Raw genomic sequence first — 144179 nt, forward strand, 5'->3', positions numbered from 1 at the left:
TCGATAGTGGTCCAATTTGGACCCGTGGAAAGAAACGGCACTGCCGGTAGATAGATACCAAGTACTGCAACGAAATGGCCAGCCACTTGTCGGCAAGTTTCGCGCCTCTCGTTTCGTTGCTGCCAGTCACCTGCTGCCGGCTTGCCAGGTTTGGCACGACTTTTCCCTCTTCGCCTAAATTGCCCGGCGACCGTTTCGTTTCAAACGCTGTTGTTATTAAAGTTATTGATTTTTATGACTTAACTATATGGTACTGCTCAGGTACAACTAGGCGCAGCTCGATCAGGCTATGGCGTATGTGTAGCATAAGAGCTGTTACCTTAGAGCTTGAGATAGTTATATTATTAATAAACTGCCCCCCGCGAACCACAGCAAGCCACGATTGTCACGATTCAGTGGCGGTGCGTTGCCAGGTTGTCAGGTTGCCGGACCAGGGCTCTGCGATCACGATGCAATTTTGCTAACAACATCAGATGTCTACGGTTGCCTGGATTTAATCGGTTTCCGGAATGTTCGACGATCTATCACCGGGTCCGTGGTTCTTAGATTGACGTGGCGTTTTCTGTCACGAGCGTTAATGGCACAATCTACAGGCATAAACATTACTATGGCACTTTTTTTTTTTTTTCAAATAACTATTTATTGGAATATGAGTTAAAATTAAATTATTAAGATTTAAATTGGGTGTTCAGCCACAAGTGGTGACTTTTCAGCCCTATTATATACATGATTTGGTTATTACCATGAAGACATTATTTGCTTCCGCAATTCTGAGATTTTTGTGTAGGGAAAATTCTAAACCTACTTGTATTGTGTAATGGGGAAAAGGAACTTATATACTAACTTACTAACTAATACAGAGAGCGAATCGATTCAATTGAAGATTGCATCGATTTTTGTCGGAATTTGCTTATAATATTATGTGACATTACATCTAATGGTTCTATATTTGTGAGTCTGTGTAACTCATTTGTGCTAAACCAGGGAGGACGCTTCAAAACCATTTTCAGAATTTTATTCTGAATCCTTTGAAGCGTTTTCTTCCTGGTGGAACAACAGCTTGACCAAATTGGTACCGCATAAAGCATGGCTGGTCTGAAAATTTGTTTATAAATTAACAATTTGTTTTTTAGACAGAGCTTAGAATTTCTGTTTATAAGAGGATATAAACATTTAATATATTTATTACACTCTTCCAGGATTCCTTCAATGTGATCCTTGAAAGTGAGTTTTTTGTCATACATTAAACCTAAGTATTTAGCTTGATCAGACCATGTCAATTCCAAGCCATTAAATTTGAGAATGTGATTATTGTTTCGTTTAAGAAAAGAAGCTCTTGGCTTGCGAGGAAAGATAATTAATTGCGTTTTTGCTAAATTTGGTTTAATTTTCCATTTTGACCGATAATCACTGAAAATATTTAAACTTCTTTGTAGACGACTGCAGATCACTCTTAGATTTCTACCTGCGGCTAACAGACTTGTGTCGTCACAGAATAGCGATTTCTGACAACCAACGGGTAGATTTGGAAGATCAGAAGTGAAAATATTATACAAGATTGGAGCTACACTCGAACCCTGCGGAACACCGGCTCGTACGGGTAGGAATTCAGATTTACAATTCTGATAGCTAACCTGAAGAGTACGATCAGTTAAATAATTTTGAATCATTTTGATCAAATAAATAGGAAACTGGAAATCAGACATTTTTGCTATTAAACCTTTGTGCCAAACACTGTCGAATGCTTTTTCTATGTCTAGAAGAGCAACTCCAGTGGATAACCCAGAAGATTTATTTGATTTTATCATGTTCGTTACTCTGACAAGTTGATGAGTAGTTGAATGTTCATGACGAAATCCAAACTGCTCTGGTAAAAAAATTGAATTCTCATTTATATGAGTCATCATTCTCAACAAGATAATTTTTTCAAAAAGTTTACTGATAGAAGAAAGTAAGCTAATTGGTCGATAACTTGATGTTTCTGCTGGGTTTTTATCAGGTTTCAGGATAGGAATTACTTTAGCGTTTTTCCATCTTTTTGGGAAGTAAGCTAATGAAAAACACTTGTTGAAAATTTTAACCAGGAGTCTCAAGGCAACACCGGGAAGATTTTTAATAAGAATATTAAAAATTCCATCATTACCAGGAGGCTTCATGTTTTTAAGTTTTCTAATAATTGATTTAATTTCATCAAAATTCGTCTCAATAATGTCATCGTGTGATAACACTTGGGTTGAAATATGATCATATTTCAGTGAGACTTCATTTTCAATAGGACTCACAACGTTCAAATTAAAATTGTGGACACTCTCGAACTGCTGAGCAAGTTTTTGAGCTTTTTCACCATTTGTAAGAAGTATTTGATTTCCTTCCTTGAGAGCAGGAATTGGTTTCTGAGGTTTCTTAAGAACCTTAGAAAGTTTCCAGAAAGGTTTAGAATATGGTTTAATTTGTTCAACTTCTTTAGCGAAATTTTCATTTCGCAAAAGAGTAAATCTATGTTTAATTTCTTTTTGTAAATCCTTAACTATGTTTTTCATAGCAGGATCACGAGAACGTTGATATTGTCGTCGACGAACATTCTTCAACCGAATGAGCAGTTGAAGATTGTCATCGATGATAGGAGAATTAATTTTAGTTTGAGCTTTGGGAACTGAAAGATTTCTAGCTTCGATAATATAATGATTCAAATTATCAATTGCTGTGTCGATGTCCGCAGAATTTTCTAAAATAGTTTCATGATCCACATGATTTTCAATGTGAGATCTGTAATCCAACAAATTAGCTCTATGATAGTTGAAAATAGAACTAATTGGATTAATTATAGCTTCGTTGGAAAGTCTGAATGTTACAGGAAGATGATCTGAGTCAAAGTCAGCATGTGTAATCGGTTCACTACAAATGTGACTTTGATCTGTTAGAACCAGATCAATTGTAGACGGGTTTTTCACGGAAGAGAAACAAGTCAGATTACTGGGATGAAGAACTGTAAAGTAACCAGCTGAGAGTTGATTATGAAGTATTTTACCATTACTGTTATTTTGCCTACAATTCCACTGGACATGCTTAGCATTTAAGTCCCCTATTACGAAAAATTTCGATCGATATCTTGTAAGTTTTTGCAAATCGCCTTTAAAGAAATTTAATTGTTCGCCGGTGCATTGGAATGGCAAATATGCTCCAGCGATGAAATAAATTCCATGAATGGTTTCAACTTCGATTCCCAAGCTTTCAATAACTTTAGTATTGAAAGAAGGTAAAATTCGATGTTTAATTTACCGTTGGACAAAAATGGCAACTCCACCACCCATTCCAGTAAACCTGTCAAATCGATGAACCACATACTGTGGATTACTTTTCAATTTGACATTTGGTTTAAGAAAAGTTTCTGTCACAATGGCAATATGGATTTTGTGAACTTCGAGAAAATTATAAAATTCATCTTCACTCGATTTCAAAGATCGAGCATTCCAATTTAAAATATTCAAATATTTATTTAACATCACTGTTAAATTTTAAATTCATTATAATATTATTTGCAAATTTCCATCCGATTTGAAATGCTTCAAAAAGAGATGAAGTCGAATTCATTTGGATGATCATTTGAAAAAGTTGATCTTGTAGGTAGATCATTTTATTTTCAGTTATATCGCCTAAATCGACTTCATTTAAAGAAGCGAATCGACTTCATTTAAAGAAGCGAAGGAATATTTGTAGGTAGACTGCCATTAGAAGAAGATGATTTGGCCGGTCTACCTATTAATAAATTGTTTTCGTTAGAAGATGAACTGCGAGGCGGTCCTGTGTTTTGATTATTTACATTAGAAGAAATAGGTGGTAGATTTCTACCTGATATACTAGCATAACTGACATTAGAAGAAGATGATGACGAGGTCGAACTACCTGTGAATAAATTGTTTTCGTTAGAAGACGAATTGGAAGGCGTACCTGTTTTTTGTTTTAAATTCGAAGAAATAAGTGCCTTAAAAGAATTAGGCGTGGCATTTGTAACGGTTTTTTGATTTTCAGGTATGTTCTGTAAATTTAGGGTCGTTGATTTGGCTTGTTGTCTAAGCGAACGAGCGTTTAAAATTTTTTCCCTGACAGGACATTTCAAATAATTGGATTTATGATTTCCATTGCAATTTGAACATGAAAATTTATCAGTGGTTTCATTCATTGGACAAACGTCTTTCGAATGTGATTTACCACAATTCAAACACCGTATATCCATATGACAATTTTTGGTTCCATGACCGAAGCCTTGGCAACGACGACATTGCGTTAAGTTTGCAATACGATTATGCCGTTTATAATGTTCCCAATGAATTTTAATGTGGGAAATGAAACGTACTTTTTCTAAAGTTTTCAAATTGTTTACATCACTTCGATTAAAGTGTATTAGGTAAAGTTCATGGGAAATTCCAGAGCGTGGTTTAGAAGTACCGTTCGCTTTTTTTTTATAAGTATTACATGGGAAGGGGCAAAACCAAGCAATTCTTTTAGTTCATTTTTAATTTCATCAATACTTTGATCATTTGATAATCCTTTCAAGACAGCCTTGAAGGGTCTGTCTGATTTTATATCATATGAATAAAATTTATGAAGTTTCTCGGACAAATATCGAATAAGACGTTCGTAATCTTCCAATCCATCAACCAAGATTCGACATTCTCCTCTTCGTCCGATTTGAAATGAGACTTTTACTTCCGGGAGAAAAGTAGAAAGCTCAGTACGGAATGCTTTGAAGTCGGAAATCATCACCGTCACTGGTGGCATAGATTGATGATTCTTCCCAGAACGACAAGCGTCCATTTTGGGAATTTTTGAAGAATTTTCTTCTATGTCGCTACAATCGGATTCAGGAAGAATCTCGTAAATATTGTTAGACGGCATAGGATCAGCGGAAGGGAAATCCGTCCGTTGTCTTTTATTTTTACATTCAGATTCTATAAGATCGTGAATGTTATTAGAAAAATGTTGAAAAACGGATTGTGATTTATTCCGTATTGAATTATTTTTAGCCTTAGGCAACAAGCCTTTCCGGTTGGACGCAGGCATTTTTGAAATAAATGAAATTTTAAATTAAATTAACTAGGCTAAATTAGTCTTCGATTAGACTCCTAGCTAGCCTTAAAAAAGGCTGATTAATTTCTTAGTCACTCTAATATCACTCTTTGTATCACTTAGTCACTTAGTTAGTGATTCAGGTAGTCTTGAAAAAGACTGAAGCCTTGAATCAATGAAACTCTAGGTAACCAGAAAAAAAATTCCAGGAGCCAAGAGCTATACGCGTGCGGTGCGAACGACTGTTCAACACCGACTGATTACTATGGCACTTCATTTCTTAATCTCCTAGGATTCACTGTGCGGAAAAATCATATGAATTTGTCATTATGCCAGGTAATGTTTATTCATACTTTAATTGATTAGACATAAAATTCGACAAAAAAATTTATTTTACTTCCTTCTCCGATTTTTGAAAAATTGTGAAATTGAATTTCTTCACTACACCCTCATTGAACATAACTCAAAATTGAGTACCAAAGCGCTCAAATTCATAAAAGGGGTACATACTCTTACACTTATCTACTCATTTTTGAGCTACGAGACGAAGCTGTTAACATTACTTCATTTTTACTCAAAATAAGATAAAAATTTAAATATAATTTAATTTAAATTTAAATTTACCTAAAAATTTAAGTTTTTAGCACTCAAAATAAAGTAGTTCTTCTTCGTTAATTATTATATACATGGATTTTTAGTTAAAGTATTTCTTCTTTCTTTTAGACGGGAAGCGCAAAAAATGATTCAAAACCATTTCCTTTTGACCGGTTTAGAGTTTAAAATGATTTTGATATATTGTTATGTTAGACATCTCACTTAGCATAATTGAATCCACAAAATTTATACTGAAAACAACTATTGATGATTGATGATTCTGGGTTTCAAAAACCGGATCTAGAAAGGGCAATGTATTGTTGCATTCCTAAATTCGATTAAAATATTCCGATAATAAAAACACACTGAACTGCAAGAAGTTTTTTTTTCACTCAAACGTTTGAAAACTTAACGCTTACTCTAATGCAGGGGTTCCCAAACTATTTTGAGTCATGGATCCCTTTACTAAAATTAACTTAGGCCTCAGACCCCCATCAACAAATTCCTTTGAAATTTCTTGCTTTTTTAATTTTGATGAACTTACTTCGGGAGTACCGGGGTAAAATGTACAAAATGAACTGAAAACGTTCCATAGATTTTTTCAGAGACCGCTCATAAAATTTTCACAAGCGTAGGTTCAAATTTTATCCTGATACGACTTCCGGTTCCGGAATTACAAACTGATAGGTATGAAAATTTCATTTTCAGACGCGTATGTTTATACATGACACAGAAAAATTCCATTAAATACATTCAAATAGCCGTATAGCTCATTAATTGGACAGATTTGGTTTGTTGATTATTAAACACATTGATTTTGAGTATACCAGATTTTCGTTTTAGATTCCGGAAGTATCGAAAAAAAGTGATCGTGTACTCCAAACCGGAACTCACTCCAATTTCTTAGAAGCGGATAAACCGATTTTCACACACTCAGATTCAAATGAAAGGTTTTTTAGTTTCATACCAAATTCCCGAATATTATTTGGATTCGACATTCGATTCCGTAAATATGGGGTAAAATTTGCAAAAAATTGTTAAAATAAGTGCACAAACTTTCCTCAGAGATCTGATTTTCACAAGCTCAGATTTAAATGAAAGACCTTGAAATCCCATACAAAATTCCTGAATTTTGTTTGGAAAATTTCGGAGTTAGGGGGTGTTCAAAAAATTGAAAAAAAGCGTACTAAGTTTTCCGACCGATTTTTACAAACTAAAATCATTCATTTGAATTTTAGTTTTTTTTTTTGTCTTCTGAATTTCATCTGGATCCGGCTTTCGGTGTCGGAATTATAGGGTAAAGTGTGTTAAAAATTTTATACCGTCACTTAAAGAGGCGAAAATAAATTTAAAAAAAGTCTAATTTGAAATCAAAACTGTTCCAATCGGTAGTCATTATCAGTAGACGGTCGCGGTTATTCGTTCAAGAACCGAAGAAAATTATTTTGACGAATGCCACAGTATCATATATACTCCACTAGGTGGATTGAAACAGGTTATTACTTTTTGTCATCGATTCATCAGTGCTTTAGCAATTTTATGTTGAAGGATTTGTGGTCTCCTACAATATTCCTAAATTTTACCCAGATTCATCATCCGGCTCTGAAGTCACAGGATGAATTGAGTTTATCGGAAAACGCGTTGAAAAACTTTCAACTGAAAAAGGATTTAGTTCGATAATTTGAAGTTTGTTCGTTTATCGCGTCAATTTTTAATTTCAAATGACAAGTTTTTTCGTCCATTTAAAGATTATCTAGTCGTACATCAGAAAATGGTTAATAGTAAAAATTTTCAGATAACACTTCCAACATTTTGGAATAGTTTTGAAACAAACTTCGAACACATAAACGCAAACTAGTGGAAACCGAAATCACATGATTTTCTAATAAATGTTACCTAAATACTAAAATATTCAATCAGATAACATTATCAGGTTTGTTTCCAGTAAATTTTCTAGGTAAAGGGTGACTTTTTTTGCTGGTATCTTTATGGCAACACTGTTTCCGACAGATCACGCGTGAATCATTGTCAAACTTGTTCAGTTTGGTCTATACTTAATTTATTTATGTATGGGTGCTGGCAAAGTTTGAGGAAGATCCACTTCTTTATTGAAAAATTGTGTTCAGCGACGAAAATTATTTCTAGTAGAATGGATGGATACGTCAACAAGTAAAATTGTCGCATACGGAGTGAAGACCAGCCAGAAGCATTGCAAAAGCTACCAATGTGCTCCAAAAAAGTCACTGTTTGGTGTGGATTATGGTCCGGTGGCATTATCAAGCCGTACTTCTTCAAAGGCGACGATGGGCCGAACGTTACTGTGAATGACGAGCGCTACCGTGTGATGATTGAGGATTTTTGTTGCCCAAAACGGAAGAATTGGATATTCCTGACATGTGGTTTCAACAAGACGGTGCCACATCCCACACGGCACGCAAAACAATGACCAATGGCCTTCGGCGAACAGTTTATCTCACGGTTTGGGCCGGTCAATTGGCCGCCTAGATCGTGTGATTTAACGCCTTTTGACTCGTTCTTGTGGAGCCATGTCAAGGCTCCTGTCTACAAGGATAAACCAGCAACTATTGATGCACTGGAAACTAATATTGAAACATTTATTCGTGAAATACCGGTCGATATATTCGAGAAAATGTGCCACAGTTGGACCTTGAGCATGGGCTATCTAAAGCGGAGCCGCGGCCACCATTTGCATGAAATCATCTTTCAATAAAGATTTCATCAATTCATTCAAATTTTTGTTTGTTTTTTTGTTTGGTGAAAATCAAATCCTTTACCTATAAAAAAATTACCTTATTAGTATAACATTAAAATATACAAATTGCATTTTTCAGTCTACCAACTGCATTCACCTCAATCGACAACGAAGATTGTGTCCCAGTTGCTGTTAATTTTTTGTGTGATTTATTTCATTGATTTTCTAACCATTGCACACCAAATTAGTTTTACGGATGTCGAAACCACAGAACTAATTACCGAACACCACAAGAAAAATTAGGTGTGTGCACTTGACGAATTGAACGAAAACTGATTCAATGGCTTTTTCACAAGTTTCTTTTAAATTTTAACTGTGCACAACTTTCAGTTAGCAAATAATATAACAGAGCTTGAAAAAACCTGGTGATTTTACAGCGTCGGAGCTCACGCAAATTTACGTGCAAGAAGGAATAATTTTGTGTGGTTTGAAGATTCCATGACACGGAACTCAATACACCGAAATCTCCATTTACATAACCTCCATCCATAACGTCCCAACCATATGGATATTTTCAAAACGAATTTGAAGAGTAGGTACACAAAATTCGTTTTTTCGGAACGGATTTGATGAATTGGTACAGGAAAACAATGGTCCGAAACGGGAAATCAGCGGGACAAAAATATTTTCACTGTTAAATAACAGTTTATTGTAGTTTGTGTCTTCACATTAGGGTAGTCGAAATTCGAATTGCAAGCTGGAATCTAATTTTTTTCAATTGAATTTAAAAATTATTATACCTCACAGCAAGGTTGTACGGAATTTAAGTTTGAGTCACTTTACTGAAGAAGCCACTTTCTTAGTTTTCAATTTGATCGAGTTATATCAAGTTTTCTGAGTAAAAGTAGGGTGACCCTTAAAACATTAGTTTTTTCTAACTTTTTTCACTTTTTTCAAAGTTGGCTGAACCGATTTTCATAAACTAAGTTTCAAATGAAAGGTCTTGTAGTTTCCCAAAAGTTTCTGAAACATTTTATCTGGATCCGACTTCCGGTTCCTGAACTTAAGTGTGATAAGTGGAAAATTATCGATTATTTTTTCACAAACGATGGTCAAAAACAGGTACAAATCCCATAAAACTAACAAACACAAACTGATAAATTCTTTTAGTTTGCAGAACTTGTTAGTTTGTGGAAACATAAACTTAATTCGGTACTACTGGTCCCCCCGTTTCCTGTTCCGAAAGCTCTGAAAGTAGTAAAGAAAAACTGTGAAGTGAACACGTTGTATTAAAAGATACTGTGGAATTTCATCCGGATCTAACTTCCGGTTCCTCAGTTACAGGGCGATGAGTATCAAAGCTTTCAAACTGGCATATATAATGACTATACAACGCCGGTACGTGCGATGAGGAAGAAGAAAACACAACACGAACGATGCGTGCTTCGTACTATTTCATACACGTTATAAAGAAAACGAAACAGGAACGAATGTCTGCTACTCGTGTTTGATTTTGGTTAAAAACGGTGCTACGGTTGATGAAAATCTTAGCTATTTTATGATGAGTGCGACCGTAAGAATAAAAGAATGTCAATAAATTGAAAATTATTCCAAAAAATAAACATAACAGATCGGCTGAAAAGTTCGTATCGTTTCTATGAGAGGGCGCCACTAGAATTAAATCCATACCATTTTCAGTTAGTACCAACCTTCAAAAGATACGTGTATAAATTTGACAGCTGTCTGATTATTAGTTTGTGAGATATTGCATTTTGAGTGAAGCTACTTTTGTTATTGTGAAAAAATGGAAAAAAAGGAATTTCGTGTGTTGATGAAACACTACTTTTTGATGAAAAAAGTGCCGCAGATACCAAAAAATGGCTTGATGAGTGTTATCTAGACTCTGCCCCGGGCGAAGCAACAATTCGTAAGTGGTTTGCAAAATTTCGTACTGGTCATATGAGCACCGAAGACGATGAACGCAGTGGACATCCAAAAGAGGCTGTTACCGATGAAAACGTGAAAAAAATCCACAAAATGATTTTCAATGACCGTAAAGTGAAGTTGATCGAGATAGCTGATACCCTAAAGATATCAAAGGAACGTGTTGGACATATTATTCACGAATATTTGGATATGAGAAAGCTTTGTGCAAAATGGGTGCCGCGTGAGCTCACAATCGATCAAAAACAACAACGAATTGATGATTCTGAGCAGTGTTTGGAGCTGTTATATCGAAATAAAACCGATTTTTTTCGTCGATATATAACAATGGACGAAACATGGCTCCATCACTTCACTCCGGAGTCCAATCGACAGTCAGCTGAGTGGACTGCACGCGATGAATCGGAAACCCAAAGCGTGGAAAGACTCAACAATCGGCCGGTAAGGTTATGGCGTCTGTATTTTGGGATTCGCATGGTATAATTTTCATCGACTACCTTGAAAAGGGAAAACCATCAACAGTGACTATTATATAGCGTTATTAGAGCGTTTGAAGGGCGAAATTTAAAAAAAAACGGCCTCATTTGAAGAAGAAAAAAGTTTTGTTTCATCAAGACAATGCACCGTGTCACAAGTCGATGAAAACCATGCTGAAATTGAACGAATTGGGCTTCGAATTGCTTCCTCATCCACCGTGTTCTCCAGATTTGGCCCCCAGTGACTTTTTCCTGTTCTCAGACCTCAAGAGAATGCTCGCTGGTAAAAAATTTAGAAGCAATGAAGAGGTAATCGCTGAAACTGAGGCCTATTTTGATGCAAAGGACAAATCGTACTACAAAAATGGTATCGAAAAGTTGGAAGATCGCTATAATCGCTGTATCGCCTCTGATGGCAATTATGTTGAATAATAATAACGAATTTTGGCAAAAAAAATGTGTGTTTCTATTAAACGATACGAACTTTTCAGCCGAACTGTTATATCTGAATTCCAAGCTTTGCTATGAAAATGCATTTTCACAGCCAGTAGTGCAGTTATGCCGTGCCGGTGGTGTAGTGATGTCAATAATAATAATAATAATAATAATCCTACTACATATTTTATACTGCTGATTCATGCTGTTTAGCTTGACTTACACAAGCCGAAGCAACAGAAACGCAGATTCGATTTCGTTTAATTGGTTCAATAGAAATAGAGCATGAGATAGTAAGTCAAGGTTTAGCTAAGTTAAAAACTGTTCCAATTGGCAGCTGGCAAGCGAACCAACTTCGGCTATTCCGGTCAGCTGTATCCGATTTCGAAAGTATTGGATAAAATGATCATAAACTGCGAAAAAAGGATCTCACTTACTTTTCTTAAAGATGGCCAAATCGATTTTCATAAACTTATAGGTTCAAAAGAAAAGTCTTACAGTTTTATACGGAATTCCTAAATTTGTTGTGAATAACTACTTCCGGTTCCAGAACAACAGGGTAAACAAAATTTGTAGATTTTATTAGGTCCAAACAAACTTTACTATTTCTATTCAATGAACAGTTGTTTTTGCGAATTCCACAGTTATATTTATGAGTAATATGTGAAAGGCATCATTACACCAGTAGGTGGATAAAAACAGTTTTTTTTTGAAAATCACAAAAAAACAGTGTTCGTAAACCTAGTTATGGTTCAATTTTTACACACTTAGAAAAAGAAAGTCGTTTAAATTTACATCAATGGGGACCAACATTTTCGAGCATCAAAACTAACACAATTTTACAGTTGATTTAATACAATATTCATGCATTATGACTCCCTTTTACGTGTTGAAGCAAGTAGTTTTACGTTTCTGTGTGAAAGGCACAGTCATTCTTGTAAACTTCAGGAATTTACGTTCCTTGCGAATATCATCGCATCTTTTCAACATTTTTCATAAAACCTGTTGCCGCAATTTTGTTTTTGGAATAAATTGTCAATTTTAGTTTTTAGATTGTCTTTCGTCTTTTTAAACAAGCTGCTTCAAGAAGGATAAAGACAATATGAGAAATTGATTCAATTTATATTATAGAAAAATAATCCACTACTTTCGGTATATCCAAATCTAGGTTCCGTAACGGGTAAAGTCGAATATAGATTCTATGGACCAGAGATGACAGGTAAAAATTTGAAATATCTTCAGACAGGGTTGAAGAAATCTGTTTATTCCAATTCTTGCTTTATGATGGTTTATGTTTACGTCTTCCTTTTTGACAAAACACTCTTAAAATTAAATTCTACTTTTATTTTTATTTATTGGAACCGAAACGAGATTCTATTCTGTTTCATGTAACAAAATCAGGCCTTTTTGGCACCCGGTTTCTTGCTCTATCGTGCTCGAGAAGTAAATACACTAAAGCCTTCATTTAGGCTAAATAAATTGACATTACTTTTTTTACGCGTTTTATTTGAAATGGAAAATTAAAACGGAAAAATTTCTGGTAAAAATGAAATCAGTATATAAACGACTTTTGCACGACTTTTGAGTGCGATGAGCCCTTGGAACATAGACCTGAAGGTCAACAGACATAACCGATAACATTAACGAGTTTCTTGTTTGTGGGCCATGCCGATGGTGTCACATACAATTGAGCATTATGAAAAATTATGGCGAAGAGCTGATTTATCCACAAACTACATGGAGTACAGGCTTTAAGATCTTGCAGTAGAACAAAGAGCATTAACGAACTGTCCTCCGCAGTTTTCTCAAAGAAACGCTGAACACCATCTATACTCATACCGAACTCTCAAGTCATGTTCAAGCCTGAAAAAATGTATATTTGTACACGAACGCGTACGTACATCGTGTACGGACTCAATGTTCATTCACCTTACCGCTGAACAGTGATTGCAGATTATCACATTGCCATTCTGGAAATTATCGACATCGACAAAAATGAGGGTTCAAGTGAAAACATGAAAAATGTCATTTCAGTTTCAACATTTGCTTCACTTGTAATCATTTGAATGTATTTTGCAAAAAGAGTAAAACCTTTCGGCTGCTTCTAAATTGTTCAATATTAATTCTCTGCCGGCTTCATGATGAACGATTTGTTGGATGTTAAGCTCTTGTTGTCCCATATAAAAATTCTGAATTTTGTTTGAATCTGACTTCCTGTTCCGGAGCCATCTCTGAGAAAATTGAGTGCATCTATTTTAAACTTTTTGACCACTATTTTCGGTACTTTTAGAACCGGGAACTTGGAACAAGTATAGCCGAAATCGATTCGTTTAGTAAGTAACTAATATAGCCTACAAATTGAATCAGTTTTAAGCCAAATTTAGATGAATTTTACCCTTTTTTGTATCGTCGCTCCAAATGGCGACACATAGTGACATTATTTGACATATACGCACACACATACACGCACAGACACATACATTGCTCAGCTTGAAGAACTGTGTTGAATCATATAGAACGCTTAGCCATCTGGGCCAATTTTCACTTGTCAATTTTTCAAGAGATTGCATAAACTTTCTAAATGAGAAAGCCAATAAGTGTACTTTTAGAGAAAAGCATCGTTACCAAGATCTTGTAAAATCACTAACAAGTAGGTACAAATTGGACAAAAGAAATAAAAATTTACATTTTTTTTCACCTTAAATATGAAAATTTTAATGTGGCAACCCTGCACGCTATACGAAATTGAACCAAGCACGCTGCGAACGGAACAAAGCCGCACTAACCGACGCGTACTAGTTTTGCATCGTCATTTTGAATGACGATTGGAATGTTTTGATACTCATCGCCCTATAATTTCAGAACCGGAAGTCGGATCAGGATGAAATTGCACAGTATGTTTAAAGACAATAAGAGCTTTGATTTGAATCATGATTCGTGAAAATCGGTTTAACCGTTACTGAGAAATCGGAGTGAGTTCCGTTTTTTAAAGCTTTTCTTCACTTTTATCGGTGTTTTCGGAAGCGGAAACTGGGGACTAGTAGTCTCAAAGTAGTGTTATATATTCACTAACTAATAATAAAATAAATAGATCAATTTAGCAGAAAGTTTTATAAAAATGCGCATCTCGTTTCGCCATCTTTTGTGACAAATACTCATGAAATTGAAAATTTTCGCTAATCGCGCTATAATACAGGAACCGAAAGTCGGATCTGGATCAACTTTTTGAAGATTTTTCAAAGAATTTTAAAACCTTTTATTTGCTTCTTAGTTTGTGAAAATCAGTTAAGAAATTTCCGAGAAAATCGAGTGTGCATTTTTTAATAAGTTTGCAACATATTTCCTTATAATTCCGGATCCAAATGAAACTCAGGAACTATGTAAGACCTTCATTTGAATCTAAGCTTGTGAAAATCGGCGAACTGAGTCGAATGGTATATGACTGTCCTCCGGGCCTCGGTTGTAAAGTCGGTTTTCACAGCGCTTGCATAGCCTTTCTATATGAGAAAGGCAAAACGTAAAAATATTTCTAAACCGGTCTCAAACCTACTGCAATCGGTAGTCATTATCCGTAGACGACTGAACAAACAGATTTCGGTTATTCGTTCAAGAATCTGTGCGAGGTTGAAAATCGAACCCAGGTGGGCTGCGTGAAAGGCATCGACTTACCCATTACGCTATACCCGTCCCCGAATGACAGTCCATTCTTTTGTTCATTTGGTGAATTGTCTTCAAACAGGGCTTTTCTCTTTCCTGAAAGCTGTGATAAATGCGTGAGTTCAAAACTAACTTAATTGCTACTTTTCATTTCTTAAAAATATGGGGATAATTGGATAATCAAATTGTTTAACAGTTTCAGGAGTTATTCATCGAAACGCAATTTGTTGTTTTGCTAACACTTAAATTGTTGGAAGCCAAGCAGAAGTTTGGAAAAGAACTGACGAAACGCATAGCAGGAATGATTTTCCGCGAAAAAAATACCACGTGAACAGGAATCGAACCCGTAACTAACAGTAGTTTTTTCGTGGAAATTGTTTACTAAATTAAATTCTATATGAGAAAGCTAAAGAAACACAATAACATTTCAACAGTGCTAACTTAGTTTTACATAGTCCTTGAGTTATTCCTTTAATTATTGAAAATTTTCAAGGGATTTTTGCTTAGTCCCTACTCAAAAGTAAGGCTAGAGATAAAATGGTAAACTTATGATGCAAATTGTCTCGTTTGATCAGGAAGAATGCATTTGCAAAATACGAACCAACCAATATAAGAATAAATCGCCCTCCGATTTAAAATTATTTATGATACATTCGTGAAATGTATTTGTAAGCACTTGTAAGAGTTATATTTAATGGTATTTTAATGCCCAGGCACGTTTTGTCGTGAATACGACTTACTTTACTATGGGGTGCCTTTTCAAAATTTACCTTCTGAGAGAGTGATAAGTTTTTGATCGTGAATGTCTCTTGTTGTATCTAACGAATCAACATAATTTTTACTACATGCCATCGGAAATATGATCACAATTTTATGATAAAATTTTCAGTTGTGTGACATAATCGCAAATAGTTCAAAATTAAACTTTTCTGAAATGTTTGGTATAAACGAGTATCAAAGAGGATAATGCATATGGCGCGTTTGCCTTTCTCGTATTTTGAAAGCTCATAGCTCAGTGATCTGTGGAAGGATTTATATAATCTAACTAATAAGAGAATCGAAATTTTTCAAATTAAGCGTGTATAGAAAAGGCATTGAAGTATTTCAATAGTACAGTATTGAAAAACCTGTCTCATTTGACCCATGTCAACACCAGCCAATCAGAACGCGTTCTGAGGAAGAGAAGAAAATAGCTGCTGCTGTACAACAAATCGTCCGGGAAAAATGTTCCGAAAAGTGATGAATATCGCAGTGGGTTCCTCAATTTGGTCCTTCTGAATGCAAGAAACGAATCCCTACAGCATATTGATAGTTTCTTTCAATAAATTATGCAAATCCGAAATGAAATAATCGACAATAAAATTCTGTATGCGGCTATTTTTATAGCCGTTAGGACCGCCCATTAGTGAAAAAGCTACAAACGAAATCACATAAAAGGAAATCTCTTAACAAAAATTGAATCAGTTTGGATTCTATCGCCACTGCGAGCAGATGTGTTTTGTGTCGTCTGCACAGCTAGTTTCGCTTTCGACAAGAGCGATTACGTCACAGCTGCCAGTCATTTCGATGGATGAAAAAGCAACGTTGGAAAGCATTATAAAAAATCAGCCGTTCTAATGGCTCTAAAAGTTTTCTGAAGAACTATTAGGATGTGTTGTTCGCAAATCGAAAGAAAATATCCTCAGTTTAGTGCAAATGTAGAACAGTTTGGTTAGATTTTTGCACTTTTCGCTGTGTGAAATTCACGGTAATCGAGATCAAGTGAAGCCTTCTTTGTTTTTGCGAAAAATGTGGAAAAGGGGAATGCTTGCATAATTCATACAATTGATCAACTAATTGATATTCGGAAGTGTTATGGAACATGTCATTTGTTTTCGTATTCACGACATCCAGTTATGTCTGACATTACCCACCCGCCTTTTTTTATGGTCGCACGTGAAACCATAAATTTGACCTCTCATTTGAATCGCAGCGGTTAATTTGACTGAAAAATATGGAGACGAAATGCAGCCAACCAGGTTACCAAGTTAGTTGAAGAAATTGTTAAGACATATCATGCATTTTAAATACTAAGTGTCTTTGGAAATGATATCCAATTTGCCATTTTGGTTATGTATTGCATCCATCTATATGTTTTAAAAAGGTTTATTCACTAAACAATTGAAGTGTACGACGATTAATCGCCGCTAATCGATGAAATCGAACTAAACACTTTGCTGTCTGCTGAATTAATCGATTCACCTCAAAACTCCGACATCGCCTAATTAGGAACGTACCTTTTTTAAACACTGGCGGCCACTAAGAACACGAAGCAACAGCAAAAATCTGTAGACATGAAAATTGTAAGAGCAGAGACGATGAACACACCAAGCGGCCAATAATCGCCATCAATTTATCAAAACGTCGCAAACGAAAATGAAAATCACGCGTCCAAACGATCTTGCCGTGGCAGTTTGCTTGGACCGAATCGATTGCTCGGGGAAGGGGAGGGGGGGCGGGTCTGACGAGGGGCACGGGTCCCCCACAAGAGATAAAACAGAGCACAACTAAACGAAGAAAAAAAAATACGAACAAAATAGCCATTTGTCGTGTCTCTTCCTTGGGTCTAAGATTTGCACTTTTCTGCGGAACGACGACGGCTCACGGGCAAAATTTCGGGCGGGAACTTGTCAAGATTTGAAATTCTCGAGCCAGTCTGGAGCAGCGCATGTTTTTTGTGTTCTCTGTTTCAGGTTTCTGGCAGTGCGATTTGTGTCTCCTTTTTGCGTTGTTGTTGTTGTTGTTGTGTGTCCATATTGTGCTCGCGGGGCCATTACCGACTGGTTGCGGACTGCGCATAGAAAGGACCCGTGCGCTTTCGGATGCTGCGAATGTGTCTCCGCTGGCACCGATGGCGTGCCTTTTTTCCAAACCTCCGACAGTTGATGAGCCGGGCAGCAGCAGCACCATGATCATTGTGTGATCGTCGAGCATCGGCCCCGCGGGGACGGACCAAAAGGAGTGGAATTTTAATTAAAATTCTAAGAGACACCCGAAAGTGCTTCGTGGAAACCCAGGGTCCCGAGTCCTGTCGATGAGCTTGCGCGCCGGTATCGGCCCCCATTCCGTCAGGTGATTTGCTGTCCCATTCGACGACTGACTGGGGAATTGGTGGTTTAATGATTCGATTTCGTTTGGCTCCGTTCGAGGAGGAAAATTCACATCATTTTCTAATGGTGATACGAACATTTCCTAGACTGTCCTTCCAGACGGTCCAATTTCACGGAATGACTCTCCGTTCTAAGTTCTAATTCAGCCGACAACTTGGTCCTCGAAAATCATTACCGAAGCACAGCGTTTTGCGGCGGCTTTAAAATTAATGACAATTCCTATTTGTCTTCCTGAATTCTGTAAAAAGGGAGAAAAAAGAACAGCGCAACAAATTAGAAGAGAGGCGTTTGACTGTTTTTCCAGGAACCATAACGAAAATTTGTTCGATTTCCCTCTAAATTTCGCAAGATCATCATCGTTCTGTTTAGATTAGGTGTTTGGGTATGTACCTATGTGTGATTCGTAGCATAGCAACGATTGGCTAACGAATGCAACGCAGCAACCCGGTCGAAGGTAGAAAATAAATTTTCGGGGAAAAAAGAGGCAACTTGCTTGGCGTTACAATTTATGTCCGGGTTGTGCACGAAACAAATTAACGCCGCCATAAACGTAAATTTTTAATAAAATTTTATTAGATTACATCTCATTTGTCTCGCATCTGCCTTTGGACCGCTCTCGACAACTCGACGGATGAGTGTTTTGCCGTTTTAGGTTTTTTTTTCTCTTCCATCTCATTTCGCTACATGCGAAGACCCGGCCCCGGTGATGCCGTCGTTTATTTTGTTTAGACCGATGATTTTTTCTCAGTCCATCAAAGCCATCAAACTAGAGCCGGGAAACCGAGATCTGGAAACGGCTTTGATCTCTCGATGGTGGATGCTGGCTCGGTGGGGATGGCGATTGGTTTATCACCATTTGGGTAAACACAGTGATTAGTTTCACACCCTTCGCAGTGCCGAACGAGGACACCAATGGAAAAAGGTGGGTCACGAGGGAAGGAAACCCGTAGAAGTTTATTTGGATTAGTCTATTGGTTATTTGATGTGCAGTTGGTATAGTAAAGTGGTCTTTAACAGTATATTTATCGTAACTATTGCTCAAAGTAAATTCGTTAAGTTCCAAAATATTACTGATATATTTCAATTAGTAACTCCTGTAATAGTCTAGCAAAAGTGTGTTAGTTAAATTCTAAGTAGGCGACGCCATTCGAACAGAAAACTCTGGTATTTTATCCGACAACGTTTTACACATGACATAACCTCACAAAAATATGCCAGTGGTTTGTTTCCATGTCCATTTCAACTTAAATACGTGCAATTGCAGTTCAACATGTTTTTTTGACGTAGGACTACATCTATCCTTATTATGCGAAATTACTCCAGGATTTGATTTCTCAATTCTTCTTTTCATGTTTGAGTAATTCTTTTACGAAACGAATGGAAGGCATAAGATTGTTGTTTTCCAATCAAACAAAAAAAAAAAGAAGAATACCCTGATCGTTATACATTCAGTTTTAACTTTTAATATAAATGGTTTTTCCAAAGATCGTTCCGTCGAAGGCTCTTCCGCCGATTTCGTGCCATCGAAAAATCAACATAAAACACTTTCGCCGAAAACCGTTCTGATTCAGCTGCTTGGATAATCAAGTCGAGTACAAAACGGCATCCGGTGGAACAGTATTCATCCAAACAGCGATGCGATTCTCGATGAAATTCTGATATTTAGATTGAACATAAATTGTAAGCATAAACTTTCCCACAAGGAATTATTCTTTTGAATATTTAGAATTGAGAAAGTTTCACAATTATGCCAAGAATCGTTCCGTCGAAAACTCTTCTTCCAAAAGGACAAAAATAACTCGTCATTCCGTCGAAAGCGGCTCTCATTAAAGATGTTTAGAACTACCTAGTGGTGTAGTGACGTCTTTTTAACTACTGGTAATATAAGCAATTTATGTAAGTTTGGTTTCAGAAATTTTATTACTATTACCGATATCGGAAAAGCACAGTAAATGGTTAAGGCTTTAAACTAACAAGACCTATGGTTTGGAACAGTCTTTGGCGCACCATGAAGTAGTGGTTTCGATTCAGCAGATGAAAAACAATCCTGCAGCTGAGTGCTGCACATGCATACTCAGGACTAAAAGGAGGAACGCGAGCACACTTCGGAAGCATTTTCGGTTATAATGATTAGATTCGGTTGGACTTTTGGTTTCGGTAGGAAACTGTTGACGAAATCTGTATCCATTATTATACACTAGAGACCAGAAAGAAGACAATGGACTGCCGTCGGTATGAGTGCTCCGAAGCGGTCCAGGAAGACTAGATGGGGCAGAAAGGTCATGAAGTCGGTTGTTTGGGAATGTCATGATATTTTTTTCGTGAACTACCTCGAAAAAGGAAAACCACCGCCTACAACAAGTACTAGTGTGGAGCGATTGAAAAACGTACAAAATCGTGTTTTCGAGGTAATGCGCCGATACATTAGAAGATCGTGCGAGTTTCATTTTGGAGTTCTGACCGCTACTTCCGGAACCGGAAACCGTTAACCACCAAAGTATGAATGTATGGCCATCAACTAATATGACCTACAAATAGGAATAGTTTTTATGCGATCAAAACCACTGCTTCTCATGCTATTCGTTAATGATCTATGCAGTGAATTGTCGTCATTTGAAGTAGTGTATGCAAAGGATCTCCAAAAATGTCGCATCATCGCAAGCCTTGTGGGTGGTGGTGTACTGCAAATGGAAATTGAGAGGGTGTTAGATTTATGTGATAAGAACGGTATCCACTTTGTTTTTGTCACTGCAAAAGTCTATGTGGTTTTTGGACTCATCAATCGAAGCACTCAAAACTTTTACGACTTGTAACTTCTCTAGGATGTTCACATCGTGTTTGTACTCAGTATGCAGGTGTTCTTGAATATGGAGTTACACTTGCTCTCATCAACCAATACTATTCGTAAAGTAAATGACTATTTCTTTAGTGGCTCTTTGTTCGCGATTTACTGACTGATTACATCGATTGACCTATGCTTTTGGAAAAAAAATTAACGTTCTGGGTAGATCATTGTGTAGAACAGACTTCAGTTCATCGCATACAATGCAGCCATATCCTTTCCATGGATATTCTTCATCTCCGTTCCAATAGTGAACATCTTCGTTTGAATTGAAAACATTGTTCAGCGAAATATGTAGTAACATAGACAATTTCTACGCGATAGGCTAACTCTAATAAAGGATAATAAGGGTACATATCAGTTCGCATTCACATCTCATCCAAGTCAGCCGATTAAACAAAACCGCTCACGTTCGGGACGGAAGAAACCAAGTACAATATTGTGTAGTGAACAGCAGAACGACCTCAAAATGAGTGAACCATACGAACAAAAGCTACCGCCGACACAAAAGAATACAATTGTTGTTGACTTCAGGCAGTGCAAAATTCGACCTTCGATACGAGAACTTGAAGGTATGCTTAAAGAGCAAATGCATCTTGACATTAAACGTGTGCATTTACTTTAACGCAGTAAGACAAATAATGTTGTTTACATCCAGTTTTATAAAGAATAGAATGCTATAGAAGTGCGTGTGCATGATCTTCCGTCAAGCGTCACCGATTCTTATATTCGCAAAACTATGTCCCAATACGGAGAGATTCTCTCTATCGAAAAAGAAAAGTGGAAGAACTTTTTCCCCGGTATTCTAAATGGCGTATGTTTGTTACACATGCGCTTGAAGAGGCCTATACCTTCTTATGTAACTTTCGGTCAGAATACAAGAATTCCGTGCAAATCACTTGTTACCTATGACAATCAGATGGCCACATGTCAATGATGAGCAATTCTAGAAATGCTTTGCAGATCATCAGACTCGACCTCCTCCGTTTTGGATGAAACTTTGCACATGGCTTCAGTACGGCAAACCATATGTTTTGAATCGAACCGTTTATTGTACAAAAATGGCGTTCAGGAAGCAGTTTTAGGGAATCGATTGGGCACTCTAAAAAATATACACGGAAAAAATTTTTGATTTTTGTTCCAATAATTACAAAATAATCCGAAAAAGTTAAATAAAATAATCGGGGTTTTAATTTTTTTTGATAATTTTTATTTTGAAGCTCTGATTAAAACCTACAGATTGATGGCTATCCCATCCGTGCCTTTTAAAAAATGAAGAAGTTACAGCTTAAACAGATGTATTCGAAATTTCAAGTTTTCGTTGAAAGATAATCATTCACACAGTAGAATATTATTCTACAGGTTAAAGGCAATAAATTTGTTCATGATATCCTTTCTTCTAAAAGTAACTGTTCTTGAGATACTTGGATATTTAATTATAACACCATGTTTCATATTTCCATGAATTGTTTATTTGTCTGCTATAACAGTTCGGCTGAAAAGTTCGTATCGTTTCATATAAACACACATTTTTTTGTCAAAATTCGTTTTTATTATTCAACATAATTGCCATCAGAGGCGATACAGCGATTATAGCGATCTTCCAACTTTTCGATACCATTTTTGTAGTACGATTTGTCCTTTGCCTCAAAATAGGCCTCAGTTTCAGCGATTACCTCTTCATTGCTTCTAAATTTTTTACCAGCGAGCATTCTCTTGAGGTCTGAGAACAGGAAAAAGTCACTGGGGGCCAAATCTGGAGAATACGGTGGATGAGGGAGCAATTCGAAGCCCAATTCGTTCAATTTCAGCATGGTTTTCATCGACTTGTGACACGGTGCATTGTCTTGATGAAACAAAACTTTTTTCTTCTTCAAATGAGGCCGTTTTTTTGAAATTTCGTCCTTCAAACGCTCTAATAACGCTCTATAATAGTCACTGCTGATGGTTTTTCCCTTTTCAAGGTAGTCGATGAAAATTATACCATGCGAATCCCAAAATACAGACGCCATAACCTTACCGGCCGATTGTTGAGTCTTTCCACGCTTTGGGTTTCCGATTCATCGCGTGCAGTCCACTCAGCTGACTGTCGATTGGACTCCGGAGTGAAGTGATGGAGCCATGTTTCGTCCATTGTTATATATCGACGGAAAAAATCGGTTTTATTTCGATATAACAGCTCCAAACACTGCTCAGAATCATCAATTCGTTGTTGTTTTTGATCGATTGTGAGCTCACGCGGCACAAAGCTTTCTCATATCTAAATATTCGTGAATAATATGTCCAACACGTTCCTTTGATATCTTTAGGGTGTCAGCTATCTCGATCAACTTCACTTTACGATCATTGAAAATCATTTTGTGGATTTTTTTCACGTTTTCATCGGTAACAGCCTCTTTTGGACGTCCACTGCGTTCGTCGTCTTCGGTGCTCATATGACCAGTACGAAATTTTGCAAACCACTTACGAATTGTTGCTTCGCCCGGGGCAGAGTCTAGATAACACTCATCAAGCCATTTTTTGGTATCGGCGGCACTTTTTTTCATCAAAAAGTAGTATTTCATTAACACACGGAATTCCTTTTTTTCCATTTTTTTTCACAATAACAAAAGTAGCTTCACTCAAAATGCAATATCTCACAAACTAATAATCAGACAGCTGTCAAATTTATACACGTATCTTTTGAAGGTTGGTACTAACTGAAAATGGTATGGATTTAATTCTAGTGGCGCCCTCTCATAGAAACGATACGAACTTTTCAGCCGATCTGTTATCTACAATTATTACATGTACATGAATAATACTTAATTATATTTAAGGTTTTACGTGCATCGTCGATCGAATACAGTCTTGTGACGATTGTGGTTTCTAAAGTCGAAAAAATGGTATTTCTGTGTGTCTGGAGTCATTTTGGAATTCTTATAAACACTACTCCACTCGGTCACACCCCGTTCATATTCTTTTTGTGACCCGTAACAAAAAGACATGGTCGTGAATGTATCTCGACCTCTCTGCTCTACCCTTTTCATAGAATTGTTTTGCAGTTGTGATTGGGTGTTCATGTAGTTTAGCCAAGCTTTCACGTCGTGCCATTCGTTTTAAATTATCCCCGAGTGCATCACATGGTCCTTGGTATCGTGTTTAAGCAATTCTGAAATCACAATGAAACTTAAATGTTTAAGCTCTTCTGATTCTCTATAATAAATTGAATGGTTGTTTGATCATTGCTCCAATAGTGGCTTTGAACAGCATCCTGAAGCACAAATGAAAAAATTTCGGAAAAATTTAAAAAAAAACTATAATTTTTCCTGTCTTTAAATTAGATTTTGCCTTTTTGAGAAATTCAGATTGCTGATTTTTAATAAAATCATTAGTCACAAGTTTTTCTAATTTTTTGCAAAAATATGCTGCAAATTCTTTTACTGGTTTGACAAATTTCTCTAGATCGCATCTGTCAGTAGAAACCCATGGTTCAAATCTAATCTCAGTCAAATCACGTTCCTCGAAATTGTCTAAAACGCTTCTCTCCAGATCTTGTGTCGCTGGACAACTTTTGCATTCACGGAGGTCGCAGGATCATTTTGATGAGTCACATAATAGCTTTTTTAAATAATAATTCTTATCATCATACTTGAAATATTTTTCAACAGCATGAATCATTAATGAAACATTCTCATGGATTGTGCAAACACATATGTTATGTGAACCAGAACTTCCAAGCAACTTGCAGTGTTTTGGTCTTAATGCTGCAAATGTACTAAATCCAATATTTCGATCTGGAAATGCCTCCTTATAACCCAAATAAATTTCTTTCAATGATGAATAAAGCACTCGTTTTTGTTTGCGTTCACACTTGCCATTCATTTTGACTGTGGTGCAATCTCTTGTTCCCGGCATTACTCTGCTGGCGTCATCGCTGTTGAAATATTGAAGCACCTCGTTTTCTATCGTTTCGTTCCTGCTGCGTCCCGTTTGTTTCTTGGCTTTTTTTCGTCCGTTGATTCTCTTGCCTCCGACACAATGTATTTGTTCGCCTTGAATTGGGTGGCTATTTCCTCCTTTGGCCACGAGTTTGGCAAGACTGACAACAAACGCGCTTTTTCATTCCTAGTGCAATCAGGCTTAGCAATCTTCATCCGCCGGAAACCGCCGAATATTTGCTTTTTTATACATCTTGAAATATCCAAATATTTTTCTCGAGGATAATTAACATTCCGGGTTTTCTTAGTTGATATCGGAGACACGTTGATTCCTGCGATGCCCTTGTTGAAGAGTTCAATGTTGTGTGCTCTTGAATACTCCGCCGCGACTGATGCTTCAGAAGATGCTGAGTTGATTGAAGCTGCTGAAGGTACTTCCTCTAAATCGTATTGCGATGTGGATGGTTGTGGTTCCGTTGTTGACTGCCCTTCTGTTTCCGACGTATGACTCTCCTTATAAGCCCGCCTACGACCTTTTTTTACCTTCTAATTTGTCAATTATGGTTTCTGTTAATTGGAAAAATTTTCCGGAACACACAAAACCAAGAAAAGGTTTACAACACCAAATATGGGAAAACCATATTGTAGTATTGTAACTGTTTCGAAAGAGATTTATTGTAAACTGATATCTGTTTTACGATGCATAGCTATTTATATGTGAAACAGATAGAATTTAGGTAAGCAATTCGTAGGTACGTACGTTGGTTGTAAACAGTACCCGAGCAGAGTGTGAGATCAAATTGAAAACTCATTTTGATGTTGTGATGTTCGCATTTATCGATTACTCAATTTGCTGCTGTTTTGGTCGTTTTAAGTGGCAAAACATCAAAATCGAAAGCAAAAAGATATCCCGATGATAGCAAAAAGAAAACTATTTTTGCTAACAGCGAAAGCAAACTGAAATCTAAATAAGATATAGATTTTTTCTTGTTGATAGCAAAACTAGTTTTCAATTTGAAGTTATTATCAAACAACGAAAACAAACCTGAAATGCATAATCAGTTATTGATTTGCTTTAAAAAGACATTACGGAAAACAAACAAGTCGCGAGCATAAGCTAAAAATAGATCGAGCAAAAGACCCGGGATAGTATACCTTTAGGCAATATTTCTTGCAACAATAAAAAAAGCGTCAAAAACACCAAACACCTCCTCAGAGAGAGACTTGACTTGGGTTTCGAACCTAGGTGATTTGGATTCCGAACTCTCTGCGAATGCTATGGACTGTGACGTTAAGCTGTGAGTAGATGGAGAATTTTCGATCATATGACAAGCAGTGTTGATTCACAAAGCTGTATACAGGTAGTTTTAGCCGACGCACACTCGTTTCGTCGCATCCGTCCCGCAACCATCGTGAATGGAAGTGCGGCTATTTGATAGGTATGAAAATGTGCTCTTTGTCTTTCTCGTATCCAGAAACTGTAGCATATGAACATCAAAACATCAAATTGAGTTATTTATTTGATCTCACTCTACTCGAGTATGTAATCACTTTGAAATACGAATTTCTAGGCTCAGAAGAGCGAGCGCTTTAGAGTGAAGTCTTTTACAGCAAAGGCTTACTGGAAACGTGAATTAGGAATCTGACAATAAGCAATCTCAGATCATATGTTATCTCGATTCCAAAAAAATATCTTACTCATTTCGACTAATTGGGACAATTAACGAGTATCTCACTTCTGCTCACAGACAGCATCACACTGATTTAGCAAATTTTTAATTTTTGTGTAGATTTAAATTCGGGATCATTCGATGAAGATTAATTTCGGAGCGAACATTAAGCAATTTATTTGCTTGCTTCAGATAAAATGGGTTAAACATAGATAATTCATGGAAATCTGATTATTTGTAGAATAGGGTTTTCTAAGTTTTTCAAATATTAAAGCAAAATCGCTGTACTATATGGAGCTGGTGTGCTAAAATATGATCTAGCTCAGAACCTAAAATCTTCAAAGCTGAGGAAAGTTGTTCGGGATGTCAAAGTCTACATTATGAAGAAAACGTTAGATAGGAATTCATTCGCCAAGCGCTTTTACAGTGCTCGAATGTTTATGATAGAAGACATATTACGATATATCTCTAAAACATGATGATTTAAAACGTCGGTAATTGGAGGTTATAAAATTCTTTCATTTGGTGGCGCTAAAATTCTATCAAATATTCAAACTTCCTATGACTCAAAATCATTCAGATTAGGGGAGAGGTGGCGATTAGTGCCCACCTAAGCTTTACGAAGTTTCACAAATAAAATATTACTTTTAACACGATCATAAACACGTCTACGGAAACATAAAACCTTGTTTTTCAATATCCTCAAATTAACGAGCATGAAAGCCACAAAATAATCATGTTTTGTTCATAATAGTTCGCGAGGTAAGGTAATAGTGCGCAGTGGTACACAATTATGCGCACAATGAATTTTCCGTAGTACTCGAATACTCGAACCTTCCGTGATACTCGGAATACTCGATGATAACTTCGTTTGGATCGAAAAGCTGTTATGAAACCAAAAAAACGTGATTCTATTAGAAATAAATATAAAGCTTATTTTCTAATGACAGATTTTATATTTACGTCTGTCGTGAGAATATAAAATAATAAATTAATTAATTAATAAATTTATTGTTAATTTTTAAGACCATAGCAACATTTTGCATATCTTAGATGCTTATATTGGAGGTGAATGCAGCAAGTGCCTTTGAAAAGGGAGGTGTAATGTTTCTAACAGTTCAACTCTGAAACTACTGAACGGATTGCTATCAAATTTAGCACAGATACTTCTTGCTCTTCAGAGATGATCATAAGTGTATTTTTTTTAGTGAAGGGGGCCTAGCAAGGGTCTATAACAGAAGATCATGAAAACGATTATCTAATTGGACGAGTATCGAGACTTTTTGAAGACCATACAAAGTTTTTGTAAAACTCAAACAAGCAAAGGATAAATTGTATAACATAACCTAACCCTAAAACAAATCAATAGATTATTAACTATTAATTATTATTACTTCTTGCTGATATTTTAAAGAAGAGGGGGTGGGGAAGGTGGTGGTTTCAGTAAGTGTTTGCTAACAGGGGAAATTTAAGGCAAAATGTTTCAAGTTTTACGAAATCGAAAATTTTCAACAGGCTCATATATTTATTAAAACTAATAGATTATCATAAGGGTAAAAGATAGCAAGTGTCTATTGAAGAAGCTCTCAGCTCATTGTTTGTAAATATCGGAATAATTCCATAACAACTCACTAAATTATTACCAAACTTGGCAGAGGTACTTTTTGCAATTCAGGGGTGGTAATATAGCTATTTTTTCATGTCTAGATCAGATATTCATTGCACAGGTGAACAAAAGGTTGGAGTTTGTAGCGAGTGCCTCAAAAAAGAGGTTTATTGTTACATTTCTCTTATTTGTCGACAAACGAGGGAAGCCGGAGAATATAGACTAGAAGAAAAGAGTCTGGAAAATCACTTTTCACTCCCCCCCCCCCCCTTCTTTTTTGACGACCACAGATACTTTTTACACTATTCAAAGGGTAGAGAGCTGTTGCAAGTTCACTAACATAAAGGGGACTCAATATAAAATTCATTGGACGAGAAATGATACTTCTTGATTAATACAGATACTACCTTCACATCGAAATAGATAAAAGGGTTGTTTCAAGGAAGGAGTGTAGCAAGTGCCCCAAACATGGGAAGTATAAAGTGAATTGATCGCATTTTATGAAAAAAATTATACTTCTTGACCAGTACTACATATTTCTAGCAACTAAGTGAGGATCACAAAAATGTTCACAAGAGGCAGGGAGAATAATAATTCTTAACCAAGGGAGGTAAAATTGATCTGAATTGACGAAGAAATCATACAATAATGTGCATTTTTTTCATGTAAATTGAGAAAACTGTCGAACCGAGTTGATGAAAATAAGTTTACGATAACATTTGAATTAACTGAATCGTTATTCTATAGAACGAAAGTGTTATCTAACGTAGTTATGAACAGCCTTTCGTTACCAAATAATGATTATCACAGTCTTGAGCGATTACGTGGAAATAGGTTGTGTTTCACTACGCTCTGAGTATTTCAATGGTCAGAACAATTCCAAAAATTGTTTTTGCGGCCTTGTATTTACGAAACATTTCCGAGCAACGCCGGGTAATTCAGCTAGTATGATATAAAGAAGAGCGTATTATTCAAAAAATTTGTTAGTTGATGCACGAAAAAACAATCACTTTGGCAATACCGATACTCGAATTCTGAACCACAGACAATAACGGTCAAAACAACAACCGAAAATAATAGTCAGAACATTTAACATCTTTTTTTTAACAAAATGCGAAAACTGTTAGAGAATCTGATATTTAACGTACCCCACCAGAAGGAAATCGTTGACGTCAAATGTATTTTTCATATCAAGTTCCTGACGAAAGTCTTTCTGTGGCTGAAGATCAGAGAGATGAGAATGCCCAAGCCGCTATTCGTTCTCGAAAGAGAATGAAGCCTTTTGGCCGGATCTGGTGAAGGCCCAGTATGCCAGGAGATCGCTAAAGGAGATGAACTAGCTTCAGATAGACGTGGCACCAATGATCGTCAACCTATCCAATGTCCTCCAGATATGTGGTGCTAAAACAATAATCTCGCAAGTAAAAATATGGAGGATTATTGGTGTAAAAGCTGCAAAAGTGTTGACAAAAATCTTTTTCTTCATCATGGTTAGGTTCCGGACAACAGCCACAGGAAACGCAACATAGAATTAAAGGAATAATTGTTCCATTAAAATTTATTTTTGCATTTCTGTATCGCCTAATGGAATTAGTCCTATCTTGATGCAGTTATTAAGTTGTTGGTTTTGAATAATCATTTTTGGAGTTTCCCAAAATATTTGCCTTCCAAGGTTTTTTTTCTAAAAGTAACAGCAAAATGATAACATAATTAGATATCAATTGAAAAATTGATGAACTAAGATCAAATTAAGATTTCAATGTGATGTTGCTATCATAATAAGATTTCGATTTGCTCTCGTTTTGATGTTTGACTTTGCTCGGGTAGGTAGTCAACTGGCACACCTCTTTGATTTCACATGTGCTTATTCGTTTTGACGTAGTTACGTTAGTTTTACTGTTTAAATCAGGGGTTCCCAAACTATTTTGGGTCATGGACCCCTTTACTAAAATTAACTTAGGCCTCAGACCCCCATCAACAAATTTCTTTTGAAAATACAATTTCCTGCTTTTTTAATATTGATGTAAAATAGTTACGAATTTCTGGGGATGGTCAAATAAACACAACTGTTTTAGCGTAAATATTTCAAATAACAACTTATATCAAACAATAGAGGGTCTTGAAATCAAGACCTCGTCGACCCCCATAGTCAGTTTTCGTTTACGTCGACCCCGCAAAAATGATATCGACCCCAAGGGGTCTATATCGACCACTTTGGGAACCCCTGGTTTAAATGATTATCTTTCAACGAGAACTTGAAATTTCGAATATATCTGTAAATTGTTTAAGCTGTAACTTCTTCATTTTTCAAAAGGCACGGATGGGATAGCCACCAATCGGTAGGTTTTGATAAGAGCTTTAAAATAAAAATTATCAAAAAAAAATAAAACCCTGATTTTTTTTATTTAACTTTTTCGGATTATTTTGTAATTATTGAGAAATTTGAAAAGTTTTTCAGTGTATATTTTTTTAGAGTGCCGTACAACTTCTTCCTGAACGCCATTTTTGTACGATGAACGGTTTCCAAGTTACAACGATTTGAAAGAGGCAATTTTTGTGAAATGCAAAAATACATACGCTTTTTTTAAAAATCAGTCGTGAGTCGGATTGACCTCTCCATCGATTCAAAACTTATGGTTTGCCATACTGAAGTCATGTGCAAAGTTTCATCCAAATCGGAGAAGGTCGGTTCTGATTTTTCACTTTTTCGTCTACTCATTCCTGGAATTGCTCTATTGCCAAAAAGCTGTTCACTACGGAAAGCCATGTGATAAACTGAATAAGGAGACAACTACACCAAAGGACAACGGTGCTTCCTTCACACCAACCCCAAGCAACCTCAGTACACCTGTGACAGCCGCCAACAACAATGATGCATCCCCCTCAACGAAACCACCGGTATTCCATATAGAACAAAATACACCGGGTGAAGTTAACTCAACTCCTGTGAAATAAGCAACGATTGTTCTGCCAATAACAGTGATGCCGAACCAATGGATCATCTAAAGATTTTGTCTGATTTCAGATTTTAAGTCAACCAAAGCGGATTTCGGTGGAAAAGGTTTCAGTTTCCTGAACCCTGCACAAAACATTTTTTAAACTTCTAATGGAACTTCTTCTAATAAAACTGATATTTCGGAAATTTAAAATTGAGAAATAATATTGCCAAAAACCGTTCCGTCGAAAACATTTTCACATTATTTCATCGAAGATAGTCGAAAACCGATGGAACAGTCTTCAGCGAAGAGGCGAAACAGCTTATATTGGAACGGCTTAGGGATGTCGGAATTTTTGAATTACTCGATTATTCAATAATCGAGAATAATTTTAAAACTAATCGATTGAAATTTATTCGATTATCTGGTTTATTAATCGATTACTCGATTATTTATTCGATTATTACTATGCGATTTTTTTAAATATTCGATAAGTTCAATAATCGAATACTAGCTTAAAGGTAATCGATTAAGTATTATTCGATTATCTGGGTTATTAATCGATTACTCGATTAATCGATCGATATTACGACATCCCTAGAACGGCTTTCGACTGAACAGCTTCCAACGAAGCGAAAGGAACAATTTTTGAAAAAAAAAAAACAACTTTCAATGGATTGATCCTGATCATTACACATTTGTATTTAACTTTTAATATAAATACTAGATACAGTTTCCTAATTTTTAAACATTTTAATTGATAAATTATTATGGTTTTGCCAAGGCCCGTTCCGTCGAAAACTCTTCCACCGATAGTCGTTCTATTGGAAAACCGTTCCACCGGAAACAGACTCGCCGAAAACCGTTTCTTCTCATCTGCTTGGATAATCACGTCGAGTACAAAACGGCTTCCGGTAGAACGGTTTTCAATAAAACGATTCAACTTTTAACATATATTCTAAGCACAAATATTCTAACCAGAAAACTAAATTTTTGAAAATTTAGAATTGAGAAAGTTTCACAATTCGGCCAAGAATCGTTCCGCCGAAAACCCTACTTCCGAATGCCCTACCATCGGGAACCGTTCCACCGAAAACCGTTCCTTCAAAAGCAGCTCTGACTAAAGACTTTTGAAGAATTTCCCCGAAAACGGAACTGTTTGCGGTGGGTCCTCTCGAAAAAATTTTGAGATATCACATTTGCCGCATTTAGAGTTTTGTTCGTCAACTTTTCATGTATGAATGCAGTACTACATGTGACAGCTCGGTCAAAGAACAATTTCATTTGATTGATGCCTTCTAGTGAACTTTACAGCAGGTACACTAATCTGCAGTTAAAAAACCAATCTCAAAACATGCAAAATTCTCCGATTTCCATTCAGACTCGGTAGTTTCCAACAGTTACCATTTTTTTTTCTAGCTCTACCATTAAGTCTAAAGAAAAGGACAATTATCAGTCCAAGTACCATATTATTAAGCAATTCCGCCTACGTCGATCCACGAAGAAATCAGTAAACAATCCGAAAAAAGTCATAAAAATGCCATTAAAAAAACACAATGAGTAGGTAGAGATGCTCTCCGCTAACCACGAAGGGATAATCATCACCGCCGTCCTCCCTCTCACAGTGACATACAGGACAGGACAGGACAGGACAGACACAGGAGGGTTGCTACAATTAGAGTTCGATGCGTCGGTGTGTCAACACGATGATTACAGGGTTGTACAGAATGACTTTTGATTTTTTCCGTTTATTTTTTTCCGTCTGTCTCTCTAGCACGGAAAACTTTCGTCCTAAGCACGGGATTGTTGTTCCTTTTTTTTTTTTGAAGGGTCTAATTTGAGTCGAATCACTCTCGTACGACGTGTGGTAAAACGATGTCAATGATACGAAAGGACATCCGAAAGGCCCGTATACGAACTGGAAGAACGAAGGAGCGAGACGGAGAGAAAGAGCACAAAGGCGGCACTTTGGTTGTCAAGTGGATCGAAAATTGTAACCTCATTTATCAACCATGAACCTGTCACTGTTGGTGTTGTGAGGCTGTCGAAATCCGCATCGATCCGGGACGACGGTGATGATAGCAGTTTTAGGGCAGGATTCGGTACGGTTATTGTGTGGTACCCTCAGTGCTTTAAATGTTCTATTCTATTCTAGGTGGCATCCCGTTCTGTGGTTCGGCTTTGAAATGATCAATGAATTTCTAATGATTGACTGTAAAAAAACCATTATTTGAGATTTCGCTTTGGAAACTGAAAGTTGATAGTGTAGTGTTGTAATGAATATATGTCTGTTAAGTTTATAAGCAATTGAAATAAAATACTGGAAAGTTCGAATTTTAGCGTAAAATTATATTGTTGACAGGTGTTTACTCCACATTCTGTACAGTATACATCAGCTTCGCCAGTGAATCCATCTGAATTATTAAAGCTGGCTGAACGAACAGTGGTAATTTTTTTTGGTATGGACCATTCTGAGAATCATCATTCCAGACGAATAATTCGAAATATGTTTGACAAAAAATTGATGAATAATGTTTTCTACATTACAGTGATCAGTTTACAGTCATTGTGAAAAAAACAATCATCCCTATTCTGTACGTCGATCGATTCGAAATATTCCGATCGAATGTGCAATTTCCATTCTGCATTCCGTTCGAGTCGGGTATGAACTCGAATATCATTCATTCGAGTTGCGAAATTTTCGAACATTACTCGATCGACTTTCGTACGTATTACTTCTGTTCGGTTTAGAATCGTTCTAATTTGTTTATACAAGTTTGACGGTTTCGTTTACTAAGAAATTAATAATATAAATAATATAGAACGTGTAAGTAGTGTTGACAGCTTTGATGGTTAGTGTTCGAAATTTCAAGTGTTCCCGAACGAGAGTCGATCGAATCATACAAGTCGAACGGAATAAAGAATGCAAAATTCGAACTCGGACGAAAGTGTAGATTCGTTCGTATCACAAATCCGTCGGATTGCAGAATCGGGGTGATTATTTCACACAATCCTGTGACACAATTCTTGAACTGTTAATCAATAGAATGACATTTTCATGGATGTACAATCCATGCATTCTGATTCTGATCAAAATTGAACCAAACCATTTGCGTAAACCCAATCGGTAAGTTAAGTTTGAGCGGGATATGTCAATTAGTGTGTGTTTGGCAGCTGTTTATTTACGACACGAAAAATTTGTCTGGTTCTTTTTACTATGAAAAATAATTTAGCAACAAGTTCACTTGAGATTTTGTGTTTCAAATGGAGTTTCGGCTAAGGAATCATTAAAGACGTTGCAGAAGTGTTTTTGGGTGACTACTCCATCGAGAACGCAAGTATTTGAGGGGCATAAAGCATTCAGTAAGGGTAGTGCGATCGTAAAAGAATTGCCTCATACTGCTCGCCTGCCAACATCTGTAAACGACGATAACGTAAAAAAAAAGTGAAGGAAATTGTGCTTGAAAATCGTCGTTTTAGCATTAGAGAGATAGCAGTGGATCTTGGAGAGTCTACGTGAAGCAATACGGCCGAATTTGTGGGCAGATAGTTCATGGATTTTCTACCACGATAACGCGCCGTCGCATTCTAGCATGAGCCACCGTATTCGTCAGATTTGGTCCCCGGTGACTATTTCTCGATCGAGGACCTAAACAGTAATTCGCCGTTCCAGTGCAGCTCGCCGTCAGTGTAGCGTCCGTCCGGCAAACTCGTAGTCACCGATATGATGCATTTTTTTGCTTTGCCGGAACGGACACAGTACGGAAACGGAACGGAAGGGCTTCGACCAAAAAAAGACTGACTGACGGCGCACTGCACTGAAGGCCCTTTCACTGAACCGTCACGGAACTGAAATGTGTGAATAGTCCTTAATTCGTTACTGATACTATTTGCATGTATCAGGCAACTAGCAGTTGGGAATCTGGATTGTGAGATAATTGTGACATTTGTTGGATTAGTTTTTGATAAAATTACGCTAAAAAAGCAAGGGTTTCGAAAAGACAATCGTGATGAGACTTAATCCAGGATTACTCCGATTTTTTGTGAGTAATCCAGTAATCGGTGGATTACATTAGGAATCCAAAAGAAATCATTGGTAATCCTAAGTAATCCGAGTAATCACATTTTTTCTCAGAGTAAACCAAGTATCGTTATTAGAAGTTTGTGAGTAGTTTTCTATTTAAACCATATCTGATAGTTTTACATATGACGTGTTTTATACGATAGAGCGTATGAACTCGTTATCTTCTAATTTGAACCAGTTACATACAATACCGTTTTTGTGATGTCGATGACCTTCCAAATCGAAGTTCGGTAGAAAAAATGAGTAAAAAGGGCGAAAAACGAACCGTGCCTCTGTTTTCGCGCAATCCTAACTTGTAAGCAAAGTCTTGGCATTCCATTTCTTTTGTAAAATCTGGCTTTCTGTTTCAACAGACTTCGCAGGCGACTCTCAGCGTACAGAATCATTGCACGGCTGGTGCTACGATCCTACAGACACTAAGAATCCTTCCAAATCAGAGCTCGAACATACGACAACTGACTTGTAATTCTGGTTTATCCTTACGTCAAATGCCCAAAATGGTTGAAATCTATAAGAATTATAGCTCTATTATCAACTGCCGAAGCACATTGAATCACAAAAAGGGAGATCTGGATTTTGCAAGAAGATAATGATCCCAAACACCGGAGTGGAAAGTACACCGAAAGCGCGTTACCTCAGAATGTATTGGGAGTACAAATTAATTTGGTACATTTTTTTGGGGTCAAAAATGCATTTATTTAAAATTAAATAGAATTTAATGATTATTCAAAGTATCGTCCATCGCAGTCCATACTTTTCCCCACCTCTCAGGCAATTTTCGAATTCCGTCTTGAAAAAAATGTTTCGCCTTTTGAGGTAATACAAGATTGAAGCTAATTTTCGGTTTCTGTGAAAGAAGTAAACCAATGACCTGCCAGATCGTCCTGCATCCGTCGTAATCAGAAGGAGCAATGTCAGGAGAATACGGCGGGTGCCACAAAATATCTCACTTGTGCGTTTCCAAATGTTTTTCCACGACTTGTGCGACATGAGGCCGAACGTCTACCGGTATCAGTTCATATTGCACCAAATTTACTTTCTTTTAAATCATTTACATGGATTTTAATCCTAAAGATAGTGCTTGTTGAGTCACTTCCACTGATTCTGCAAACTTCTCTTGCATTTGATTCGGATCTTCATCGAGTAATGGCTTCAACTGTTTGTTTTCGATTTTTTTATTTGTCCAAAATGATGCCTATCTTCAACGCTGAAATCTTCATTATTGAAACGTCGGAACCATCCATTCCCTACATGATTTATCAGTTGCAGCATTCTCACCATAAACGTCCCCAAGCATTTGATGCGCTTCAGCTGCACTTTTCTTTCAATTGAAACAGAAAATCAGAACTTCCCGTAAATGTAAGCGGGTTATTTCGCTTAAAGTCGTTTCGCCGAATACGATTTCGAAATAAAAGTCGTTTCGCCGAATAGGTCATTTCGCCGAAAGTCGTTTCACCGAAAGGGTCATGTCTCCTGTATGTTATGCCTCCTGTATAAATGATGTGGCGCAACCACATAACCGAAGCCAAGATGGCTCGGCGGCACAAAGCCTTAGGTTTCTTTGGTTTAGTTAGGTCCGAACGAGCGGTAGCGATATTTTTCCATTTTCACTTAATAAACGGAAAATACCACATACATTTACCTGGTAGATACACCTATGCAATTGCTTTGAAGCTTAGTAGCTAATAGTTTTCTTGGGAACTCCGTTATGAGGTTCATGAACCAATCTTTATTCAAGAGTACAAGAATCAATTTTCATTCAAGAAATACAATTGTAGGTCAACGAAACGGGCGGTAACGCTAGCATCTTTCATTTGTCTTTATTCTAAATCAATTCTAATTACGATTTTAAAACGATTTCAGAATTCGGCGAAATGACTCTTTCGGCGCATTATTGTTGTTTGTTAGATTGATAAAGAGATGTCCTATCATAGCCACCAAGTTGCCTAGAATATAATTTGCAGAACGCTCATTACTAAACTTTCGAATTGTGGATCGATTTAGAATAATCCTATTTTAATTTACCTATTGGTGTAATTATAACTTTTTGGTATGTATATTTCCGCAAAAAATATTACTAAGGTACTCTTCAATCGTTGAATCGTTGAATCTCGAAAAAAAAACAATATAGTTTATTTGGGCAGAAACTAGTATAACCTGTTCAATTTGTGAACAGATCTGAGTCGAAATTAGAATTTTTTTTTCTGTTTTTGCAGTTTCGCTCTATTTGCGACATGAAGTTTCAATTACGTCTAACCCTGTAGAACCAGAACCGGAAGTCGAGTCCCGACAAAATTCAATAGCAGATTAAGGGACTATTTCATTTGGGGAAAAGTTTGTGAAAATTCAGTTGTTTCTGAGAATATGAAGCGAATTTTTTTACTTGACATTTGAAAGTTTACAGTGAGATCAGTGCATCGCGAAGTGTTGAAAATAAGAAATGTTGTAAATATTCTAGAAAAAAGTTATTTTGTGAAAAGCTACGAAAGATGTGCTTATCCACAATTCCTCTACATCGCGAAGCATGGAATTCCGATACATGCCATTTCAAAAAAAAAAAATCAAATCCTTTCATTCTTTCATTCAAAATTACACACCGGTAGCAAACATTCCTATGCGCATCTGGTTCTGCAACATGGTTGGAACCACGTGCACAAGTGGGCTCGATGACAATGAACTCGGTTGTTGTTTCAAATCCGAGCTTAAGTTTTCGTTTTCTTTACCGCGTGCACGAAATCTAACACGGCCTTCTATGTGCATGCGTTGTGTTCTCATGTTCAGTACGAGCACATGTTCGTACAGGTGTATTTAATATTTTAGTTTGAACGTTTTGACACTCATCACCTTGTAATCCCGCTGTCGGAACTCTTATTCTGAAGAAACAAAGGAATATGAACTTTCATTTAAACCTAAGTATGTGAAAGTAACTCAAGCTATGGCTGAGAAAAGTGTGTTCAATTTTAAAGTTTTGACCACTGTTTCCGATGCCTCCGGAATCCAAAACCGGACAACACTTCAGGAACTTTGTATGGGACCAGAAGACATTTAATTTGAATCTAAGTTGGTTAAAATCGTACATACACACATTGTACGTACTCGACGACTGAGTCCAACCAAAGGGGTTTCAAAATCATCCAAATTGGATTGTTACAACCCTATATATAGAATAAAAGTTTCTACGTGGAACCTTTTGGTTCATTTCTATATCCATTGTGAGTATAGTGATAAAGATATAAGCAGTTAATTAAGTGAACGATTAGCTGCCCCCCGAAAAGACTAACAGTAAAAAATATTTATTGCAATTGGCGTCTTAAGTTCAAATAACTGAATAATTGGTTGAAACAACTGAGAAATTTTTTTGCTTTCATGCATACACGTTACTTTGCTGGGATTGTGTCTTTGCTCAATTGCACGAATGACACCTCATTGAAACTTTTCATTGTTCGCTCAGGCTGTTTGGCATTGCTCAACTGAAACGTTTCATTACTTGTTTGTGGTGCGTGTCTTTGTTGGGTGTCGTTGCTAAGCTGCCAGCACGATGAATAAAAAATGACAGATTAGTTAAAACAACAGTCGATTAGTTGTACCAAATTTTAACCAATCAAAATCAGAAAAAACAACTAATATTTTAGTTGTTTTGCGATCGCTGGCATTTCCGTGTAGAAAAGTCTCCTAAAAGTTGATTCAGATTCGACTGCCGGTTCCGGTATTACAATGCGATTAGTGAAAATTTTCAATTTCATGAGAATTTTTTAACAAGCGGTAGCGAAACGAGTTGCACATTTTTATAAAACTTACTGCTAAATTCATCTCATTGGTAGATTCTGTTAGTTAGTGAATATATCAAATTACTTTGGGACTACTAGTCAACGGTTCCCTCGCCCGAAAGCATCGATAATAGTGAAGAAAATCTCCAAAAACGGAACTCACTTCGGGTTCTCAGCAATGGTAAAGCCGATTTTCACAAATGATGATTCAAATTAAAGCTCTCATTGCCTTTAAATATACTGTGCAATTTCATCCCGATCCGACTTCCGGTTCCGAAGTTTTAGGGCAATGAGTATCCACACTTTCAAACTGTCATACAAAATCTTGCAAAATCGGTACGCGTCGGTACGTGCAGGTACGGAAGAAGAAGAAAACAATTTTGTATAGCGTGCAGGGTTGCCACATTTAAATCTTCATTAACTTGACATAACTGTTTACAAATTGAAAAGGTTTGTAGCGAAGAAAATTTTTGATTTTATTCAAGTTTCAAAAAAAGAAACTTGACAGAATCTTCTAGTTATGTTTTTGGAAATATAAGTAATATGAGAAAGGCATAATTACATGACTAGGTTGATTAAAAAAGGTTTTTTTTTAAATACTGCAATGTCGTTTTCGCTTGATGTCAAACCTAACCCAGTTTCCACTCTAACTGCTGTCAAACCGTTCGTTTGAAGCCAGTTTCAAAACCAGTTTTGACGTTGTTGAACTGAAAATCAAGTCAGTTTCGCTTTCGACCCTGGTTTTTATATCAGGTTTGCTCAAGCCCCCGTTGCAAAGTGCGAAACCAACACAGTTTCGTTAAAAGTGTTTGTTTGGTGAAACTACCCTGGGTCAGTTTCAATTTTCTCAAGCAAAAACGACATAAGTAGATTGATGTCTAAGACCGACGTATAACAAATTAAATTGAACCAAATATTTATATTTTATAACGTGAAATATTCGTATTTTTTTATTTTGTGGGGTACCTTTTGGAATGTGAGCAATTCCAGGAATGAGTAGACAAAAAAGTGACAAAATCAGAATCGACCTTCTCCGATTTGGATGAAACTTTGTACATGGCTTCAATATGTCGAACCATAAGTTTTGAACCAATTGAGAGGTCAATCCGACTCACGACTGATTTTTAAAAAGGGCGTATATATTTTTGCTTTTCACTAAATTTGCCTTTTTCAAATCGTTGTAACTCGGAAACCGTTAATTGTACAAAAATGGCGCTCAGGAAGAAGTTGTCGGGAATCGATTGGGCACTCTAAAAAAATATACACTGGAAAAAATGTTTGATTTTTTCTCAATTATTACAAAATAATCCGAACAAGTTAATTAAAAAAAGCATGGTTTTAATTTTTTTTTATAATTTTTATTTAAAGCTGTTATTAAAACCAACAGATTGATGGCTATCCCATCCGTGCCTTTTGAAAAATGAAGAAGTTACAGCTAAAATAATTTACAGATATATTCGAAATTTCAATTTCTCTTTGAAAGATAATCATTTAAACAGTAGAATATTGTTCTACAGGTTGAAGGCAATAAATTTGTTCATGATATCCTTTCTTCTAAAAGTAGCTGTTCTTGAGATACTTGGATATTTAATTTCAACACCTCTTTCTATTTCCATGAATTGTTTATTTCCTTGCTATATCTACAATTATTACATGTACATGAATAATTCTCAATTATAATAATAGATAAGGATAAGACGAGGAAATCTATATATATATATATATATATATATATATATATATATATATATATATATATATATATATATATATATATATATATATATATATATATATATATATATATATATATATATATATATATATATATATATATATATATATATATATATATGTGTAAATGGATGTAAGTTTGTATGTTGGCACAGGTACTACTTGCATTTCAGAGATGGTTTATAGAGCATTTTTATAGGGGAGGAAGCGTAGCAAGTGTAATTAACAGGAGGGGGTCATGAAAAAATTCATATAACTTGACAAGAATCGATACGTTTTGAAGACCATAGAAACATTTTGCATACATTAGATATGACTTTACGGGGGGTGGATGTGGCAAGTGGCTTGAAAAAGGGGGGTGTAATGTTTGAAACGGCACAATTCCGAAACTATTGAACGGATTGCCACCAAACTTGGCACAGATACTTCCTGCTCTTCTGAGAAGGTCATAAGAGTGTTTTAATGGGGCAGGGAGCGTAGTAACAGATCGGCTGAAAAGTTCGTAGTATCGTTTCTATGAGAGGGCGCCACTAGAATTAAATCCATACCATTTTCAGTTAGTGCCAACCTTCAAAAGATACGTGTAAAAATTTGACAGCTGTCGTATTATTAGTTTGTGAGATATTGCATTTTGAGTGAAGCTACTTTTGTTATTGTGAAAAAAAAATGGAAAAAAAGGAATTCCGTGTGTTAATGAGATACTACTTTTTGATGAAAAAAAGTGCCGCCGATACCAAAAAATGGCTTGATGAGTGTTATCTAGACTCTGCCCCGGGCGAAGCAACAATTCGTAAGTGGTTTGCAAAATTTCGTACTGGTCATATGAGCACCGAAGACGACGAACGCAGTGGACGTCCAAAAGAGGCTGTTACCGATGAAAACGTGAAAAAAATCCACAAAATGATTTTCAATGATCGTAAAGTGAAGTTGATCGAGATAGCTGACACCCTAAAGATATCAAAGGAACGTGTTGGACATATTATTCACGAATATTTAGATATGAGAAAGCTTTGTGCCGCGTGAGCTCACAATCGATCAAAAACAACAACGAATTGATGATTCTGAGCAGTGTTTGGAGCTGTTATATCGAAATAAAACCGATTTTTTTCGTTGATATATAACAATGGACGAAACATGGCTCCATCACTTCACTCCGGAGTCCAATCGACAGTCAGCTGAGTGGACTGCACGCGATGAACCGAACCCAAAGCGTGGAAAGACTCAACAATCGGCCGGTAAGGTTATGGCGTCTGTATTTTGGGATTCGCATGGTATAATTTTCATCGACTACCTTGAAAAGGGAAAAACCATCAACCGTTATTAGAGCGTTTGAAGGACGAAATTTAAAAAAAAAACGGCCTCATTTGAAAAAGAAAAAAGTTTTGTTTCATCAAGACAATGAACCGTGTCACAAGTCGATGAAAATCATACTGAAATTGAACGAATTGGGCTTCGAATTGCTCCCTCATCCACCGTATTCTCCAGATTTGGCCCGCAATGACTTTTTCCTGTTCTCGGACCTCAAGAGAATGCTCGCTGGTAAAAAATTTAGAAGCAATGAAGAGGTAATCGCTGAAACTGAGGCCTATTTTGAGGCAATGGACAAATCGTACGACAAAAATGGTATCGAAAAGTTGGAAGATCGCTATAATCGCTGTATCGTCTCTGATGGCAATTATGTTGAATAATAAAAACGAATGTTGGGAAAAAATGTGTGTTTCTATCAAACGATACGAACTTTTCAGCCGAACTGTTAAGTGTTATTAACAGGGGGGGTCATGAAAAAATTTGTTTAATTTGACGAGAATCGATATTTATTTTAGACCATAGAAACAGTTTGCATATATTAGATATGATTTAATGGGTGGTGGATGTAGCAAGTGCCTTTAAAAAAGGGGGGGGGGTGTAATATTTGTAATGTAATAACTCCGAAACTAATTAACGGATTGCTATCAAACTTGGTACAGATACTTATTGCTCTTAAAAGATGGTCATAGGAGTATTTTTGTGGGGGAGGGAGCGTAGCTAGTGTATTAATCGGGGGGTGGGGGGGGTGGGGGGTGGTGGTATTTGACGAGAATCGATACTTTTTGAAAACCATAGAAACATTTTGCATTCCGTAGGTATGATTATATGATGGTTGGATGGGAAGCGGGTCATATCGCCGAAAACCATTTCGCCGAAAGTCGTTTCGCCGAATACCATTTCTCCGAAAGTCGTTTCGCCGAAAGGGTCATTTCGCCGAAAGGGTCATCTCCTGCATGTTATGTCTCCTGTAGAACTGATGTGGCGCAGCCACATAACCGAAGCCAAGATGGCTCGGCGGTACAAAGCCGCCGAACCGACGCCAGCTGAGTCGGCCGTCGGAAGCGGCGGCCTCTTGCATACAAACCTGTAACCGCCTCGTTTGCCCGGTCTACTCAAAGCTAGGTTTCTTTGCTTTAGTTAGGTGCGAACGAGCGGTAGCGAGGTCGGACAGCACATGAACTAAAACGATGTGGCGTAGCCGCATTAGTATTTTTTCATTTTCACTTAATAAACGCAAAATACCACCTATATTTGCCTGGTAGATACACCTATGCAATTGCTTTGATGCCTACTAGTCTACTAGTCAACAAGTTTTCTTGGGAACTACTAAACTAACTAAATGACCCTTTCGGCGAAATGGCTTTCGGCGAAGTGACCCGGCGAAATGTCATTCCGCGAAGTAACCTCGGCGAAATGTCATTCGGCGAAAAAACTCTTTCGGCGAAATGACTTCCGGAGAAACGGCTTTCGGCGAAATGACCCTGATCCGGTTGGATGTACCTTTAAAAAGGGGGGTGTGATGTTTTTAACGGCATAACTCCAAAACTACTGATCGTACTGCAATCAAACTTGGCATAGGTACTTCTTGCTCTTCAGAGATGAATTCTTAATTTGAGGAGGCCATGTCGAAATTGATCTTATTTAAAGAGAATTGATACTTTTTAAAACCATACATACATTTTGAAAAACTCAAATATGGTTTAAAGGATATTTGTGGGAGGTGGATATAACGAGTGCCTCTAAAAAAGGAAGTTTAATGTGAAGTTTATAGAATTTTCCATAAAACGATACTTCTTGCTGAGTACAGATATTATTTGCGCTTCGGATGATCCAAAGAGCATTTTTATGAAGAGAGTGGGAGCGGATGGATAAAGTAAGGGTATCATCCAAGGGAGGGGCAAAGTTTAAATTGTTAATATAATCGAACGTAACTCCAAAACAACTCAAACTCACCACATCTAACTAGGTTGGATATTTTAAGGTGGGGAGAGTGGGGGGATCAATGTTCCATAACAACTAAGTAAATTATCGCCAAACTTGGCACAGGTACTTTTTACTATTCAGAGGTGGTCACGACAAGCTTAGATATTCATGACAAAGGTTTATTGTAACATTTTCTTATTCGTTGTCAAACAAGATAGGGGGGCGGATTCAGACTAGGAGAAGGGGATCTTGAAAATCAATTTTCATCTTGAATTTTTTATAAAATAAGAGAGGGGCAAGAATGTCAAGATTGTGCTAGATAGTAGTGCTATCGTTAATTTGAATTAAGTAGTACTGCTATCGTTAATTTGAATGAATAAATGAATACTTTCTGAAGAGCACAGATACTTCGTACACTACTAAGAGATGGCCATAAGGGTTATCATGGAGGAGAGCTGTAGTAAGTTCACTAAAAAAAGGGAAGTTCAATATAAAATTTATTCAACGAGAAACGAAGCATCTTGACAAATACAGATACTACTTTTATGTCAATGTAGATTAAAAGGTTATTTTAAGGGAGAGGGAGTGCAGCGAGTGCCCCAAACATGGTAAGTGTAAGGTGAAATTGATTGAATAGCAACATAAAACTGCTCAGAGTATTACACTAAGTAGGACAACTTCGGTAATTTCGTTCGGCCTTTTCTTCCCGAAACATTTCCGAGCAACGCCGGGTCATTCAGCTAGTCAAGTATAAGAGTATCTTGGCTATAAATTGAATGACTAAATTTACAGTCTTAAACAACAAGCACAAATATGTGTCCCTCGAATAAGTCAATTAAAATACTTTTAGTTTATAACCATCCGTTGGTGGATTGGCGTTGGAGACCAGGAAGGACGAGGTAGAGAGTAACAGTAGGCTATCAGAGAGTACGACAAAAGAAGGAAGCTCGGAGTTTTTGAATCCAGGACCCCAAAAAAATCGACCGTTAATACAAGATCCGCGACAATCACTGGGAGCGGTTCCAAAACCAGTTGAGCAAGATGAGTTAAGTCGAGAAAACGCGCAACAAAACGAAAACAATTTGCTGCGGAAAAAAGTAGCGGTGTTGGAGCAAGAACTGATAAATTTACGGCTAGCAATTCAAAATTCAAAACCAGCGGAAGCGGAGAATGGGGCAAAATCACGAAACGTGAATGAGAGGCCGGATAGGCAGGATTCTCACAGAAGAAACTCCCTTTTCCCGTTCAACCATGGCGCCATACGATGCGCCGAACCAAAGAGTCGAGGGGAAATAGGTCGGTACAGTGACGTTCAAGATAAGAGGCGGATACAGTGGGATCAACGAAGACCATTTTTGAGAGAATCAACTGAACAAGCGTTAGATAATGTGAACAATTATCGGGAACATATCAAACGAAACGACAGCTCTGCTCGAATGTCGATTAGGGACAGAGAGAGGTCACAATCTCAGTTTAGCCAGGATGAAATAGTAGAAACAGACCAAGAATCGGCCGGGAGAATGAGTTTTCAAACATTTGGCAGACGTAGATACCCAGAACATGAACTACATCGTAGACAGAGTAACGTTGCTTTGGAAAGCAGCGAGGATGAAGATGGTTATTCTTCGGAAAGGTTCCACAGACCTCGGGTTAATAGACGAATAGGTGACCGCGAGATTCAAGATGCTGATCGGCGTATGGAAAAGTGGCATCTCACGTTTAGTGGAGACGCAAGGCATCGATCATTAGAAGACTTTTTGCATAAGATTCGAAGACTTGTAAGAATGGATCGAATTGCAGACGACATTTTACTGCAAAGAGTTCATACGATTTTGCGCGGAGAGGCCTACGATTGGTACTTGTGCTACGCCGATGAATTCTTAGACTGGCAGGACTTCGAAGAAAGAATTCGTTACATGTACGGAAATCCAAACAAGGACCAGGGAAACCCTCAGAAAATATACGAACGTAAACAGCTACGTAACGAGCCTTTCCTGACGTTCAAAACGGAAATAGAACGATTGAATAAACTTTTATCAACGCCACTAGACCCAGACAGAAGTTTTGAGGTGATATGGGACAACATGCGCCCACATTACCGTTCAAAGCTGGCGTGTAGAACAGTACGAGATCTGCGAAAACTAGAGTACTATGCGTACCGCATCGATGCAAATGATCCCGCATTAAGACAATCGCGAGAAGGTCCTACAAGGAATATGAGTGGGTTACATAATATTGAAGCAGAGGAGTCAACGGGCTCATATTCAGAAGCAGAAGAAATCAATGCTATTGATAGAAGGTTTGACAATGATCGTCGAGCAAAAGAGTCACAGAAAAATTTATCGCGCACTCCGCAGGCAGCAGGAGATGCTACAGTGGAACAGCAATCCGGTCCTCTATGCTGGAATTGCCGCAGGACCGGACATGTATGGCGAAATTGTAGACAAGAGAAGCAGTTATTCTGTTATATCTGCGGGACACCGGGTAAAACGACGATAACGTGCGAAAACCACCCTCGAAGTCAGCGCACTAGGCAAGGTTATTCGGGGGGAAACTAAGCCAGGAATGCGTAATAGGGAACGACAGCATTCCTTCGACAAACGACGTTCCCAGTCCATTTGAAGATCCATTTGAAAAGGTCTGTGAGGTAAGAATCCATCCCGAGAGCAGTCCTCAAGTGACTGTGAGGATTTTCGATACTGATTACGACGCACTACTCGATTCTGGCGCAAGTGTCAGTGTTACGAGTATAACCGATATTGCAGAAAAGTATGGTCTGACAATGCAGCGTAGCCCACTGAAGATTGTAACTGCAGATAAGACTGTGCACGATTGCTTAGGGTATGTTCACCTACCGATGATGTTTAAAGGATTAACAAAGGTAATCCCCACGCTAGTGGTCCCACAGATTAGCAGGGAATTAATATTAGGATATAACTTCTGGAAATCATTTGGAATCGAGCCAATGATGGAGGGTAAATATGGCTTTGAACGGGTCGCTGTCGCTGACACTAAACCAATGGATAGTGGAAAGGTGGAAATGATACAATTCACGTTGCTACCAATCGAAACCTTGCCGATGATGAAAATCATGGAGCCAGACGCAACATTGGACATTCCAGCCTTGGAACTACCAGAACCATCGAAGACGACTCCGGAGACAGTGGAGACAGAACACGATCTAACGACCACCGAACGTCAGCAATTGGTGGACGCAATTAAACATTTTCCAATCACCACAGAAGATAAATTAGGAAGGACGTCATTGTTGCAGCACGAAATTCAGTTGAGCGAGGAAGCAAAACCAAGAAGACAGCCCTGGTACAGGTGTTCACCAGTAATACAAGCGGAAATGGAAGCCGAAATTGAACGTTACAAAAAAATAGATGCTATCGAAGAGTGTGCGAGCGAATGGGCCAGCGCTTTGGTGCCAGTTCGGAAAGCGAATGGGAAGCTACGGATATGTCTAGATTCTCGGAAGATAAACGCGTGGACCAAGAAGGACTCGTACCCAATGAGAAATATGGGGGAGATTTTCCATCGTTTGGGAAAGGCAAAATTCTATTCGGTAGTAGATTTGAAAGACGCCTATTTTCAAATTCCTTTAAAAGAAGAATCTAGGGATTATACGGCATTCAGAACACCACAGGGATTGTATCGATTCAAGGTTTGTCCTTTTGGGCTAACAAACGCTCCGTTTACAATGTGCAGACTAATGGATCGGGTAATTGGGTTCGATCTCGAACCAAATGTGTTCGTTTACTTGGATGACATTGTAATAGCGACAAACTCGTTCAACGAACATGTGAGACTGCTAAAGTTAGTAGCTGAGCGATTGTCGAAAGCGAATCTGACAATCTCGCTGGATAAAAGCCCGGCTAGCTCAGTCGGTAGAGACTCTTAATCTCAGGGTCGTGGGTTCGGGCCCCACGTTGGGCGCCAATATGTAGCCGACCCTTGCCGATCCCTAACCAGCGTGCAGTTTACAGCGCCACTTCCCTATAAGGAAGACTGCACGCCACGATGTGTTTGCCCGGATGAGACTCTCCTTAGGGCGAGTTCCCGAAGAAGGTCAACGAAAAAATGAATCAGGATCGGTCAAGTTAGGCTAACCAAAAACTAGTCTCCAAAGACGGGTAGATGACCCTATTATCAGTCAGCAGCAATCACCGAAACCTCATTACCCTCAGATAATCAACGGTGAGAAAGTTACCCGTGCCTAACTTTATCATCATGGGCAGTGCAGCTATCTGCCACCAGATAGCGTAAACCTAATGGAAGCTGAACTTACAGCACACATTCAAATTCCGCTGAGCGGAAGACAGCCAACAACGAAAAAGCTCTAACGAAGTGACGCCAACATACGGAAAACCCCACCAAATACCTGTAGGAGTTCTATGATTACAATCGAGTTGCATTTAGGCATTGAAATAAATAATCATTTATTAACGGAAAAACGGTTTGACTTTATATTGCATGTCTGTATTAGATTTTCTAATTTCCTATCTAGCCTAGCTCCTATGTGCGTGCGTGATTTCTCTCCCTACTTGTGCTCATTGACCATTTGTGCTTTCCTCTCCCACTTTCTCAGGCGACGACGTCACTCCACGGCTCCAGCAATGAGATGTGCTTCGCACCCGGGTGACTAATACAATGGGTTGTGTGTGGCGTTCAAAAATGGTGTCACAAAAGCATGATGGCCGACACACAACCCTCAATTTATGGACGCGTCCCTACTTCCGTTTTTAAACGGGATTTTTATTTATACTGCACTTAAACGGTTCTGAATCACGGGGGCGTCTTCAGTGGACGCCGCCCCACTATTTAGCAAGAACGATACGGACTCACCAGTGGTTTCTGCGTCTAATGCTTACTGTTGGTGGTGGATGCTGGGTCGATCGTCGTTTTATTGGTGATGGCGGTGATGACGATTCCGGGTACTCACGTAACCGGTGATCTACCACACCGATTCTGGCCGACGTTCGCTGGTTGCTACTAACGGTCAGTTGACGGACCGAACTTTTCCGGCGGTGTAACGGTTGCCGGAGTTTGAATTTTCGTCCGTTGGTGGACTTTGGCCCGCGTCCGGTGCTTGCTTCCTTCCTTCCTCTCTTTCGTCGTAGCTGCGCAGAATAGATAAAAGAAACGAATGCCGTCTGGCTGATGCAGACGGGGTCATTAGCACATTGGTGAGGTCAATGGCACGATTTTGAGCACTTTTACCTGATTCTTGTTTTACTTCGCACGCACTATTCTCTACACGCACTACTTATCGTGGCAATCACTACTATATTAGCAATCTAGGCAAAGGAGAGAGACAAATATTTAGGGAAACTTTACGTAAGAATACGTCACTTTATTACCTATATGAAACTAACACCGGACAACTACGCGAAGCTTCCACTAAGTTTGGCGGACTGGGACGAAATAAACTAGCATTGGAAATCCTCAGATTAGGGAAGGTAATTTCGCACGAATTCACCGGAAATACGTATTGTCCCGCTAATTTCATCGGACAAATTCGGCGATCAATGACCCCACTGACTGTTTTATTCGGTTACCCAAACCTTGGCGCCATCCCTCCCCTCCATCATACATTATTCGCGAGGAATCTTCGTGAATTTCACTCTAAGGAGAGACTCAACGAATTATTCATCTTAAATGAGGGGAAAATTTGATTAGGGTGTTGTGCCAAAGTTGGCCAACGATAGGTTGTATAACTGTTGGCGCAATTATTGAAATCGATCTACTGGATGCTTGAAACTTATTGCTGAATAAGGTATGACTGCTACATTACACCAGACTTGTTTTACGAAAATTTGGTAGTAGGAGTACTACCAAATTTTCGTACGGGATAGATTATGATGGACTAAAACTATTTAAGACATACACAACGACTGCATATGAATAATTATCTAACCAAACCACCTGCTTCTGTTTTCAAATTATATATACACTAATTTTAGGTTCGCCATGGCTACAGAAATACTGATGAATTTAACCCTTCTCTTGTTGCGCTGCGGTAGCTCGACATGTACCTCTCTAAGACAGAAACAAACCCCAAAATACTGGCTTTGATACCAAAATACTCAAATTTTGGATCAAGCCCAACCCCAACACTACAACACCCATCGAGTTTCGTGCGACTCTCAATGAAACATAAATACTCCTAATCAACTCCAAACATAACGAAACAGGCTTATTGAATTTCGAGATTACTCTAATCCTGTTGTTAGAAATGTATCCCTACGTTCAATTCACCACACAGTTTTGTATTTAAAGTGCACTTCAGGACTGTTCCCTGAATAAAAAAAATCTCTAAATAACGAAACGCACATTGAATCATGTATTATTTCTCTGACAGTGACTTCTATATGCCGAAAACAATCAGCCAATGAGAAGTGTACCACAATTCCTTCATTACTAATTTTTCCCCAAACATTCACTTCCGTAATTTGTTCACGTTAGTGTTACACCAACAATACGAACATATACCCTTAACTAACAGTTATCTTTAATTTCATTTTGCGTATCGTTTCTACACCGAACGGCTTGAAACAAACGAAAATGAAATAAAAACCTTATCTTATTCGAGCTTTCGCAAATTCACCAATACACCGAACTACCGATACGCAACAAAGAGAAACGTCAAACAAGTGAACTGTTTTGTAGGTGATGTGTTGTGCGGAGATAAATTGTGAGAAAAAAGGTATTTTTTTTTTATCTTTAAAGATATAATCGTATTTAGATTACATGCTAGGATGGTGGGATTACTTTGTGTTATTATTGGTAAGTAACAGTGATTATTTTCTAAAACTTTCTTATGAATTTGCTGCTATTGTACATCGAGCCGAATCACGCAGTCTGGTATCTACACAGCCCACAGCACTCAATCACTGTAAATATTCCATATTTCTATGTGTCGGTTTTGTACGATGCGCTTTGTGCGATGATTCGTTCAATTCAATGTTTGGAATTTTTCGCGCCTTAGTTTGGTACTGAATTTCATCTTAATGCTTGGTCATACCAAACATTTTACAGAGTTCCAACTTTGAGTTATTTTTGGAATATCATAATATTTTTGGAGTTTTATCATAAATTGCTTATCGTATTTTCGATGGTATGTAAAATAAATTGTGCGACTTCTGAAGCTTGCTTCATTTAGCATTGGAACGAATTTTTGCTCATATTGTGGCGCTCATGGTGGACGGATTTGGAAGTTCTTGGCGGCCACGTGTCGGGAATTTCGTCACCTTCTCGTATGATTTTTGACATTCCGCAAATCGACTGTACTTTGTAAACAATCAACATGGAAGCCGAAAGAAGGGACAAAATTGTGCACAGTTATTTGGAAAATCCATTGTGGTCTGCATCTAGGCTAGCTAAACAGCTGAAATTGCCCAGAAATACCGTATGGCGCGTTATCAAACGGTATAAGAAAACATTGACGACGATTCGGAAGCCTCAAGCCAATCGTCCGAGTGGAACTGTCGACCGGAAACTGCGTGGTAAGATTTTGAAGACGATTAAGAGGAATCCTAATCTGTCGGACCGTGATTTGGCCAGAAAATTCGGTGCTACCCCTAGTACCGTGAGGAGAACTCGACTCCGGGAAGAAATCAAGTCGTATCGAGCTAGCAAACAGCCAAATCAGACCATAAAACAGAATAGTGTGGTCAAAATTCGTGCTCGGAAACTATATGAGCAGGTGCTGACCAAGTTCGACGGGTGTCTTCTGATGGACGATGTCAAGGCTGACTTCGGGCAAATCCCAGGTCAAAAATTTTACTCGGCAACGGCTCGGGGGGATGTTCCAGCCAAATTTAAATTTGTTTTTGCCGACAAATTTGCAAGAAAATTTATGATTTGGCCGGGCGTTTGCAGCTGTGGCAAAAAAAAAACTAAAGTGAGAGTGTCTCCAAAAACGTATTTTGCCGTTCATTCGATCCCACGACCATCCCGTAATGTTTTGGCCAGATTTGGCAAGCTGTCATTACAGCAAAGTCGTTCAAGAATGGTATGCAGAGAAAGGGGTCAAGTTTGTTCCGAAAAACCTTAAACCGTGACGAATAATTTTATCCGTATTTTTTCTTAAAAGTTAACGCTACATTTGTATAAAAAAAGATCTTGAATTCAATAATAAATAACTGAAATACAGGCAATTGTGTTTGTTCCAATTCTATCTAAAGCAAGCTTTATTGGCTCTGGTCTAGATAAATTTTGGACAAACTAAGTATGCTAAAAGTTCCATTGAAATCTTAGCATTTGTAACATAAATGAACCGTACTTTACAAACAAAGAATCTGCGGTTTTTTCGGCAGTTTGAAAGAAAATAGCAAGCCACCTACATTTCGAATATCCATCCAAATATTGACGACCAAATTGGTGCTGAAAGTGTGACGTTGTCTCTTTTGTAGCCTGAATAGATGAATTGCCTGCTAGCTTTCTTTGAACTTATCAAACACCTTCTAACCATTCTCAGGTGAATATCATCATCATTAATCTCCAGTTCGATTCGAACCGACTGACATCCATTGTTCGTGGCAATTCATTGTCGGGCGTTCGTTTGATCCAGTGTCCGTGTCCGTGTGTGTGCGAAGTACAATTGTCTCATCCTACCGAAAATATTGATCTTTGAATAGCCATGGTTCAAAAGTTCAACGCGTTCCGAATTTTATTATTATTGCCGAAATGCTCAGCTAGCGGCTGTCGGTCGGATTCGCATCGCAAAGGGAAATATTTGTTTGAAATTTGTTTGCACCTGTTTGATTAGAATGTCAGCAGTCAGTGTAATCGGAATTCAATGACTCCATAAAGGATGATTGATTGTGTGTCTTTCAATTGGCTTTTTGAAGCTACCGACTCCTAGAACTCAAACAGGTTCCTTGGTTGTTGCCGGATTTCGTCATTACCCGCGCGTTTCAACACGCAGTACCCTCCCCGCTTGCTTTCCGCGTCCACGGATTCCGTGAGGGTCTCATTTTTAATAAACCACAATCAAATGATAATCTACCGCTCGGTATAATGCTCGGCCACAACCCACCGTGGACTGCGGGGACGAATGCAGTCAACGCGAACTCGCACTCGAGAACATCGGAGCCCGGCGAAACCCCGGCCGGATTGGAATAAGGTTATCACGATAGGCCATAACTCATTCAAACGCGGATATCGCGCTTGAATCTTTTCATTTTCCCTCAGCTGCGTCGGACAATTTTCGAATGAACAACCGCAGAATTCTTGCCCCACAACCTCCTCCCAACCAACCAATCTGTGCGATCATTTGCCTGGCTGAGCTGTTACTCAGCACATTATCGCCGAAGTCTGGTCTGGTATGGGTCTGGGTCTGAGAGGTCTGGTCCACGCAGGACCCGATGGGATCCATTCCATTCCTCCAACACAATGGCTTCCCTCCGGGTGTTTATTGGTAACATTTTTTCGCGAACACTTCTCGATTGTCTCTCTAATCTAAACGCTCTCGGGTTTCCTCACCGACAACAGCAACGACGTGGACGACGACGACGACGACGGCGACGAGGACGATGATGAGAACGACGCTGATTCGACCAACGAAATGCCGTGCTGGGTGGGGGGGGGGGGGGGGGGGGTGGGGTGGTAGGATTGCGTTTTTGCAGTCTTATCGCACCTTGGCCTGTGTGCATAGCAACGCTTTTCGCGCGCGATTGCCAACACAACAATGTTCACGTTGATGATGATGATGATGATGATGAAGCTCGGTCCGTCGTCGATTACACCTTCGACCGATCGCAGCAAGCGCAGAAATGTTAAACACAGCAAATTTTGTGTCTTTTTCCGTAGATCAGTGGATGATTGGAGTGACCGGTTTTGTTTTTGTTTTTTGTTTTGTTTGTTTGCTGCACGTGCATATTCAATTCAGCTGTTATTGATTGTTTCAAGAGGGCTGAAAGGATGATGCTGCCACCATCTCCCCTCCCTCCCTCTCAGTTGAATAGCACGCCCGGAGGGAGCTTGTGATTCTTGAACTCGATTCCTTTTGCTCAAGCGGCGGACATCTTTGTTATGGCACTGGACGGCGATTTTCGCCGGGCAGGGCCAGGGTGGTTCAGGGATTGGCAGATAATGGCCATTCATGTGATCAATGTCGATTGGGAACTTGGAATTTGCAATAGATATTCTGCAGAAATACATTGTGTGAAATGGTGATCGCCTGCAGCCAAGTATGATGAATCGCTTTTGTCTGTTTCTAACAGGCGATCGTAGTTTTGAACTTTCGGTTCGATTCACTTGCGATATTGACAAACCAATCGAGGAGACGGGTTTAGCCCAAGTTTTCAAGGCATCGTTTGCATTTTGACCTTTCCCGTATCGAATGGTTATGCAATCACGTAAAAATTCTACTAAGAAAATGTGTTCCTAATAATGTCTTTTTTGGTTCTCAGTTTTTATGTTGAAAAAAATTACAGCTGCTCAAACGAACAGCACAATATAAATGATCGAAAATTTGCTCGAAAAATTACTTGTAAAACTACTCGAAACAACTGTTTGAAAATCTGTTTTTAAAACTGCATGAAAAAAACAACTTGAAAATCTGCTCGAAAAGCTTGAAAAACAGCTCTGAAAACTGCGCGAAAAATTACTCACACAACTTCTTATACAAAAACACTTCTTCAAAAACATGGAAATATCGATAACAAAACTTTTTACTCAGAATACTATTTGAGAAAACCGCTCGAAGAACAACCAGGAAAACGACTCGAAAAACTGCTCAAGAAACTACTTAAAAACCCATTCAAGAAAACTACTCTAAAAACTGCACAATAAACTGCTCGAAAAATTACTCGAACGGACAGTTTGAATATCTGTTTACAAAGCTGCACGAAAAATATCTAGAAAACCTGCTCTTAAATCATTCAGAATCTGTTCAAAAAGCTTCAACAACTACTACTTTGAAAACTGCGCGGAAAATTACTCTCACAACTTCTTAACATTTTACTAGAAAAACTAATCATAAATCTTCTTCAAAAATGAATTGAGACACTACTCGAAAAGCTGAAAAAACACTCCTCGAAGAACCACTCAAAAATATCGATAAGAAAACTTTTTGGAAAACTACTCAAAAAACTGTTCAAGAAAACTGCTCGAAGAACAACTAGGAAAACTACTCGCAAAACTGATCGAAAAACTACTCGGATCGACTGTTCGAAATACTGTTTTCAAAGCTGCATGAAAAACAACTTGAGAAACTGCTCTAAACTCATTCGAAATCTGCTTGAAAAGCTTCAAAAGTTTCTCTGAAAACTGCTTGGAAAATCACTTACACAACTGCTTTACATATTGCTAGAAAAACTAAAAAAAAATGGCTTCATAATTTTCTAGAAATAACTCGAAAAGCATAAAATACTACTCGGAAAATCACTCGAAAATAGCGAAAATAACAAAAGTTTTGGAAAAACTACTCGAAAATTTGCTTGAGAAACTATTTGAATACCTATTCCAATTCTGCTTGAAAAACTACTCGAATAACTATTCGATAAAACTGTTTAAAGAAATTGCTCGAAACACAGCACAATAAACTACTTGAAAAACTACTCGAATGGACAGCTCAAAAATCTGTTTGAAAAATTGCATGAAAAACAACTTGAGAAAATGCTCTAAAATCATTCAAATTCTGCTCTAAAACCTTCAAGAAACTACACTGAAAAGTGCTCGAAAAATTATTCACCAACTGCCTCACATTCTGCTAGAATAACTATACATAAAACTGCTACGGAACTTCTATGAAACTGCTTCAGAAACTATTCGAAACATTACTTGGAAAACCTCTGGAAAATATCGATAACAAAACTTTTTCAAAAACTACTCGAAGATCTGCTTGAGAAACTACTCGAAAATCCATTCGAGAAAAGTGCTTAAAGAAAATACAACTAGAAAAATTACTCGAAAAACTGCATAACAGAAAAAATGCTCGAAAAAATTAAATCAACAGTTCGAAAATCTGTTTGCAAAAATGAATGAAAATCAGCTCTAAAATTGTTCAAAATCTGCTTGAAAAAGCTTAATAAAAATACTCTGAAAACTGCTCGGATAATCACTCAAAAATTTTGTTTTTTTATCTAGAAAAACTAAAAAAAACGGCTTCAAAATGTTTCTAGAAAATACTCGAAAAGCTTAGAATACTACTCGGAAAATCACTCGAAAATATCTATAACAAGACTTTTGGAAAAACTATTCGAAAATCTGCTTGAAAACCTATTCCAAATTACTTTCACAATTTCTTAACATTTTACTGGAAAAACTAAACGTAAATCTTCTTCAGAAATAACTCGAAAAGCTTAAACCACTCATCGGAAAACAGCTCGAAAATATCGATCACAAAAATGTTTGAAAAACTAGTCGAGAAAACTGCTCAATGAAACAGCTCGAAGAACAATTAAAAAAACTATTCGCAAAACCGATCAATAACTGCTCAAAAAACTATTAGAATCGAAAAATCTGTTTACAAAACTGCAACAAAATTAACCGAAAAATTGCTCTAAACTCATTTGAAATCTGCTCGAAAAGCTTAAAAACTACGCTGAAAACTGCTCGGATAATCACTCACACGACGTAGCTAGAAAAACTAAAAAAATCGGCTTCAAAATGTTTCTAGAAAATACTCGAAAAGCTTAAAATACTACTCGGAAAATCACTCGAAAATATCTATAGCAAAACTTTTGGAAAAACTACTCGAAAATCTGCTTGAGAAAGTACTTGAAAACCTATTCCAATTCTGATTGAAAACTACTCGAATTACCATTGGAGAAAGGTGTTCAAAGAAATTGCTCGAAAAACAGCACTCGTAAAACTACTCGAATAGACTGTTCGAAAATCTGTTTGCAAAACTGCTTGAAAAACTGCTCCAAAATTATTTGAAATCTGCTCGAAAAGCTTCAAAAAGTACTCTGAAAACGGCTCGAAAAATTACTTAAATGCTAAACATTTTGCTAGAAAAACTACAAAAAACTGCTTCAAAAATAGTTCAAGAAATTACTCAAAAATCTTAAAGTACTACTCGGAAAACCACTCGAAAATATCAATAACCAAATCTTATGAGAAACTATAAAAAAAATTATTTGAGAAAACTGTTCGAAGAACAACTAGGACAACTACTTGAAAAACTGCAAAATAAACTATTTGAAAAACTACTCGAATTGACAGTTTGAAAATCTGTTTGCAAAACTGCATGAAAAAAAATTTGAAAATCTGCTCTTAAATCGTTTAAAATTTGCTTGAAATGCTTAAAAAAACCTACTCTGCCCGTAAAATTATTCTCACAACTTCTTAACATTTTATTAGAAAAACTAAAAATAAATCTTCTTCAAAAATAATTCGAGATACTACTCTAAAAGCTGAAAAAAATTCCTCGGAAAACCACTCGAAAATATTGATAAGAAAACTTTTTGAAAAACTACTCGAAAAACTATTCGAGAAAGCTGCTCAAAAAAGTTTCTCGAAAAACAACTGGGGAAATTACTCGAAAAATAGCAAAATAAACTGCTCGAGAAACTACTCGTAGCTACAGTTCAAAAATCTGTTTGCAAAACTGCATGAAAAACAACTTGAAAAACTTCTCAAAACCCATCCAAAATCTGCTCGAGAAGCTTTAAAAAAAATTAATCTGCAAACCGCTCTGAAAAATTTTCTCACAGCTGCTTAACATTCTGCCATATAAACTAAACTTCTCTAAAAATAGCTCGAGAAACTACTCGAAAAGCTTAAAACACCACTCGAAAATATCTAGAACATAACTTTTTGAAAAACTACTCGAAAATCTGCTCAAGAAACTACTTGAAAACCCATTCAAGAAAACTACTCGAAAAACTGCACAAAAAACTGCTCGAAAAATTACTCGAACAGACAGTTTGGATATCTGTTTACAAAACTGCACGAAAAATATCTAGAAAACCTGCTCTTAAATCATTCAAAATCTGTTCAAAGAGCTTCAACAACTACTACTTTGAAAACTGCTCGGAAAATTACTCTCACAACTTCAGAAAATTTTACTAGAAAAACTAAACATAAATCTTTTTCAAAAATAATACGAGATACTACTCGAAAAGCTGAAAAAACACTCCTCAAAAAACCACTCCTCAAAAAACCACTCAAAAATATCGATAAGAAAACTTTTTGAAAAACTACTTCAAAAACTGTTCAAGAAAACTGCTCGAACAACTAGGAAAACTACACGAAAAACTGCACAATAAACGGCTCGAAAAACTACTCGAATCGACTGTTCATAGAACTATTTAAAAAACTGCATGAAAAACTGTTTCGAAACCATTTGAAATCTGCTCGAAAAACTTCAAAAGTCTACTTTGAAAACTGGTCGGAAAATCACTCACACAACAGCTCAAGATTCTGCTAAAAGCTTAATATACATAAAACTGCTTCAAAAATATTTCTAGAAACTCCTCGAAAAGCTTAAAATACTACTCGGAAAACCACTCGAAAATATCGTTAACAGAACTTTTTGAAAAACTACTCGAAAATCTGCTTGACTACTACTTGAAAGTCTATTAGAGAAAACTGCTCAAAGAACAACTAGGAAAACTATTCGAAAACAGCATAATAAACTACTTGAAAAACTACTCGAATCGACAGCTCAAAAATCTGTTCGAAAAATTGCATGAAAATCAACTTGAAAAACTGCTCTAAAATCATTCGATATCTGCTTAAAAAACTACTCTGAAAAGTGTTCGAAAAATTATTCACACAACTGCCTCACATTCTGCTAGAAAAACATACATGAAACTTCTTCAAAACTGCTTCAGAATCTACTCGAAACATTACTTGGAAAACCACTCGAAAATATCGATAACAAACCCTCTTCAAAAACTACTCGAAGATCTGCTTGAGAAACTACTCGAAAAACCATTCGAGAAAACTGCTCAAAAGAACTACTCAAAGAACAACTAGAAAAACTACTCGAAAAAGTGCTCAAAAAAACTGCTCGAAAAACTATTCGGATCGACTGTTCGAAATACTGTTTTCAAGACGGCATGAAAAACAACTTGAGAAACTGCTCTAAAATCATTCAAAATCTGCTTGAAAAGCTTCAAAAAATTCTCTGAAAACTGCTCGGAAAATCACTCACATTTTGCTAGAAAACTAAAAAAACGGCATCAAAAATTTTCTAGAAAATACTCGAAAAGTTTAAAATACTACTCGGAAAATCACTCGAAAATATCTATAACAAAACTTTTGGAAAAACTACTTGAAAATCTGCTTGAGAAGCTACTTGAAACCCTATTCCAATTCTGATTGAAAAACTACTCGAATTACTATTCGAGAAAACTGTTCAAAGAAATTGCTCGAAAAACAGCACAATAGCACTGGTCGTAAAACTACTCGAATCGACAGTTCGAAAATCTGTTTGCGAAGCTGCATGAAAAAGAAACTTCAAAAAATGCTCCAAAATTATTTGAAATCTGCTCGAAATGCTTCAAAAAGTTCTCTGAAAACTGCTCGAAAAATTACCTAAATGCTAAACATTTTGCTAGAAAAACTACAAAAAACTGCTTCAAAAATAGTTCGAGAAACTACTCGAAAATCTTAAAATACTACTCGGAAAACCACTCGAAAATATCAATAACAAAACTTTATGAGAAACTATAAATAAAATTATTTGAGAAAACTGTTCGAAGAACAATTACGACAACTACTTGAAAAACGGCATAATAAACTATTTGAAAAACTACTCGAATTGACAGTTTGAAAATCTGTTTGCAAAACTGCATGAAATTTATTTGAAAATCTGCTTCAAAATCTGCTTGAAACGCTTAAAAAAGTCTACTCTGAAAACTGTTCGAAAAATTACTCTCACAACTTCTTAACATATTACTAGAAAAACTAAAAATAAATCTCCTTCAAAAATAATTCGAGATACTACTTGAAAGCTAGAAAAATACTCCTCGAGAAACCATTCAAAAATATCGATAAGAAAACTTTTTGAAAAACTACTCGAAAAAATGTTCGAGAAAACCGCTCGAAGAACAACTAGGAAAACTACTCGAAAAACTGCCCAACAAGATTCTGCTAAAAGCTTAGTATTCTAGAAACTACTCGAAAAGCTTAAAATACTACTCGTAAAACCACTCGAAAATATCGATAGTAAAACTTTTTTTAAAACTACTCGAAAATCTGCTTGACTACTACTTGAAAGCCTATTAGAGAAAACTGCTCAAAGAACAACTAGGAAAACTATTCGAAAACAGCACAATAAACTACTTGAAAAACTACTCGAATCGAAAGCTCAAAAATCGGTTTGAAAAGATGCATGAAAAACAACTTGAAAAACTGCTCTAAAATCATTCGAAATCTGCTCGAAAAGTTTCAAAAAACTACTCTGAAAAGTGTTCGAAAAATTATTCACACAACTGTCTCACATTCTGCTAGAAAAACTATACATAAAACTGCTACGAAACTGCTTCAGAAACTACTCGAAACATTACTTGGAAAACCACTCGAAAATATCGATAACAAAACCTTTTCAAAAACTACTCTAAGATTTGCTTGAGAAACTACTCGAAAAAACGAAAACTGCTCAAAAAAACTACTCAAAGAACAACTGGAAAGACTACTCGGAAAACTACATAATAAACTGCTCGAAAAAATTGAATCAACTGTTCGAAAATCTGTTTGCAAAAATAAATGAAAATCTGCTCTAAATTGTTCAAAATCTGCTCGAAAAGCTTAATAAAAATACTCTGAAAACTGCTCGGAAAATTACTTTCACAATTTCTTAACATTTTACTAGAAAAATTAAACATAAATCTTCTTCAGAAATAATTCGAAAAACTACTCGAAAAGCTTAAACCACTAGTCGGAAAACAGCTCGAAAATGTCGATAACAAATTTTGAAAAACTATTCGAGAAAACTGCTCGAAGCACAATTAGGAAAACGACTCGCAAAACCGATCAATAACTGCTCAAAAAACTATTCGAATCGAACAATCCGTTTACAAAACTGCATACAAAACTACCCGAAAAACTCATCTAAACTCATTTGAAATCTGCTCGTAAAGACTAAAAACTACTCTGAAAATTGCTCGGAAAATTACTCACACAAATGCTTGCACGATCAATCCACAACTACAAATGTCCTGCCAAATCGTATACTTTTGCGAGAGCAACAGGCCTACAAATGATCGTTGACTTCGTTGACACATTTCAAAGAACCGCCAGATTATGGTTTATGATCGGGACTCAACATTTCGAAACGCTACTTACTGTCAAACGAGGGACTTTGTTTTGCAACTCCCAGGTGTCCAAAGGCAGAGTTTCGCATAAGTGTTTTAAATCGTCTTCTGAAATGAGTTAAATGAGCATTCGGAAAGAGTCTTCACCACTCAGCATGTCAGGATAAAATTTAAATCTGCTATAATCGAAATATTATATGACCGAATGTTCCTTCAAAAACCGCTTCAAACGAGTTAGTTAGTACAAAATTTGTACTATGATTTAACTCGGAAAATATGTGCACAAATATATTATTTCAATAGTGAGAGCAAATGTCTGAGTTTTCAGTATGATACAAAAAATCAACATTCTAATTTTCACAGGTGGCCCCATCTTTTGCAAAACACTGGAAACTTTCCTAGACCTTCGACAATTTATATGTGACAATTAGAACAGCTATGGGATCTTTCACAAGCTCAGAATAATAAAGAAATTTAAAAATTTTTCTGGTTTGGAGGTTGTGAAAAGTTGGGTGCAAAAATGTAACTACACTTCAAAACAGAAACCGATTTTCGAATGGCATCATGACTCCATATTCATAGGCAAAACAAAAAAGTACACAACTGGAGCTTTCAAAGCCTACTGCATGTGAATATAAAATATCAGCCAATTATTTTCCTTTACTTTTCATGCCGATTGGGGTTTACATTCAACGCATCCTTGTCTTGTAAGTGCGAGTGCAGTAACATGATGGAACAAAAAATATTGACAGCCGTTACTCTGTTTATCGTGGCGGGGGTGAAACATAGCTGGAAATATGACAGGATTCATCATTTTTTTTCTTTCTTCTAGTTGCAGCAGGATTTCACGTGAACTGCGGGTCTCGTTAGTTTCGTTTGACAGGGCGATGAAAGCTGCAAGGACTGCTGCAAAATCGCTTCGTCATTCGTTCAACATTCAATAGGTTCCAAATAAAAAATGTGCCTTTTTTACAGTTATGTCGATGCGTCACCTTTGCGGTTGATTGTGATCACTCGTCGAGCCATGGGCGAACGAGTAAACGAAAAAAAAAACGCCCTTCGAAATGCGATCGATTGTTCTTCGAATTTCGAAAGAGAGAGAGCCAACCCGAACCGATCAAGCACCTGAAAAAGATTGTCCATCATCCGTCACGCACATCGGGACCGCTATCTAGTCCCGTTCTCGAGAAAAAGGTGTCCCGCTGTCCCGCGAGATGTCTTTAGTCTCTTTGCAGTTCATGCAACTTTGAGTGATGACCCCGAAACAAAGAGCCTGGTGCTGCTGCTGTTGCTGTTGCTGCTCCGAAAGCACCCCGACGTCGGACAGCCTGTGCGTTCGACTTTTTGTCCATCATCATCATCATGTCAAGCTATTCATACAACCCGGAGGGCTCCGTCCTGGTCGCAGACTGGACCCGTTCTTGGCCTTGGCCATCGCGCCGTACGCACCTTCGCACAACGGAAAACAGGACGAACGCGACGACGCAAGGTGCAGAGGGGGAGGGAAGACATTACGGAGATTTATGAGTGTATAATTAAGATGATTGATAAAAAGGTGAAAATATTTATAAACATTACCGATACGATGTGCGGTTCTGGCTGAATCTGGAACCAAGCAAACGACTAAATTGCTGTTAATCACGGATCGTCCCGATCGCACAGCGGGGGAGGGTCCCACTCAATTTTTTTTCCCTGTTTGGTTTCGCGCGGACAGGACCAAGCCAAGGCAAGACAAGACAAGACAGAAGAATGTGGACAAACTAGTTGTTTGCCCTGGTTGGTTGGATGGTTGGTTTAGTTTGGGTTGTTCGGCCGTGATGATACCTCCGTTGATTGAAGAGCGGGGACAGCGAAGGGTCAACTTTGATTGGTGTTTGATGGATGGGTGATGTACGGTTTGGAATTGAAACTCGAAAACACAAAGGCATTTTGAGGGATTCAATTTTTCAACAGCAATCAAAATCAAATTATGATAAGAGTCCGTTTTTCATGACCCATTTATTTTCGTTCCCTTTCAGTTGTGATTAAGAATAAATACTAAAAGCAAAGTCTTGGCATTACATTCCTGTAGTGGACCCTAGGACAATGAACGACTGGAGTAAAGAGTTCTGAAATTGACAAAAACGTACGATTTTTCATGGGTTTACCTTCATTCGCAATGCAGCATCAATCATAGTAACCCATGAGTCAACTGACAAAATTTGACAGCTCTATCAGTCGAACTCTAGCCGTGATGGCAAAAACAGTAAAGCAACTCCGTTCAGAAGTATGCGCGTTCAAAGAATGGTACCCCGCCTTGTAGGGAAGTCAAAGTCGCTCTACTTTCGCTCCGTACTGGCCTTGAATGGGTAAATTTATAGCACGATATGTCTGCCGGAAGTCGTTCATCAAGAAATACCATAATAGTGAAACCGCGCTATTCTGGGCGGATCTGGCTTCGGCCCACTACTCGAAGCGGTCGTTGGAGATGATGGAACGGCTTGAATATCGATGTGATACCCAAGATTCCGCCCAAACGTTTCCCAGCTGCTTCTCATCAAGATCTTCCGGGTCAACCTGAAGGGTAATATCTACTCAAACAATATTGTCGCGAAAACTGAGGAGGAATTGATAAGTAAAACGAAGAAAGAACTCAAAAAACATCCCTACATGCATGTTTTCATCCGCCATAGCGAATGTTCCGGTCAACTATTGGAAGGCCGTTCGCAAGGGCATAGAATTTTTTCGCAAGTAAACTTATGCCGTTTTTTATTGAAAAACACTGGTGGCGTGGATTGCTCTGATTTTGCACTTTCGAGCAGAAATGCAACATTTTGACGGTGTTTCATTGCCATTTCTGCTCGAAAGTGCAAAACCAGAGCAATCCACGCCACCAGTGTTTTTCAATGAAAAACGCCATTGAACAATTACCTTCCATGGGAAATTTATCAAAAGTAATTATCTGTATAAACTTTTTATATGCAGTTCAACGAATTTTTTCGAGTCGATTTCCGCACTGTTATTTCGAGCAGTTTTTAGAATTCTTTTTCAACAATTTTTTCAAACAGTTTTTTTTTGGTACTTTTTCGAAATTGTATCGAGCAGTTCTGCGAGTAATTTTTTTCGAGCAGTTTCTTCGTTCTGCGAGTAATATTTTCGAGTGGGTTTTCGAGCAGTTTTGGCTGACTGATTATTGAACAGTTTTCGGTCAGCATTTTCGAGTAGTTTTAAAAATAGCTTTTCTAGAAGTTTTTTTTATTGTTTCGTACAATATTTCGTGCTATCTTTACCTGCCGTTTTTCGATTAGTTCTTCTGGGGGCGGCCCATTCGGCATAAGGTCATTTGGCATAATGCCATTTATCATAATAATAATTGGATTTATAAATTTTCGTTTGCATTTCGATCGAGTTATGTTGTGCAAGGAAAACTCGAACGAAATATGTGAATTTTAGATTCGAAGGCACAAATGTCCAAATATCAAGGGGAACGTGCCATTTGATCCAATTTGTTCTGATAGTGCTAGCACAAAAGCTAGGAGCTATCCCTTAGTTAAGTCCGAACGAGCGGCAGCGAGGTCGGACAGCAGGTCATTAAAAACGATGAGGCATAACCGCATTAGACCTTTCAAAATCGCAGTAAATTAGAACAATTTCTATTAAGCAGCATGTTCATCTGTTATGCCAAATGACTGTTATGCCAAATGACCATTACGCCAAATAATCATTTTATTCCAAATGTCGTTATGCCAAACGGCTTTATGCCAAACGTGGTAGCCCCGTTCTTCTAGCAGGATTGCGAGTAGTTTTGTGAGCATATTTGGAAAGTATTTTCTAAGTGTAATTTTTTCGAGTAGTTATAGAAGTCTTTCCGAGTAAGTTTTCGTGCAGCTTTTCAAGTAGTTTTTCGAGTAGCTTTATTCCAGTAGATCTTCGAACAGTTATTTGGAGTAGGTCTTCGAGTAGTTTCTCTAGACGTCATTCAAGTAATTTTACGAGTAGTCTTTCGAGTAGTTTTTTCGAGCGGAATTTCTAACAGGCTTTCGAGTTGTTATAAGTAGTTTTCGTTAAGATTTTTTAGTAGATTTCCCAGCTGTTCTCTGTGTACGCATGTTTCCGCTTACCATGGCGATTGATCCGGTCAACTGCCGGAAGGCCGCTCGCAAGGACGTAAAATTTTTCGGCAAGTAAGCTTAAGTAATTGCCTTCCGAGGCAAATTTATCAAGAGCAATTATTTGTCTTAGTTTTTTTTTATCAAAATCAGAAAAAAGTTCATTTTTGAATGTAAACGTAATTTTTAAGTTTTTTCTTGCAGTTTAAGGAATTCTTTCGGATCGATTTTCGCACTATGTCTTCGAGCAGTTTTTGAACGCTTTTATAAATATTTTTTTCGAGTAGTTCCTCGAGTAATTTTTTTCGAGTAGTTTTTAGAGTAGTTATAGAAGTTTTCCCGAGTAAGTTTTCGTGTCGGTTTTGAGTAGTTTTTCGAGCAGTTTTTTTTCAGCACATTTTCGAACAGTTTTTTGGAGCAGTAGTTTTTCTGAATGCTATTCAATTAATTTTTCGAGTTATTTTCCGAGCAGTTTTCTTCTAGCGGTTTTATTAACAGGTTTTTTAATAGGTTTTAAGACGTTTTCGTTAAGTTTTTTTAAATATCTTTTCTAGCTGTTTTTAGCGAGATTCTTGTCTAGCAGTTCGGAAAATTTTTCGTAATCTTCTCGACAGGTAAAGAATACTTTTTCGAGCAGGTTTGTAAAGCTTTCGCGGGCTGTTCTGGTCAAAAGTTTTTCAAAACTTTTCGAGTAGTTCCTACCAGTTTTCGAGCAAATGATCCAGCAGCAGTTTTCCGAGTAGTTCTTCGAATAGTTTTTTGAATAATATCGAGCAATTTTTTCGAGTAGTTTTATCGTGTGAATTTTTGAGTAGTGTAGATTCTAAGTTTTATCGAGCAGTTATTCGAGTAATTCTCCAAGCAGTTATTTCGAGCAGTTGTTTTGAGTTTTGAGTTCCGCGCAATCTTTTTTTTTGTAACAGATTTTCAAGCAGTTGTTCAGCAATTCTGTAAGTTCTATCGTACAGTTATTTCGAGTGAATTTTCAAGCTGTCGAATCGAGCCTTATTTCGAATAGTTTTGAGTTTTTTCGTGTTAAGTTTTCAGTTAGTTATCCAAACCGGTTTTTAAGTAGTCCATCGAGCAGCTTTTCTGAAGCAGTGTTTTGAGCATCGTTTCGAGCAGATTTTCATGATGTCTTTTCAAGCCACTTTCCAACAGCTTTTTTCGAATAGTTTTCCTAGCAGCTCTTCGAGTAGTTTATCGAGCAGGTTTTCGATCTTTCGTTTCGAGCTGTTTTTACCAACTAGACATTTTTCGAGAAGTTAGTCGATTAGTTTTTCGATCGGTTTTGGAGCATCTGTTTCGAGCAGTTGTTGTGAACAATTGATTGATTTTTAATTTCAGCAGTAGTTTTTTGGAATAGTTTTTTCAGTGTTACGAGTAGTTCTTCTACTAAATAGTTTTTTTCTAGCAGTTTTTCGAGTAGTTTTTGACCAGTTTTTTCGGGCAGTTGTTTTAAACAATGTATTGTAGTTTATTTATTTTAAATTTCACCAGCAGTTTTTTGGAACAGTTTTTTCACTGTTTCGAGTGGCTACTAGATATTTTTTCTAGCAGTTTTTCGAGCAGTATTTTGGACAATTTATTCGTGATGTTTTTTGGTTCGGTTGATTTTTCGAGTAGCTATAGAAGCTTTCCCAAACAATTTTTCCTGTTAGTTATCGTACTGTTTCTTGAAATTTTTTTCCAGTAGCTCTTCGAGTACAGGATTTTACGCAATTTTTTCTATCAAATTTTTGAATCACTGTTTCAAGTAAATATTCGAAAAATTGTTCGAATAGCCTTAGCAAGTTTTAGAGCAGTTGTTTTGAGCTGTCTTCGACAGTTGCTTAACACGCAATTTTTTCGATCAAATTTTCGAGCAAATTTTTGAACAGTGTTTCAATAAAAAGCCCGTTTAGTTTATCAGGCAGTTTTTCGAGAAGTTTCCTGAGTATTTTTTTTAGAGCAGTTGCTTTGATCTTAAATTACAAACTTAGATTCATATGAAAAGTCTTATGCTTCCATATAAGGTTTCTGAATTTCATTTGTATCCGATCTCTAGTTCCGGAACTACAGGATGATATATGTAATGAAAGATAAATAATGTCATTCGTAGATGGTTGAGCCGATTTCGTCCATCTTATATTCAAATCAAAGGTCTTAAGGTCCCATTAAAACTGCTTGTTTTTTTACTTTTTTTTTCATCAGATCCGACTTCCGGTTCAGGAGATACAGGATGATTAGTGTAGAAATTTCACCTAATTGAAACTTCACAAAAATTCATTTTTATAAATATTTTTGATCCCGGAAAGTACCCAAAAATTTTATGTGGAGTGCACTAAGATTTTTCTAAGATAGCTACACTAATGCTCAAAAATTTTCAATCTGATGAAATAGTTAACAGTCCATTAGGCGAATTCAACTGACTTCGACTACACCGATTTTCGAAAGTATCGGGAATAGAGAAACTAGAAGAAGGCCAAAAACGACAATAATAAACAAAAATTCAAATTAAAATAAATTTACGGTCCCATACAAAACATACAAATTTTGAAAATTACAGGGTGATGAGTTTTTAAAATTTAAATCGTCATAGAAGTTGCCGTTGTCAAAAAAATTTCAAAGTTGGACTCAAAACCATTTCAATTTATTCGTCGTACTAATTCATGGATATACGAACTATTTTTGGTTATGCTGGATGCTGAACACCGTTTCTGGAAGTACCATAAATACAGACAAAAACTTTAAAGAGGAATACACTTTTACACTTAGATTGAAAAGAATAATTTTAAGGTTTCATACAATTTCTATCTTCGATTCGTCTTTCAGTTCCAATAATATCATGAAAACTAAACACAACGAAGAATATTCACGCGAAAAACACATGCTGATTGATAAAAAAGGTATCATCTCATTTCTAGATGGATTAAGCACGTTTTTCTCGTCTATTCCACCCGAAAGAAGATGTTCAAACCGGTGCAAGGACATTTTACAACCAGAACCTGGATTCTGGAACTAAATTCTGCACCTGGATTTTAGATTCTGAGGGTGGATTTTGAACTGGAATTCTGAAACTGGAACTGAATTTAGGACCTGGAACTTAACTCTGAACCTTGATTCTGGACCTGAATTCCGAACTTGGATTCAGGATTGATCCGAATTCTAGGCTAAAAATTTGGACCTGCATTCTGGAACTGGATTCTGGACATAGATTTTCTACCTGAATACTCAAAACTTGGATTCTGGCCCAGAATTTCGGACCAAGACTTCAACTTCTTGAACTCAATTCTAAACCTGGATTCTAGACTTGAACCTGCACTTGAATTCTGTTACAGAATTCTAAACATGGATTCTGGATATGGATTCTGAACAAGGATTCTGAACCATAATTCTAGACTTGGCTCCGCATGCTAGGACTGAGTTCTGAATTTGGTTCTGGACCTGGATTTTGATTCTGAACTTGGATGCATAACCTGAATTTTGAGCCTGCAATCTACATGAATATGGATATGAAAAACAGAGCCTTGGTATTACATTCCTGTAGTGGAATTTGACCTTCTGTTTCAACAGACTTCACAGCCGATTCAGAGTGTACTGAATCATTGCATGGCTGGTGCTACGATTCTACTGACACTACGAATCCTTCTAGGTCGGGGCTCGAACATACGACAACTGGTTTGTAAGACCAGTGCCCTATGCATTGAACCGCCAACCCGGGATGGATATGAACTCTGGGCCGAAACTCTGCCTATAAATGCTGATTCTAGACTTGCATTCTAGATCTGAATTGGGGAACTGGCTTCTGGATCTAAACTCTGTACCTGAACTCTGGACCTTGAAACCAATTCTGGGCCTGAGTTCTGGATCTGAATTTTGAGACGGGATTTTGGACTTGGACTCATGACCTGAGCTTCGCAACTGAATCTTGATTTTGGACTAGTTTTTCAATCAGATTCTGGACTTGGTTTCTGGGACTTGAATCCTGGATCTGCAACTGAATTTTGGTAATGGATTTTGAACTTGAAAATATTGACTTTAAACTTAGGTTCAGGGTCAGAATTTCAGACCTGGAGATCAGAATTGTGGTCAAGTTCTAGACCAGGATCCGAAATCTGATACTGAATTTAGGACATGGGTTCTGGACAAGAATTCTGGACCAGAATTCTAGGCGTGGCTCTAGATACTGAAACTAAATTCCGAATCTGTGCCTGGTCTTGGATTTTGATCCCGAATTTTGAACTATTTGGATTTGCATTCAGGAATTGGATTCTGGATTTGAATTCGGTATCTGGATGCAGAACTGGAATTGTGGATTTTGGATGAACTCCTCTGACTATAGCTCCCTACCGCATCGGGTGAGAAACGATAGAATATGCTGCAATTTTAGTTCTCCATACACAGACTCAACCATGTTTGGGGAACCAAAAACCCGGATACGTAGTTGAGGGACTGTTACATATCAGATGATATGAAGTACCGTAATCGCATTCACACAAATCTCACGAATAATAATCAGCAGTTTGCAATGTCCAGTCAGAGCTCTGATCAGAATACTGCAATGATGTTCAGTTGCTGGCATGTTTGAATGCAGCTCAAGAAAAACTTTTCACTTTTCCCACTTTAGTTCCGAAACCGAAGGTCGGATCCGAATGAAATGTTCTAGAATTTTTTAAAAAACTACAAGATTTTGCTTCGGAGTGTTAGTTTGGGAAATTTTCTTCCAGAATTTTCACATATTAGTCTGTAACTCCGGAATCAGAAGTCGGATCCCGAATGAAATTCAATAGCAGGCTATGGGACCAAAATACCGTTCATCTGAATGAAGTTTTTGAAAATCGGTTTAGCCATCTCGGAGTGCACCGTTAATGTATTTTTGCAATTCTGCCAGAACCGATCTCCGCCGTATTTCGATTTTAACTGTATTACTAATGCAACAAACGCATGTAGTGATTTCACAATCGCTGTTTAATTGCTTTAAGGTCACTTAAGGTACTCGGTCTGGCTGTCTGTTTGTCTGTCCAGTGCGGCGTGATAATTTGTTTGCGCTCTCTTAACTCGTAATGAAGTAATAAACCGTAGCAAAGCCGATCAACCGATGGATGTCATATTCCAGTACAACTAGCACAATTGTTATTGTTTCAAGATCGCTGGGACCCGATAGTCAACCGCCATTGGATTGCGATTGCGATCGGTGGCGGTGGGCACACACGCGAACATCGACCGCAACTTAATTCAATATCGTCAACGCGGCGATGCGTGCAGTTCGATCGCGTTTGCCGCAACCGTACAGTACAAGAATGATTGCCGCCATCGCGCATAAATGTGCTTGTAGGCTAAGCAAAGCAGGCGGCACCCGGCATTGGCATACAGCACCGTAGTAGCATAGCAGTCAGAGCCTTCTACGTGTGCGCATACGGCAGATGCGTGCGACGCGCCGCAGCCCACTCTCTGGGTTGGATGTGTGTTCAGCCGTCATAATTGATGGCTTGTAATTGCGCCGCCGCGCGCGAGCACCGAATTGCGAGAATCCGACGCCACGAACATGTACCACCTTCTGGTAGCTTCCAACAGCAAAACAGCTAGCAAGGCAAGGGTGCCGAGGGAGACCGATACCGCTGCTTACGGGTCTTACATTTGACGCGGCGCAATTGGAGCAGAAAGTTGACATCGCAGTAGCCTCAGCGATTTCCAATTTTCAAATTCTTGAGACGGTTTTGCCGTCACCGCGTCAGTGCTGGGAAAACTCCCAGACTAATCAACGCCGGATTCTCCGGGAAAAAAAGCGTTAAGAATCCGGGATGGTTTTTTTTTACTGCGACATAAACGCTACCCACTTCCGCTTATTGACGCTCGCCGTCGGTGGGAAGATTCCCGGGCTGACCGAAAAACGTCTACGACTCATTTGAATACGCAGCAAATCGGACCAAGTTCCCGATGTTATCGGCGGAACTTATCTCGACACATAAATGCCATCGCAACCAAGTCATTAAACGGACGACCGTAACAAAGTAGTCGCCAGGCAACAGTGTCAGTGTGTGTGTCGATGGCAACTCGTCTTCGTACCGTCATTGTCATTCCGCGTACGCAAATAGCAGAAACACAATAGAGTTTCCTCAGAATCGGAAAAATGAAAATATTTTAATTTGCATTTCTCGAAAAGTAACAAAAAACAAAAACGAAACAGCGGTGACTCTGTTTGCTTACATCGTGATGAATCAAAAACTCTGCAGCCGATGGAAAAGACAAGGACGGGCGGTTGGGGGAGGGACACTCACCGTAAAAGTCGAGTAATTAAATCTAATTTTATCACCAACCACAGCCAAGCCAGTGACCACCCGGCAGCAGTTCGAGAGAGAGAGAGAGAGAGAGAGAGAGAGAGAGAGAGAGAGAGAGAGAGAGAGAGAGCAAGAGCAGTAAGTAGCCCCGGGAGGGGGGGGAGGGGGTGGAAATTGGTTCCGGCGAGTGGCACAAAAACAAAAGACATCCAATCCGGCTGGCAAGTACAAGCAAGTAACCAAGTAAGTGACTCTCGACGAATAAGGCGGCAATAAAAGTGAAGCACTTTAAGATCGCGCCGAGAGAAGAGTGGATGTAATACGGCGGCAGGTACATCGAGTTAAGTGTGTACAGTTGCTCCACCAGGAAGGTGCTGTTTTGTGTGGGTGACGCCCGGCTAGTGAATGGCCACCAAATGCCGCATGCCGCCGGTGGACTGGGTGGTGAAATGTCCAAATGCCATCGCGATGTCCATCAACCGAAGCGGTTGAGGTTTTTTTTTTTCTATTTTAGTAGAGTGAAGTAGTAAAGCTTTACTTTCCATTTATCGGTTTCGAAAGAACCGTGCTGTTCGTTTGAGTGGCATTTTTCAATGCCTAATGTTCCAGGAAACGTAAGGCAATATTATATTTACAGAAAATTACCTTATTTCTCAATTTTAGTTCTTCAAACAAAAAAAATCAGAATTTTCGATTTGGTAACAATTTTGAAACAAATTCAAAATTGTATTACAGGAGGTTTGAGAACATTTTTTTTTGATATTTTTGAGACCTTTTCTAGATAACTTAAAGAAAGGTTCAACAAAATTTAGAAAATTTTTTGAGTTAATTTTGACTTGATACAATTTTTAGTTATTTTCGAGTTATTTTGTTACACAATTTGGGTGCTATTTTCCAACAGTTTTGGTACAAATTTGAACCAGTCTTGCGACCATTTCTAAACAATTGTCTACCTTCTTGTTCAATAAAGTTACGGAAGTTTAGAAAGTTGTCACCTTAAAAAAGGCATTTCAAGACAATATGAAATAATTTTGATGCAACTTTGAAGCACTTTGGTGACTTTTTTGAAACCATCTTTATACCATTCTCGCTGTCTAAAGTATCCTTCTGCATGCATCGTAAATATAATTATCTCGAGCTTCGAAAGAGTGTCCCTCTTCTTTTTTTAATTAGCAGTTCTACCCGCCTTGATGGTTTTGAATCACCAACCACTTTGCTTTCGGTTGGTTTTTTTGGTAGCTCCTCCTAAAGCGTTCAACATATTGCTTAACTGGGACCATTTTTGTTGTTGGAAATCTTTGCCTCGTAAAGACTGAAATCGGAATCTATATATCTAAAAATATCTAAATTTTCAGCCCTGTTGTCAACCAAATGCTTCTTTTGCTTCATGGACAGTAGAGATGGTTCGGGTTAAAAAAGTGGGCGGGTAATGCCAGAGACATAACTGGATGACTTGAATACGAAACACCCGTTTCTTCACACTTATGAAAATCCAGAATCGTTCTCATAAGTTGATATTTTGTTTGAATTTCATTTTTTTACTTCCAGAATTGTGTCGGAGCACTTATACTAATTCACGACAAACTTATTCTTACACACAACATAGTAAGCATTTTTCCAAACCCGAGCTCGACCCACACTCAATAAAAAAATTTAAAAATCTTTACCCGTACCTGATCCGAACCCGAAAAAAGTTCTGAAACCCGAAAAAAACCCGAGACACGACCAATACCCGTCGGGTTCGGGTTGGATTTTGGGTACAAATACCCGAAACTGGACCATCTTTACTGCAGAAGTACAGTAACAGCAATGGAACGGAAGAAAATATCGAAAAGTTCTTTGAAAGTTATTATTCAGAATTTACTGGTACAAAATGTAAACCAGAATGAGTAAAAGGTGTCAATTTGTACATTTCATTCCTACATAGTAGGTACCGCGAGAATGCAATGGCGCTCAATGTGTCATAACCGTCGTCCGGGCATGAGAAAGACAAACAAGCGTCACAAGTTCTCCTCTTTGATACTCGTTGAAACCAAACATTTTAGAAACCTATAATTTTTAGATTATAAATAAATTGCTGAACATATTTTCGATTGTATAGAGAAGAAGTTATGTTGCTGCCATAAATATAATAAGAGATAATCACGATAAAGTTCTACCCATACTTGTCCCAAGTAGCAATTAAAACTTGTTAAAATTGGCATGTTTCACAATAGCTACAGAACGGTTATTCATGTCAGATATGTTTGACAAATGATTTTACATGTTTTATCAACAAATGTGAAAATCATTCATATTACTGCTTGTGAAACCAAGTCAAAAACCTAAACGGATTAAGTTCCACATCGGTTTATTTAACTGATTCTATAATAAGTTTATTTGAGCAGTTTCATTTTCGGTTTCTACTTAACAAATATGATTGATATGAAACATATCAAACAAGAAACTTGTTGCACATCATACAAGCAAACTGCGCTTTTTCAATCGCACAATCGTTGCGAGAAGAGTGAAGAAAAACAATGCTAGAACAATGTTTGCTACTTAGGGTACAGAGTGAATTCTGAAAAGGCGCCCGATATGAAAGTAAGTTGGAGTCACGACAGAATTTGGTCGGGTCTCGGATATTTCAATATATTCTTTTGAGTCAGGTTCGGATTTTGAAGAGAAATTGTTCTCGGGTTGGAGTCGGATACTGGGAAAAGTTTTTTTTTACTTTCGCTCAGGTTCGGGTTTGAAAATTGCTTACCCGTCCATCTCTAATGGACATTTATTTTTTGAGTCAGCAAACAGCAGAGAATCGATTTTTTTTCTGAAAAATCAACCATATTATCTAGGGTAAGGGCTCCCTATTTCATCTCAGCTCCAATATCCATCTCATTCCTTCATCTCATAATTTTGAACATTAATCATACCTTTCAACGTACCTGAACAAAACTGTGGAACGATTTAAAACATTTATTCAAGGTTTTGCCACACTTTCCAATTGAAAAAAATAGTTTAAAAACCTTCATCGACTGCTTTTTTCAATTAAAATAAACTCAATTTTTGATTTAGGAACCACTTTCGTCTCAAGTTTTACAATTCATCATGTTTCTAAATATTTACTAATCGGCTCGTCTCAAAACATGATCACTATTCCACATAATTACACCACTATTCAATGTTGGAATATCCTTATAGTTAGTACTGTTCATTTTCCACTTGTTTAATCAACGATTGAAGACTTCTTAAATTACCTGATAAGCAATAAAATCAATAAAAAATATGAGATGAAAAATTGCACTTAATTCACTTGATTGCGCTTTGTTTTCATCTCATTTCGTATCGCAAGGTTGCCAAGTTTATAAAAATACTTTTTTCTTCTTTAAATTATCATCAACAAGTATTTTTTGGTATCCATGACATTAGTTTAATTATATCATTGATATTTATATACAAATAATACTGTTTCGGATTCTAATATTACTAAATAGAGCGTGTTAAATACTAATCAAATAACCATTGTGGCAAATCTAGTTGCACTGGTTTCATTCCGATATATGTCAATATAACGCTGTTGAGTGTGTGCGTTTTATCGGTTGTGCACAGAGATGCCAGATATTTTCATAGAAAATCTGCCTTTCTTATATATATATATATATATATATATATATATATATATATATATATATATATATATATATATATATATATATATATATATATATATATATATATATATATATATATATATATATATATATATATATATATATATATATATATATATATATATATCGGTTAATTTTTCAATAAGGCGTATAAGCAAGTGACAGTTTCTCTTTGTTTACTTTCTCTTCTATTAATTACCAAGCGGTGTCCACGTGTATCACTCAACTCTTTGCATGAAATGATACCCGAAACTTTCGACTTTCAAACAGAATAGTGAAAGAATAGTCAAAGAAAATCTTTTTAATCACATCACAATAATCGAAAGTGAGAATGATTAAAAGGAAACTGTCACTTGCTTATACGCCCTAATGAGAAATCAACCGATATATATATATATATATATATATATATATATATATATATATATATATATATATATATATATATATATATATATATATATATATATATATATATATATATATATATATATATATATATATATATATATATATATATACATATTAAAAAAATTAAATTTTCTATAACAAAATGATGTTCAATTATTATTCTTTATGTCTCCCTAAGTCGTTGCCGCGCTCAAAAGAATATGCAATAACAATTGAATTCTATATATTCATCTCTCATCTAGTTTAAAAATGTTTCATGATGCCATGACTTCCATGAATATCAGTTCAAATTGGTTTAAAATTAAAATATAAATGTATTTCCATTTTAGTATGAGATTTGTCCGTTGATTAATAAACTTTTGTATCATCATTGCAATCAAATACTAATAGATGCTCAAACAGAAAAATATAATTTGAATCTGAACCTGTACAAATCTGCATTGAATTTAGGTAATCTGTATTAAATCAGTATACGAAAACAAAACTCTTCAGAATACAGATAAATCTGTATAAATGGCATCTCTGATTCTGCATTTTGTTTTTTGAAGGCTAATCCTATGAAGTGTCATTCTGGAACGATACATTAAACATCTTATTTACTGTTCGCACTAACTGTCACATTTTCGTACTGCGTTTCGGAACGATTAAAATTCAACAATAGAAGAAAAAAGAATTGTTTATGCTTTCTCAAATATGGATAAAATTAGTGCACGTAAGTAGCAATCATCATTCATAATATCTTATATTTTAGGCACCAAAGCAACATGCAGTGAAGTTTTCAATACGAATAAAGAACAGAGTGAGTGAGGAAGAATTTATCAGTTGAATGTAACTTCTGATCGGCGGTACAACGGCAACATGAATTCACAGCACGGTGGTTCGTCGAAGAAGAAATATATCTGTGCCTTACATGTTCATACATCAGCTGCTAGTATCATCCAGCAACAAGCCTAGTATGCCTCTCGGAAGACATCGATTAGTGCATAACTTTCATTGTCATTCAAAACTTCAGTTTAGTTCAGTGCTGGCAAAGCTCCATGTACGGACGCTAATAATCTTCCCCAAGTTTAGTATAATTACCTACCTATTACAAGCTCGTATTTACACTTTTCCGGTACCGTTATGTGGTATCCTTGCAAGGAGCTATGCCAGCATTGAACCGGATCGGTACGAAAAGACATTTCCTTCTCCGTTCCGTTTAACTTAATTTTTGATGTGCAGATAACGGTTGAAACGAATAAGTGAAAAAATATGATTCATCTCATGCAGCATAAGAGATTTGAATCGGTCGACGAGACCGGAAATAATATTTCTGTAGCTTACATAGGTACCAAATTCAATTTTCTTACGATAAATCGTATCCATACAGTGAAGTAAATTTGAAACCTAATATCAAATCGATGACATTTCAATGACGAATTCATATTGATTTAATATTAAAGTGTATTTCACTCATCAATATAACAATGTAGATGAATCGCATTTCATAGACATTCGGGCGTAGTTGGACGCTCTGCATTCGATTTTCAGAGTTATTGCAATATGTAGAAATAATTGTTTATTTTTTTTTCTATAGTTGATTCGAATGATTCTGCTGTTGTGCTCCGAGAGAATGAGAGTAAACAGAAGCAATCCAAGCCGCGCAAGCATATAAAATCGTACACTGAAAATTATCTTCAGAAGATGCTTGACAACGTACGAACTGGTACAATGTCGATGTACCATGTCGACAAATACTATGGAATTCCTCGGGCTACTCTGCAATATCGTCTAAGTGATTCGTTCCAAAAACCATCAAAAGGTCGTAATACGGTACTGACGCAAGATGAAGAAGATAGCATTGTTACGTGGTTAGAAACGATGCAAAAAAAAAGGCTTTCCAATAACGCGAAACGGGTTGAAAGTCAAAGTGGCAGCTTTTTTGCGAGTTACAAAAAAAAAGAATCCTTTTCGTAATAACGTTCCAGGTAATTTTATTCTTTTTACTCTGATATGCTTTTCATATGCTAGTCTGACGTTGCATAATACTTTTCTAAACCTATTGAAAAGTACATACAAAGAAATTCAATAATTTGTTATGTTTTTACATGGGAAAAAAATATAATTCAAGTTTGTGTTATATAAACTTAAAAGATGTGCGGAATCAAATTTCACAACAAGAAAATAATTAGCCAAAAACATATAGCCCATATTTTTTTTTAATTGAAAAGAATATAAATCCAAACATGAACTAATTGATTTGAACTAACAAAAGAAACTGAAATAATATTGGAACGCATTTTCAGGTCGAAAATGGGTAGAAGGTTTCATGAACCGGCATCCGCAGTTAACGTTTAGGACACCGGAAGCAGTGACTTCAGCCAGTGCGAAGGTCTCCGAAAAAGATATTCGGAAATGGTTCAAAACTGTAGAAGAGTACTTAATCGAAAACGACCTGTCTGACGCTTTGAAAGATCCAGCACGTATACTTAATGGCGATGAAACAGGGTTCGCATTAAATTCTTTGTCCAAGAAAGTTTTGGCTACAAAGGGTTCTAGGAATGTCTCAGCAGTAGATACAGCAAATGGAAAACAAAACATAACAGTTCTTTTTTCTTTCGCGGCCGATGGAACTATTATACCACCAGATGTTATACTACCGTACAAACGCTTAAGTCGAGAAATAGTTTCTTCTTTTCCACCTGAGTGGGGACTGGGAACCTCTGATTCAGGTTGGATGAATTCCACGAATTTCACTCTTTATATAAAGAAAATTTTGTATCCTACTTTACTTAAAAAGGGAGTCAAATTTCCGGTGTTATTTTTCGTGGATGGGCATAAATCTCATACAGCCTTAGAGGCAGCAGATGTTTGCTCAAAACTAGGAATAGTTCTTATTGCTCTCTATCCCAACGCCACAAGGATAATTCAACCGGCAGATGTGTCTATATTCCGGCCACTGAAAAACAGCTGGGAAACGATAATTGACTCGTGGAAAACAGAACAATCTTCCGAGCGAGTAACGATACCCTTATTTGGAAAATTGTTGCGAGAAGCAATGGAACGATCGCTTAAGAAATCAACAATCACTAATGCATTTCGTGCTTGTGGTTTATTTCCGTTCGATCCGAATGCTGTGGATTATACAAAATGTATTGCTAAAGCAGTTCATCCAATCTCAGAATTGATAACAGGGGGTCAAGTTGTAACTGATCTAACTGATAAAAATCAAATGACTCTGGTACCTAGTTCAACAATCAAAGAAGCCATTGAAATGATTGGAGAAGAAAGAATAGAACATTACAAAACTTCCGTTTTTTCCGGTTTATCCGCGGAAGAAAAAATAATATCATTTATTTACAATAAAATTTTAACTGCTGGACAAATCAACATTGATGCTTCCGAGGAAGCGTTTGTTGAACCCGAAGTCATGATTCAAGAGGAGGATGAGAGTTGTAATGCTTTGGAGCAGAATTTTACGTCCGATATTGTAATGCCCCTAGAGTTGAGAGAACAGAGTTTTTCCGGGGAGGATAGACCAATTATCATTGATGATATGGATGAAGCAATAGTACATGAACCTCTGATTGTGCTTCAAGAAGGTGCAGAATTAGATGATGTCTGGGCACAAAATTTTTCATCTGATACTGCAACAGTATTTCATACATCGACGAATTGGAAATTTGATGACGATTTCAAGAAAGCAGTTACAGTACCAATGGTCGTAGATAATTTTCAATTTCAGACTCTGGACATGGCTCAGGAATCCGGTAAGAAGAACAACTTTTTCTATGGCAATAAACTTAATATCAGTTCTGATTTTGATACAGCAATTGAAGAGCCAATGGTTGTGATAGAGGAAAGAGTAGCATTTCCAGATGACTCCTCGGATTTGTCGTCTGATCCAAGAAACTGTAATCTTTTCCGTGCTATGAGTACAACATCTTCAGGGTCGAATATGTTAATGTCTAATAATGGTGAGTTATTCTTTGACATCGCTCAGCGCTACACACACACACACACACACACACACATATATATATATATATATATATATATATATATATATATATATATATATATATATATATATATATATATATATATATATATATATATATATATATATATATATATATATATATATATATATATATATATATATATATATTTGTTTTATTTATTCAAATGCAGATGTTGGACCATGTGATGTATTGACCGATATTACAAACATTCCCAATTCAAATCCTATTCAATCATTGAGTGCTTCAAAGTTTTTCGTTGCTCCCCCAACTCCAAAGCGAAATCCGCAACATAGACGTTATAGGCAAAAATCTTATGCTATTTTGACAGCCGGAGAGAGGATGAAGGAGCTTACCGCAAAAGCGTTTGAAAATGCTGAAGCAATAAAAATCAAACAAATGAAATCAGAGCTGCGTGAGCAAAAAAAATTGAAAAAAAGCTGCAGCAGCTGCTCGAGCACAGAATAGAGAAGCGCAAAAAAAAAACTGAAAGAAATGGGAAACCAAAAGAAAAACAAAATTTCGGAGAAGAAATTATTAAATTAAAGTTGATAAATAAATAAAAATATTTGGTTCTATCGAATCTAACTGTAGTTTGATGTAGTTATTGAAAACTAATCAATTTGCCCATTGTTTGGAATGTTTTGTGATGATAAGTTTGGAAAACATCCTGGAAGTTCTACCGATTGAAATACTCTAAATTTGGTGAAAGTACTCGGCCCAAGTTTAGTGACACTTTCTGAGTTGTTCCCATGTTATGCTGAAAAATTCAAAAACATATTCTCGTAAAAATATCGATTTTTGCCAAATTAGTAATGTTCTGCCTCAAACTCCCTGTTATGATCATTTAATACAACTCCTCCGCCTTGAAATACCCTTATGACAACCTTAGAACATGTACTTGTGCCATGTTTAGTACTGATGTTTTGAGTCGTTTCGGACTTATATTGGATCATATAAATAATTTGACCTTTGACCGCCTTGTTAGGGACACGTATTTCATTCACTCCGTCTACAATTCTTCAGCCTAAATATTAACAATTCCTTTTTTTAAAATTTATCATATTAACTTTACAACACAATTTGTTATGTAGAAGAAAACGTAAACGACCCAACAATTTTTTAACGTCGAAATAATTCCAAACTGGTTCTAAAAGTATCGTGTGTTATCTTATAGTTTTCATCAGGCCCTTTTTCAGAAAAATTCTGAAATTTTCAACCTGAGAGTGTAATAGTGTAATGTTTTGTTTTGATTGCTGTCGCCATTGCTAATTAATAAGATGAATAAAGGACCAACGATAGGATGAATAAAAATCCATTGAGATGGAATTAGGAGCAGAGTAGTGAACAAATAATAATTGTTTTTTGCTGTTTTATGATCATTTTTAAAATTTTCAAGGAATGTGAATCAAATCTCAATGTGGAGCAAGGTGAATTATGCAGAAATATGATAAAATCATAGTAATTTTAGTGGCTAAGTCAGGTAATTTAGGTAAAGTCCTTACAAATGAGATGAAATAGGGAGCCCTTACCCTATTTACGCTGAGGAAGTGACCAATCTTCACATTTTGTGGTAGATTAGAACTTTTCCGGGTTAACCGCCGTATTCGAACTGGATCCGAATGTTCACAAAACGAACTTGTCAACACAATGCACAGATAAAAATATTTTGTGAATTTACATTTATTTTCATGCACATAATTAGAGCAGGTAATTGAATGGAAAGTTACATTACAAAACTAAGCGATTTGTAAATATACAGCCTTGTTCGATGAAAAAGTAAATGCATTTCAATGTAATTTTACATCAATCATGGTTTTAAATCAGATTTTCGTTTCAACTGATGTCTGTTTAATAGTTCGATTGGTTTACATGTCGTGTAAGTTTCATCTTTTCTTTCTGTGTGGCAATCGCTGCACAGTAGTCCGGATCGGCTATTTGGGGTGGCAAAAATGATCAGTATCGAAAAAGCCTTCTTTGAATTTGGACGGCATTAAACGGTGACTCTTATTATCTGGGTCAACCGAAATTTCCCTTCTCGTGTTTGGTGTCTTTCAACATTTTTTAGGGCTAATTAAAACCGTTTTTTCGTGACTGATGCATTCCGATAGCGCTTTTAGAACTGAAGTTGTTGGAAAAACTAGTTCAAAAACCTTTAATTTTAATACTATGCGATTTTATTAAATATATTATCACTCGAAACTTTTAATAATTTTGGTTAAAATTTATGCGATTTAATTTATAACACATGAAAGATTTGCCATTTTTGGATTATACTCATTTGAATAACTTTGAAAGTCTTTAATGTACGCATAGTCTGCTTGTAAATGTGATTCAATTGAGGCTGTTAATTGTTTGTTATAACAGATCGGCTGAAAAGTTCGTATCGTTTCTATGAGAGGGCGCCACTAGAATTAAATCCATACCATTTTCAGTTAGTACCAACCTTCAAAAGATACGTGTATAAATTTGACAGCTGTCTGATTATTAGTTTGTGAGATATTGCATTTTGAGTGAAGCTACTTTTGTTATTGTGAAAAAAATGGAAAAAAAGGAATTTCGTGTGTTGATGAAACACTACTTTTTGATGAAAAAAAGTGCCGCCGATACCAAAAAATGGCTTGATGAGTGTTATCCAGACTCTGCACCGGGCGAAGCAACAATTCGTAAGTGGTTTGCAAAATTTCGTACTGGTCATATGAGCACCGAAGACGATGAACGCAGTGGACGTCCAAAAGAGGCTGTTACCGATGAAAACGTGACAAAAATCCACAAAATGATTTTCAATGACCGTAAAGTGAAGTTGATCGAGATAGCTGACACCCTAAAGATATCAAAGGAACGTGTTGGACATATTATTCACGAATATATGGATATGAGAAAGCTTTGTGCAAAATGTTTGCCGCGTGAGCTTACAATCGATCAAAAACAACAATGAATTGATGATTCTGAGCAGTGTTTGGAGCTGTTATATCGAAATAAAACCGATTTTTTTCGTCGATATATAAGAATGGACGAAACATGGCTCCATCACTTCACTCCGGAGTCCAATCGACAGTCAGCTTAGTGGACTGCACGCGATGAACCGACCCAAAGCGTGGAAAGACTCAAAAATCGGCCAGTAAGGTTATGGCGTCTGTATTTTGGGATTCGCATGGTATAATTTTCATCGACTACCTTGAAAAGGGAAAAACCATCAACAGTGACTATTATTAGAGCGTTTGAAGGACGAAATTTCAAAAAAACGGCCTCATTTGAAGAAGAAAAAAGTTTTGTTTCATCAAGACAATGCACCGTGTCACAAGTCGATGAAAACCATGCTGAAATTGAACGAATTGGGCTTCGAATTGCTTCCTCATCCACCGTATTCTCCAGATTTGGCCCCCAGTGATTTTTTCCTGTTCTCAGACCTCAAGAGAATGCTCGCTGGTAAAAAATTTAGAAGCAATGTAGAAGTAATCGCTGAAACTGAGGCCTATTTTGAGGCAAAGGACAAATCGTACTACAAAAATGGTATCGAAAAGTTGGAAGATCGCTATAATCGCTGTATCGCCTCTGATGGCAATTATGTTGAATAATAAAAACGAATTTTGGCAAAAAAATGTGTGTTTCTATTAAACGATACGAACTTTTCAGCCGAACTGTTAATCTTGTTTTTGCCTTTCTCATATAGAAAGGCTATGCAATTACTATGAAAACCGACTTTTTAACCGTGGCCCGTAGGTCCGAATGTCATATACCCAGCTTCACGAACTGAGCAAATGTCCGTGTGTCTGTGTCTGTGTGTGTGTGTGTGTGTGTGTGTGTGTGTGTAAAAAATATGCACTCACTTTTTCAGAGACGGCTGAACCGATTTTCACAACCTAAGATTCAAATAAAAATATGGTTCCATAGCCTGCTATTGAATTTCGTTTAGATCCGACTTCTGGTTCCGGAGTTACATGGTAATATGCGAAAAATTAGAGAAAAAGTGTGCACTCAATTTTCTTTGAAACGGCTTAACCGATTTTCACATACAAAATTAAAGGTCTTATAAAGGGTGATTTTTTAAGAGCTTGAGAACTTTTTTAAACAATAAAACGCATAAAATTTGCAAAATCTCATCGGTTCTTTATTTTAAACGTTAGATTGGTACATGACATTTACTTTTTGAAGATAATTTCATTTAAATGTTGACCGCGGCTGCGTCTTAGGTGGTCCATTCGGAAAGTCCAATTTTGGGCAACTTTTTCGAGCATCTCGGCCGGAATAGCCCGAATTTCTTCGGAAATGTTGTCTTCCAAAGCTGGAATAGTTACTGGCTTATTTCTGTAGACTTTAGACTTGACGTAGCCCCACAAAAAATAGTCTAAAGGCGTCAAATCGCATGATCTTGGTGGCCAACTTACCGGTCCATTTCTTGAGATGAATTGTTCTCCGAAGTTTTCCCTCAAAATGGCCATAGAATCGCGAGCTGTGTGGCATGTAGCGCCATCTTGTTGAAACCACATGTCTACCAAGTTCAGTTCTTCCATTTTTGGCAACAAAAAGTTTGTTAGCTTCGAACGATAGCGATCGCCATTCACTGTAACGTTGCGTCCAACAGCATCTTTGAAAAAATACGGTCCAATGATTCCACCAGCGTATAAACCACACCAAACAGTGCATTTTTCGGGATGCATGGGCAGTTCTTGAACGGCTTCTGGTTGCTCTTCACTCCAAATGCGGCAATTTTGCTTATTTACGTAGCCATTCAACCAGAAATGAGCCTCATAGCTGAACAAAATTTGTCGATAAAAAAGCGGATTTTCCGAATGGACCACCTAAGACGCAGCCGCGGTCAACATTTAAATGAAATTATCTTCAAAAAGTAAATGTCATGTACCAATCTAACGTTTAAAATAAAGAACCGATGAGATTTTGCAAATTTTATGCGTTTTATTGTTTAAAAAAGTTCTCAAGCTCTTAAAAAATCACCCTTTAGTTTTCTAAAAATTGCTGTAACATTTTATCCGGATCCGACTCCCGGTTCCGGAACTAAAGCGTGATAAGTGAAGAATTACCAATTTCATCAGTATTTTTTCGCGAACGATTATCAACAACGGGTACAAATCCCCTAAAACGACATCACTGGTCCCCCCCTTTTCCTGTTCCGGAAGCACCAAAAGTGGTGAAGAAAAACTCGAAATAGGAATTCACTTTGATTTCTTTGCGATGATTGAAACGATTTTCAAAAATGTTGACTTGAATTAAAGCTCATATTATCTTTAAAGCTACTGTAAAATTTCATCTGGATTTGACCTGGGGCTCCGCAGTTACAGTGGGATGAGTGTCAAAGTTTTCAAATCGCCATATTGAATGACAATATATACAACACCAGTACGTGGTGGTACGTGGTGGCAGTGCTGTAAAACTTCATTCAATTCAATTGAAACTGAATGTGAAACACATTGACGATCTATCGAATGCAGTAAACTTCACTCTCTGACACACACAATGTTTGCTGACGGCCCGAACGGGCAGCATTCAATTCATCACTCGTTTCTCTTCAATCGAGGCTCAGTTGAACCACCGTCAGTTGATCTCTTGAAATGTCAAAATATCTCTTTCAATAGAGTGAGAGCGGCCTTCAAATGAGGTTCTTGTAAACATTCGAATTGGTTCAAGATAATAGATGAAAGACAAACCAGATAGCTGAAATATCAATCACAGAATACACATAAATTAATTGTTTCCTCCTTAAGTTTTCATTTTTCATACTTTACTCCATTTATAATTCTATTCGTTCGAATTTGCTTACTACCAAGAGCGAAGGCGATGAAGCAGGTAGATTACTTGGCACTCGAGACTGAGCAAACAAAACTTCAAATGACTAGGTACGAATAATCAACTGACGATGAATGCCGGGAGCTTCACTTGAAAATGGCAGCAAAAGTCAAATTAGTAGAATTCGTAGAGATATGCTGACTGTCAGCGGCCATAAATTTCATTTTCATCCTTTATTATTCGATTGAAAATGAAATTTTACCGCACTGCGTGGTGGTACGGTGGAAGAAGAAGAAGACGCAAAACGTACGATGCGTGCTTTGTTCTATTTAGTACACGCTATAAAGAAAACGAAACGGTTACGGATGTCTGCTACTAGTGTGTGATATTGATAAAAGACGGTGCTGGCATTGAAATATTTTTTGGCTATTCTATGATAAGTGTGACCGAAAGAGTAGAAGAATGTGGTGGTGTCAAGCAAAGTCTTGGCATTACACATTCCTTCCGTGGAATTTGGCCTTTCTGTTTCAACAGACTTCGCAGCCGATTCTTAGCGTACAGAATCATTGCATGGCTAGTACTATGGATCCTACTGACACTAAGAATCCTTCCAGGTCGGGGCTCGAACATACGACAGCTGGCTTGTAAAGACCAGCGTCCTATGCATTGAACCGCCAACCCGGGACAATGACAATGGTAATAATAATATTATTGTTATATAATAATTATTATTGTTTGTTGGATTTCGTTTAATTGGTTTAATCGAAATAAAGCATGAGATAGTAAGTCTAGGTTTAATTAGGTTCAAAACTGTTCCAATTTGTAGGTCGTATTGGTTGCTAGCAAACAAACCAACTTCGGCTATTCCGGTCATCAGAATTCGGTTTCGGAAGAATTGGAAATGATGATTAAAAACTGCAAAACCGATCTCAATCAATTTTCTTTAAGATGGCCAAATAGAATTTCACAAACTTCGAAGGAAAAGTCTTACAGTTTCATACGGAATTCCTAAATTTGTTGTGAATAGTTCTTCCGTTTTCGGAAATACAGGGTAAACAGAATTCACAGAGTTTGTTAAATTTAGTTCGACCATTCAATTCGATCCTCTTTCTATTCAATGAACAGTTGTTTTTGCGAATTCCACTGTAATATTTATGATGTTATGAGTAGTATGAGAAAGGCATCATTACACCACTAGGAGGATTAAAACACGTTTTTCCAACAGGAAACAACAGCTCTGTGGATAATTTTGTATTAACAGCATTCTTAAAAATAAAATGCAGCACATCAGTTATGTGGATAAATTTTATTTAGAAATCATAGCTGCTGCGTCCTTCGCCATTGTGATAAATGAGGTGTTTTGATTGGGTCATGAACTCACAGGAGTAACAACATACGTGTTGCGAGTGCGTCTTAGTCCTACGGGTTTCTTCTGCCATTTTTGCCTTTCTTTATAGAAAGGTATTAGAATTGCTGGAAAAAACGACTATCCAACGGAGCCTCGGAGACCCATAGTGTTATGTACCATTCGACTCAGTTCGACGAAATCGGCAAATGCCTGTGTGTGCACTTTTCGTAGATATTTTTACCGCTCAATTTTCTCAGACATGGCTGAACCGATTTTAACAAACTTAGGTCCGTTTGACAGCTACTGTCGGACCATTGATCAGGTTCGAAGATCAAATGGCTGTGACTTTTGGTTTTCGGAGATATAATGTTATAAGTGACGCAACCGACAAAACACGTCGTTTTTACCGCACTAATGTATATAAGGGTGCGAATATTTTGGTATTCTTTCTAATTTCGTAAAGCATTAGTATACAAAAGTTTAAGCACCTCGAAAAAAGTCCCCATGCAAAATTTGAGCTAAATCGGACATGGTTAAGGGGTGATAACCGGCGGTTAAGGTTTGAAAATTTTCGATCTAGAAAAATTACCATGTTACCATTACCATAGTACAAGAGATTTCCGAAATTGAAAAAAATTGTTTGATGTCAAACGTCTTAGATATGATACGTCAAGATTTAGTGTCATCTCGAAAAAAATTTTTTTTTTTAAATTTCAACTTTCTGGGGCTGCGAAATTTTGAGATATTTTCTAATTCCTAGAAAGTCGATTTCTTGAAAAAAAATTTTTTTTTTTTCGAGATGGCACTAAATCTCGACGTTTCATGCAATTCTAAGACTTTTAGCATCAAAAACAATTTTTCGATTTCGGCCATTTCATTTAACATTTCACCGCGTCGCTCCGGAACCGGTCGTCGATTTTGAATAAATGTCAATTGCATTCTATGAGACCATAAAACCTTTCATTTGAGTCTAAGTTCGCGAAAATCTACTCAGCCGTCTCAGAGAAAATCGAAAAGAATTCCGTTTTTGAGCTTTTGGCCATTATTTTCAACACCGGAAACTGGGAATCGGCATAAACTGAAATCGTTTTTTTTTGGCGAGTAACTAGCAAAAACTATAAACTGAAATAAATTCGGTCAAAATTAAGAAGAGTTTATCCGGTTTTCGCATTACCGCTTTGAATGACTGGTTCCTATTTCAAACACACTTGCCCCCTGTATTTCCGGAATTGGACACCTGGTCTTGATGAAATTTTTTGTTAACTTATGGGAACATAATGACGAATTTCGTGCTAAATCGTATTCAAAGTTGGCTGTACCTCCGCAAATTTTAACAAAACTGTACATGAAGACTTTGTCACGAAAAAAAATGACAAATCCTACAAAAAAGTGTTGTATGTTTTTACAAAATTAGTCAAGTTTTTGAAAAAAAAATCCGGAACGACTCCAACACTGCAAAAAATCGATTTAAAAAATTTAAAACAGACTTGAAAAAAAAACACATTTTTGATTTGGATGAAATTTTCTTACAAGATAGGAGATTATGTTTCCTACCTACAGTCAAAATTTCAATTTGAAGGAAAAAATGTTATTTGAAAGAAAAATTTTACTTGTCCGAACAATTTTTTTTTCCAGTGAAATTTTTATCAAAAATCCAAATCAAAATTGGGTTTTTTTTGCAAATCGGCTATACTTGATCGAAGTTGTTTTTTTCCAGTGTAGAAGCCGATGAGGATTTTTTTGAATTTTCTTTTTCAAAACTTTAAGTAATTTTGTAAAATCTACTGATACAAATACTTTTTTGTAGGATTTGTCATTTTTCGACTACAGCCATTTGATAAAAATTGGTAAAAAAAAACTTGAACTTCTTACCGTTGGTAATCAACGTACTCGACAAAAACGATTTTACTAAAGTGAGTTTAAAATATGTTTGTAATTCTTGTATTTATGTAACTGTTTGTACCTACTTTTTGACAATAAAAAAACACAACTTTACAGTTTCCCTTGAAAAAGGCCATCAAAAACAGCCGAAATGTCGGCAATTTGAGAAAAACAAAATATTCTAAATGGTTTTCTGTAGCAAAGTATTCAAGTAACGGGTGGCAACTAAATTTTGGAATTTCTTTCCTCAAGCTGTCAAAAAAAGACAAACATACTTGAAGAAGATCTAATTTATTGAAATTAAAGATACAATGTCTATTGTTGAAAAAAAATTAGTGAACCGTCATCGGATGTTCGGCGAAGCTTCCGTTTGATGTCGGAACAGGAGCGTTATACGGCCTTCATGTCAACTTTGCGAATGCATCTCTTGATTCTACCAATCAACTGTTTGCAATTCGTGGCTCTCCAGTTATTTTTGTACACCAAGGAGCTCAAAACCTCGAAGAAATCTTCGATTTGGAGACACTGAGGTAGATTTATCGGGTTGTGGTTTTTAGGGTACAATTGAGATCGAATGGGTATTCAGGAACGATTGTGTTTTTTGATGCAATGCGATGACGCTCTATCCGGCCAAAACACGTATTGTCCAACAGCATGATGTTTTTGAAAAAAAACGGGATCAAAACTTTCTACAAACATTCGTTCTGATACACATCTTGATTGATTGCCAACCCAGATGGCTTGAACCATGGTTTAGAAATACCTTTCTCGGAAATGACAATGTACAGCATCACTTTCTGTTCAAACTTATGTTTAAACCAGTGCTGTAGTTGCGGTTAGTCACAGTTAGTCAGTGACTAACCAGCTCATAAAACTTCAACTTCTCAGGAATCGAGAAAGTTTGTTGTTGGAAATTTTGATAATGACTCATTCAAGTAACCACGAAGGGTGCAAAAGCAAAAATACCTATTGAGATATCGAATCGTTATTTATTTATTATCTAAATAGATAACATCTTGTAAGGATAATTTTCAAGAGCGTCTTAGATTGATTCCAGGGCGCAGAATCAAGATATGCGAAATGAAAAGGGCGCTCATATAATTTATTCCAGGGCGCAGGGTGAAAGTATTTTAAAATACATCAAATTATCCAACTGAGTGCTCAAATCATTATTTATTTTCAAGTTAAATAAATACTATTTGTAAGGGTAATTTAAAAGGGCGCCTTAGAATTGATTCCAGGGCGCAGAATCACGATAGTAGAAGTGAGAAGGGCGCCCGAATAATTTATTTCAGGGCGCAGGGTGAAAGTATTTTTGAATACATCAAATAATTCTACAGAGGGCGTAAATCAGTAAATATTTTTATGCTGAATAAATAACATCTTGTAAGGATAATTTGAGAAGGCGCCTTAAGATTGATTCCAGGACGCAGAATCACGATAGGAGAAATGAAAAGGGCGCCCATATAATCCATTCCAGGGCGCAGGGTGAAAGTATTTTAAAATACATCAAATTATCAAACTGAGCGCTCAAATCATTATTTATTTTCAAGCTAAATAAATACTATTTGTAAGGATAATTTAAAAGGGCGCCTTAGGATTGATTCCAGGGCGCAGAATCACGATAGGAGAAATGATAAGAACGCCCATATAATTGCTCCTAGCGCGCAGGTTGATATTTTTTTAAATACAATAAATAATCCTAGTGAGGGCACAAATCATTATTTATTTTCAAGCAAAATAAATAATATTTTGTAGGTAAAATTTGAAGAGGTCGCCTTAGGAATGATTACAGGGCGCAGAATAACGATAAGAGAATTAAAAAAGGCTCCCATTTCAATAATTCTAGTGTGCAGGGTGGAAGTATTTTTAAACACATCAAATGATTCTACTGAGGGCGCAAATCATTATCTATTTTGAAACAAAAAAAATCTTGAAAGCCTAATATGGAAGAGCGCCTTAGGGATGATTCAAGGGCGCTCTTGAAATTAATTCCAGGGCGCATAGTGGAAGTATTTTTAAATACTTTATGTTATTCTACTGAGGGAGCAAATCATTGTTTATTTTCAAGCTAAATAAAAAACATAAGTACGGAGTGCCTGAAGATTGATATCAGGGTGCAAAACGATTTTTTTTCTCTACTTAATACTGTAAAGCTTTCAATAAATAAGTCAGCTTTGATCAGTGCTGCCTTAACAACAATTTTATAACATTTGTTATATTCAAACATAAAGTATACTAGCATTTGTAACTGTTTGTAATCTTCATCATTAACTTTTAATAGTTTTAAGTTGACTTTATTGAAAAATTGGACAGTAATGAAGTTTTGAGCATGAAATGATGAAGTTCACTAATTTTGAACGAGGTAAATTTTTATGAATACTGGCATCTTTGCTTCAAACTCGGTCTTGTTTAGTGAAGGTCGGTATAGTGGAATTAATTACCACATGAATTGAGCTGATGGCAATTTCATTAGTATTTTCTTCTTTCTTCTATGCATCTTAGATCAGACTTGACTGAGATTCTATCATTTAGATTGAATACCGACTCAATGCATAATTAGGTACTTCATCTTTCGATAACATGCACAAAAACATTAAATTCACTTGTGAAGAAGCAAATAACAGCAGACTTCTTAGACATTCTCATCACAAGGAAGACGGAAAACCTATCCTTTTTAATATATAGAAATCTAACCAATACAGAAAGTATCATACGAAAATAAGTTACACTTCTAATCATTCTCATCAGCTTAAAATGTTAGCTTTTCACCAGTTGATTCATTGAATGCTTAAACTAGCCCATGGAGAAAATGCGGTAAGAAACGAGAAAAAATACATTCTCGATATTGGAATGCTCAGTGGATATTCGGAGCCATCAATTCAAACAGTTTTTGATAAAAAGAAAAACTGTTGAAAAAAACAATCATTTACTACTTTAACCCAACTATCAAAACATTTAAAAAGAGTTTCAGTAAGTAAAATTAGATAAGATTTTTATTCCAAGTCAAAAATAACTGAATTTGTTCAGAAAATTATGAACTTACACGGAAACTAAACATAGCTGAAAGTTTAAAAACATATGTAAATATATTAACATTCCAAGTTACTATTTATTTATATGTAATTTAGCAAAATGAGTTATCTCTAATGGCGTTTTTCATTGAGAAACACTGGTGGCGTGGATTGCTCTGGTTTTGCACTTTCGAGCAGAAATGGCAATGAAACACCGTCAAAATATTGCATTTCTGCTCGAAAGTGCAAAATCAGAGCAATCCACGCCACCAGTGTTTTTCAATGAAAAACGCCATAAGATGTAAAATGATTCACCTGTACTAGTACAACAGAGATAGCACCGCACTTTCCTCCCACTACTAGTGTCTATGTCTGTCACTATTTCGTGACATTAGTGGGAAATAGTTAGGAAATTTTTAATATTGTGGAAATAAATTGAATTTATTTTCTTCAAAAGCTATCCACTAAGCGCTGAAATAAGCATTTTCTTTTGAAAATGTGATATTCGTGTTTATCGATTACCCAATTTGCTTAGTATTGGTCGTCTTAAAGGTAAAAAATCAAAATCGGAAGCAGATAAATTATTCCTATGACATCGAATAGCATACTGAAATCAGAAAGAGATATGGAATTGCCCGAGTTTATAACAAAACTTATTCTCAGTTTAATGTTACTACCAAATAACGAAACCAAAATTGAAACGCATAATCAGTCATTGATCTGCCCTGATATTACTGAAAACAAATACACCGCAAACAAGGGCTAAAAATAGAATGGGCAAAACATCCTCGGGAATTTACATTTTAGTTGATTTTCTCGCAACAACAAAAAGATTATCTTATAGTTTCCTAAAAATATTAATAGTTTCCTAAACATTTTATTCAGATCCGACTTCCGGTTTTGGAACTAAAGCGTGATAAGTGGAAAATTACCCATTTCATGAGTAGATTTTCACAAGCGATGGTCAAAAACAGATAGGAATCCCACAAAACTGTCTGATAAATTCTTCTAGTTTACAGAATTTGTTAGTTTGTGAGCATATCAACTTAATTAAGGGGGAGACCTTTTTCTGTTCCGGCAGTACCGAAAGTAGTGAAGAAAAACTCCAAAAATAGAACTCACTTCGATTTCTCAGCGATGCTTGGGCCGATTTTTAGAAATCCTGGTTTAAATTAAAGCTACTGTGAAATTCCGACTTCCGGTTCCGCAGTTATAGTTCGAAGTCAAAGTTTTCAAACCGCCATATTGAATGAATTCATGAAATGGTGTGCTTGTAATCTAATGTTTCTCGGTTCAAGTCGCGCTGTTTCTATCGATATTTTTTGTTTTTTTTTATCCCAATTTGATTTCAATCCATGTAATTTTCAAATCACACAATTTCCATGTTCTTGAATATAAATTCGTGTGAAATACGACGCTCCATTTATGTTCATCTTATGAGATGTAAAATCACAAGATTTTTTTGAACTGTGTCTATATTGATATATTCAATAGAAATTTTGCAATTTTCGCAGCAAGATGTTTTCAATACAATCAAAAGCCTGGATATATAACAAAACTCAGCTCTGAAGATGTAGATTTGGAACTCTATCTCACAATCACACAATCGGAACTATTATTTGAAAGAATAAAGAAAGAAAGTGAAAATATTGATATCTGGGTATTTAGAAACATTGGGCCGTATGAATAAAACGTAGCATGCTTGAATTTCGGTAGTAAATGCTACGTGTGGATCACGTTCCTGTCAAAACATGCTACAAACTGTAGTATTTACTACAAGTTCCGCTAGGTAGCTCTAGAGGTTGCTACTCGTGTGTTTGCTGATAAAGTGAAGTACAGAAATTAAAAAATAGGAATTTTTACAGATGTAAGTACGATTCTTGCTTTGTGCATGCTTATGCCAGCTTTTCCGGCTCTGTGTGAGTAGCATTAACTACATGTTCGAACTTGTTTTTTATTCATACCAAACCGCGTTATACTCTGTGGACTTTGTTTTTGAGAAGATACTACAAACAACAGACTTTACTACATTTTATCCATACGGCCCATTGTTCCGTATGAATAAAATGTAGTAAAGTCTGTTGTTTGTAGTATCTTCTCAAAAACATAGTCCACAAAGTAAAACAAGTTTGGTTTGGTTTAAATTTCTCTACTTCACTTCATCAACAAACACACGAGTAGCAACCTCTGGAGCTACCTACCGAAAAATTGTAGTAAATACTACATGTTCGAACGTTGTTGTGTAGTAAAGTCTCTGGTTTTGACAGTAACGTGATCCACATGTAGCATTTACTACCGAAATTCAAGCATGCTACGTTTTATTCATACGGCCCATTATGTCTATTCCAAATGAGTCTTCATGGTTGATTCGTGTGCAATTAAATAGCTTCAGGAAACTTAAAAAAGAGTTAAAAAGAAGTTGTTGAGGAAAATACGGCGCCCCGCTCGCATCAAAACAGTCTGTTGCTAGAACTATGTAACCGTTGTATACAAAAATACGAAGATGAAGAAACAACAAACCCCGTTACAGAAATCTAACTTCAGTCAATTGCAATGCGCCCCTGTACCATGGAAATCAAGGCGCCCCATCAACAAAGTCAGCGACTAACCAATGAAATTTGAACAACTACAGTTTAAACTAATATTTTATGTTCGGAGGTGCAATAGAACTATCCGTTTAATAGTATCGATCGTTTCCGGGAATCTGCGTCTTCGAAAGGGGGAAATAGCTTTCGTCGTCCAAAATCGAAATCTGTGCGTCAGTATATTCCGGGGCTCATGTCTTCTTTCGGCACTTTATTCCGACTCTTTTCAATGTTTTTCATATGTACAGTTGAACTTTTTTGAGGCATCCCGTTGCCTCAGTGAATCCTTGTTGTTGAAGGCACGAGAAAAAGAACGAAATCCTTTTGCGTCCATAATTTGGCTGGTCTTCCACTAACTTTCTTGCGAGCAGTTATTGGGGATCTTAGGATATGGTAAAGAGTCGAAGCCGCAACATTTTCGTTTTTAAAATGTTGTACCGTATACTTTTGCCGAGATTTCTGAGCACTTCGTAGAACTGTACAACGCGCTCGCGAAATACTTCTTGTTTCGACGGCATTTTGAGCAAAACTGAGCAAGCATAAACAAAACAGAAAATACTAGCAGAAAGAGGAGAGAAAGAGAGAGAGAGAGAGAGAGAGAGAGAGAGAGAGAGAGAGCAAACACATACACACTCTTATTTTTTTCTGAGCTCGTTTGTTGTTAAGCATACAGGCTAACATCACTATCAAACGTTGGCATTACGTAAGGTGATAGTCACCACGATTTAATCACCTTCATGTCAAAATGGAGGTGATAGCAATTTAGTTATCACTTTCAGTAGTGATTTGATTTTTTGAGAAGTGGCTTTATAAATTATTGTCCGTTAGGTGAATTTTAAGCCACTGATATAAACATATCCTACCAATATTGGTCGGAGAGGACAATTTTTCAATAAAATTCGACTGATATTGTGTCAAAATTAAATACTAAAATGAAAAGTAACTTAGTTTATATAGTTTAAAGAATTCATAGAATGACCGGTAGTATTTATCAATTAAATCAATTCATTTATGTTGTTATTATTATTTGAAGGAATATCATTGGGGTATACGTAGAGTCAAAGATCAATTGCTTTCTGGAAAAGTGATAAGTTTATTAATGTAGACATCTCCTGTTGCGCATAACGTAACAACATAAAAAATCTATACTAACATTTTCAGTAGAATTAGATGGTCGTGACTTAGTGAGCGACATATCAGCCTCGTTCAACTGAACGAGTAAAAAAGATTAAACTGCGTTCTTAATTTTCTTCTTGTGAGTTGAACTAAATAAGGCGATATTTTTGGACAATTAGCTGCTGCTAATCATAGTGGATATTCGTAGTACCGGTGGGAAAAATTTTCAAAATGGAACTAGGATTTGAAAGCTCTGTGAAATGCCATAATCATAAAATGAATGAAAACTATACACAAAATTATTTAACGGATCTTTCTCATTCGAGAGGAATGCCATCCGTTGTGAAACTTCAAGAAGATCTAACAATTCATGTCATTTCAAAGCTAGCAAATTTATTCCAAAGAACTGACTGTGACATTGATTTCCATTGAAAAATAAAAATCGGCACTGAATTAAACCAACAAGTGAATTTTTTATTTGTTTGTGCGCAGTTTGCCATACTCGCCGGGCAATTTTTTTCAACGTTACTCTTCGATCCATACAAATCATCATTGATAAACATGACTCGAATTAATGGAAAGGATTGAAAACTATAGGAATAAAAATTTCGTCACTTTCACATGTTACGCCTCCTAATATCAACGGTATACGCCACATTCATATTTTACTGTTGAAAAATTGACGTTTCTTGACAGGTGATAAATGGAGTGAAGTTGGCTCAATCACCGGTGATAGTGATAGTAAAAGTGATCACATTCGGTGATTCCTAACATTCTGGTGTTCACCTCTTTATCACCGGGAGGTGATAGTCACTTATCACCTTACATGATTCCACCCCAGGCCTCGAAAAAATTCCAAAATTTTAGTTGCCAACCGTTACAGCAAGCTTCATTAAAATCTAAGAGGGAGCGGACAACATTTGTTAGCGAGTTAGCGCGAAATTCGTCTAATACTTCTTATTTCGATTTCAGTTTGTTAACATTGATCCAGCCTTGCTGAGAAATTGAAGTGATTTCTGGTTTGAAGTTCAAATATTTTCGGTACTTTCGGAACCGAAAGGAAGGATCCGGTATACCCAAAATCAATGTATTTGGTAGTCCACAATTCAGACCTGTCCAATTGAAGAATTATACGGCTAGTTGGAAGTATTTGGCTCGATTCATCCGTGTCATGTATAAACACACGTTCTTGAAAATAAAATTTTTGAACTTATCATCTTGTAATTCTAAAACTGGAAGTCGAATTCGGATCAAATCCGGTGGAATCATTCGAGCCTAAGTTTGCGAAAATTGGTGGAGCGCTCTGTGAGAAAATCGAGTGCAATTTGTAATTTTTTTTTCGCATTTTATCTCGTAACTCCGGATTCGGAAGTCGGATCCAGATGAAATTCAATAGCAGACTATGGGATCAAGAGGGGCCAATTAATTTCCCTGCAAAAACCGACAATTGTTTCTGCAATATCTTGTAGACACAACGAAATTTTCAGCTTTTGAAGTGTTGGGAAATTCGTCAAAAGAATCAATAATTACCGTTCATAATTCTAATTTTCTATCAATAGTTGAATAAAGCGCACGAGCTGTTGATGACATTGTATGCACTGAAAGCCCATACCGATCCGATCTCCGTACGCGCATTCTATTGATCGTAAAAAATAACTGAAATCCGAGTGCATTCCTGCCCTACTCGACGTATCGGTGGTGGCCTCTTCTGTGCCGGAGCAGCGTAAAACCTTAGTAGCCGCCAGGCAGAACGAAATAGAGATTTGAATGATACTCTAGATTGTGGGTTGAGAGTGCGACCCGGTGCCGGTTTGCCCCATGTTCATTTGTCCGCCGAGATCGGCGACGGATAGCTCATGAATTATGCCCGGGATGCCCCTGGGGGGGAAGCTCGCTTTGTGTGAGTCCGCATGCTGGCCGCCGATTGTCCCGGTGCGATCTTGGCGATCTTAAAGACACATTGTTTCGACTGATCTGGCATCCCCCCAACCCCTTGGAGCGTGTGTTGTTCGGGTTTCGGTTCTATTTGAATTCGAACCATTCGCGCAATCTCAATTTCGATCAGAACACAGCACAGAGAACGGGGCAACGAAATAGTCCAGCTCCAGCTCCGTTCGAGCTCATTTTCCCCGGACTAATGATGGTGACTAATTGAGTAAGAGCATCGCTCCAGGAGCAACCACCGTCACCGCTTCGGCAGCTGTGGAAGGAGACGGAACGTCACGGTGACTGCACTTTACTGCCATCAATCCGGAGCAAATTGGCCACACTCTCGCTTTGGCTCGGTCGTCATGTGGTGGCATGGCATTCCTTTCCTTTTGAGCCACACCAGAGCCATCCAGAATGGCTCGTACAGAGTTTCCACCTTCCACCACGACATGACGAGTTAAGTCACAGCTCAAAGAGCTGCCTGGCAAGTGGCAATTTTCCGTGATCGCGGCGGTGCTGATGTGATTTACTGCTTGAAATGGATCGTTTCTGCCGTCTGTGGGCAGTGCTGTCAGCTTAAACCAATTACTATGTTCATGGTGACAAATTCTAATCGGTTTCGAAAATTTCAATAATTGATCAGAATCATTTCAATTCAATTCTAATATTTTCTTACATCGGAACAAGAGTTTGGTCTGCCCGGCATCACTCCACAAATTGACTACTCGGAACTGCAAACGGCTCGTGTCCGGACGCGGCGCGGTGATGATTCGTTGAGTTGACGTGACGCCATGGCTGGCAGTTGAAAAGCACTAGAAAACGGTCCACGTTGATGATCACCATAGCTTTTTCCTCAGGCCACTGAGTTCCTGTTTGTGTCCATCCGGCATCCATCTTATTCCGTGGGTGCACCTATTCGAAGGAGGAGGGAGAAGGGGGCGTTCATACACCACACGCGGATTTGCTTGGCCGACCGACAGCCACTCGGACTCGGAGTTAGTTATGACTGGGATGGTTGATCTTTTTAATTGTTAGGCATCATTATCATTATCGTCATCGTTCCTTCGGTTGGGGTAGTCACCGGTTGGCACGGATCGGCACTCGGTCCTAGGCGGGAAGCTGACGCCGCGATGTTGTTAGTTCGGGCCAGGCGTGCGAGACTGATACGCGCCGTTGATCATCCGATTCGGCCGCCGATCGATGAGTGGATGGTCGCTCTTTGAGACACGATATGGGCCGGAGCATAATTGTATCATTTTTTTTTTCTCTCTCTTCCCTTCCATTTGCGATTACTTCTGGACCTGGACGCAGATGGCCCGGAGATGGGACAAGCTCGGAACAATTGGGAGGAGGTGGCACAACTTTCGCGGTTCGGTCCGGTGCGATTGGGGATTGAGGAAACATTGCACCAACGACAAGAAAACGGCACTTCCCTTCGAACATCCGCAGCGGGTGCAGCAAGTGTAACCTCGTAGATGGGGGAGAAACATGCCACGATTCGGTGCACCGCGGGATACTTCGCGGGTTCTACAGTGCGGGATGGATGCGGTTATTGAAGAACCGACAGATGAAATCTTTATCGGGAACTTATGGAATAATGAGCCATTTGGAGTCGGAGCGGATTCTTTGCATGTTAGAGATATTTCGAATGATATAGAAATTTATTGAAAATCTGCTTCAAAAGTTTCACTATTGGTTCTTTTAAATCTACAAAACAAAATTGACGAGTACAATTATCAACTTACTAAACACTAATCGTCCTCGACAATACTCTAGACAGTGTAATTTCTTCTAACTTTGTTGAAGAAACTAATTCGCAAGCTGTATCCGTTAATTTTTTTAATGCGGACCTATTACTGAAAGGGTCCCGAAAATCGGTATCTTCATTCTAACTTCTAGGATAATTTGTTTCACAAAGTGATAGATTATGAAGAAATCTGTTTTAAACCGCCGACCAAGCCTAAAAAATTTACACGGAACACCAAGCCTGAAAAAAAGTTGGAACGGTAACTTTGACGTAACTTATCAAATGATCAAAGTGTTGATGAAATTAAAAATGAACTAAAAGAAGTGCTTGGTTTTGCCCCTTCCCAAATAATACTAATGAAAAAATTAGAGGGTTGTATTCAAGACACGACCGAGCACAATAACATTAAAAATGAAATGTTTCTAGGGTCTTCGTAATAAATACAAAAATAAAGATGATAATGATGATGATACACTAAACTTCACTACACTTCACAGTTACTTTAAAGCTCAATTTTAGATACAAACAACTTAAAGATTTAAACCTGAACAAATAAAACTATTCTATTTTATGATGATAATTTTCGAGAAACGTACAAACTTATTAATTTGATTTGATTTATATCGTTTATTTAGCCCCAGTTTTACCCTAATAATGGTCGTTCACTGGGTGGACTTATTAATTTTATAAACAGTTAATCGATCCAAGAGAATGTTGTACGAGTAATCTTAGTTATGGTGTTATTTTATTAATTCTTCAAAATCGTCGATAATCTTCGGAAAGTGTCGGTAAATAATATGGCAACAATACGAGGAAGAAAACATATGAGACAGTCCACATAAAATATTCATACGGAATGGATACGCAACAAAATTCCTGGTGGGACAATAACTTGTTCAGTCACATTGTAATGTTTTGTTCGTATGGGAATGGAGATTTAAGTATGCAAACCGATCCGTTGACAAATTAAAACATTTTTAAGCGTACAATATTGAAGCTTTGGAATCATTTAAATTAGGAAAATCCTTCAACAAATCATCGAGGAACAAGCGCTGCAAATTAGATCCGAAAAATCTATCGCCGATAATTCTAAATTGGCCTGATAGTTACCAGAGAACCAACATAAAATACTCAATTCAAACCAATTTTTCAATGGTATGCAATTGAAATATTCAAATGACGTTATCTCATAAGGTTTAGTTAAATGTTTCCGAATCTATGGGTTGTTGAATTATATAAATCCATCAACAAATAACTGACTAATAAGCGTTCAAAAGTATGACAGAAAAATGTTACGCGATTAGTTTTGCATGTTTTAAATTGACACCCAGCTTCGGGAAGCGAAGTGTAAGGCATTTTAATGGCAAAATCGACCAAAAATTTGCTAATTACATGGGATATTTTAAAAGAATCGGTAACCACGCTGATTCGGTTCCTCAATAGCTAGATGATATATATAATACTCAAGCGAACACGGTGTTGCGCAGACAACAGGAAATTTCACCAACGCATAATGCAATAGCGACAATCCAGCAAGTGAACGCATATACAATCCAGTCATCAGCTCACTGGACGAGCGACTTGTTTCATTCACAGTCAAACATCAACTAGGCAAAGAAATATTGTGCAGCTTATATTTATAGATTTCTCTTCATACTACGCATAACGATGCGGTGTTTTTTATGCATGACGCAAAGCCTCCTATGCCGAACAAGAAGTTGACGTCATTTTGTACAACAGGGATTGGTGGATGAAAACATAGGTCGATTCCAACCATTTTTTCAATAGTATGGTATTGAAATACTGAAACGACGTCGTCATACATGTTTAAGTTAAAAGTTTCCGAATCGATTGGTTGTTAAATTATAACAATCCATCAACAAATGACCGAGTTATTAACGTTCAAAATTATGACACAAAAAGGTTACGCGACTATTTTTGAAACTTTTAATTGACACCCGGCCCCATATAGTGAAGAGTAAGGCATTTTTAATGCCAAAAAGAGCGAATGGTACTTCTAAACCACGCTCTGGAATTTCCCATGAACTTTACCTAATACACTTCAATCGAAGTGATGTAAACAATTTGAAAACTTTAGAAAAAGCACGTTTCATTTCCCACATTAAAATTCATTGGGAACATTATAAACGGCATAATCGTATTGCAAACTTAACGCAATGTCGTCGTTGCCAAGGCTTCGGCCATGGAACCAAAAATTGTCATATGGATATACGGTGTTTGAATTGTGGTAAATCACATTCGAAAGACGTTTGTCCAATGAATGAAACCACTGATAAATTTTCATGTTCAAATTGCGATGGAAATCATAAATCCAATTATTTGAAATGTCCTGTCAGGGAAAAAATTTTAAACGCTCGTTCGCTTCGACAACAAGTCAAATCAACGACCTTAAATTTACAGAACATACCTGAAAATCAGAAAACCGTTACAGGTGCCACGCCTAATTCTTTTAAGGCACTGATTTCTTCTAAACAAAAAACAGGTACGCCTGCCAATTCGTCTTCTAACGAAAACAATTTATTGACAGGTAGATCGACCTCGTCATCATCTTCTTCTAATGTCAGTTATGCTGGTATATTAGGTAGAAATCTATCTCCTATTTCTTCTAATGTAAATAATCAAAACACAGGACCGCCTTGCAGTTCTTCTTCTAACGAAAACAATTTATTAATAGGTAGACCGGCCAAATCATCTTCTTCTAATGGCAGTCTACCTACAAATATTCCTTCAAAGTCATTCGCTTCTTTAAATGAAGTCGATTTAGGCGATATAACTGAAAATAAAATGATCTACCTACAAGATCAACTTTTTCAAATGATCATCCAAATGAATTCGACTTCATCACTTTTTGAAGCATTTCAAATCGGATGGAAATTTGCAAATAATATTATAATGAATTTAAAATTTAACAGTGATGTTAAATAATTATTTGAATATTTTAAATTGGAATGCTCGATCTTTGAAATCGAGTGAAGATGAATTTTATAATTTTCTCAAAGTTCACAAAATTCATATTGCCATTGTGACAGAAACTTTTCTTAAACCAAATGTCAAATTGAAAAGTAATCCACATTATGTGGTTCATCGATTTGACAGGTTTACTGGAATGGGTGGTAGAGTTGCCATTTTTGTCCAACGGCAAATTAAACATCGAATTTTACCTTCTTTCAATACTAAAGTTATTGAAAGCTTGGGAATCGAAGTTGAAACCATTCATGGAATTTATTTCATCGCTGGAGCATATTTGCCATTCCAATGCACCGGCGAACAATTAAATTACTTTAAAGGCGATTTGCAAAAACTCACAAGATATCGACCGAAATTTTTCGTAATAGGGGACTTAAATGCTAAGCATGTCCAGTGGAATTGTAGGCAAAATAACAGTAATGGTAAAATACTTCATAATCAACTCTCAGCTGGTTACTTCACAGTTCTTCATCCCAGTAATCCAACTTGTTTCTCTTCCGTGAAAAACCCGTCTACAATTGATCTGGTTCTAACGGATTAAAGTCACATTTGTAGGGAACCGATTACTCATGCTGACTTTGACTCAGATCATCTTCCAGTAACATTCAGACTTTCCAACGAAGCTATAATTAATCCAATTAGTTCTATATTCAACTATCATAGAGCTAATTGGTTGGATTACAGATCTCACATTGAAAATCATGTGGATCATGAAACTATTTTAGAAAATTCTGCGGACATCGACACAGCAATTGATAATTTGAATCATTATATTATCGAAGCTAGAAATCTTTCAGTTCCCAAAGCTCAAACTAAGTTAAATTCTCCTATCATCGATGGCAATCTTCAACTGCTCATTCGGTTGAAGAATGTTCGTCGACGACGATATCAACGTTCTCGTGATCCTGTTATGAAAAACATAGTTAAGGATATACAAAACAGAAATTAAACATAGATTTACTCTTTTGCGAAATGAAATTTCGCTAAAGAAGTTGAACAAATTAAACTATATTCTAAACCTTTCTGGAAACTTTCTAAGGTTCTTAAGAAACCTCAGAAACCAATTCCTGCTCTCAAGGAAAGAAATCAAATACTTCTTACAAATGGCGAAAAAGCTCAAAAACTTGCTCAGCAGTTCGAGAGTGTACATAATTTTAATTTGAACGTTGTGAGTCCTATTGAAAATGAAGTCTCACTGAAATATGATCATATTTCAACCCAAGTGTTATCACACGATGACATTATTGAGACGAATTTTGATGAAATTAAATCAATTATTAGAAAACTTAAAATCATGAAGGCTCCTGGTAATGATGGAATTTTTAATATTCTTATTAAAAATCTTCCCGATGTTGCCTTGAGACTCCTGGTTAAAATTTTCAACAAGTGTTTTTCATTAGCTTACTTCCCAAAAAGATGGAAAAACGCTAAAGTAATTCCTATCCTGAAACCTGATAAAAACCCAGCAGAAACATCAAGTTATCGACCAATTAGCTTACTTTCTTCTATCAGTAAACTTTTTGACAAAATATCTTGTTGAGAATGATGTCTCATATAAATGAGAATTCAATTTTTTTACCAGAGCAGTTTGGATTTCGTCATGAACATTCAACTACTCATCAACTTGTCAGAGTAACGAACATGATAAAATCAAATAAATCTTCTGGGTTATCCACTGGAGTTGCTCTTCTAGACATAGAAAAAGCATTCGACAGTGTTTGGCACAAAGGTTTAATAGCAAAAATGTCTGATTTCCAGTTTCCTATTTATTTGATCAAAATGATTCAAAATTATTTAACTGATCGTACTCTTCAGGTTAGCTATCAGAATTGTAAATCTGAATTGCTACCCGTACGAGCCGGTGTTCCGCAGGGTTCGAGCGTAGCTCCAATCTTGTATAATATTTTGTTGAATGATTTTGAAGCGTCCTCCCTGGTTTAGTACAAATGATTTACACAGACTCACAAATATAGAACCATTAGATGTAATGTCACATAATATTATAAGCAAATTCCGACAAAAATCGATGCAATCTTCAATTGAATCGATTCGCTCTCTGTATTAGTTAGTAAGTTAGTATATAAGTTCCTTCTCCCCATTACACAATACAAGTAGGTTTAGAATTTTCCCTACACAAAAATCTCAGAATTGCGGAAGCAAATGATGTCCTCATGGTAATAACCAAATCATGTATATAATAGGGCTGAAAAGTCACCACTTGTGGCTGAACACCCAATTTAAATCTTAATAATTTAATTTTAACTCATATTCCAATAAATAGTTATTTAAAAAAAAATAGAGAGAGATAGACTGCTCAACTCGATGAACTGAGTCGAATGGTATATGATATTTTTACTAGTCGGTTTTTCAAGTGATTGCATAACCTTTCTTTATGAGAAAGGCAAAAAAAACACTTGATATTAATAGTTCAAACAATAAATTAATATTTTTCTCGGTAGCCGGCTGCCCAGATCAACCAATATAACCAATTAATAATTTTAATTAATAATTAAAATAATAAAGCGAAAATAATACACAATCAAGACACGCGTCAAAACTGTTGACCTTTATTTGGTGATTTAAAACGATTTTATTACAACTGTTTAGAATATGTCAATGCAATGAATCAACTATTTTGTCTAAATCCTATTCACTCGTTTATTTTGTATCACGTAATTTCATTTACAAAAAATAGGAAAGTTTTTATTCTTTGCAAATTTTTCTTCAGTTTCCTCGAATAAGAGCTGTGAATCAAGACTTCCCGGGACTTTAATATAGAATATTGTTCACGTTCACTCGGGAAGTAAGTGAGTTTAGTGGTGCATCCGAGCGTCTTGAAACCGGAACATACTGAGTCGCGAGCAAATAATACCAATACTGAAATTTTTCCTAACAAATATCCTTCTCCCGTGACACTTGTGGAGTGCGCAGTAGTATATACGGCCTCTAGCAACAATAAGTGTTGGACTAACATCCCTTCCCATTTCTTAGACGATCTACGTTCGGGCCTGGCCGGCGCCGGTACTGATCAATGAATTTTGGGGTTACCAGAAGATGTACATTGAATGATGATTTACCAGTCCCAGGTCGGTTCGTCTAGAAATTCCCTGTACAATTTCAGCTAATCCCGATCAGTAACGTAATAGCAACCAGGGGTGGTCGCTCAGGCACGAATTTTGGTAATTGTACTGTTCGAAAATCCTTCATTGTAAGCGAAGGAAATATAGGTGGCCGGCAAAGGGGATATTAATTTCCAATATATTTTCTTTGTTATGAAATCTTCAAGACTATCGCCATCACGGTAAGCAGTGCAGTGTAAAACGAATATATTTTTCTCACGTTTCTCAGAGATGGCTGAGCCGAATTTTACAAACTTAGATTCAAATGAAAGGTATTATAGCCTCATACAATTTTCCTGATTTTTATTTGGATCCGACTTTCGGTTCCGGAATTACAGAGACATATGAGAAAATTTATGAAAAAATGCGCTCTCAAATTTCTCTGAAATTTCTTAACCGGTTTTCACAAACGAGGAAGCAAATAAAAGGTATTGAAATTCTTTAAACTTATACGCATCGGTACGTGCTGGTTCTAAAGAAGAAGAAAACTCCACCGACTTTGGTCCGTTCGCAGCGTGCTGTGTTCAAATTCGTATAGCTTGCGGGGTTGCCACATTTAAATTTATATTTTTCAGATGAAAAATATGTAAATTTGTAAATCTTTTATTCAATTTGTACCTACTTGTTGGTGTTATTACAAAACCGATGCTTTTCTATAAAAGTACACTTATTGCCTTTCTCATATAGAAAGTTCATGCAATCAATACTAGTGAAAATTAGTCCGGAGGGCTACGTGTTCTATAATATGCAACACCGTCCATCGAGTTTTGCAATGTCTGTGTGTGTGTGTGAGTATGTATCAAATAATGTCACTCATAAAATAAAAAAATCTCATAGTCTATTGAATTTCATCATGCTTTCATAGGGTGAAGTGTGTTTGAAATTGCACACCGTCATTTAGTGCGACGATGCAAAAAGAGTAAAATTCTTCTAGATTTGGCTCAAAACTGATTCAATTTGTAGGCTATATTAGTTACTTACTAAACGAATCGAGTTCGGCTATACTGGTTCCAAGCTCCCAAGGGCTCAGAGATCAATTGATCAATTTCCACAAACTTAGGCTCAAATGAAGGTTCCTATAGTCTCATAGGTTGCTGTTTAATTTCATCCTGGTCCGACTCAATCATTTAGTGCGACGATGCAAAATAAGGAAAAATTCTCATTAACTTGACATAACTGTTTACAAGTTGAAAAGGGTATGGTAGTTCATACCCAAAGAATGTTTTTTATTTTATTCAAGATTGAAAAAACACTTCTTGACAGAATCTCCAAGTGATATTTTTGAAAATATAAATAATATGAGAAAGGCATCATTACACCACTAGGTGGATTAAAAAAGGTTTTTACATACCTGCTAGCTCTAAGAACTTACTCCAAATTTCTTTTTAACTCGAGTTTGATAGTCGTTTACTGTGGAGGACAGTGCAAACAGTCGAACACATTCTTCCGATCATTGAACTCAAATTATGTTCTGTCCTCAAAGATCTAGTAAAGCTGATACGATAATTCAGGCATAATTTTTCCTCACCCGACGAGTTTTCTGAGCCCAACTGAGGTCTAACATCATACCGTACGCGTGCCCCGGTTGCCTTAGGCAACGAACCCCTCTGAACATGGCACATTCTCAATCTGGTAGTAGTAATTCAACTACATTTCCACATTGTGCACACTTGATCAATTCTTCCATGAACCAACATGATCGACACGTGACTTAGCTAACTGCTAATGCACATGCATCCCGCTGCTGCCATGCCGTGTCCCCCGCCACGGTGCTGGTCAGTACACCGGGGTCCGGCGTGGTCGCATCAGAACCAACTAACCGACTACCGACTAGAGGGTGCTTTGCCAATGTTGACGCGCGTTCGATTGTAACATTTCCTCCTCTCGAGCCAGCACTCAACCGAGCAGCTCCGGCAGCTGCCTGCAAATATCCTTCCCTACCCTAGGCAAAAGCAATAACAGAACCAAATCTAAAACACGCGCAAACTATGGCAGAAACATCAACGGTAATCATAAATGCGTATCGACGCCAAAGACGTGACTGCGGCGGACTTGCGACTTGTGCGAGTTAGCGTTTTTTTTCTCTCTAGTTTCTTCTAGTTCCTCCAGTTCCAGCGCGGCAGAAGCAGAACCATATACTCACCTAAGCGCAACTTCATTCTTGTGTGCTGCGCAATTATGCAACGCAATTCTTTTATTAGCCCATTGGCCATTGGCCGGTCGGTCGGTCGGTCTTCGCCTTCCTGGGGGCCACCGTGACCACCAGCAGCAGCAGCAGCACCCACTCGGCCGGCCACCGTGTGTTGCTCGAGAGCGTTGATTGCACTCGAAATCACGCATGTTCTTGCGCGAGGAAGCGGACGCGGACGCGGACGAGCGGACACTTGCTACTTGCCACTTGCCGGTTTGAAACGGTTCGCTGAACTGCTGCGTGATCTACTTGTCGATGATCGTCGTGGCGGTTTTTTTCTTCTCTCCTTCTACCACTCCGCAGGGGTTTCACTTTGTTTGTTACTTCCTCATCGTCGTCATCGCCGCCAAGCCATTCTCTACGCCCCACCAAGTCATCGATCGATTAAACCGGGGCCAACTGCGGGATCTCACGTGTGGGGCCCTTTTGTGACCGCGCGGACGCACGCACGCACGCACACGGTCGTCCCGGATGACTTCGAGTTTGTCCGCAGCCGCGTGATCAAGAATTTTAATTGAATTTTCCACGGTCTGCGTTTCCGCGGGGGCCAACCAACTACCAGCCAATAAACGAAAAAAACAATAATAATGGACTTCGTTAAAACAGAAAATCAACGACTTTTGTCCACTTTAAACTAGAACCGAGTGGTCCTTGAAATCGACATTAATTGAGGATTTCACGTGCATTCGATTGATTCTGATTAAGTACGACATCGACTTAATAGGCAAATCATTACAAACACTCTACTCAACAACAACCACCCCGCGGCCCGGGGTGGTTGCCAATGGCGATAACCGTCAAATTGGTTTCCCGGTTGAGATGTTCGAAGGATTGTTTTTTTCTCCTCCTTTTCCCCGGCTGTCACACGGGGGTTTGCCTGACAGAAAGGGAGAAGAACCCTTTGTCGATTGTGTATTTATGTTGCGTTTTCGTTTTTTTGTTCTTTACTAGCTGATTATTGCATGCCAACTTTTATTATTCAAATTATGCTCTTGTTCGGTTTCCCCGCGGTTCCTTTTTCGCAATCACCGAGAGGACAAGCCACTCAAATGCGACGCAATTGGCTGGGGTAATGGCATACAATAGCTCACGGCTCCGTACCGGGCTAGGGGACAACTGTGTTTACGGAGACCATGGAAAGCTGCTGCTGCTGCTGTTGCTGCTGTTGCTTGTTTGGGTGCTAAATTGGTCCTGTTCCGATATGGCGGATCGGAGAGAAGGAAAAAAAGAACGCTTTGATTGCAGCACTGCATGGACGCTATTTAATTTCAGTCACGATTACGCGATAACTACAGTGCGGGAAGGAGCTCGTCGTTTTTTTTTTCGTTTATCAAGCAGACCACAGTAGGCGCGATTGGTTGTTGTCAATATGGTGGCAGTGCTGCGCATCGTGGTTTACCATCTGGATTGCCTAATATAAACTGACATACTCGTAATAATGGGGTGATATTTCCACCAAATTCACGTTTTAGGAGTTATTCGGTAAATTTACTCAAAAACTGATTTTTCAGCAGATAGTCTAGTTCTAATACACTGTCGGTAAGTGGACTCGGTAATCTTTGGTTGTCTATATAATTTCCATTAAATAGGGCTATTGTGCCAATAGTCATCTCATTAGTAGAGTCGCCACGTTATTTTGCCAAATACACGACTTTCAATTGACGATTTGCTATAAAATAGAGTACATTATCTCTCTGCTTCGGCTATAGAAAGCATTGCCACAGAATAAAATAGTTCAGTTTATCTGTTATAGCGACGCGAAAACTCGAAACTATTTCCCATATTACCATCTTGGAACAATTCTATGCTAGAATGGAATCGGCTTGTTGTTGGAACGACCCCCTTCGATGGGTGATCTGTATAGCAAATAAAGTATTTTTCACTAGTCTAGAGATTTTTTTCACTCAAGAGTAGTTTTTTAAAAGGGCAATATCATTTTTAAACAATTATTACTTGAAATCTACAGCTTCTACGAAACTTTTGTCTAAGAAGAAGTTGTAGGCAATCAATCGAATGTTTTTAAAATATATATACACTAAAAGAAACGTCTGATTTTTCAAAAATCAAAAATAAAATTATTTTTTCAAAAATCTTGGTTGTTCCATAAACCAATATATAGACAATATACTGACGATCTTTTTTTTATCTACAACACGACCCATAGTTAAACCGACGACACGACCTGCAACCTACCCCTCAGTAACTCGTAATGTCAAAACTGAATCGTTCGAAAAATATTAAAAACTGGCAACTAAAAATAAACAACTGTACTTCTAATAACAGTTACCTTCACCGTAGAAACTGGTGTTTATTATCAAATCAAATTAATTTTGTCGAAATTCGAAGAATAGTTTTGTTGAGATAAACCATGAACGTTCAGTAGACAAAATAAAATGATTTAATGTTCGAACAATACGTCGTAAAATCTGGAGAATTGGAACAATACTAAATGAAAAGGTAGTGATTATCTTAGACAAACATCGTCAGTTCTTTATTGGGATGCCACGGCTGAACCCGAGTAGAAAATTCGAACATAAGAAGTTATTGCATGTTCTTCATATGCTTCGTCCCAGGTTGGCGGTTCAATGCATAGGACGCTGGTCTTACAAGCCAGTTGTCGTATGTTCGAGCCCCGACCTGGAAGGATTCTTAGTATCAGTAGGATCCATAGTACTAGCCATGCAATGATTCTGTACACTAATGGCGTTTTTCATTGAGAAACACTGGTGGCGTGGATTGCTCTGGTTTTGCACTTTCGAGCAGAAATCGCAATGAAACACCGTCAGAATGTTGCATTTCTGCTCGAAAGTGCAAAACCAGAGCAATCCACTCCACCAGTGTTTCTCAATGAAAAACGGCATAAGAATCGGCTGCGAAGTCTGTTGAAACAGAAATGCCAAATTCCACAAAAGGGATGTAATGCCAAGACTTTGCTTTTTCATATGCTTCAGATGTTTAAAAATATGTACATAAGCACCGGAGAACACTTATGTTAGAAGCTTTTAAGGCGTTCTCTTTGAAAACGACATATTGGACATACTGGAAATATTCATAATTTTTAATTCTGATTTTTTCAATAAGCATAATAAGCAAACAACAATTGTAAATGTTGCACGAGAGTAATCATCGAAAAACTTAACAGAAGATAGCATATGAACAAATTGGGATCAATTATTTGCATATTTATATATCTATATAAAAAATCAACTCGCGTGTTCTCAATGATAGTTTCATAAAATATATTTTTCGTTCATGAAACAAGCATTCACAAAACCCTCTAAACCTCAAAGTTCGCAAGTGATTTTTTGTGTTAGTGAAACTTGATGGCGAATTTTTACCACAGAAATATCGCTTAAGTGATAATTGAAAGGAAGAAGAGTCTCCGATTATATTTCGATGCTGAATTTCCACTACGCTTCAGTTCGATACCGAAGTGATTACTAAAAGATTTAATTATTATATTGTCATCAATAGAACAGTCTACTTAATAAATTCGCAACGTAATCGCAGCTGATAAATAATGACTGCTATTTTTTTATGTACGTATGATGATTTGACGTGGTCTATATAAACAACAATAATAGTCACATCATCCTTGACTGAAATCATCAACCACAACACAAGTCACATTATCATCGACTCGATTTTCTATGATTGGTATGCTGAATTTAAACGTGATTGGGAAAACACCGGTGATGCACCGCGCCCTCGTCGTCCAAATGAGGCTGTTGATCCAGAATTTGGCTTAGAAGTTCATTCCATCGTTATGAAAAATCAAAAAGTTTCCTACAGCTAATCAAAAACAACAACGAATCGCGGTTCCATGTTTAAGCGTATCAAATCAAAGTTTTTGTGTCGATACATTACAATGGATGAAACATGGATCCATCATCATTCACCTGAGTCAAATCGACAGCCATCCGAATGGAAAAGTCGACCAAACCACCGGAAGACTCCAGCATTGTATTTTGGGATGCAAATGGAGTTTTGTTCGTTGATTTGATTCATTTGATTCGAAATTGAGGTGAAACGACCCGGAATGAAAACAGAGCTTTTTCTATACACGGAACGACCGAAATTAGCTCTGCGCCTAATTCGTATTACTGTTTTTAAATTAGTTGATTTTAACAACATAATTTCCAAAATAACTATAAAATTAGTTAAAATTGAGAATTTACTTTGCTGAAAAAACTCTTATTTTTAGAGAATGTGTTCAGTTGGCGAATATCCTGGACACAAACCAGGACAACTAATTTCGTTATTAAAATCAGAAAAATAGTTTCTATTTATCTATCACCATCATTACTGAAGGACAGCACAAAGAACACAAACATGAAATTGGTTTAATTAACAAGTTTATTAGCCAAAAACCCATGAGAAGTGTCAAAGCAAAACAATCCAATAAAAAAAAAGATATAGCTATATATAAATTTCTAAACCGATATGTAAAAATGACGTAAACTCTTAGTGGAAAGTGTATTTATTCAGAATTTGTGCGCATTTGAAGCAATTGTGCGTAATAATGTTTTTACGCGGAACAGTGAAGTGAGTTTCGAATGTTGCACTTTAATTATATATGTCAAATGATGTTTTTTGTATCTCCCAACCTTCCGGGCTGCGCCGTCCGGTGTATTACTTGTATTCGGTTTTTGTTTTCCGAGTGCTCAAAGTTTTCAGTGAGAGAGTCGATTTCGCGAAGTCGAATGAAGAAAACAGCGATTTAGAAGTAAAATTTTCAAAAAGAAGTTTTTGTTTCGCTTATGTCTTTTTCTTCATTACAACATCGTATTTATACCTGCCAAAATGGAAAAGACAACCGCGACTGAAATATTTTTCGGTAGTAGTGTGCCATCTAGTGGCTAGTAGTCATTACGGTGTTAACGTTTTTTTCGGTGACAGTGCGCCACATAGCTGCAAATTGCAGAAGCCAATTCAACCATTTATGTTGGCTGAAAACAACGTTTTATTTCTCTAATTCAATTAAAAAATTAGTTGAATTGAAATAAAATGTGTGCCTTAGCTAAGAAATGACAGCACGTTGAATTGGTGAATTCAACTAAAAAAAGAGCCATTTCAACAAATATTTTATTATTATTAAGGGAACTAGAATTAGAAAATCTAAATTGACAAAAGTAAGATTTTTTTAGTTGTCTGAAAAAATAACTAACTAAAATCAGAAAATCAACTAATTTTTTCGCCAGAATGCTGATTTCGGTCTTTCCGTGCACGATCGTTACGATGACTAAGTACCATGAATTAGGATTTAAATTGCTAATGCATCCTCCATATTCACTAGATTTTGTCCCCATCGATTATGTTCTGTTCTCGAATTAAAAAAAAACTTGCTGGAAAGGGATACCTTTGAGGCATCGTGTGAACGGAAAGATGACTTGAAATGTTCATCATTTCGATTTTTTTCTTTAAACAAGTTGCGTGTGTGCTAAGTGCACGTTACGACCAGGAAAGTGTTGTGAAAAAAGGTTATGTAAATAGAATAAGATCACACCTTCTTAGTGCTTCACGTCGAAGTGTTAAGTGGCATCAGCAGTTCAACAAAAACTGCTAATGCACTGATAAATCGATGACGATCCTTTCACTGGTTTTGTACAGGAGAACAAAGAAAATTAAATACTTTTTTCTAGCGCTTCGTAGAGTGCTCCATTAATCTCCATTACTGGTAGATGGCTGAACCCATTTTAACAAGCTTAGGTTCTTTTGAAAGCTTCTATTGAATTGTGGATCAAGTTAGAAGATCAAATGGCTAGTACTTCCGGTTCCGGATATATAATGCTATAAGTGACGTAAGCGACAAAACGCGTTGTTTTTTTTCACAGATCAATTTTCTCAGAGGTATCTGAACCGATTTCAAAAACCTTAGGCTAACCGCAATCGGAAAACTTAGGCAAACCGCAATCGGTTTGTTCGGCCGTCTACTGACAATGATTACCGGTTGGAGTAGTCTTAAGGTTGGTTTAAAAATTTAAGTGTTGGTATAACATTTTTAACACACGTAAAAATTGGTCACGTCATCTCTGAGAAAAGAAAGTAATTTGAAATCGGAATTCTTACACTTATCACCGTTTTTTTCCGTAACCGGAAGTCGGATTCAGGAGAAAAAAAATCATTTTTTGCACATTTTACCCCACCAACTGAGCCGGATATGACTCTCGGCCCATCGAGCCTCGGTTAAATAGTCGGGCTTCACAGTGATTGCATACCATTTCTTTATGAGAAAGGCGAAACAATTTTACGAATTCTGACCCAATCGACTTTTCGACGACCGGAAAACGCATCAAAGCAAAGGTAATATAAAGATCGTCCCGAAAAAGCAACTTTGTTTCTCGACCATGCAAAACCCCATTCTTTGAAAGTCATAGAACCTTATTTTGAAACGCTGAAATGGGAAATTTTACCCTACCCGCCATATTCCCGAAACATTACTCCGTCCGATTACCTCTTAATTCCTTAAGGTGAAATGTAGTCCCGAAAAAAGTGGCGTCTCGTAACAAAATTTACGGGTTGAGCACTGATTGTGTGGTATGACATCAGGTGTAACAGTTCGTTGTAAGTGAAAACTAAAGATTGAGGAATGCATATTCACTCGTGTTTTTCAATACAATAAAACAACGATGTACTTTTGGATGAGAAGTCCTTATTAAACTTATTTCTTACAATAAAAGGATTCGGCGCTCTGCACGTCGAGTAAATCTATCTATAAATTCACCAATAAAACAGCTGCGACGTTGTAACTGAGACAGCAATTTGTTTCCAACTGCCATAAGCATAAGCCACTGAAGCCTCTCCTGAAAGTGCACGGACACTAACGTATTGGCTACGGAAAAGATCATTGGATTTACTCTAAGTAAAATTATGATGACAACAACCAGTCATTATTGAAATCACAAAACGTGAATGAGAAGACCATCAACGATGACATAAATTTTATGGTGATGAATCAATCTCTAATTATTTGTTAATATCCTGTGGAACCATTCTAAGTATAAAAAGACTCCTTTAGATTAAAATTGTTTTGAAAAAAATGGATATTTCATCTTTGCATTCGAAAAAAATTCTCTCGTAGGGGGACAAAGCGTTCTTCTGTTGGCCCCAGCAGTAGAAACAATAAGACCTAAAAATACCAAAACAAATCAATCGACACATTCAAGCTTGCAATAATTGCTATTGGAAAGGATAAAACATGACCCGGTCCAGTGTAAAACCGCCGGACAACGAGTCGCCGTTGATTGAGCAACCGAAGGGCACTTCTCGGTACATTCTTGCTGCGCGATATGGGAGCAGCTTCCGCACATGGACATAATCACAATCAACGGGAAAAATTCATCACTCGAAGTCCGGTGATTATCAAGCCTCGGTTGAATGACTTCGAACAAGAGCCATCACCCGTCAGTCCGAGCGACCCCAGGTTTCAGATTGGGAATTGGAAGAAAAAAAAACCCAAAGGCCCCGGCAATGACGAACCAGATCTCGACCGTTCACGCCACAGAGGACTTTCGTACGGTAGCGTCCTTTCGCATATTGCACCACGTTCGCCTCGCCTCCCTTCGCCTAATCACTAATCCGACCCTTCCTCCGTCGCTTGTTCCGATCCCGATTCCGATCCCGGCGAAGCTCAGTTTTGTGTTAATGAAAAATTGTTAATAACTCTTCAGAGCATGCAATATCCCAACCCAACGCAATCCGTCGAAAGAATCCATCTCAGTGCCAGTGGAATAAGCCAAGACCAGGAGGAGGAATGAATGGAAATATTTCTATTAGTTCACGGTTCAATTACATTTTAGAGAATTGAAGTGCAGTAGCTTGGTATGTTTCTTCAGTCCGTCGTCACCCGGACTTCATCCCGACCCCGGTAAATCCAACCGTAACTTACTTCGAAGGCAGATACAAACAGAAGGACGATAGAATCCGGCCAGATTCGGAAACATTTTCGTCATTTCGTGCGAAATAGTTTTGTTGTCTTTGTCCCTCTCGTCATCCATCCAGCCCTCGTTCGACTCGTCCCGGTGATGCAATCTGAGCCGTACTCCCTAACCGTGCAGTGGCATTGTAAGTGCACTCCGGGACTGCCTTATGTTGTGCCATCCAATCGGTTGGGCCGGTTGCAGCATGGTTCATTGTGTAGTTTTCGGATTTGCTTTTCTGGTTCCCAGGTCGGCGGAAGGGACGGGAAAACGCAGGATTAGTGCGTGTCCTTGCAGTCACCGGAGAAGTGTTGTCAGAAGTAGATAAATTTACTTCGAATTTGATTGTTGAACTGACTCAAACTGCACTTCGAAGATTTACCGTCCGCGACTTTAAAATATTTAGACGTACAAGAATAAATTAGCTGTCACTTTGTGTCATAAATTTCCATTCCGGCAGCGCTAGAATCACTGCCGCAACGCATCGTAAACAGCCTGCTTTTCCCGTCAATCCGACAGCACAACGCAACAGTAGGCCCTGCCGAGAGAGTGCCATTGTAACGAGAATCTTGTAAATAGCAATAACATTCCATTCATGTCCTCAGCTCCTGCCATCCATCCCCGGAAACCCCGAGCCGAGCAAACCACAGAAACATAATCATCATCGCTCGAAACCCATCAAATAGATACCTCAATTCCAGTGATTTGCCATGCCTATCCTACTTACAAGGGCTTAAATTCCCAACCCTCGTACTCACACACACACACCCGGCAAAAACAGCACAAACGGTAATTTAATCTGCCGCTTTGTGTTCGCCTCGCTTTGAAGAACCGTTCCCCCAGTGTCAGTGCCGTAGATATTCTCGTATTCAACCACCGCCCGACAGCCCCTTTCCCGCTTCGCACATGGTTGACAAAACAAACTCCCATCATCATGCCGTGTCGTGTGTGTCGTGATTTCGACGGCGCCCTCTCGCACCGGTGCGCAAAACATGACAATTCTCAACCCGCCAGAAGCGACGAAACCAGTTCCAGCTCTCTGATTTTCTCCCTACCCACTCGGTCGATTCTGTTTTTTGCCCGACCGGGGCATGTTCCAGCAATTTGTCACCATCGTCGTTTGCCACTGAAACCTCGGACGAGAGAAGGCAAGAGCGAGACAGAGTTTCTTGCTGCCTGCCAGAGAGCGAACGCGACAGCGTGACCGAGTGACAATAAATGATGGTGACAGAGATAGGAACGAAAGAAAAATAAAAAAGCGTACGGCCACTGAGAGAAGGAAATGGTAAAATGACAATCAACAAGTAGGGCCTATAGTCGGCGACAAATCTGTGTGGACTGCTGTGATTGGCTCGCCAATCACCGTGCAGAGATTTGTCGCCGTCGGTCGCATGTCGGTGACACTGACAGTAGGCTGGTGCGCGTGAGAAATGGAATCGAAATGGAAGAGAGTGACCGAGAGCGACAAATGAAACGAGTACCTGGTGACAGTTTCGCTGTTGATTTCTTCTCTTCTCTTCAGTGTCATTCGTTTTGTGAAGTATGGAGTTATGAAGTGGGTGTGTCATCGGAAATGTAATATAATTATGGCTAGGTGACAAATTGGTTAATTATGGCTGGTGACCGTAGCTCGATTAATTCGATTGACTCATAGGATACATAGGAATATTTTCGAATAACTGCGCTTTTTGAATTCAAATTTGGACCACTGTGGAACAATATTGGACTGGCGGTCTGTCAAGTTATTTTAAACTGAAATCAAACACGATTGTCTTGTTGGAAAAGCTAACATTTGGTTTCGAGTCCTCAGCTGAAAATTTCATGCCGCAGATCATCAGTTTCCGGACGACTTTGGCTTTGAATTTGACGCTCCACGTCGGCCCTCTTTTTATTGGTTTCTGTTCTTCGGAAATTCGTAATTAGCAGTCTTTAGTTTCAATTCTCAAATATCTCAAATTGCACTGGAATGAAGGTCTTTCTTCACCCTTTTTTTCTAATTTTCTCATTCATTTGATTCACTTTAAAATGAACAGCCTTTTTCATATTTAATTTTTAGATTCATCATTTAATGGAATACTGAAATTACTTGTACTGGCTGAAAATAGAAAAGGTTTCTGCTTCGAAAATCGATATAATTTTCATAATTTTCCATCGAAAGACCTATCGATTGTTTATGTTTAGAGCAATTCCAGGACTGAAAAGTAGAATTTGGATTTGGATTATTCGTTGAACACGTTTTTGGTATGGCTAACTAAAAAATTGAGCCCGAAACGATGTTGAAGGAAATCGGTTGGACCTTTCGAACAAGTCAAGCCCTGCAATCAAAAGTTAAATGCTCTTCCAGGACTTGAAAAATGTACCGAAAACATGAATTTGAACGCATCGGCATTCTTTTGCTGTGTTTGTGTGTGTGTCATTCAGAACGACGATAGAAAAAAGGGAACAATTTGTCTAAATATGGCTCAAAACTATATAATTCAATTTGAAGGTCCATCTCCGAATTAAATGAACGGAGAGAAAGGCGGGTGAGTAATGTCACAGGCATAACTGGAGAACATGAATATGAATAAAAATGGCATCCTTCGCATTAGTTGATTGTGCGAATTTCGCAACTTTTGCTGCTTCCAGAATTGAAACGATGCATTTATACTACAGATTGACTTACCTGACACCAGACCCGTACCCAGGATTTCGTTTCGGGAGGGGCCCACAAATAAGAAATAACGCATCTAACTAAAGATTCTTTATGTGTCTAGTTCTAGGTGTGCCTTCAGTATCTTTTAATTTTGTTTGAGAGTAAATTCAAGTAATCAGCAATTTAAATTAATACTCACATATTTTTGATTGAACAATGAGACTTTGAAGCAAGAGGTTCTATGTGTCAAAGGGAAGGGTTCGATTTTTTACATATCCTTTATCATATAGCCCCATAGTTCGGATTCGACTTCTGTTTTTGGAAAAACTGAGTGAAGAGTATTAAAACCTTCAATTTCAATGGTGTGCTCTTATAAATGCGACACAAAAAGGAACAAATATTTTGAAACTATTTAGCAAGCTCTTCTGGTTTGCAAAATTTGTTGATTATTTGTCGAACAGAGGAACAAGCCGATTTTTACAAATTTATATGAAGTGCCTTATAATCTCACATGATCCTATTTAATTTCATCTTCCGGGTCTGGATGCCAGACCTGCAGATTTGTTTGTAAATCGGCAGATTTTTAAAAAAAGCTGTAGACATGTTTTAGTTGTCAACTTTTCTGTAGATTTTTGATAATCGCTTTTTTCGTTGACGTTCGTAAAAATTTACAGACTTTTAAAATTGCCGCGGACCTTTATTTTTGTTCGCTAAACAAACTCCGTGCATCATTCTTTATAGAAAACTTAAAGTTTGTAGAAATTTTTTCGAGTTTACAGACTTTTTTCAGAACTTCGAGAATATCTTTGGTTTTGATATACAGGGTGATGAGTATTAAAAATTGAAATTCGTCATTGGGAGTGACGATGCAACAACAGAAAAATCTTCTTAGTAGCGGTCAAAAACTCCAAAACGAAATTCACATAAATTTCTCAGAGACGACTAGGATGATTTGCACAAAGGTAAGAATGTATTCAAATGAAAGGTTTTATGGTTTCATAGACTTCTATGCTGGCTTCCGGTTTCAGAACAGGTACCGGACGTAGCGATGGTATTTTTCTTTTTTCGAGGTAGTCCATGAAAATTACACTGTGACAGACCCAAAGAACCGACTTCATAACCATTCCGCCTAAGTTCAGTCTATTGTCGGTTAATCATTCTGTTCTCTGGCGTATTACAATGGATCCAGGCTTCGGCAACTGTAACCAACCGACACCAATTGGCATCAGCATAAGCGAACACGCTTCTGAAGTGTGCTCGCGTTCCTCTTTTTAATCTTGAGTATGCACGTGCGGCGTCCAGGGGCAGAACATCTTTTTCATTCGCGGATTCTTGCTGGAACTATGATACGTTTACTTAGTACTAATCCTTATGGCCCTTTCTGGTCATCCAGTACCATTTCCTTTAATTTTGACATTGATTTTTGTAATCACAATGCAAGGCCTGTCACTACGGGTTTCTCTCGAAACCACTATTTCACGGTGTAGTCCTGCTATAGGTCCGTGATATTCATTCAACTTGTGCCTCCCAAAAAAATGAAAAACGAATATCTTTTTGCCTTTCTCATGTAGACATAGTATGTAATCACTGTGAAAACCGACTTTTGAACCGAGACTTACGAATAATTCGAATAAGTTCGTCGAGATAATCCAAACTAAAACTTTTAAACAAACTTAAATTTAGTTGAAGGGTTTTGTGGCCAGCTATGACGTTCCAGAATGTTATCTGGCTCCGACTCTCGGTTCCGAAATCACAAGGTTATTAGCGTTCAAAAATGAGAATATGTGAACTAACTTTTCTCGGAGATGGCGAAACCGATGTTCACAAACTCATTATCAAATGAAAGGGCTTAAGATCCAACAGAAAATTCTGAATTTTATTTGAATCTGACTTCCGGGTCTGAAAATACAGGGTGATAAGCACAAAAAAGTCGATTTCAATACTAAGTAGGCTATTTAGAACTATTCTAATTAGCAGATCTTGTTGGTTGATGGCCAAAAAACTCATTTCTGTTCCCGATTCCGGAAATAGTGATTAAAAATCCCAAAGAGGAAATCACTCCCGACTTCCGGTTTTGGAATTATACAACTTTCCAAAATGTAGGTCTTATAAGTTGATGGCCAAACTAAGTGGTTTTTGCTATACTGGTTCTCAGATTCCGGTTCCAGAAGAACCGGAAGTTATAAATAGTATCTATCAAAACAACCGATGAAAGTGTCTGATTTCGGGAGGGGCCAGGGCCCCTTGGGTACGTGCCTGCCTGACACTTAATTAACGCGGAACAAATGGGAGTAAAAAACATAGCAACATACAGAATTTTGTATCCTGTACGGAATTAATTTCTGGCATTCCAAGTTATGTAATTCTCTACGATATTAAACACTGTTGCACTACGAAAATTGCACAAAACTAATCAAATTATCCTAGATTTGCACTACACTAATTGGTTTTAATATCCGATTTGCAAAAAAGTTACCTTTATAGGTCTATAGATGACTATTTCTGCCATTAGAAGGATTGATTATGCATGTTTCCCATTGTTGTCCACTTTTTGTCGTATTTTGCTCCAATACAAACGACCAGTAGCAGGATAACGCAGTCGATTTTCTTTCTTGGGAAAACTGGCTCTGCGAACGTCCCGCAATAGATTCAATATTAAACTAAATTATTGGTAATGGGATTAGAGCGAAGTTCTGGACCTGAACCAAACGAAATGATAGATGTACATAGTAGGAAAGCTTCGTATAGTTCTTCGGGAATATATTAATAGTTCTAAAAAAACCGATTTATACAATTCAGAAACTGAATCTCAGTTCAAGAACTAAACAAAGCTATTAAAATTAAATTGCAATTTAGTTCTAGAACTGAATTCTGAATTTGTATTCCAAAACTAGATTTCGCATTTCAGTTCAGTTGAGAGCACAACCTGAGCGTTTGAGGTTTTATGCTACGCAAAAGATCTGCTCTCATTACTGACGACTGCTGCTACCCATTCTTGTACATGGTAAAATTTTAACAAGAAGAACATTCAATATTGTGTCTTAAATTCCAAGACATTAAATTCTGTGAAATAAAAAAAAATGAATACCACGACAGCCGCGCGACTTGAACCGAGAATCAGTGGATCATAAATTACGTCTGTTAATCGACTGAGCCACAGAAGCACACATCTACTAGGCTGGTAAAAGGTGCAGTTTAATGCATACAGTTGCACCTGCTAGCAGAATTCCAGGTACAGTCGAAACAAGTAAAATTCAAATCATAACAAATAAAATTTTCCGTCATGCGATAATATAGGTCTTTATGAATTACATCGCACTAAGGATTAAGTCGCATTTATATTTCTCATGGTTGATGTACACACAAAAAAACCTGTTTGAATCCACTTAGTGGTGTAGTGATGCCTTTCTCATATCAATCATACTATCATATAAAGTACTGTGGTATTCTTCAAAATAATTTTCTTCGATTCTTGAAAGATAAACTGAAATCGGTTTGTTTGACCATCTACTGATAAAAACTATCAATTGAACAAGATTTGAGGTCGATTTGGAAAATTTATTACGGTTTTTCGCCCTTTTCAGTGATGGTATAAAATTTTTGACACATTTTACCCTATATTTCCGGATCTGGAAGTCGGATGCGGATGAAATTCAGGAGTTCTGTATGGAACCGCAGAACCTTTCATTTGAACCTAAGTTTGTGAAAATCGGTCGCGACATTTATGAGAAAAAAGAGAAAACATATTTTAATTTTGTTGCACATTTTACCCCATAACTCGGGAACCGAAAATCAGATCTAAATAAAATTCAGGAATTTAGTATGGGACCTAAAGAGCATTTGATTGTAATTTTTGATTTGTGAAAATCGGTTCAGCCATCTCCGAGAAAAGTTGGTGCACTTATTTTCACAATTTTTTACACATTTCATTCCATAATTCCGGAACCGGAAGTCGGTTCAAAATAATATTCAGTAATTTTGTATGGGACCACGAGACCTTTCATTTGAGTCTAAGTTTGTGGAAATCGGAAATTGGAGAAAAGTTGGTGCAAAAAAAAAGTACGGGTGTGTAATGTCAGAGACATAACTGGATGTCGTGAATACGAATATGACACGCTTTATTTATGCTTCCGAATTCGAATTGGTAGTTGATCGATTATTTGAATTGTGCAACTTTCCCCTCTTTCATTACTAGAAATTTAAACGATGCGCCTAGACTAAATTACAAGTTAGTTACATTAAACATTCTGAAACGCAATTAAATATTATGAAATAAGGAGTATAGTTCATTATAATAAAAAATGGTGGCTCTGAAAAGAACTTTTTATGAAAGCGTTCGTGATGAAGAGTGAGTTAGTTCAGCACGCAGACTCTGAATTCTAAACCCATATTCCGGAACTAAGCTCTGTAACTTGAAGACCTACCAGAATGAGTTGTATAGAGTACAGTAAAGTAAATTTCCGCATAATTCTTTAGAAGTATTATTATGGTTCTAAAAAGAACCGAATAGAAGAAGTCTGGAATAAAGAACTGGATCCTGAGTTCAAGAACTAAATTTAGAATCAATAACAGACTCAGAATCCAGTTTCAATTCTAGAACGGCAATTTCGAATCTCAAATTAGTTCCAGAATCCAGTTTCAGCACGCAGGCTCTGAATTCTAAACCTCGTTACGACTACCGAAAAGCAAATGAGAGTTGCGACCTGAGCGTTTGAGGTTTTAGCCACGCAGAAGATGCACCTTTCGTCGCTGCTGGGTGAAGGTTTAACTCCCACGACGTCTGCTACCATCGAACGCACGAAAAGAAATGATCGATTTTCACCACGGTTCCCCTTTTATACGCATTCAGTTGAAGATTTGTGCCTGACTACCTCAAAATCGTCGTCCTTGCGCGAAAAAACCCAAGCGAAAGTAAAGAGTTTTCCGCATTATTTTAAAATTTTGAGAAAACTTAATTTTTGAGTGTTTTATGGTTATCTCACACTGTTCAAAATGTTATCCTAAATTCCTGATCATATTTATGATGAAATAGTGAAAGAATTATGTTGCTACCATTAATACAAATCGAGATATTCACGATTAAGTTCTGCCCATTCTTCCATATGGCTAATTTTGAAAAGGCACCCCATAGTAAAGTAAGTCGTATTCACGACAAAACGTTACACACATACAGACATTTTGCGTACTCAACGAGCTGAGTCGAATGGTATATGACACTCGGCCCTCCGGGCCTCGGTTCAAAAGTCGGTTTTTACAGTGATTGCATAACCTATCTATATGAGAGAGGCAAAAACATTGAATGTTACAGGTGACTTAACCAATTATATTCATAAAAACCTAATTTGTCAAATAAACGGAAAATTTCTTTTGTAGTGATTTAATGTTAATTGAGTTTTACTGCTTTCGACTGTAACTTGCATTCTGCTAGCAGATGTGTGCTTCAGTGGCTCAGTCGATTAACAGACATACTTTGCGATCCAACGGTTCTCGGTTCAAGTCGCGGTGGTCGCAATGATTATTTTTTTTGGTTTCTATGAATTTCATGTCATGAAATTGTAGACATAATATTAATTGTTCTTCCACGTAAATTTGCGTGAACTGCGACACTTTTATGTGCATGTGATGTTAAATTACAGAGTTTTTTTTTAAGTGTGTAGTTCCGAAGAATATTTACATTATCATTCATATCATAAAAATACTTCTTGCTTACATGCATATGTTTATTTCGTACTAGGTTCAGATGTCACAGAAGAATATTGTTTAGATTCTGAATCGAATAAAACTGGCTCTATTTGTTATTGCTCTTATCGCAAGTTACAAATATGACAACCACAGTGAATATCAGGTATTAAAATTATATTGAATTTCTTTGGAGAATTTCCTTATGAAATATTACAAAAATTACCGAATACTGAATGAACTCGCTTCTACAAAGGAGACGGTGATTTACGAAGCAAATAAAGGGTGATTTTTTAAGAGCTTGAGAACTTTTTTAAACAATAAAACGCATAAAATTTGCAAAATCTCATCGGTTCTTTATTTTAAACGTTAGATTGGTACATGACATTTACTTTTTGAAGATAATTTCATTTAAATGTTGACCGCGGCTGCGTCTTAGGTGGTCCATTCGGAAAGTCCAATTTTGGGCAACTTTTTCGAGCATTTCGGCCGGAATAGCCCGAATTTCTTCGGAAATGTTGTCTTCCAAAGCTGGAATAGTTACTGGCTTATTTCTGTAGACTTTAGACTTGACGTAGCCCCACAAAAAATAGTCTAAAGGCGTCAAATCGCATGATCTTGGTGGCCAACTTACCGGTCCATTTCTTGAGATGAATTGTTCTCCGAAGTTTTCCCTCAAAATGGCCATAGAATCGCGAGCTGTGTGGCATGTAGCGCCATCTTGTTGAAACCACATGTCAACCAAGTTCAGTTCTTCCATTTTTGGCAACAAAAAGTTTGTTAGCATCGAACGATAGCGATCGCCATTCACTGTAACGTTGCGTCCAACAGCATCTTTGAAAAAATACGGTCCAATGATTCCACCAGCGTACAAACCACACCAAACAGTGCATTTTTCGGGATGCATGGGCAGTTCTTGAACGGCTTCTGGTTGCTCTTCACTCCAAATGCGGCAATTTTGCTTATTTACGTAGCCATTCAACCAGAAATGAGCCTCATCGCTGAACAAAATTTGTCGATTAAAAAGCGGATTTTCCGAATGGACCACCTAAGACGCAGCCGCGGTCAACATTTAAATGAAATTATCTTCAAAAAGTAAATGTCATGTACCAATCTAACGTTTAAAATAAAGAACCGTTGAGATTTTGCAAATTTTATGCGTTTTATTGTTTAAAAAAGTTCTCAAGCTCTTAAAAAATCACCCTGTATAAGAGACAGTTTTAGCATTTTGAAACGTAGACGATTCATGCTAAAAAAAACCTTGGTTTATTCTAAAAGTTCCTTTATCTATATAACCTTAGCATAATTAAATTTTGATTAAAATATTTTGATTTTCCATGATATGTTGAAATAAAGGTTATTCGATCCATACGAAACTTCTGTCATCGTATTATTTCAGTTTCATCTATTTTTCCATTAGCAGTCGAACCAACCAGACGTACTTTGTGCTGACTGCGAAAATTTTTCAATTAAAATCATTTTGTGTGAATATTGCTTACATTCTGAATAATGGTCGTCAAAAGGTGAGATAACTAAATGCTCACAAGTCCCTATTTCATGCCTCCCCGTGTGTGATATGTGTGTGTCTATGATGACATTTGGTCAATAGAACGGCGTCGACTGGGTGCTGTCGCCTTCTGCGTTAGTAGCACAATGAGAGGGTGCGAAATGGTTTACAAATTGAAGCCTATTCTACTCTGCTACAATTATCATCGAATATCGCAACATATCATTCCGTTGTTTGTGTTAATTTATTATATATTGCATTGTATTATATTATATTCTATTATCTGGGGGACGGTTTAAGCGTAATTGGTAACCCACCTGGGCTCGATTACCCAACACCGTACATAGGGTTAGGGATTAAAACCTCTACAATCGAAACAAAAAAATGTATGTATTCTATTATACTATATTATATTTATTTATGTTATATTTTGTTATATGCTTATATGCAGGCACATCATCAAGTCGATGCCATTTACACTGATTTCTTTGCTGCTTTTGACAAAATTAATCACCAGATTACAGTTGGCAAACTCGGCTTGGGTTCAGCGGTTTCTTCCTCAAATGGCTTGAATCATATCTGACAGGTCGAAATATGACTGTGAAAATAGGTGACAACGTTGTGAGTTCCGGAGTTCCACAAGGAAGCCATCTGGAACCGTTCATATTCTACTTATACATCAACGACTTGAATTTTTCGTTGGAATGCATGAAACTATCATTTGCCGATGATTTCAAATTGTTTCATCTCATCAAGGATTCTGAAGATCCCGCTTTCTTACAAACTCAGCTAGATGTACTCTTTAACTGGTGCAGCGTTAACAGGATGGTACTAAACGCCTCAAAATGTTCCGTCATCTCTTTCTCCCGCAAACGAAACACGATCACGTATGACTACTCTATTTCGACAGCGGTCTTGGGACGGGTTTCATCAATCAAGGATTTAGGAGTGTTATTAGCTCAATTTTGAAGATCATATTGAGTATACTATATCTAAAGCTTCTAAGGTGCTAGGACTTATGTTCCGCATTTTAAAAAACTTCAACAACGTATATTGCCTGAAATCGCTTTATTGCGCTTTAGTCCACTCTACCCTTGAGTACGCTGTCGTTGTTTAGGCACAATATTATCGAACCTGCGAATAGAAGCTGTGTTTAGAAATGAAAATTCGTCTGTTCTGTTTTGCGTCGTCTGCCATGGAGAAATGCAGTCAACCTTCCAAGCTACGAAAATCGGTGTAGGCTCATCAACCTCGGTTTGTTATCAGTTCGCCGGGATACTTTCGAAGCCGTTTCTATTGTGGATTTGATCCAATCCCGAATTGATTGCGTGGATCTTCTTCAATAGCTAAACGTTAATATCTATCGTCGCAGCTTGCGGTTAAACTCTTTCTTCAGAATTCCTCGTACTAGAAAAATCTGTCCCGCAACACTGTAAAAAACTTATTTTTTAAGATTTTTCGCCAGCCAGCTTTCCTTATGAATTGAGGATTTGTAAATTATAGATATTTAGAGAAGATAGTATGATAGATTAGTTTACGATAACGTATAATATGTATCATTTGGATAAATTTAATCTGTTAGTACAAAAGATGAAGTTTTATGCCTGATGGAGAAGGGGAAACAGAATCTCAGCTCCACTGGGCTCTTCCCTTGCGTCCAAATAAATAAATTAATATGATTATGATTATTTTTATTATTATTATTAGAGATATATTATATTTCCTGCAGTATTATATTATTATATTCATTATACTATGATTTTTCGTTTCGTCTTTGACTCATCAGACGTAACGTAAAAGTACACACTTTTTTTTTTTTTTTCAAATAAAATTTTTATTAGGCTCATTTGCTTTAGCTTAACGTGGCCGATTGTCTTGTTGTTAGGGGGAGAGAAAGGGATGCCGTATTACGGGGCGGCATACTCCCCAGTTAGTAAGGGGACATAGGGAGGGTGGGACCTACACAGTATTGAATTGAAATTTGAATACATCATTGGTTTGTGGCATACATCTTTTAGACACATTTTGCGTTCGATGAGTCTTCATGTTTTTCAGCTTGTAGCAATGAAGAGATTATTCTGGATTGGGATGCTTCGTTGGTGTGTTCTGACGTTGATGTGACGTTTTTGGGTAGCTTCCAGCAACTCAGTCAGTTCAAGGCAGGTGCATGCTCCGAAGCATCGTTTACACAGGCCATACTTCCAGCAACGTAAAGAAGAGTGCGGTAGAGCTGTAGACGAGAAAGAGATAGGGAGAGCACTAAATTTGAGCATTGATAGTTTTCAAGAAGTTATAGATGAGAGTCATATAAGGAAGATTTCGAGTTGCCAAGACGTCGCGGACTGGTACGAAGGGTGGTATACCTCGGGCCCGAAGGGAACCTATGAGTTGGGACCTGGCATCACAATACTCGACACATGTCCAAACAACATGTTCGATGTCATGATAACCCTCACCGCAAACGCAGACACCCTCTCATTGCCCCGTATGGAACAATGTGAGGGGACCCAAACCAAGGTAATCTGGTATGATTTTGCAGATAAAGCACTCAATTGTTCCCGTATTTTCCCCAGGAAATACGGTGAGTGCTTTCCAGGCTTCACTGAACGGAGAGCCTCAATGGAACTGAGACTGTCCGATACAATGAAGTAGTGATCTGTGGGCAGAGTGTCAATGATCTCAAGGGTATACTGAATTGCAGCTAGTTCTGCGACGTAAACTGAAGCTGGATCACTGAGTTTATAGGAAGCGGTGAAATTTACATTGAATATACCGAAGCCAGTGGACCCGTCTAGATATGATCCGTCAGTGTAAAACATTTTATTACAGTCGACTTCTTTAAATTTATTATTAAAAATTTTTGGGATCTCTTGAGGGCGTACAGGATCCGGGATTCCACGAATTTCCTCTTTCATGGATGTGTCGAAAAACACAGTAGAATTAGAAGTATCCACAAAATGAACACGATTGGGAACAAACGAAGAAGGATTTATATTCTGAGCCATGTAGTCAAAATACAAGGACATAAAACGGGTTTGTGAATTAAGCTCGACGAGCTTTTCAAAGTTTACTATCACCATCGGATTCAAAATGTTGCATCGGATTAGCAGTCGATATGAGAGATCCCAGAACCTGTTTTTCAACGGTAAGACGCCCGCCAGCACTTCAAGACTCATCGTATGGGTTGATTGCATGCAACCCAAGGCAATACGTAAACAACGATACTGAATTCTTTCCAGTTTAATGAAATGAATATTCGTAGCGGAGCGGAAACAGAAACATCCATATTCCATTACTGACAATATCGTCGTTTTGTACAACCTGATCAGGTCTCCTGGGTGAGAGCCCCACCAAGTTCCGGTTATTGTACGAAGGAAATTGATTCTCTGTAGGCATTTTCGTTTCAAATACCTAATGTGACATCCCCAGGTACCTTTGGAATCGAACCAGACCCCGAGATATTTAAATGTGAAAACCTGAACTATGGTTTCACCCCCTAGTTGAAGCTGTAATTGCGCAGGTTCTCGCTTCCTTGAAAATACAACCAGCTCAGTTTTCTCCGTAGAGAACTCGATACCCATTTGAAAAGCCCATGTCGACAAGTTGTCGAGGGTATCTTGCAATGGTCCTTGGAGATCGGCAGCTTTGGGTCCTATAATAGACACAACGCTGTCGTCGGCAAGTTGTCTTAGCGTGCAAGATGTGTTGATACATTCATCAATGTTGTTTACGTAAAAGTTGTATAAAAGGGGGCTTAAGCATGAGCCCTGAGGAAGACCCATGTAACTGAATCGCTTTGTCGTTAAATCACCATGCTCAAAATGCATGTGTTTCTCGGACAATAGATTATATAAAAAGTTGTTCAAAACTGGTGAAAGACCATGCTGATGCAACTTCTCAGATAGAACGTTAATGGAAACTGAATCGAATGCCCCCTTGATGTCGAGGAAAACTGTTCTTTACGAGCAAATGCCATTTGAATTTCTGTTGAGAGCAACGCTAGACAATCGTTCGTTCCTTTGCCCCTGCGGAACCCAAATTGTGTACCTGAAAGCAATCCATTTGTTTCGACCCAATTGTCTAGACGGAAGAGAATCATTTTCTCCAACAATTTCCGGATACAGGAAAGCATAGCAATCGGCCGATACGAATTGTGATCGGAGGCTGGTTTTCCAGGTTTTTGAATAGTAATAACTCTCACTTCTCTCCATTCGTGTGGGACAATATTACCCTCGAGGAACTTTTTGAATAAATTCAGCAAGCGCCTTTTGGCAGAGTCGGGCAGATTTTTCAACAAGTTGAATTTAATTCTGTCTAACCCCGGGGCTCTATTGTTACACGACAAGAGCGCAAGTGAGAACTCTACCATCGAAAACGGTGTTTCGTTTGTATTCAATGTCGCGACGCGGGATATCTTCTGTTCCGGAACAGAATCAGGACATACTTTCTTAGCGAAATCAAATATCCAGCGGTTAGAATATTCCTTGCTTTCGTTCGCGTGATTTCGATTGCGCATGCGACGGGCCGTATTCCAAAGAGTGCTCATTGCTGTTTCTCTCGTTAATCCGTCAACAAACCTTCGCCAGTAACCGCGTTTCTTAGCTTTAATAAGACTTTTCATTTGAAATTCTAACGCCGCGTATTTCCGATAATTATCTGGAGTTCCGTTCTTTCTAAACGAGATGAAGGCTGAAGCTTTTTTCGTTTTCAGCTCTGAGCACTCTTTGTCCCACCATGGGTTGGGAGAACGCATACTAGTTTGCGCGCTAGGTACTCGTTTCGTCTGAGCTTGAATTGCGGTGTCAAGAATCAAGCCAGCCAAAAATGTATACTCTTCCTCTGGAGGAAGCTCCTGTGATGTTTCTAGTTTCTCAGATATCGAGCTCGCGTAACGTTTCCAATCAATGTTTCGTGTGAAATCGTACGAAACATTGATTGTTTCCGATGGTCTTACACGGTTGGTGATAGAAACTATGATCGGCAAGTGATCGCTACCGTGAGGATCACAGATTACCTTCCACTTGCAATCTAACTGTTACGAAGTCGAGCAAAGGGATAAATCCAGCGCACTTGGTTGTGCTGGCGGTCTAGGGTTCCGTGTCATTTCTCCCGTGTTTAGAATTGTCAAATTGAAGTTGTCACACAGATCTTGGATTAACGAAGAACGATTATCATCATATAAGCAGCCCCATCCTGTACCATGCGAGTTAAAGTCCCCTAAAACCAGCCGCGGTGAAGGAAGAAGTTCTATGATGTCTGCAAGCCGACGATGCCCTATCGAGACTCTGGGAGGAATGTAGATAGAAGCTATACATAGATCTTTGCCTTTAATATTAATTTGGCAAGCAACAACTTCAATTCCCGGTGTCGAGGGGAGGTTAATACGATAAAATGAATAGCACTTTTTAATCCCTAAAAGTACCCCTCCATAAGAGTCTTCTCGGTCCAGGCGGATTATGTTAAAATTATGGAAGTCGAGGTTGATGTTAGAAGTAAGCCAAGTTTCACTCAAGGAGAATACATCGCAATTATGAGTATGTATTAAGTGTTTGAAAGAATCAAGTTTTGGGATGATACTTCTGCAATTCCACTGAAGCACAATGATCATATCTTCGATTCTCAGTGGTAAATTATCCATCAAAAGATACGATCGCTGCAAGGAGGGGCCATTGTTCAGTCAACTGTTTTAAAAATGTCCTTACTGTTGGCAGTAGAGCAGTTAGGAAGCTTTTCAGAGGATCAGTAATATTGAAGGCTGTTAATATCCAGTCCACGATATCAGAAAATTTCAATAATACAGCGTTTGTTGGATTTTCTGGTTGTGCTTTGGGGTCATTCGGGTTTTTTGATGCCCCAGGAAGTGCTGGGTACTCCTTATCATCCCTAAGTTTTTTGAACCCTTCGTGTGTTTGCTTCGGTTTTGAGTCAGCACTTTTTGTTTCCGTTTGGTTCTTTTGTGACGAAGAGGACAGTCTGAGGCCTTTACGAGGAAGCTTGGGAGAAGCCAGATTTTGTCTTTTCCTGCTTCCTTCAACCTGTGTGTAGGAAGGTCCTTCGCCTGGGTCGTCAGAGGTATCCTCTTCAACTGGCAAGATTGCAAACGGGTTCTCAGGGGTCGATGGAGTGGTTCTTTTTAAGATTTCCGCATAAGAACGTTTGGAACGTTCTTTCACGGATCGCTTCAATTTCTCCGCACGCTGTATGTACGTAGGGCACACCGAAAGATCATGAGGATTCTCCCCGCAGCAGCAACACTTTTCCACTGCTCTTCTGCAGAGATCGTCCTCATGGGCCTCTCCGCATTTGCCGCATCGCAGTTTGTTGCAACAATAGGTTGCCGTATGACCTAACTGCTTGCAGCTTGTACAATGCATTACCCGCGGTACATACAGCCGAACAGGTAGACGAACTCCACTCACTACCAAGTAATTTGGAAGTGCAGATCCGGCAAAAGTCACGCGAAATGAGTCCGATTGGTAAAATTTACCATCTATCGATTTGGAGTGCAATTGCTTGCACTCCAAAATTTTCACTGGATGAAGGTCGGGGTTTTTGAAACGGCCTACCCCGTCCTTCATCAGATCTTCGATTGTCAGACTTTCGTCACGGACCACACCGTCGATCTCCACCACATGAGACGGGACGTACACGCGGTACTCCTTCGTGAACAACTCGCTGGTAGCAATCGCGTTTGCTTGCTTCAGGTCGGACACAACAACGCGTAACTTGTTTGGCGAAACCTTATCTATTGTTTTTATTGCCGAGTAATGTTTTTCCAGGTCCCGAGCAATATTTAAAACTCTGAGAGACTTTAATTTGGGCCGGAAGTATACCACCCACGGACCCCCCGAGCCATCGTCTTGGTAAACTTTTTGGCGGGCAGGCAATATCTTAGAGGGAGATGGAGGCATCGGAGAGGGAGATGGCATCGGAGAGGGAGATGGCATCGGAGAGGGAGATGGTATCGGAGGGGGAGATGGTATAGGAGGGGTAGATGGCATCTCGGAAGCAAACTCAGCCTCTAAATGTTCTTCGTTCATTCGTTCAGCTTCGCCCTCCTCCGAGACACCCCCACTGTCATCAATATTCATATTTAAAGTGCGGGAGTAAAGAAGTCTCCCGCACTTGAAATGAGAAAGAAAGAAATAAAATGAAAAGAAAATATATGAATAGTAAAAGTTGAAAGAAAAAGTTTGAGAAAATACTTAACAGTATGTCACGGTAAGCTGTTAGGTGAGTTGCTCCTTCACTCCTTCGTTGTGCTTCAGCGTGACCTTGACTCAGGATTTGGCTGCTGCGATGCGGGTAGCAAACAATAGAAATAACTGCTGCCCGAGGATAGCACAATAGCGTCTACTGTTGATACCGATACAAAACCGGTGCACAGACAGAACTCACTTGCGGGGATGCTACTTTTTATCACTTTTATTTAATGCCTATACTACAGCCTCTGCTGTGATAGGCACCTTCGTCTTACCGATGTCGATTGTTAAAAAAAACGCGTGTGCTCACTTCGAACATTCGGTTACGAATGAAGTACACACTTAAAAAATGTTACATCTTTATAGATGCACATAAAAGGAGCGTCGCGATTTACTTACATTCACAATACAAAGCATTTAAAGATAAGTCATATCATTAACTTCACAGTTGTTTTAGCTGAAACTCACATCGATACAGACGCAAAATTTATGTTTACATGTTAGTAGATGTAATATTGTGTCATAACCGAAGATAAATTTGGGGATGAAATGAAATTAGAAATTTAATTATATTTTGTTTTATTATGTTAAGTAATAAAAGAAAATGTGGTTCGAAATGTTTCACTTTCCCCTATTTAAAAAAAAAAGAGGACTCTTTTGATGTGGTTTTTATACAGGTTTTCATATATTCATCTGATTTTACATCTTATAAGATGTACACATATATAGAGCGTCATATTTCATACAAATTTCTATTGAAGAATATATGAAACTGTGTGATTTGAAAATTACATGGCTTGAAATCGAATGAAATAGAAAACAAAAGATTGATAGCAACAGCGCGCCTTGAACCGAGAAACAGAAGATCACAAAGCACTCCAGCTTATCGACTGAGCCACAGAAGCGCATATCTTCTTAATAAAAAAAATGATACATATAAATTCAAACAGCGGCACTTGGAAGCCAAGTGCAAATTACACTCGGAGCCTGTAAACTTCTGTACGAATGGAATTGAATCGTTTGACAAGTGAAGTACTTATGAATTGTATCGTTTAAGAATTATGTTACCTGTAAAATTCATAATTTCTTTCTGTGTGAATGTTTGAAGTCATGCGGCCTTTGAATAAAAATGTTAAAAATAACGCGGATTTTTTAAAGCAATTTTTCAAAGTTATGCGGTTTTCTTGTTTCTTCTTAGAAGCGCACGAAAGATCGATATCTAGTGCTATTTCGGAATCTGGCAATAGTAATTTTTCCTCAATTTAGTTGATTTTAGGAGATTTTAAAAAGGTAGAAAGATGATTATAAGACTAGAATTAGCCCGCTTAGACAAAACCATGCGCATCTCTTACGCTCATCGTTGATCTTCTGGGAATTAGATCCTGTTTCACACATACACTCCCAACAAAGTGTGCATAATATGGAATAATAAATACATCTCTAGCATTTGGAATTGCATCGCAACGATTTTAAATTATTTACGGCAATTACGTATACGATTAAAATTAGTTAGAGTCAGATATGTTGTCTCTATTCGATAGATTGACTTGAGTGTTCGAGAAGCAATAACAGCAGTATTGAACAATTCTAAATAGCCGAAGTAAAGATATTGTACTCGATTTTATCACATTTTGTTGATTGAAAGTCAAGTAATCGGTAAAATAACACAGTAAATCCTCTACTAATGAGATGACTATTGATACAATAGCCCTAGATTCTTATTTATTTTGGAAACCTCTTCGACTAATGCATATTTGCAATAATTATAGGAATTTTACAAGAAGCCTGTCTCAACAGTGGAAAAAATTTTTTTTCTCACCCAATCATTCGACAAGCTTACAAAATAAAACCGTTCAGAGTGAAAAAGCCATCAGTTGGAACTCATTAGTCGATGAAAAATCTACCGACCAAAAAATGCTAACCCACAAACTAATGAACTTACGCATGGCCTGCTGAGTCTCCTTGAACGCGTACCGCAAACCAATCAATGACAGCACTTTGTCCGTTGCCATACGTCAGATGGAACTGGACAAGGAGTCGGTCAAGAAAATGGTGGAGGAGGAGAAGGGGGGGAGGGGGGTGGGGGGTCGGGGGGAACTTTTACATGCCGACCGATTCGTCAAGTTGCGTTCATCACACTTTTTTTTGTTACCCAACCACGTCACAGGTTGCAGCACGCGGTAAAGTGTTGAGTGACTCAATTGCTTCAATTGTCTTTTTTTTCCACTGCTGTGCTGCTACTCGCGCACTTGTGCGGTTACCAATTGTTACCAACGACCGACCGACCGACGACCGAACAACGGTGACCAAGACGATGACACACGGAGACCCGCCGCTCCGCTCCGTCACGGCAGTATACTTCGTCTTCATGTAGCATTTCTAAGTGCTGCCTTACATCCAGCCGTGTCATGAGTGAAGGAACCGACGACGGATGGATGGACAGACGGACGGACGGATCGAATGACGGTACTCTTCAAGCTCTGCCACCGTTGACCGGCCAAGCGAAAAACGGTCACTTTTTTCTCGCTCCGGTAGAAGAAAAAAAGCCCCTGATTATTTCTTGAACGGTGTGGGGGCTGGGGGGGGGGGGGGGGGGGCGGTCGTTGGAGGCTTCTTTTTCTAGCCATTAGCCGGGGTTCGTGCATTTGTTTCCACCCCGTCAATCCGTCCGTCGGTCCCCACCCGTGCAAGCGAGCGACTGCAACAACGGGGCCGAGGGGGTTTATTTGCATTTCGAAAGTGATTATTGTTCGAACGAGTGTCGTTTTTCGCCCGGGGAAGGGAATTCGAAACAAATCTATGTATATTTGCGGACGGGTGCACGTGATATGCCAAATGTAATAACGGCACCGTTCCGATTTCATGTCCGACACATGTCCTAACTGTCGTTTAGTTTGTTTTAGGAATCATTACTCAACGACGTTTAGCGATGTTCCTGTATTCCTTTGGATGATAGGATGAATGTTCCAACGGACTTCTCATTATTGTTTTAGCTTCAGTCCCTAGAAGCAACATCACAATAAAATGAATGTGAAAAGTGCACAATACTTCTGTTGTCCTGAAAATTCGAAATGCATCTGTATTTATCTAATGCTTAGAGATAGTACAATAAACAGAGAGAGCATATGTAACAAAAACTATTATTTTTAATGGAATAGTTTTGACGTGAATACATCTCACTTTACCACTTTTTCAAAATTTACCTTCCAACATATTTCTTTCTACATGTCATCGAAAAAATGATCAGTATTCTACGATAAATTTTCCAGTTGTATGACATAATCACAAATATTTCAAAATTAAAGTTTTCTAAAATGTCTTGCTTCGGCCAGTATCGGAGAGAAAACTTCGTGACGCATGTTTGCCTTTCTCGTACCTGGGACGACGGTTTTGAGGTAGTAACCCGATCAACAGAACATAACAGGATTCTATCAAAATTATATATGATCTTAATGTTTTTATATCATTATTTATTTATTTCTTATTGGATTCATCGGACATATGTCTAAATGAACCGACAGAGTGGGAAAAAGCCTATATGAGTTTCATGCCATTCTCAGACAGGCGCAAAAACCACTTTCTTTTGAACAACAAACACAAAACAAAAAGTAATTACAATGCGTCAAGTGAAATAAATTAACACATAGAAAAACAGAGTCCTTATAATATAGTTCGTTTCATTCTTTCTGCGAAGCGACGGGAAGGCTCATCAAACTCAAAAATTGTTTCAACAGAAGTAAAAGCTCGTGTGCACGCAGTTATAGGTTCGTTACTTCCAAAGAAAGTCCTGTGGAATCCGTTTTGAAGTAGAGTCGTATATCGCAATGATCTGCTTGGTACTCGAAAACTAATTTTGCTACGCAATTCTAGAGCATCGATCTCTCCGTTTATTAATTTCGCAATGGTCAATGCTTGTTGAATTTTTCTTCGGCGCTGTAAAGTATCGATTCCCAATAATTGGCATCTGTCCGGGTATGGTGGCAAGTTTACAGGATCTCTCCAAGGCAAATGTCGTAATGCCATGCGAACAAAGCGTTTCTGAACACGTTCAAGTCTACGGCTCCACGATATTTGATACGGACACCAGATTAGTGAAGCATTTTCCAGAATCGGACGGACGAGTGAGCAATATAAAGCCTTCAAGCAAAGCGGATTTTTGAAGTCTTTATCAATTTTATACTATGTTCACACTGGCCGAAAATAACATGTTTTAACGATACTAATATAAAGTTAAAACCGCACTGTTCACACTATGAAAAATGGTTGTACCTATCTGCGTTGCCAGGTCATTTTTCCAAAAATATGTAGTCGGCGCAAAAATCTATCTGTATCATATCGGTATCAATATCTCTTCTACATAGATAGTAAAAAAGGTCCCACGACAACCTTTTCTCATGTCTATTCAAGCTAAAAATCAAAATCGGTACTTATCTGTGTGAGCCGTGAATTACCGGCATTTTGGGAGAACATATCTGTATTGTGATATAGAGGTCAAAAATCTGTGTAAATACCGAGAAATCGGTATACCTGACAACGTTGGTACCAGTTTTCAGTTTTGTTTTATTATGATTACATGGCTACTTTGATGGAAAACTGCTGTTGTTGAACAGCTTGTCAATTGACATAGTAGAAAAGTGAAGGGAAATGCTAGCAGGGTTGTGCTTTACTGACAATTCTATCATGTTATTTCGGGAAAACATGTTTTAATGTGACGTTTATGAATATGAAATAACGCAAAAGTAAAACTGACGGGATGGGAAGCTTTCGAAATAACTAGCGAGCGTTTAACATCGAACGTCAATTTGGCATCCAGTTGTACACCAAGATCACACACCTGAGTCACTCTAGATAAAATTGTTCCATCAATGTTATAGTTAAATATAATGAGACGTAGAATCCGATGAAATGTGATAACTTGGCATTTGGTTACATTGATAATGAGTTTATTTTCCTTGCACCAATTTGCGTACCTTGTAAGCAAATCTTGCAGTCGTTGGCAATCCTCAACACTACGAACGGCGAGATACAGTTTCAAATCATCTGCGTAGATTAATTTACAGCCAGATCCCAAGAGTAATGCAACATCGTTGAAAAATACTACAAATAGCAAGGGTCCCAAGTTGCTACCTTGCGGAACACCTGATTTATTCGAGAATTCGGACGACGCAACGTTATTGGTTTTTACACGCAGTTGTCTATCGGAAAAGGCGGGTCGGTAATGTCAGAGACATAACTGGATGTCGTGAATACGAAAACAACTGACATGTTCCTTAACACTTCCGAATATGAATTAGTTGATCAATTGTATGAATTATGCAAGCATTCCCCTTTTCCACATTTTTCGCAAAAACAAAGAAGACTTCACTTGATCTCGATTACTGTGAATTTCACACAAACTGTTCTAGATTTGCACTAAACTGAGGATTTTTCCCTTCGATTTGCGAACAACAAATCGTAATAGTTCTTTAGAAAATTTTTAGAGCCATCAGAACGGCTGATTTTGTGTAATGCTCTCCACCGTTGCTTTTTCACCAATGCAAATGACTGGCAGCTGTGACATAATCGCTCTTGTCGGAAGCGAAACTAGCACAAAATGCACAAATTCATCTGCTCGCAGTGGCGATAGAATCCAAACTGATCAAATTTTTGCAGAGAGGTTTGTTTTTACCAGATTTCGTTTGGAGCTTTTTCACTAATGGGCGGTCCTAACGGCTATAAAAATAGCCGCATACAGAATTTTAATTTCGATTATTTCATTTCGGATTTGCATTTCATTGAAAGAAACTATCCGGATGCTGTACGGGATTCATTCCTGCCTTTCAGAAGGACCAAATTGTGGAACTCACTACGATATTAAACACTTTTCGGAACATTTTCTCGAATGATTTGTTGTACAGCAGCAGATATTTTGTTCTCTTCCTCAGAACGCGTTCTGATTGGCTGGTATTAACATGGGTCAAATGAGACAGGTTTTTCAATAGTGTACTATCGAAATACTTCAATGCTTTTGCTATACACGTTTAAATTGAAAATTTTCGATTCTATTGGTAGTTAGATTATATAAATCCTTCCACAGATCACTGAGCTATGAGCTTTCAAAATACGAGAAAGGCAAACGCGCCTTATGAATTATCCTCTTTGATACTCGGTTATACCAAACATTTCAGAAAAGTTTAATTTTGAATTATTTGAGACTGTGTCACATAAGTGAAAATTTTATCATAAAATTGTGATCATATTTCCGATGGCATGTAGCAAAAATTATGTTGATTCGTTAGATACAACAAGAGATATTCACGATCAAAAACTTATCACTCTCTCAGAGGGTAAATTTTGAAAAGGCACCCCATAGTAAAGTATTTATGTTATCAATATGATTCCAAATCAGAAGCAAACAATCAGATTGTGTTAAGATTATAGCAAATCTAGATATTATATTAAGGGCCGTTATATTTCAGCTAAAACTATACTAGAGAATTGAGAAAAAATGAGTTCGAACACTTTTGTCGATCATGTTTTTGACTTTCAACCCGAGTAATGCTATGCTTCAATAAAGAGTAGTAACAAACACATTTTGCTATTTCACATACCTAAAGATGCTTTTGGAAACAATAATCTGGTGTTTGATTTTAAAAAGACGGCCTAAATTTAAAATTTGAGAACGTTCTTAAGTGATTCCTACTTAAATTGTGTAAAATTTTAATTCGAATATTATTTGTTTCCTCAAAGATGATTTTCAGATGCATATTACATGCTTATCACTTCCATTCATAAATATCTATTTTCCTCAACCTTTGATTGGTATGATTTGTAGATTGAATCTAAATAAAAAGCTCTGCTAATATGACATTGAAAACTGTTCACTGGCGGCGCTGATTATATCAACATGGCCTACAGCAAATTCAAGTAATATCGAATCACTTTCACAATTTTTGGATCCAAAACCAGTCAAATACCTTTGATTTGAAATTTGAAATTTGATATGATGAGTTTAAAGCAACCGATCCGTATTATGAGGCCTTTCTTTTGAATCATTTTGTATGAGTCAATCTAGGATATCAAACAATCAAACCGGAATGAAAGTTCAATTTCGACGATTTTTTAATATTACTTGCGGGGCTTCTGGATATCGCAAACTAATGTGACCAATGGGCAACTGGTTGATCATCAATCATAAAAACTTGCCAATCGAATCGATGTTATATACACTTCTTTAGATTTTGCACTGTCTTTTCAACGAACTTTTATTCTAATCGAATGTTATTTGAAAGTCGGCCCTCTTGGTACAAAGAAGAAAAAACTGAAAAACTGTCATGCATTAGTTATATTCCTCAGATTCTCTAAGGTAGTAAGAAATTTGTTCCACTGAATTTAGTCATTTCCGTTCATTTACAACTATTATTCAGCACAAAAAAAAACTCGCTCATAGTTCCAAAACAGCCCCTTTGTCATTCATATACCAGTTGGAAGGAAACGACGAAACAGGTGGGGAGCGATAGATTATTTTTATAGCGATAGATACTTACACCAGTCATTACATGATGCAAACATATTCTGCCACCCACAGTTGGCTCTCATGTCCTAATGCAATCGTAGCGTATGTTGGCAACTCAAAACTTCCCGGTTCGGAACCAGTCGGCATAGCTGCATTACTTTTTTATGGCAAATCAAATCGCCTAAAGGTATGCAATTTCATCTTACTTCGCGAAAATCTATTTTTAGATTTGCACGGTAAAGCTTTTCACCTAAAAAAAAAAAATGGGTAATAACAGCTAAAAAGTCGTACTAAATTTGTAACAAATTTAGATATAATATTGATTTATCAATATTTACATATCAAGGTTCGTAACAATTTTGTTATCACCTAGGTCAAAATAATGACTAGTTTAAATAGAAAAAAACGAAACAACCTCAGATACAATTTTGTTCTCCCTTCTTGATCGGGAAGCGACACTTAATTTCTAACTTATCTATCTGGTAGGTGAAAAAGGTAAACATTTAACATATTTCGTTCATTCTAGACTGCGCAGTAAAGCAGGAAAAAAAACAGTAATGATCATGCTTATATGAGCCTGCCTAGGCTAGCTTTTCCGTTCTAGATTTATAACTGATTCATTCTAGAATACCTATCCGCCTTTTCATTTCCTATCTTTCGTCTCTCTCAGTTGATGCTTGCCGAAAAGAACCAATCATAATTGATATAGTATAAAACAGCAAAGCCAAACACACATTGAATGGCTATAAATGTTTGAAGACTGTCCCAGAAAGTATGGACGCAACCAAAAACCGCTGTCATTTCGTAATGGTTCAGAATCTGTCAATTTTTATGGCTGCGTTCTGTTGTTTACACTCTTCTCTAACCACTTGTTCAGCTGTTCATTTGTTTTCATTAGTTTGTTTCGAAATGCGTGGAATTTCAGCAGAACAACGTCGAAAAATTGTGTACAAATGGTGTACAAAACGCGGACTGTCACTGAGAAAGATAGCAAAAACGGAAGGAGTAAGTAAAAAAGCCGTGCGAAATGCAATCAGGAAGTTCGGTGAGGATAACACCTTTAAGGATAAACCGAAAACGGGTCGAAAACTAGGTCCTGCTAACCCTCAGTTGGATAAACGTATACTGAAGGCGTTCGAGCAAAAGAAGGAGGTTCAGTTCGGGATATGGCCAAAAAAGTGGGCACTTCGAAGTCAAATGTTCTTCGAACCAGAATAAGAAGCAGAAACAACCAAAACGTAGTCCGAAACAAGAAGCATCGATCAGGCCGAGGGTTCGAAAGCTGTACAATACGATTCTTGCTGTAAATTTGAACTGCATAATCATGGACGACGAAACCTACGTGAAACTCGATTACCATTCCTTGCCGGGACCACAATATTATACGGTTCGAGAAGGGTTAAACTAGTCCGAGACATCGATCGAAGTCGAAAAATTTGGTAAGAAAGCTATGGTCTGGCAAGCAATTTGTAGCTGCGGTAAGATTTCGAAACCCTTCATCACCACTGCTTCAATGAACAGCGAAATATACATCAAGGAATGTTTACAAAAACGACTTCTACCCATGATTCGAAATATATTTGGTGTACAACTTTGCTTCCGCCGTTTTTTCAAAAATTTAAAGCTGTATTATATTATTGTATTATTCAAATTATTGTCCGTCGCTAGCGACAACTTTCTTCCATCTTTCCGGAATTTTCGGATCCCGGCTCGAAAAAAGGAGTCCTTTTTTGACGCTATCCATGAAGCAATCCATTTTTCCAACTCTTCGTAGGATTGAAAGTGTTGATCTGCCAGGCCGTGTGCCATCGAACGGAATAGATGGAAGTTAGAAGAGGCGACATCTGGGGAATACGGCGGGTGGCGCAAGACTTCCTATTTCAGCGTTTCCAGGTACTTTGTGACCACTTTTGCGACGTGAGGCCGAGTATTGTCGTGTTGGAGGATGACTTTGCCATGTCACTCTTGATACTGTTAGCGCGCGACTATAGTGCATCAGCTACGTTCGGTAGCGATCTCCTGTGATGGTTTCACCCGGTTTTAAGAGCTCGTAGTAAATCACATCCAGCTGATCATACCAAATACAAATCATAACCTTGGCGCCGTGAATATTCGGTTTTGCCTTCGACGAAGTAGCATGCCCGGGTTTTCCCCATAATTTTCTGCGTTTATGATTATCGTATCGAATCCACTTTTCACCACCGGTTACGATTCGATGTAAAAACCCCTTACGATTTTGTCTTTGAAGCAGTTTCTCTCATACAAATAGAAGGCACTCGATGTCCCTCAGATTCAACTCGTACGGCACCCAGTTTCCTTCTTTCTGATTCATGCCCAGGGCCTTGAGACGTTTTGAAATGGCTTGCTGACTCACTCCTTAAGATTCGACAAGCTCTTCTTGGGTTTGGCACGAATCTTCATCAAGCAATGTTCATCTTTGAAGGTTTTTTCTCTTTCACCACCATGTTTGTCTTCGACATCGAAAGCACCATTTTTAAAACGTTGAAACCACTCCCGACACGTTCTTTTATTCAGAACAGCGTCACCGTAAATTTCTGAGAGCATTCGATGCGCTTCAGCTGCATTTTTTTCGAATTGTAACAGAAAAGTAAAATTTCCCGCAAATGGCGAGAATTGCGCACATAAACAGACATTTTCGAGCGTGAATAATACGAAAACAAGAACAACTGTCACTGAAACGGCGATGACAATTCGTTAGGCACTGTACACTCTCACTTTAAAGGCATTATCATCTATGTATTTTGACCAGCCTCAGCCGGTACAGCACCATATCGGAAAACGGCGGAAGCAAAGTTGTACACCTGATATATTGATTCGGTGGAATGAGACAGTTATGGTGTCACACATCTTACCCCGTTACTCCGGAACGGAAAATCGGATCCAGACAATATTTATTAGTCTTTGAGAAAATCGAAAGCACTTTTCAGTATATATTTGTTCAGTCATCTTTCAGAAAATCGTGTAAGAAAATGTTTAAGTCAAATTCATACACAAACCGACGTCTACTGCTCTCGACGAACTGAATCGAATGATACATTCTCGGCGGTCCGGTTCTTGATTGCGAAGTTTGTTTCCACTGTGATTGCATAGCCTCTCTTTGTGAGAAAGCGAAATGCACCGAAAAACTATTGAGTTTCAGTGTATCAGAATATGCTAATGACGTTGTTTTGTCGAAGAAAATAACCCTAAGAAGCAGTAACAAAAGTAGTAACTAAATTCAAGCCACCAGGGTTCTACCGGTCCATTTTCCCATTGGTATTTCGAATAAAATCGTTTTTCGGGGTAGAGAATATAATCCGTAGAGGCAATAAGAACCAATCCAGAACAATAGTATTTGTAAAGATATTGAAAAGAACTAAGCAAAAAGAGTTTTCGGTTTAAAGACGATCAAACAAAGCAACTATTGAAAACTGCATTAAATACACTTCCGTAATACAACGGGAAGCCGAGCCATTTGACCTATTCGAAGGACTTTTCATCAACTCTGAGATTCCAGTTGGATTGTGACTTAACACATGGATCAATAAGTCCCGAGACTAACAATGGAAACAACACTTTTTTTGCAAAATTTTCTTTATTCATCAATATAATCACCTTTCAGGGTGATACAATGGTTCCAACGTTTTTCCAATTTTTCAATACCATGTTTATAAAAAAAATTATCTTTCGCTTCAAAATAAGCTTCAGTTTCAGCGATGACCTCCTCATTTGAGCCAAATCTTTTTCCCTGGAGCATTTTTTAAGATCAGCAAAGAGCCAGTAGTCACTGGGGGCTAAATCAGGCGAGTATGGGGGGTAGGGAAGCAGATCAAAGCCCAATTCGTTTAACTTCGCCATTGTTTTCATCGACTTGTGGCAGGGTGCATTGCAGCAATCACGGCACCCACTTGGAAAAAACCTTTTTCATGTTCAATTTTTCATGAAGGATAGTAAATACACTTCCATATGATATCTGTGTCATCTCAGCAACCTTACGGAGCTTCACTTTACGATCTTTCATTATAATTTTTGTCACTTCACTCACATTTTCCGGTGTAACGGCTTCCACAGGTCTACCCGAGCGTTCCGCGTCATTTGTGTCGGTACGACCACGTTTAAACTCGCCGAACCACCGACAAATCGTTGCTTCTGATGGACAAGAGTCCGGATAACATTTTTCAATCCATTGTTTCGCTTGCACGGTGTTTTTACCCATCAAAAAACAATGTTTTATCAAAACACGAAACTCGGTTTTTTCCATTTTTTAAACAAACTACAAAACGACTTTACTCCAACCTCGATAACTCAGCTGTTTCTGGTCGGATCGACTAAAAATTTTGACCCGTTTCAAGCAAAGGTTAGTACTCTAGAAAGACGTGGTTACTGGTTTACTACGAGCGCCATCTCTGCTTTAGTCTCGGGACTTATTGATCCATGTGATACTAATCAATTGTACTACTAAAAAAATTTCGTCTGATTTGTTATATTGGATTAAAATTTTTCTTCATTACCAAAATGGATAGTTTTCATCACTAGTTCCAAATTTTGATTCTAACCTAATTTTTGAGAAGGGCGAAAACAAAAATTCGTTGGAAATTTTCAAAAACATATATCTCAAGAAACGATTA

General features: G+C 37.6%; 1 protein-coding gene across 1 annotated transcript; it reads left to right on the forward strand.

Moving 5' to 3' along the window:
* The first annotated feature begins 53196 nt into the window (after window positions 1–53196).
* LOC131427254 (uncharacterized) lies at window positions 53197–98292 on the forward strand. Its single transcript, XM_058590268.1, has 6 exons — window positions 53197–53249; window positions 53324–53408; window positions 77777–79199; window positions 79260–79406; window positions 79624–79866; window positions 98105–98292. Exons 1-6 carry the CDS (start codon window positions 53197–53199, stop codon window positions 98290–98292), a joined length of 2139 nt encoding a protein of 712 aa, XP_058446251.1.
* Window positions 98293–144179: the final 45887 nt, after the last annotated feature.

This window comes from Malaya genurostris, chromosome 2 (assembly GCF_030247185.1).
Source record: "Malaya genurostris strain Urasoe2022 chromosome 2, Malgen_1.1, whole genome shotgun sequence".
NCBI lineage: Eukaryota > Metazoa > Arthropoda > Insecta > Diptera > Culicidae > Malaya > Malaya genurostris.

What these genes read in the sequence shown, in the direction of transcription:
- LOC131427254 (XM_058590268.1), top strand. Translation starts at nt 53,197, where the DNA reads ATGGGATCCATTCCATTCCTCCAACACAATGGCTTCCCTCCGGGTGTT. An exon ending in TTCCCTCCGGGTGTTTATTG is followed by an intron (nt 53,250 to 53,323) that starts GTAACATTTTTT and finishes CACCGACAACAG; the next exon opens with CAACGACGTGGACGACGACG. An exon ending in TATGTTAATGTCTAATAATG is followed by an intron (nt 79,407 to 79,623) that starts GTGAGTTATTCT and finishes ATTCAAATGCAG; the next exon opens with ATGTTGGACCATGTGATGTA.